At 35.7% G+C, this 121,896-nt stretch overlaps 2 protein-coding genes across 3 annotated transcripts; one reads left to right on the top strand and one right to left on the bottom strand.

Moving 5' to 3' along the window:
• The first annotated feature begins 13,834 nt into the window (after positions 1 to 13,834).
• On the top strand, positions 13,835 to 21,625 carry mad2l1 (MAD2 mitotic arrest deficient-like 1 (yeast)). The gene is made up of 5 exons (XM_056462953.1): positions 13,835 to 14,001; positions 16,527 to 16,673; positions 18,367 to 18,487; positions 18,661 to 18,764; positions 21,331 to 21,625. The coding sequence occupies exons 1-5, from the start codon at positions 13,938 to 13,940 to the stop codon at positions 21,501 to 21,503; spliced, it is 609 nt and encodes a 202-aa protein (XP_056318928.1). The 5' UTR covers positions 13,835 to 13,937; the 3' UTR covers positions 21,504 to 21,625.
• A 2,186-nt stretch (positions 21,626 to 23,811) lies between these two features.
• Positions 23,812 to 101,329, bottom strand: pde5ab (phosphodiesterase 5A, cGMP-specific, b). 2 transcript variants are annotated; one of them, XM_056462183.1, is made up of 21 exons: positions 101,163 to 101,329; positions 94,440 to 95,079; positions 90,052 to 90,141; positions 89,328 to 89,399; positions 89,152 to 89,241; positions 88,704 to 88,841; positions 79,109 to 79,176; positions 74,012 to 74,120; positions 73,708 to 73,792; positions 69,956 to 70,131; positions 65,458 to 65,517; positions 58,313 to 58,459; positions 45,631 to 45,756; positions 41,440 to 41,534; positions 41,273 to 41,360; positions 38,431 to 38,531; positions 38,223 to 38,300; positions 38,073 to 38,136; positions 32,528 to 32,602; positions 32,336 to 32,419; positions 23,812 to 29,287 (listed from the first exon to the last, which is right to left on the bottom strand). In XM_056462183.1, the coding sequence occupies exons 1-21, from the start codon at positions 101,258 to 101,260 to the stop codon at positions 29,165 to 29,167; spliced, it is 2,607 nt and encodes an 868-aa protein (XP_056318158.1). In that variant the 5' UTR covers positions 101,261 to 101,329; the 3' UTR covers positions 23,812 to 29,164. The 2 variants fall into 2 exon arrangements, with proteins under 2 accessions (XP_056318158.1, XP_056318159.1); XM_056462184.1 differs by having other exon boundaries at positions 65,467 to 65,517.
• Between the last annotated feature and the right edge of the window lie 20,567 nt (positions 101,330 to 121,896).

The following is a 121,896-nucleotide window of genomic DNA, read 5'->3' as shown; positions in this document are numbered from 1 at the left end:
GCCGGCACAAAACATGACATAAGAGCACATGATCAATGAGAGCAATCAAAAACCATGCATTACATTTACATGTTAAATGTATTCATTTAGCAGATGCTTTTATCCAAAGCGACTTACAAATGAGGATAAAAGAAGCCCTTCAACTCATCAGAGAGCAGTAATAAAGAGATGCTATGATAAGCCTCTGTTTAGAAGGTTTTTTGTTTTTAAACAGCTTAATAATGACCATATTAATTGATCGACATGTTTAGTCTGCACTGCAGGAGAGGTTAGAGTTGCTGGATTACAACATGTTTATTTGTCATTTTCAGTATCCGTAATGTCACCCATATGTTTCTGAAGAATGCAAATGAAGCTAAAAATGGGCATGGCCAACTCTAACCATGGGTGACTAAATAAGGGCAAAGAGGCAGAGCCTAAGCGGAGCTATAAACGCCCGGTAGCATTCTGCTTAGACGGGTTTTCTCTGGGAGAAATGCTTAATTTTTCATTACCTGCGACTCCTTTGTGTTCTGACCACATGTGCTTGGTTGTATACTATATCAATAAAGTATTTCGTCTTTTAAAAACACTGTTGTAATACATTGAACCACTAAACATTGTTCTTATGATGCTTTTCTACAGGAGAAAAATGTGAATTACTTCCAAATACTTTAAATATAGTCTGTGTTAGTAAATGCAAGGTTATTTATAAAATCCAGACTTAACACTGTATGACACTGTTTAAGATGAGTGTTATATAGCCTACAGCTAATCAGTCTGTCAGATTCTGGAGTGCATTACAGTTATAAAGAAAATATAAATGATAAATGATTTCAAATAAAACAAATACATTTATAGAGATGGTATATAAGTATATCATTTCACTCACCTGGGAAATGGAGGCCACGTGAGTGATTTGTGAGCACAATTAAGTGCAAAGCAACCGACTGTGTAAAGCCACCTAAAACAAAACAAAAATACGATGTATATATGCCAAGTTCAGTGGCTAATCAGCAGGAATCAGCTGTGGTGAAGAGACGGCGATCAGCGAGACCTAGCTGTCACTCAAGTGGCCACTCCCTTAATTATGCAAACTTATTATAACCAAATATAAATGAAACAGATGAGTTATAAACCCCCCCCACTGTTGTCATGAAGGGTAATATTAGCTATATGAACCAAAATCGTTCTTTGTACCAGGCTGTAAACATCTTTTTTTCTGCTGTAAATTCAGCCATTTTAACAGTGGGCTCAATAGAAATTTCCTCTATTATGGAGCCAGGACTAGCAGAATTTCGATGAATTGCAGTTTTAGTTACTTCTGTATTAGATTCATGATGGAGAGTGGGAGGTTGCCGCTTGGTTTCAGCTGGAAGGGCATCTGCTGCGTTAAACATATGCTAGGTAAGTTGGCGGTTCATTCTGCTGTGGCAACCCCAGATTATTAAAGGGACTAAGCAGTAAAGAAAATAAATTATTGGCATCACAATATAGACTTCAGCGTGTATTTTTACATTTTTACATTTTACATTACAAAACTTAAATGTTATGTTTTCTAGTAGTTATGTGTATTTGAAGGTCTGAAAGCTTATAGAAATGTTATTTGTTTGGAAATTGGGATTTATTACATCTTTTTCTATGCTTCAGCGTGAACCATCAGATTTAAATTTTTGCAGTAGATGACATGCATTCTGAGCATTGCTAATCACACCGGTGTGATTGTACGATTCATGGACCAGGCTGATCACAGTGGTAATCGTACACATAAAAAGGTTAAACACATATACACAGAGAAGAAAGTGTCTCATACAAGTGAAACCCAATCAGAATTGTACAACGTTTCTCCAAAAATGAGTATTGTTTATCAGAAAGTGTCTGGTGCATATGGGGAGGAAAAGAGTTTGTCTTCTACAAGTGGTTTTATCAAGCCCAATGTTTCACCAAAGACGTGGTGTGTTTATAAGAAAGTGTCTGGTGAATATGAAGAGGAAAAGAGTGTGTCTCCTACAGGTGATTTGTCAAGCCCACTCATCTACGTGAAGAGTGCACAGTGCACAGAGTTCTAAATTGTTCTCCATTAACATGAAGTGTTTCTAGGAAAACGTGTAGTGCATATAAAGAGGAAAACAGAAAACCAACCCAGACTTTTTGTTTTCGGGAATCCGCCAGAGGCCGCTGTGTATGCTTTTCGAGATCTCAACTTTCTGTCGTGATTGCCATTCGTGCCTGCTGTTCTCGCGTAAATCCACCAGAGGCCACTGTCCTCCTTCCCTAAACCCAACCAATAGTGTTTTCAAAAGCACAAATTGACCCGCCCACCCACTTCACTAAACCCAACCGACAGTTTAAAAAGCAATCCAGAAAAAGAAAAGCCCTTAACTGATTTTTACCATGTTTTCAGATTTTACCACATTCTCACCCTGTTATTTACTTGTTTATTTCGTTTTTTTGGCTTTAGATTTTGTCTTACTCACTTTCTGGAACTGTTATTCACCGAACTTGAACCCCGTCATCGTGGTCAGCTCCTCTCTGTGTCTCAAGTCCGATGACGTACATGGCGAGCCAATGGACAAACAGGTAACAGTGGAAAAAAACGTCCATTCGGAGGTAAGCAGTCAGCAAGTAAGCATGAAAAGGAACAGCGTTATATATATATATATATATATATATATATATATATATATATATATATATATATATATATAAATATATATATATATATATAGATATAGATATATATATATATATATACATATATATATATATATATATATATATATATATATATATATATATATATATATATATATATATATATATATATATGCAGTTGAAGTCAGAATTATTAGCCACCCTGAATTATTAGCCCCCCCTGTTTTTTTTCCCAATTTCTGTTTAACGGAGAGATTTTTTTCAACACATTTCTAAACATAATAGTTTTAATAACTCATTTCTAATAACTGATTTGTTTTATCTTTGCCATGATGACAGTAAATAATATTTTAACCCTTCTATACAGCTTAAAGTGACATTTAAAGGCTTAACTAGGTTAATTAGGTTAACTATAGGCAGGTTAGGGTAATTAGGCAAGTTATTGTATAACCATAGTTTGTTCAATAGACAGTCCAAAAAAAATTAGCTTAAAGGGGCTAAAAATTCTGACCGTAAAATGGTTGATAAAAATAAAAAAATGCTTTTATTCTAGATAAAACAAATAATACTTTTTGCAGAAGAAAAAAATATTATCAGACATACTGTGAAAATTTCCTTGCTCTGTTAAACATCATCTGGGAAATATTTAAAAAAGGGAAAAAAATCCAAAGAATTTATTTATATATATATATATATATATATATATATATATATATATATATATATATATATATATATATATATATATATATATATATATATATATATAGCGATCGTGATTTTTGAAAGTATTACATTATTTTGTAAACATTTATTATTACCATTTGTTGAGCCTCCATATACAGTTTGATAGAACGCTTGGACCTGGAAGCCGCTTCACGTGACGTCACACTTAATAAGCAGATAGCTCCTCCGGGATGTTCCCAGACAAACGGAGAGATATAGTTCCTCCAGTGTGTCCTGGGTATCCCTCCCTAGGTAGTTGTCCTGGAAGTATCCAAAACAGATGCCTGAGCCACCTCGACTGGCTTCTCTTAGTGTGGAGAAAAAAGTGTCTTTGGGTTTATAAGCAAGGATAATGCTCCACAGCAGGGGTGTCAAAGTCAATTCCTGGATTGCCAGAGCCCTGCAGAGTTTAGTTCCAGCCTTGCTTCAACACACCTATCTGTAGGTATCAAACAAGTCTAAAGTACTCAATTAGTTTGATCAGGTGTGTTTAATTAGGGTTGGAACTACTGTGCAGAGCTGCGGCCCTTCAGGAACTGGCTTAGACACATGTGCTTTACAGGATCTTTTCATTTCCATCATAGGATCTAACAATGTGCAGCCAAGCAGACTCACAAGCAAAGATAAGGCTAGTTTAATGGGATAGACAAGAGTTGCTTCTGACCTCATTCTGGATGAACACAACTTTAAATATCCATATACTTCACATCTTAAGCACATTTTCAGTTACCAATTATCCTTAAACAAGCATATTAACCTAAGCTTTTAACTCTGTAAAATTAGATTTAAAATGAAACATTATGCAATGTCCTCTAGCAATGCAGCCTTTAAAGTCACTCTGCTACGTCTGCAGTCTCTGATCTCTGAAGAAAGGCAGACCCTAAAACGAGGATCAAGTGTAGAGGATGCATGAAGAACGTTCTCTGTACCTCTTCTTGCGATCTGCTTTAATGGCATATTTAATATCTTGGACCACTTGTGACTCCAGTGCTGTTCATCAAATAATCAAATGAGATTCACATCTAGGTTGTTTTTCTTAGACATCAGTCATGTGGTATCTTCCAATGGCATTAAAATAAGTGCAGATGTCACTCTCTGCTCTTATCACCTCAACACTGCAGCAACATTCTAAATATACATTCCGTCATTTAACAAGCACTACTCCACTTGGAGCAGTCTTTTTTCAGGGTATGACAAGTTTATTTTTCTCCTGAAAGTAGCAGTTGTGCTCCATGGGAAAAAATGAAGAGATTCTCTCAATTCTAGAAAGTAGACTTGACACAGCAGGGAGTTTCAGAGCACACTAAGAGGCCAGATTTAATGCATGTGGGATGGATTCTGAGTGGGGTAAGTTGGCCACTTCAGAGATAACAACCATATTTTCAACACTTTCTGTAAAACAATTTGCCTGTGAAATTAGGAGCTTTTATAAAAAATTCTTATAAAAAACACTTGTGATTTAAGCTGCCAGTCTTCAGCTGCAAAGACTGTTGCATATGACTGTCCAGGAATTGCAGAGGATGTCCACATCCAGTACACTGTAAAAACCCCAAAAATAGGGTAAAATAGGGTAAACTATTTTAGGAAACCGATTGCAACAAACCATTTAAGTTCAAAAACTTATCCTAATGAGTACTGTGAACTTAATCCATTTGAGTAAACGAAGCATTTTGAGCATAGTAAAACCCAATAAATGAAGAGAACTCAAGCCAACTGAGTACTGTAAAACCCAATAAGTTAAGGCAACTCAAACCGTTTGAGGAAACATATTTGCTACAAACCATTTGGGTAAAAAAAACTAATCTATATGAGTACTGTGAACTTTCTCCATTTAAGTTGAAGCAATGAGGTATTTAATTACCTCATTACCTTCAACACTGAGTTCAGAACTCTTTTCAAATGAGTAGAATTAACTTTCAGTACATTTTGAGTTAACTACACTCATTTCATTTGATAAAGTTGACTGTTGGATTTTACAGTGTAGTAGTATGCATCTATTCTCTATAGTATACAGAACAGGTATTGCAATGTGTATAAAAACAAATAAAAGTTTGTTAAAGAAGCTTTCTTATGAGATACAAGAGCATCCATTTAATGCCAGTATATCCTTATTTCTTTTTAGGAGAAATGTTTGAAAACGTTTTTTAATAGTTTTTTAATATTTTTTTCTGGAATAGGATGACACGACAAAATAATATGTAGGTTCATGCAAAATCAGCTATTGAAATTTGGACAGAAATTTGTGTAGGAATATGCCTTCGCAGCCATATTAGAAGAGAATAACTAAATCAAGACCATTTAGGATGCAAGTTTCAGAAATTTTAAGGCCAACCACACTGCACCAAAAGTGTGGTTATCCCTGCCTACTGATATTGATTGACTGGTGCATATATCATTATTCATTCATTCATTTTCATTTGGCTTAGTCCCTTTATTCATCAAGGGTCACCTCAGTGGAATGAAACTTATCCAGAATGTTTTATACAGCAGATGCCATTCCAGTTGCAACCCAGTACTGGAAAACAACTATACACACTCATTCAGTTTATTCAATTCACCTATAGCGCATGTCTTTGGACTGAGGGGCAAACCGAATCACTCGGAGAAAACCCACGCAAACACGGGGAGAACATGCAAACTCCACACAGAGCTGACCAGCCAGGACTCGAACCAGAGACCTTCTTTCTGTGAGGCAACAGTGTTAACCAGGCACCACGTCACCTGGCACATATATCATGTCTCAGTATTAATTCATATTATCATGTAGTACACAAGGCAGGATTTTCAAAGAAACTTTAAAAGATCCGTTGTAACTACTGTGATCCAGCCGCACATAAAGAGGAACTAAGTGGTACACTTAAATAAAGAAAAGACTATACAATTTCTATGTAATTCATAATTGTTGGATTCACCACAGCTGTGTGCCAGTACAACTATAAATGAGAACGCTTCAATCACACAACAGGAGTCCCAGTTTGTGGATGTTAAAGGGCACCTATTTTATCCCTTTTACAAGATAAGCCTTTGGTGTCTCCAGAATGTGTCTGTAAAGTTTCAGCTCAAAATATTCATCAGATTATTTATTATAGCCTCCAGAATCTGCCCATTTTGCTGTCTGAATACATTGTAGCTGTTTTTGTAGCCTGTGGCTTTAAATCCAAATGAGCCACTTCTCCACGTCCACTGCTCCCATGTGCGTGTCTGCTTCTCATGATGCGGTATGTCAGATAAACAGCAGTCAGTGACAGAGACATACTCGAATGAAGCTGAAATACAGCTCATTGGTCAAAAATACCAAGTAAGTTTATTTCATGTATTTGTGGTGGAGTTTAATCAAGCCTTTCTGAAATGATGATACTGTCTTTATTACAAACATGTTCTGTTTTAAAAACTTTTTAAGGTGCAGCTGATCACAGAGAGTTGAAACATATGTTTTAAAGGTACTTTGTTTAGATTCAATACACTGGGTTACCATTGCTGTGGTGGCAATGCTTTTTTTCTCCCAGGGTGGCAATTGCAACCCCAGTAGATACACCTCGGAGCTTGCAGTAGCGAGAGTTGCATGTTTTATTATTAAAAGAAAAAGAGTGCATCGGTTTTTCAGTTTGCTCGATCTAAAAAGCAGTTATTAATTTGAGTTACACAACAAGATATCAACCCTAAAATCCATAAACATCTACAGCAATAAGAAGCCAGAGTTAAAAGACTTTTAAAAACTAGCTGAAAGAAGGCCACTGTATAACTACATAGTGCTCATTCATTTAAACTCAGAGCTGTAGACCCAAAACCTAGTGATTACAACACATCTCTAGGTAAACGAACACCACTGGCCACAGTTCTGCTATAAATAGTGTGTCAATGCTAAATAGTGAGCTTTCTGTGTGCACACTTTGCATCTTGTAAAAAGCAAGGGGAGCTCACTGGGGAAAGAGGGCAGTTGCTGACATATGACACGTGTCTGAGCGGAAAGTAGCCGTTTTTTCAGCTGAGTTGAAGTGCTCTGGCAAACACACACCTCTTGAGACCTGTTTGTTTTCTTACTGCAAATTCAACCTGGTGAAAAGATATAAGAGCAGGAGAGAAGGAGAGAAGAACACTGACAAAGCCTCCTATTCTGTTGCCTCACTTTATAAATCAGTTCCAGGACGTGTCCCTGATTTTATATTGTGTTTTTAAAACCTGAAGTCGCACAGACTGAACTAGCAGCATTTTAACAAGGGACAACAGGCTCTCTGTGAGGCTGCAGAGGGAGAGGGGGGCAGAAAGCAGATTCATCCCTCGAGGGGCTTGCTGAATTTTGAGAAGCACAGTAAGTGGAGCTGAATATGTCCACTGAGACAGTAATGTCCACATGGGATGCAAGGGAAGTTATGGTACTTGGGTTATCCATATGTTAGTTTTCCGGATACCTATAGCAGTTGGCAGGGATTTTGGTTTTTTATTAGAGTTAACCTTCTGTGGTATTTACAGAATTTCAATTATGGGCTGATGTGGCAGGTAGGTTAAGTCTCAGCTGACCTTTTAATGCACAATAGGATAAGAGCATAGTTTGGTAATGTGTTTAGAGAGGAGCTTTAAGGACTGATTTCTGACACCACTCAAAGGCCATGACCCCAAATTCACATGATACAAGTGACCTTTTATTCAGTATAAACAAGAAATAATGTATAAAGATTTTATTTGAAACAAAAAATAATTATGAAAATGAATAAACCTGAGTTATCTGTTTTTACAAATGAACCCATTGTATATTTTAAGAGCTCATATTTTGCCCCTTCTTACAAGTTGTAAAATAAGTATTCGGTGTCTCCATAATGTCGTCACCTTGGAATTATAAGGTTCTATCTGCGTTCTGAATGATTTTGAGATATTGAACTTCAAAGTTTTTCTCTTCCATAGCAAACAGTGTGTGTGAAACATTTTTTTTTTTTTTTTAAATAAAAACTCTTAAAATGTTAACAACTCATAAAAAAACACCCCATAATGTAAAAAAGTTGTCATTTAATAAGAATATGTGAATAACTCAATTTTGACAAAAATGTCAGATAGAACCTTATAATTCTAAGGTTATGATGTGTCTGTGAAGTTTCAAAATACTCAATATACTCATCAGATAATTTTTTTTACCCTGCTGAGATTGTCAAAGGGGCGCCGCAGTGGCGCAGTAGGTAGTGCTGTCACCTCACTGCAAGAAGGTTGCTGGTTCGAGCCTCGGCTGGGTCAGTTGGCGTTTCAGCCCAAAGACATTCGGTGCAAGTGAATTGGGTAGGCTAAATTGTCCGTAGTGTATGTGTGTGGGAATAAGTGTGTATGTGTTTCCCAGTGATGGGTTGCAGCTGGAAGGGCATCCGTTGCATAAAACAAATGCTGGATAAGTTGGTGGTTTATTCCGCTGTTCCGACCACAGATTAATAAAGGGACTAAGCCGAAAATGAATGAATGAATGAGATTGTCAGGGTCAGAGGGAATTTTAGCTGTTTTTGTGCCTGTGCCTTTAAATGCAAATGAGCTAGTTCTCCCCTCCCACTGTTGGGCATGTTGATTCAGATTTGGATATTCAGTGTCAAATGTCAAACACAGCATAATGAATGAATGAAAGCAACTCGGACTGATGAAACAGACACCAAATACCACAGTAAGACTGAACCGGGAAGTTTCAGAAGGGTTATTTAATGTAATTGTTGTGGAGTGTATTCAGCCTTTCTGCAATAATGAATGAGCCATACACAAATGCATTATTAGGTTTGTTGTACACACACACACACACACACACACACACACACACACACACACACACACACACTCGCATGCATTTAACATGTTGCACTGTTTTTCCACATCTACTCAGCAAATGTGACAGGATGCCCATGTTTTAATGTTCAAAATAAACAATTTAAAAGGCACCTATGATAAAATTCAACTTTTGTAAGCTGTTTGAACAGAACTGTCTCGATGTATAGTGTATTCACTATCATATTGGAGTGATAAAAACACAACAAATCTCTTTTTTTTATTTCCTGAGATTACAATAGGACTTAAATCCCAATGATTTTGAGGCCGACCACAACGTGACGAAGAGTGCGGGTTCCCCACCCACCGAATTGATTGACAGGCACCATGTTTCTATAATAACATGTCCACTGAACATTTTTTGCAAAGAAGCTGGGATTAAGGCTTCTCGGGCTGTATGCTCGGGCATTCTGTTTGAATGGGGAAACATCAAATTCTCCAAAATTGCTTGCCAAGTTTATGAATAAATTTCATATTAGGAAACAACAATAAAATTACACAACTGTCTCTTTAGTTTCATTTCTGCAGAAATTCACATCTGGTCCGTGCCCGTCCCCTGGAGAATGGTCAGTCTATATCAATCACTGACTGGCTCTTGTACTAGAAGGTGAGGCTTCATTTGCCATTGTTACCCCATTTAAAACTATGCAAGTGAAATGTCTTGTGTATTTTAGAGTCTTTGATATAAATCAGTTACGTTGATCGATTTACAGCAGGAGTGTTAATCATTGTAAGAAAACAAACAAACAAAGATAGATTTATTAAATTCAGCCTACCCATAACTAATAAAGTTAATTAATCCACATAGTAGGTATATGGCTTGGATAAGTTAAAAAAAACTCCAGAAATATTTTTATTTGCTCATTGTCTTACTCCTTGAAATACCCCTAGTACCAGAAGGTCCATTATTGACCATACTTGGACTGTTATGAATATTAATGAGCTCGCCTCTGATGTGCAGCTCTCACAGACAGACACACAGCGTGATGTACGTATGCAGTCCACAGACAAATACACTTGGAGACCACAAGGGAAAACTAAGTTGCTGTTGGAAGGGGTGTTAGTAAGGCCAGCAGGGGGCGCTCAACTTACAGTCTGTGTGAGTCCTAATGCCTCAGTAAAATGAAGGAGTGTTACTATACTGTCAGTGAGCGCCATCTTTTGAGTGAGACATTAAACTGAGGTCCTGTCTCTCTGTGGTCATTAAAAATCCCATGGTACTTCTCGTAAAGAGTAGAGGTTTAAACCCTGTGTCCTGGCCAAATCCAGACATCCCAAGTGTGGAAAAGTCATTTCTGGGGGAGACAGAGATGATTTGCTGGAGATTGCAGGATAAAATTGTGGGCAAGGGAGCAGGGAGGGATGCGGTGGAGAGGGGTATGTGACGTATTTGACCACCAGGTGGGAGATGCGTGATTTCCGGGAGATTATCATTCATTTGTGGCCATCCAGGAGTCTCTATGCATTTGGAGGGGACTCCCAGAACTTCAAGGAGACTTGGGATTTCTGCAAATCCCTCCATCGGCCCTTACCAATCATGGCCTCCCAATCATCCCCATTCATTAAAGTGCCTCTATAACTGTGTCTTCACTCTTCTTACAGCTGGTATGTAATGAGCACAATGGCGCCATTGTCCTGTGGCTGCCGTCACATCATCCAAGTGGATGCTGCACACTGGTGGTGGTGTGGAGAGACCCCCCTCAAGTGATTTGAATGTATGGCCATACACGATAAACGTGCTATATAATAACCTGATTTCACTAAGTAGGACATGTTCCTGGATTACCATCTATGTTGATCCTGGAACATAATTTTTGTTCAAAAAGTTCATCCCTACCCCTAAACCCAACCATAACTGTAAATTATTCCTAAAATCTAAAGGGAATAATAGTTGGATAACAATCAGAAGTACATAAACCCTAACCGCAAGCCTAAATTTAGCATAAGCTGTAAATGTATACCTTAATTCTGATTCTGACTGATTGGAATGTTGCTCCAGGATCAACATGGATGTTACTCTAGGAACATGTCCCACTTGGTGAAAACACACTAACTGCATATAAATACACACATTACATTACATATTATCTCTACATATTGTTTCATGGACTGCAAACATTATTTAGCAGATGTAGTAAATGTTAGTTTTATATTCTCTTTATAAATAATAGGTAACCAATAATTTATAATATCAAGCTATGCTTTATAAAAAGGGTGGCGGAGGGCAGTCATGAGCTCAGAATCCAAAATCTCAGTTTATAGACACAGCCAGTAAATCCCCTTTTAGGCTACTTGTCATGTATGACAAATACTGCACATCTGCGTGGAGGGGAGCGGAGACAGGAAGCAGGCAGATGACGTGCTGGGCAACAGATGATGGGACTCATATTTCATTGTTGCACTGCAGTATGGATAAACATCCGTTGCTAAGTGGTAAAAAGCAGCAATATAACACAATTCCACAGGCAATGCCAACTTACAGTGTTCGTTTTCCCCCCATATACCTACAACTCACATACCATTAATTTGCTTTCAGATAAATGTATGTTTAAGTTTTTTTATGTCAAGCCACATTTGAAATAATTAAAATGATTTTTGGCTCTCCTCTGTCCATCCTTACTTCAAAATTATTGGTTGATTCTAGTGAGCACCTTTATGATACGACATCAATCACACAGAAAATATACAGAGTAATTTGATGTCATTTTGATGTCATTTTAACATAAAGGGCCTGGTGGTATATGTCAAAGGCAAAACATCCAGCAAAATGCTAAAATGCAGAGAAAAGGGACCCGAAGCAAAACTGATGATAATCTTAAATTAAACTAAGTATTTCCTTTTAAACACTTATCTGTTATCTTGTTATAAAAACAAGCTTATCTTCATTAAAAAGTCTAATAGGTGGAAGCAATAATAATCAAAAGAAATACCACTAGGGGTGGCCACAGCAGAACGAACTGCCAACTCATCCAGCACACGTTTTACACAATGGATGCTCTTCCAGCTGCAACCCATTACTGGGAAACACCCATACACACTCATACACTACGGACAATTTAGCTTACCCAATTCACCTATAGCGCATGGCTTTGGACTTGTGGGGGAAACTGGAGCACCCGAAGGAAATCCACGCCAACACGAGAAGAACATGCAAACTCCACACAGAAATGCCAACTGATCCAGCCGAGGCTCGAACCAACGACCTTCTTGCTGTGAGGTGATAGCGTTACCCACTGCACCACAGTATATATAATATAATATAATATAATATAATATAATATAATATAATATAATATAATATAATATAATATAATATAATATAATATAATATAATATATATACTGTGGCGCAGTTAGTAACGCTGTCACCTCACAGCAAGAAGGTTGCTTCGAGCCTCGGCTGGGTCAGTTGGCGTTTCTGTGTGGAGTTTGCATGTTTTTCCCGTGTTGGCGTGGGTTTCCTCAGAGAGCTCCAGTTTCCCCCACAAGTCCAAAGACATGCGGTACAGGTGAATTGGGTAGGCTAAATTGTCTGTATAGTGTTTGTGTGTGAATGAGTGTGTGTGGATGTTTCCCAGTGATGGGTAGCAGCTGGAAGGGCATCCGCTGTGTAAAACATATGCTGGATAAGTTGGCAGTTCATTCCACTGTGGCGACCCTAGATTAATAAAGGTACTAAGCAGAAAATAAAATGAATGAATGAATAAATGAATATAATATAATATAATATAATATAATATAATATAATATAATATAATATAATATAATATAATATAATATAATATAACATAACATAACATAACATAACATAATATAATATAATATAATATAATATAATATAATATAATATAGGGATGACGTGGTGGCGCAGCAGGTAGTGCTGCCGCCTCACAGCAAAAAGGTCACTGGTTTGAGCCTCGGCTCACACACTATGCTGAATAATACCACGAAATAAATAAATCTTCAACAGGATTTTGCCAGAAATGTGGAACAGAAGAATCAGAACATGTTATTTGCGCTTGTGCTACTAAGGAACAAGAATTATTATTTTTTTATTGAACATATAGTTATGTACAACAACTTGGCATTATCAGTACATCTTTACATTACAAAAAAGGAAACAGGTGCAAATAAAGAACAAATTACCTGCATAAACAATATGTTACTTAAAATAATTATAAGCAAAATAATACATAACTAAGTATATTAACTAAATAAAAAGGACTAGGGGTTTTCCTCTAATTTATATTTTTCTATCAAAGACAGAAGATTAATTGCAATTTTTGTTTTAATTAACTTTTTTGTATTTTGTATTTTTTGTATTTTGTAAATTAAAGAATCTCATTATAAAAAGCACAAAACACAGGTTTCACCTTCAAATATTTAGATTTATGTATGTAAAATTAAGGAACAAGAAATACTGAGAAATGATCTTAGATGGGAATACTGAAAAATTGAAGTCGGGAATTTGTGAGCTAAAGCTTCAAATATATATTTACTTATGGAACAGAGTCTCTGTGTATCTTCAGAGGACAGAATCATTTAATTCTTTATTTAAAAGTTTTTTCTTCAATGCAGTAGGTGGCGATAATGCAGTGATACCCGCCATGAAACTGAAGAAAGAAGAATTTGAAAAACGTAGTTCCGGGATTGACGTGATGACGTATATGCTTCCGCCAGACGCAGCGTCTAGATTCAAACTAGTCGGCGGTTAAGAAAAAAAACACAAGAAGCAGCGAGGACAGAAGTCTTATTCAACCAAACTAAACATTCTAAAATCGACTAAAGATGTCGAAGACGCTGAAGGGAATCACGCTGAAGGGGAGCGCGGAGCTTGTTGCAGAGTTTTTCTGTAAGTAATGTTTTGGGGCGCGTGAATGCGTTGAATGATGAAAGCGAGAGGCGTCTGAAGATTCTGTTTCGGGCCATTGTTTTTTTTAACATTGAGATAATTGAGATTGCTTAATTTAACGTTCCCTATATTATCTACCAGGCTAATTTAAATATATGGTCTGAAATCATATTTAAATAGGACTTGAAAACAACATTAGCACTATTTCATTGACTGTGAACAATGTTGTACCTTATTCATTGGGTGCTAATGTGATTTGACTAACGTTAACTTTGATTAGAATTTGCAAATAATACTTTTCTGAAATGATATTATTAAAGAGAAAGTCTGAATGTGCGAATATAAATTAAGGGTAAAGTTGGTTTTATATTCGCACATTAGGACTTTCTCCTTAATAAAATCATTTCAGAAAAGTATTATTTGAAATTTTTAAATGGTGATATCATGTTAACCAATGAATATCAAAGTACAACATTGTTCACAGTCAGTGAAATAGTGCTACAGTCAATGAAATAGTGCTAATGCTGTTTTCAAGTCATATTTACATATGATTTCAGACACTATATTGAAATTAACGTAGTAAATAATATAGAGGTAAAGTTGGTTTTATATTCGCACATTCATTCATTTAGAAGTCTCTTTGTTTACCATGTTACTTTGAATATTCGATCGAAATTAGCATGCAAGTATGACTTAATTATTTGCTTATATGATTTCCTTGTTTAGAATTTGCAAAGAATACTTTTCTGAAATTATGTTAAGGAGAATGTCTGCATATCCGAATATAAAACCAACTTTACCTCTATGTAAATAATATAGGGAACGTTAATTGAAGGAATGTGCAAATATAAAACCAACTTTACCTCAATTTATTCATATGGCAAGAAGTGAGACGAAATTGAAATGAAACATCAAATTTAATGTAATACACTGACTGAGAGGTGTTTATTTGAATGTTCCCGGTAAAGAAAAAACTTGAAGTAAAAGTATCAAACGGAAATCATTATTTTTCTTTTAAAATACATCAATGAAAAGTTGGATGAATGAAGTTCAGTAAGTGTTCATTTGAAATATGACGGTCCATATCTAAAAATCTAGACTTTTATTAAAATATATAATACATTAATTTGCTTGATAAACAATCAATTTGTATGTCATGAGTAAGGGCCAGACAGAATCTGCTGACATTTTTTGCTATTTCTGCAGAGAATTTTGTAAGAAATCTGTGGATTTATGCGGAATGATTTTAGGAGTATCATAACTAAAAACCTAATATATGAAATAAAAAAAATACTTTTTTTTAACTTTAATTCAATGTTTACAATGTAAATCTAATTAGATCCACTTATTTGGTAAACAAAGCAAGTCTATCATATAATATTTCTACTAAAAGACAGAAAATATTACTTTGCAAACTGTATTGTAAACAATTCATATAAACATTTTAATATTACTACTATTATATCAAAATACTATTATTGAAATTAATTTAAAAACTGAATAAATCTAAATTTGCGCACATTTACACAAGTGAATAAATAGACTCAATGAAGGGCTAAAATCTGCGGATTTCTGCGTGCGCAGATTCCGTGTGGGCATAGTCATAAGGCATGTTGTAATTCAGATTTTTTTTTTCAGCAAAATTTTCATAATGTTGATAATTTTAAGAAATTGTATCAAATATATGCTGTGGAAGAAGCTACTCAACAGCTTCTTCCCACAGGCTGTTAGAGCCCTCAACTCCAGTCAACAACTCTCCTCTGAAATCCCATCCCCATGCATTCCTGAGTATGTCCCATACATGTGAGTGGGCTTAACAAACCACCTGTGGAAAGGACACACTCTGGTCTCTCTGACTCTTGCATCAGGTTGCACATTTGCACTATAGACACTTTCCTAATCACTCATTGTCTCTAGAAAACTCTGCATTTCAAATTGTGCTTTATTCAGGTGAGTGGGCTTGACAAACCACCTGTAGAAACACTCTTCTCTCTTATGCACCTGATACTTTAGCTAAACTCTATCTTACAAAGACTCAATAATGAAAATGATGTTTACTATAAATGTACAACAATCATGTTTCACTGCTTGCTTCAACCTTAATATACCTCTTGCACAATATTAAACCTTAATACCTCTCTTGCACAATATCCTGCACAACATTGTTCAGTCTTATGTAAAAGTACTTGTATATGGGATATATACTTTTGTATGGGATACTTGTACAGCTTGTCTAAAATCTGTCAAATAAAATTCAATTCAATTCAAAGCCTGTCCTATGTGTATAGTTTAATATGTTAGTTATGCATAGATTTTTTTTTTTTATAATAGCTCTTATGTCCGGTGTTGTTTGTATTTATGATTAATCTATGTAGCATCGTTGTCCTGCAAGACATTTCGTTCTTCTGTATGTTTACACATGTAGCAGAATGACAAGAAAGCTCGACTTGACTTGAATGTTACACATCGAGTAGTTTATTAGACGTGTGTCTGCCTTTTTAAAACTTTGTCTTTGTTATTTGTAGCATTTGGTATCAACAGCATCCTGTACCAGCGAGGAATTTACCCAGCAGAGACCTTCACCAGAGTCACGCAGTATGACATGAGCCTTCAACTGACCACAGATACCAAACTGAAGAATTACCTCACTAATGTCATCTCACAACTCAAAGGTTGGTTTTCACCCACATGTCCAAGGGAAGAAATAGTTTACATTTATGACTGTTAATTTCTAACAATAGTAGCTATGAAGTGTAGTAGGAGGTGCACACATAGAAGGCATGACTAATAGGGATTTTAAGCACTGACTGGATGATAATGAAATGGCAATGTCAACTGGTCCAGAACTACAGTGTTTGTTGTTGTAGCTAAAGAACTCACCAAGCACCAAAAAAATACAAGTGAAGAGTTGGTTTTGGTATTAAATTATTATTTAATGGAATTAAGTCTTATCCCATAACAGACCATTGAAATCTCTTACCTATTAGCCTATTTTTTTAGACCGTTATAGTGAATTCCGTTTCACAAAGTAGCATAAATCATGTGCACAACATTTTTTAAATTATTTTAAAGAAAACACTGGGTATCAAGACTTGTATGCCTTAATATTAATTTAAAAGATGCTTTTTTGTGACAAATGTTAAAAAAAGCACAACATGTTTGTTGTTCAAAATAAAAATACACATTTACTTGGATCATTTGGTGTGTAATCTTGGTGCTCTGCCTCTGACACTCCATCTGTTTTTATTGTAAATAGGGATACAAAATAATGATAAACTAAAATGACAGTATTTGACCTTAATGTGTGACGTGCAGCAAACAGCCAACTGATGAAACATGTGAGGGTCAGTTTGATTCATGTCTCAAGAGTCAGTGCATTCACTTTTCTGTTGAAGATAGACCCTTTTCAAGTCATCTTTTTTACAATCTTATTTGTGCAAATATTAAAACAAACTCCACGATGATATAAAGACGTTCAGAAAAAGGAAAAAATTGGGTATGAATGATGACCGTAGCCAGAGGAGAGAATAATGTCAAATTTACTCTCCTTTCTCATAGACGCTGCATTAGAAACACCTTGAAGTCTCAAATGACAGTCATTTTAGAAGCTTTATGTATTTAACTTTACATATTTTAATTTGATGCCATTAATATTAAATGACAACTTAAAAGTATTTAAACACATAATATTCAAATATGCATAATTTATTTACATTAAGTATAATTGTCAACAAATATAGTTTTGACCCAAAAATACTTTTATTTAATTTGGAGCATAAATGACAAACTGGAAGTGACAATTGCATGAGATGTGTATGTTACTTTACTGGCAGCTGATTGGTCCAGTACAATTTGCGATCTCTATCCCCGAACAAAACCTGCTCCGGAGTAGGTTAGCCATGTAGAGCAAGTCACCATAGTGGCGAAACATGATCATAACCAACGTGAAGCTAAACATGAACTTACCTGGGGAAAACTCCAAACTGTCTTTGTACAACAGGCTGGCCTCTGATGTTTGCATATAGTGTTACTTCACCCGTTAATGAAAATTGTGCCTTTATGCTATTAAAAAGCAGTTTTTTTTATATTAAAATGATATCATTTAATATAACCGAATGTGTTCATATGAAAGGAGGAAGGCATGTCTGTTTTTCAGAATTGGGACACTTAAGTGTTTATAATGAAAAACGAATGCTGAATGTTGACCCAATGCTGTTTTGAGGGATGTACCAAATTGCTTATGACTTTAGAATGAATTTAAAGTCAATTTACATAAAATAACATTAGCCAATACAAGTAGTACTTACTGAAACTGATAACTGGGTCTGTTAAAATCCTTAGTATTGCTGTTTTTTTTCTATATAGAATGGTTGTTTGAGTGCACAGTTCAGAAACTGGTGGTGGTCATCACATGTCTGGAGACCAATGAGGTGCTTGAGCGATGGCAGTTTGATATTCAGTGCGACAAGACGGCAAAGGAGAGCAGGTATGTTCAGGTTTCTTCAATCTCCAAATTCTGTTTTAGCTATTAAAATGCAGAATAATAGCCAACATTAATAAACATTTTAACCTTAAAAAAAAAAGCTATTTAGTTTTACTGTTCTTTTACTTGATTGACATATGAATGATAATAGTATCTCTATGCCTTTGTTATTCCAGTGCACCCAGGGAGAAGTCTATTAAAGCTATCCAAGAGGAAATTCGCTCTGTTATCAGACAGATCACTGCCACAGTCACCTTCTTACCATTGCTAGAAACTGCCTGTACGTAAACTGCATGTGTAATTGTTAGTCTGATTTCTATGCACAGTCACTCCATGATCATTGCTTATACAATCATAAGCCCAGCGTTGGAGAAGCTACTTAAAAAATGTAATGAGCTAAGCTGTGAGCTACTCTACGTAAAATGTAGTTTAACTACATTAAAAGGTACCCTCTGGGAAGTGTAGCAAGCTAAGCTAAAAGCTACTTTACAATTTTCAAAGCTATTTCTCATTTCCATTTTTAAATTGCAGCAACTTAAATCAGAGTCAATTAAATCTTAGTGATCAATAAAGCTGTCAATGAAACACATGAGGCAAAATTGTTCAGTTCAATTATTTACTGTAAATAATATCCTGTACTAAACAGAAACAAATAATAGAATGTAACAGTAAAAACAAAAAATCCAATAAAACCAGCTGTTACACATTTAAAATATTTAGTAATTCATAGTAAAGGGAAATATTTAGGAATAAGCATTATATTGTATATGTTTACACCTCTTATTTAATGAATTAACACTACATAATGTAGTATCATTAACTAATAGTACTATTAGAACTAATAGTAATTACCATAGTATAATTTAGCCAAGTACCACAACAAATTAATTGGAGTACTTCACTGTTGTGTTGTTTAAAAACATTACAGTACTTGACATAAATTACTAAAGTATTTTTTTGAGCACAGCATCAGAATTAAAGGTATTCCATTTTAACATGTACTTCTTGAGGTATGGTCACAAGGAATCCTGCTTCAGAAATAACTCCTCTCCCTCAGTCATCTTTCCATCAAGCAAGTTTGTTTTATATATTTAAATGTAATAAACTGGCAGTGGGCAGGTTAAAGACACCAAAACAAAGACCGCTGTTCTGGCACGTAACTGACATTTTTAAAGCAGAATATCTGATTTTAGCATTGTTTTTCAGATAAACAAGTTCAAAACAATAGCAGTACAACGTGACTAACCAGAATAATCCAGGTTTATAGTATATTTTTATTGCTACATGGCAAACAAGTTACCAGTAGGTGCAGTAGATTCTCAGAAAACACACAAGACCCAGCATTCATGATATGTACGCTCTTAAGGATGTGCAATTGGGCAATCAGTTGAAAGGAGTGGGTTTAAAAAATAGCAGTGTCTGCCATTGACTGTACAAACTCAAACTATTTTGTACAAAACTTTTTGTTTCTAGGATTTAGCAATCCTGTGAATCACTAAACTAATATTTAGTTGTATGACCACAGTTTTTATAACTGCTTAACATCTGTGAGTCAACAAACTTGTGGCACCTTTCAGCTGTTATTCCACTCCATGATTCGTTAACAACATTCCACAATTCATTTACATTTCTTGGTTTCGCTTCAGAAACAGCATTTTTATTATCACCCCACAAGTTATTAATTGGATTAAGGTCTGGTGATTGGGCTGGCCACTCCGTAACATTCATTTTGTTGTTTTGTAACCAAGACTTTGCTCATTTACTAGTGTATTTAGGGTCACCATTTCAAGGACATGTCCTCTTCAGCATAAGGCAACTTGACTTCAAGTATTTTGACAGATTTTGAGGGTCGTCTCACAAACTGTCTGTGGCCCTTGGACTCAAAAAGAACAACTTTTCTCTCATCAGTCCACAAAATGTTCCTCCATTTCTCTTTAGGCCTGTTGATGTGTTCCTTGGCAAATTGTAGCCTCTTCTGTACATGCCTTTTTTAACAGTGGGACTTTGCGTGGGGGTTTTTGAAAATCGATTAGCTTCACACAGACGTCTTCTAACTGTCACAGTACATTAGAACGTTACGGGTAACTCCAGACTGTCTTTAATCATCCTGGAGCTGATCATTGGCTGAGCCTTTGCCATTCTGGCTATTCTTCGATCCATGTTGATGGTTGTCTTCCATTTTATTCCACGTCTCTTAAGGCAATGGAGATAATTTTAGCTGAACATTCTATAATTTTTATAGGTTTTCCCCTCTACAATCAACTTTTTAATCAAAGTATGCTGTTCTTTAGAGCAATGTCTTGAATGACGCATTTGAAAGCCCGAGGCAAATGAATTTTCAACAAGTGCAGGCTTAGTAAATAAAATAGTGGCCACCTGATCCACACCTGTTTTCACAAAATTAATGATCTCACTGATTGAATGCCACTACAACTGCTATTTTTTTTGAACACACTCCTTTCAACTGATTTCCCAATTACACATCCTTAAGAGCGTGCATATCATGAATGCTGGGTCTTGTTTGTTTTCTGAGAATCTACTGCACCTACTGGTAACTTGTTTGCCATGTAGCAATAAAAAAATATACTATAAACCTGGATAATTCTGGTTAGTCATGCTGTTCTGCGGTTTTGAACAATACTTGAATCACTTAGCATGTTCCTTAAATAACTTCAAACATTATGATGCTTTATTATTTGACATTATGAAGTCACAAGAATTTACATACAGCGTCTTTTAAGTTCTGTTTAAAAAAAAAAATTGACTTTTTTTTTTTTTTTTTTTTTTTTTTTTTACACACCACTCCCCCACCCCTTGTATGACCAAATGTTGTCCCGTTTACACAGGTGCCTTCGACCTTCTTATCTACACAGACAAAGACCTTGAGGTACCTGAGCAATGGGAGGAGTCTGGGCCTCAACTAATCGACCAATCAGAAGAGGTGCGCCTGCGTTCCTTTACAACTTCTATTCATAAGGTGAACAGTATGGTGGCCTACAAGAGGACAAACTCCATGTGATTGCTCTTCTGTTTTTTCAGTCTTCTGTACATATCTATATAAAGCTCTTCTTTCTTATTTTTCTTTGTTGTCATTTTAACGAATGTATTTCCCAATACATAAAATAAATGTCTCGTTTCCAAGATTGTAATGTTTTTTTTGTTTGTTTTTTTTTTTTTTGTTTGTTTTTTGCAAATTGCAGTAGTTGTACTCTAGATGGAGACAAAATCCAAGTTAACAATTTCTACATCAGGCGAATTCTACACAGCCTGTCAAGAAACACATCTGGCTTCATAAATTAAAAAAAAATTCAATTCAAATTTTTTTTTTGTTTTTGTGTGTGTGTGTTCTGCACTCATATAAAATTACTATTTCAAAAATTAGCATTGACATGAGTGATTAACTTAGAATACCATGTTATGTTCCTAAATAAACAGGTAAAATTTTGTACAAGGACTAAATTTACTCCAACCTTCTCAGTGTAGCTCTTCTTGTTGCTTTGCAGTGTTGCATTAATTAGCTACACTGGAGGACTAGAAGTGTGCCACAAATAAAAGAGACAAGCATCTCAAATATGAAAATTTGTAGCTGCATAAAGAATGTAAATGTGTTTGATGTGAAGCAGGGTGGCACATTCTGCTTTGAACATCTCCGTCTTTGGAGATCAAAGTCTTCAGCTGTTGATGGCCCAGTTGAAGACCTGCTGGGCTCATTAGTCTGAAAAGCAGAATAAAAACTGCTTGCAGAGCTAGATGAGGATGTATGATATGCTACTCTAACATTTATCATCTTATTATGCAAGTGCTTTTCAACACCAGAATTTTGTATGTTCACCCCCCAAAAAAGTGCTGAACAGTTGTTCCATGTACTCCTAAGCATGTGGGTTTATATTACATTTTACATGGCTCCATCTGGAATCATATACATCTGTACTATATAATATGCAAAAACAGGATGTGGGGAGTGGTATGTTGAATTTACAGAACTTGAGTGTGCTTTAGCATCCCATTAATTCACATCAGATGCTGGCATATCACAAGATATTGACAACAGTGAATTTAGCACATCCAGATTATATTCATACTCTATTGAATATTATATGACTTACATTTTTCCATGTAGTGTGTTTTGATGAGCTGAAAGTGCTAATTGAAGTGCTTACTAAATTATTATACACTCACCGGCCACTTTATTAGGTACACCTTACTAGTAACGGGTTGGACCCCCTTTTGCCTTCAGAACTGCTTTAATCCTTCGAGCCATAGATTCAACAAGGTACTGGAAATAATCTTCCAAGATTTTGCTCCATAATGACATGATGGCATCTCAGTTTCTGTAGATTGTCAGCTGCACATCCGTTATGTGAAACTCCCGCTCCACCACATGCCAAAGGTGCTCTATTGGATTGAGATCTGGTGACTGTGGAGGCCATTTGAGTACAGTTAACTCATTGTCATGTTCAAGAAACCAGTCTGAGATGATTAGCTCTTTATGACATGGTGCGTTATCCTGCTGGAAGTAGCCATCAGAAGATTGGGACACTGGTCATACAGGGATGGACATTGTCAGCAACAATACTCAGGTAGACTGTGGCGTTGACATGATGCTCAATTGGTACTAATGGGCCCAAAAAACATTCCCCACACATTACACCACCACCAGCAGCCTGAACCGTTGATACGAGGCAGGATGGATCCATGTTTTCATGTTGTTGACACCAAATTCTGACCTTACCATCTGAATGTTGGAGACTCATCAGACCAGGGAACGTTTTTCCAATCTTTTATTGTCCAATTTTGGTGAGCCTGTGTGATTTGTAGCCTCAGTTTCCTGTTCTTAGTTGACAGGAGTGGCACCCGGTGTAGTCTTCTGCTGCTGTAGCCCATCCGCCTCAAGGTTGGACTTGTGTGTTCAGAGATGCTCTTCTGCATATCAGTTGTAACGAATTGTTAGAGTTACTGTTGCCTTTCTATCTGCTGGAACCAGTCTGGCCATTCTCCTCTGACCTCTGGCATGTGGTAGATCAGTTTCTGAAATACTCAGACCAGCCCGCCTGGCACCAACAATCATGCCACGTTCAAAGTCACTTAAATCACCTTTCTTTCCCATTCTGATGCTCAGTTTGAACTGTAGCAGATCGTTTTGTCCATGTCTACATGCCTAAATGCATTGAGTTGCTGACGTGATTGGCTGATTAGAAATTTGCTTTAACGAGCAGTTGGACAGGTGTACCTAATAAAGTGGCCGTTGAGTATATAATTAGGCAAATATTGCAAAATGAGAACTACGATTGGAAAAAAAACACAAACAAATCCAAGTCAAGTATGGAACGGGTTTGTATTGAAACATTTTAAACAGGCACACAGTGACAGCAGTTATTTCCATCCCACTCCAAAACAAACATTTGCTGTGATTTTAAATTGAACACAATAGTGTAACAGATGATAAATACATTCACATATCACAGGCTATTGGTTTCTTTAATTGCAATCTAAGTGAATAAAAATATACAACATCTTCTACAGAGTGAAGTTAAAATGGGTAAACAGTGAGAAGAATATTCAATGTGTTTCTTTTGACAGCTTAACTTAAGCAGTGCAATATAGCAAAATAAGATTTGTAAATGTGCGTATTTCAGTAATTCAGTGAGCTCCACAAAAACGAAATTAGACTAACAATAGATGAGGAATGTTCTGGGATCAATATAAGTTGTTTTTGGTTATCACTTCATTAAAAAAAATAATGCAGGTAGCAGGAGAACTTTAAACTACACTGTTTTAAAAGTATATCTAGAAGATAAACATTAAACATGAGATTATAATGTGCTAAAACTGTTAACTAACCTCATGTGTACAAACCTTAAACCAAATATCTCACCTCCTGTCCTATCAGCTTGTATATATGGTCACCAGATACCACAACAAGTCTTTACTATTGCAGTAATCTACAATGTACTCTACACAAACTACCTACAGGAATCGGTAACATATAAGTAGATATTTCATCTGCCTGAACATACAGTACTCCCAAAGCTAAAAGAATGATGTAATCTTTTTACAACTTAACAATTACTTACAAAAATACATCTTGTACATTTCTCTCACCACTCAGTCTTTCCATTATCTGCTTGATAATTGTCTATTATTGGTGCTGAACCATTAATAATGATTCTTGTTATCAGTCTGGAAAACAGTGTTTGTAGCTTAATATATTATTGTAAACTATTTAAAAATAATTGTTTTAAAAAGAAGACCCAAAATGTTCTATTTGAAATGGAATAATTATAATTAATTGCGTAAAATCAATCATATCCATGGTCACTTCCTTGTTTTTCATTTAGCCAGCCTGTGTATTTCCTGTCAACTGTCAGTATGTCATTGATTATTATCATTATTATTAGTTCCATCTAGTAGTAAAGTCCACAACTTTACATTTTAAACACATTGGGTCTCATTCACTAGTAAGTGCATAAGTTTATCGTATTTGTGTGCACATTTCAGCTTCTCCTGAAAACTTCTCCTTCTGTTAGTAAATGGAGTCTTTTAGGGTGTTCTCACACTAGGCACAGTTGTCTTGGACCGTGCTCAGGTCCTGCCTTCCCTCTCCCCCTTGCCCTGCCTTCCGAGCCTGAGCACGCTTATGAGACTGTTCAGTTAAGAGAAGCGCTCGCTCAGAACAGTGGAGATTGCTTTAGTTATATTGCTTTGTATTATTTTAAGTCGTTTGACAGTGACAGTCAGATCTTTTGCTGAACAGATCTACCACATTTGACGCTCATAAATGTTCATAAAAGTCGTCGTGCTGCCTGATTTATACTTCTGCGACAAGTGCATGCGTATGCTTCGGCACTGCCTTCGCGCAGTCCCATAGCCCTCGCCATGACTGACGCTGACCCGCACCTCTTGAAAAATGTAACCACACGTCAAGACGACGCGCAGCGCAAGCTCTGTGATTCATTAGCTTGGTAGCTGTGCCAAGTGTGGGCGGTGCTGAGAGCCGTGAGCCTGAAGCAGGTCGCACACCGGAAGTGCCGCGACACGGCGTGCACATGACAGTTAAAAGTATCACACACCAGACGCGGACATTCGCAAACTAATCAGATGGCGCTCGGTGCCTTTGTGTGTATCCTGATAGAAACCTATGTTTAGAAATCTGCTTCTGGTGTGCGACCTGCTTGGAGTGTTTACAAGTGTTGAGTCCCATGAAGGAGCTCCAGATGTTTTGTGTTTACCTTAAGATTAAAGTAGTTAAGCAGGTCGCACACCAGAAGCGCCGATTGGTAGCGCGTAGCGCCACGCAGCGCCATACATTTCAGAATTCTAAACATAGGTTTCTATCAGGGTACACACACCGGCGCCGCAAGTCGCCGGCTGCCCGCGGTGCCCAGTCACGACTCAGGACACTGTTCATTTCTCTGCCGCGCCACAGAACGCCATCTAAATAATTTCATGTTAAATATCATGCAAATGTGCGCGTCTGGTGTGTGATACTTTTAACTATCATGTGCACGCGTTTCCGGTGTGCGACCTGCTTTACTCGTCCGTCATGTTCCCGCCTCAGAATGAGCGAGTTTTAGCTACTTTTAGAGTTGAAGTCAGAATTATTAGCCCCCCTTTGATTTATTTATTTATTTTATCGTTTTTCCTTTTTTAAATATTTCCCAAATTGTTTAACAGAGCAAGGAAATTTTCACAGTATGTCTGATAATATTTTTTTCTTCTGGATAAAGACTTATTTGTTTTATTTTGGCTAGAATAAAAGCAGTTTTTAATTTTTTAATCCCCATTTTAAGGTCAAAATTATTAGCCCCTTTCAACTAATTTATTTTTGGATAGTCTACAGAACAAACCATCATTATACAGTAACTTGCCTAATTACCCTAACCTGCCTAGTTAACCTAATTAACCTAGTTAAGCCTTTAAATGTCACTTTAAGCTGTATAGAAGTGTCTTGAAAAATATCTAGTCAAATATTATGTACTGTCATCATGGCAAAGATAAAATAAATTGGTTATTAGAAATGAGTTATTAAAACTATTATGTTTTGAAATGTGTTGAAAAAAACCTTCTCTCTGTTAAACAGAAATTGGGGAAAAAAATAAACAGGGGCCTAATAATTCAGGGGCTAGTAATTCTGACTTCAAATGTACATCAATGTAACGTTCAGAAAAAAACATAACACTGGCAAAGAAACTCGACAAAGAGGAACATAACCTCACTGCCAGCTAGCGTCTCAGAAACACAAACAGGATGCAGAAGTATAAATACACGACTACACACGAGGCATGTGCCACTGGGTCACAGCGATCACTCGACGCAGAAATATAAACCAGCCTTGAGGAGGTTTGCTAAAGGTGCAGCTGTAATGCAGTGAGGGGGTTGTGTCTTTAATAAACTATGACAGTTTGGGTTCATTGAACAGTAAGACTGATTAATAAATCCATATCATACAGTCCTTTAAAAGTGACGTCGGGTCTTCAGTTTCACACTCAGGAGCGTTTTGCACTCACAGTACAAGCGTGCCGTGCCAAAGCCCAACCAAACCGCACTCTGGCACACCTCTTCCAACCGAGCCAGGGCTGGCCAACTGAACTGTGCCTGGGCCCAATTTGGAGCACTCACATTTGTAAAACAAACTGGGAAATGGGGGTCAAACATGGATTAGTGAATGTGGAGTCTTTTAAAGAAGCGCTTAAGTGCAAGAGGTTAGTCATTTACATAATGCACACCCAAACCAGCTCCATAAAAGGGCTTTCCGCAAAGTGGCCCTCATCCAGAGAGAGACAATTCTGCATTTCCATTGACACGTTGGGAGTGAGCATTTTCAGTTCAATCATATGGAAGTTGAGTGTAATACACAGTGTTTGTGTGTTGACGCGAATCTTCTCGCTGAATGAATTGGAAATGCACTCTGCTGTGCTCGCAATGTGCCCAGAGAATTTGCACCATTAGAGCAATTTGCAATTGCACCATTAGTGGCAATTTATTCAAGCGAGCGTGCATGCCTTGTTTGGACTTTTAATTATATATATTGTACACACACATGATTATTGCGTACGTTTTTTTTTTTGGTATATTCATTCATTTTCTTTTCAGCTTATCCCTTTATTAATCAGGGGTCACCACAGTGGAATGAACCGACAACTTTTCCAGCTCATGTTTTACGCAGCGGATGGCCTTTCAGCTGCAACCCAACACCAGGAAACACCTATACACTCTTACATTCACACACACACAACGGCCAATTTAGCTTATTCAATTCTCCTATAACATGTTTTTGGACTGTGAGGGAAACCGGAGCACCTGAAGAAAACCTACACGAACACAGGAAGAACATGCAAACTCCACACAGAAATGCCTGTTCCTGGGCTCAAACCAGCGACCTTGTTGCTGTGTGATGATTGTGCTACCCACTGCGTCACCATGCTGCCCTTTGTGGTATGTTTAAAATCCATTTTGTTATGGAAGGTTTTTGATGAATCATGATCTCCATATGCACATTTCATGCATACCTTGTTTGTAGACCTATTTAGTGGATGAGATGACCACTGTTTTCTATGACCGCATGTTCACTGTCAGCAGCGTCTGTCTGCGGCAAAATATGTTCAGGGCAAAGGAAAGTGCTCATCATAGAATTCTCATTACTTGTGTTGTCTATTCTATAGCGAGCTAGTTAATGTTATCACTGTATGCAACCTAAACATCAATGACAGCAGTAAAGTTTGCATAATTCTGAAATGTAGACGCCTCCTGCTAATCAACAGTGCATAATGCTCAGCTGCTGTTGTTGAATGAACCCTAAAGAGATTGTTCACCAAATAATCGGAATTCTGTCATTTATTCGTCCTTTACTTGTTCAATACCTGTTTGAGTTTCTTCTAGGTATTTTGAAAAATGTTGGAAAATGGCAGCCATTGACTTCCGTAGTATTTGTTTTTCCTGATATGTAAGTAAATGGTTATGAGTTTCCAGCATTCTTCAAAATATCTTCATTTTTGTCCAACAACAACAATTAAAAAATCATTAAAGGTTTGAAACCAACTAAAAGGGAGTAAATAATGAGCATTTATACATTTTTGGGTGAACGATCCCTCGTTTTTATGTTTAAACGACTAAATAAATGCTAGCTTTGACTATGCTTAGGTTATGATCCAACTAAGTATAATGCAAATAATGTTGGTAATGCTACTTCTGAAAAGTTTTCAGCCAGACTGACAGGTGACATTTCACCAGTTGTTTTCCGGCTGACTTAAGAGAGTTCCCTGCATGTGCTCAACTGATTCCAACTTTTGATTCCAACTGTAGTGTATCAAAATACCTTTCTGGGGTAATAGTCAGCGTGTCACGCGTGCTTTGGAAAGAACTTGTACTGAACCTGGAACATTCCTCTGAGTCAAGATGGTTTAGTCACAGTTTTAAACATCTATTCATCAGCTGGATTACTCGATCCCTCCATATTTTGCTTCTCCATCAAGTCTTTTACAACACTCTTGTTGTCTTGATTGAAGTAGACTGCAGTCTGCTACTTCTTTAACCCAACATTAACCTTTTAAAGCCTGCTCCAGTGTGCTTGGTGAAATGTCTGGAGCGGTCATGCGAGTGTCATTACACCAGTCATACAGTCCTTCAGTCTCAGGAAAAAGTGTGTGGAGTGATGGGAATAGTCCAAGGATGTAAGAACAGTTACAGTCCTCCATTTAGAAGCGCTGCTTCCTCTCCTTGTTCAGCAAGAATCTTCCAATTCTGCCTGTTCTTCCGGCAGCCCTCCAGCAGGGGGGAGCAGAACTCCGAGATCCCCGTCAGAGCCTGCGGGAGAGGACAATACAAAAACGATGTCAAAACAAGCACAATAACAGGCCATGTCCACACATATAGGGGTATTTTATAAACATGGTTTTCTCCGCTTTCATAAAAAAAATAAAAAAAAAGTAGCTTACTGTAATGCATTAAGTGCATGCTGAACCAACAGGTGGAGGTAAAGACACTTCTGCTAAGTTCACACCAAATGAGGAACTAAGTATATTTCGCGAGTAAAATGCATACAAGTCAATGCAAACAGCAGAGGCAAATTACCATCCCACAGTCAAACAACGTGGAATACGCTATACATTTGCTGTGAACGGGTGAAATTTGCCTCTCGCGTCTTCCAGCCATGGTGGCCAATCATGAGGTGAAAAACTCAGGTTGTAGAGTCCACACAGCTCATGTGTTCATGTGGACGGGCCTGAGAGAAATTAGCATTTTCTTCAAAGTCTCTGTTTTACAGAAGTTATTAACTCTATGTTCTCACCTTACGTTTAATCACAAACGATACTTCATCTAAAAATGCTGGGTTATTTCAACCTTTATTTAGGTTAAACAGATAGGTTATTTTTTAATTTCCTCGTGTTTTACCCAAATTTGGGTTGAAATAACCCAGCATTTTTTAGAGTGTACAAATAGACAAAATTAGTTGCCCCACTATAACATTTATATTCTTTTTCAAATATTTCCCATGTGATGTTTAACAGAGCAAGCAAATGTTCACAATATCTACTGTTATATTTCTCTTTTGGAGAAAAATTCTGTCAATTTGGCTGGAAACAGTCTGATACTGTTCACACTAGACGCGGAAGAAGCATGAAGCACGAGTGATTTACGGTAAGTCAATGCAAAGACGCGAATAGACATCCTGTGGCGCGACTGGCGCGGCATGAATTGCGCAAATGACACGATAAGCGTCATTCACTAACTGAATGCATTCTTTTGCTCCAAGAGTCGTCTTTTTCAAATGGCTTTTTATCGGCATCAAGTGATTTGTGCACTATTGTGCTATACCCGCATTTTGACAATTGATTTGACTCTACAAAAAAAGTGCCTGAGCATTAAGATCGTTGATACGATTGCTTAGGCTAATTTCAGAAAATGCATAGAGCTCTGTTCTTTTGATAAGAGTCTTATCTAAAAGTGAACAAAAATGCAGTGTGTTTTACCTCACGTTTTCAGAACTGAAAGCAAGTTCCACATCCAACATCAAAACCTTGATTACCATTAAAGTTCTTTTTCTTTTATTTCATTGCCATACATGTCTCTTCTTAATTCATAATCTGACTAATAATAGTTTACTCTGGACAAGTGCCACTTTGAAGCTGGTGTGGGCGTGTATTATGTAAATTACTAATTGTGTGCCCAAGGATGAGTAGAACAAAGGAATAGTAGAACAAGTTTAAGAACAAATTCTTGTGTGTATACACAAATATTAGTGAATAAGACCCAATATTAGTACCCCCTTAAGATTATTATCATTAAATGATCATTATTATTAAATGATTAATAATACAGAACAAACCAATGTTGTCTAATGACCTGCCTAGTTAAGCTAATAAACCCAGTTAAGCCTTTAGCACTTTAAGCGGAAAATTAATTTCTTGTAAAATACTATACTCTACAGTCATCATGGCAAAGACAACATAAATTGTTGTTAAAAAGTGCTGGAAAATATTAGAAAAATTGCTGTATTTACTAAGCAATTAGTAGAATAGGTGGGCAGAGGTTAATTTTTTTTTTTTATTCTGGATTAATCTTATTGTAATCTTGGAATTAATCTAGATTAAAAGGGCTCATTTGAATTCTGCCAAATGCATACAAAATATGTGTGCTACCCAAATAATGACTAAAAGTAAGTCTTTGAAAACGGGTTTCTCAAGCCAGGTGGCGCATTAGACCCGGGGCTCATCTCCTGTTTCTAAAATGCATCAAACTGCTTGAGAAACTAGCAATTCTAGTATGATAATTGATGATTATTACCTTAATCCGACTAAAGTCATAACTGAACTAAACAGGAATGGAATTAAGACGTGGAGTATGAATACAATAGTGGCATTATTGAAGTAAACACCGCAATCAAACTATTACCGTAATGTGGGACTTTTCACCATTTTTTCCAACAAGGTCCACACACCCGTGTATGTGGATCTTGTCAGAAAATATGGTGATACATGTCAGTAAAGGACAGCACACACATTGTAAAATGTGGACGTTTTTTTTCTTTCCATTCGGCGTGCATTATTAAATTCCATAACACTCTCACCAGTCCTTAGTTCTTATTTGCGTCACATACCCCAGTTTGACAAGAAGCATGAATGAAATGTTCGTGAGTGAATGAAACTGCCGAACTGCAGTTAAAGTCACCCAAAATTACAGGAAACTCTTACATGAAAGCATTTCACATAAACACCTTAATTATATTATTGTCTAATAAGGCAAATAACTAGATTACAGATGTCCATGTAAACGTAGTCAGTAGTGTCTTCAAAGTACGTGAAAGATTCAGAAGGGCACTTTTTTTGGTCAGACGGCTCACCGGTCAGGTATACATCCGCGCTAAAATATCAAGGTGAAATCATAGCTTGTGTAGAGTAGACCCAGCTCCTAATCCAACTTTGAAAATAGATTAACATCGATGTTTCTTTATCGTGCCATAAGAGTCTCGTGTTAACGCAGTACGTTAATGCCGATAACGGCCCACGAGTTTACTAGTTATATATATTTCATTCATGTCCCCGTATATATATATATATATATATATATATATATATATATATATATATATATATATATATATATATATATATATATATATATATATATATATTAGAACATTAAAACAATCTACAGGATATTTTAACTGACATCTCAAAGACAGATTACATTTAAATTATGTAAAACGATATAAGAGAACCTCTGTAAAACTTAAATCAAAATGTGCCTGAATTGTATTTCACAAAACTAAACTCACTGGTGAGCCGGTGTTTGTTTTTGCTAGAAGATTCATTTACAATAAAAACTTAATAAATCCGAAAAGAGAACATGTACCTCATACAACTGTGTACAAATGGCATCAATAAACGACACTTGCATGCTGGGAATTTTATCCTGTTTCTCCCTGTTCATCAGATCCTAGGAAAGAGTAAAGTTACTAGTTAGTCATTTTCACAGTTACTGGCCTGTTTCTAAGCACAAGTCTTCATAAAACACAATAAATCTTTCAATAAAAGAAGAGCTTACAATAGGTTCAATGTTTAGCTCTCTCCGCTCCTTATCACCTTGCTCAAAAAACTCTGTGGCAACCAGTTCTGCTATCTGCCGAGACACAAATAAATGTTATTAAATTGGTATTTTTTGGATTCACAATTTCTTAACTATTTCACTTTATCGTCACATCAAAGGTTGATCAATTACATGACACTTTCCTGTTTAGATATTAATTGGATTTCTCCACCATACACTTACAGGTTAGCTTATTTATGGCATTTGTGATTAGTCTGGATACAATGTTTCCATGTGACAGATATTACATTAATAATAATTCCTTACATTTATAAAGTGCTTTTCTGGACACTCAAAACTGCTTTACACATTTTTTTAGATGAAATCTTCTCATCCAACTGGATGACGCGACGGCAGCCATATTGCGGAGGGGAGACAGAGTGATGAAGCCAATTATGATATGGGGATGGTTAGGAGGCCACGATGAACAGAGGCCAGTGGTTAAATTTGGCCAAGATGACAGGGTTAAACCCCTACTCTTTTTCAAAGGACATTCTGGGATTTTTAAAGACCATAGAGAGCCAGGACCTCGGTTTAACGCCTCATCTGAAAGATGGCACTCTATACTGAGCAGTACAGAGTCCCCCTCAATATACTGGGAGAGCCCTTAACACCACTTCTGGCAGCAACGTAGCTTTCCAATGTGGTTCTCATCCAGTTACTGACTAGGTGCAGCCCTGCTTAGCTTCAGTGGGCGACCATATGAGAGTTGCAGAGAGCTAGCTGTCGGCATATATCCACATTTCCCTTATTTACAAACACCTTAACCCTTGTGTGCTATTTATGGATGTTTTCATTCACTATGGGGTGATTTTGAGTCTTAAAGAGCCCCTATTATGGGTTTTTAAAAATGACCTTCCATGCAGCACTATGTGAATGAAATTGATTGATTTCTTTTTTTTTGTGATCAAAGTTTTTTTTGACTGGTTTAACAAAATAAAAGACATTCAAACAAACAAACAGGGGAGAGAGAGCAACAGACATATCAACAATTTTCAATCTGAAAAAAAGAAGAAAGAAAAACTTTACATGGTCATTTTTTTATATAGTCCATATTTGCTTCCATAAATGCTGGAAGAAAAACATTGCCATGCATGAATGATACTAGGTCTAGCCTTATTAATTTGTAAATTGATTGATTTCTTAACGAAATAGTTGACTCAAAGTTGAATACAAGAATCATGTTGGGTTCGGATCTTTTGCCTGAATGCATTGACGTCGATGGGGTACATCACCAAATGGGTAGTACCGGATCCAGTAAAATGTGAACGCACCTTTCCCTTCAGACACTAGCGGAACGCGGGGGATCATGGGACTGATCATGACACAAAGATGACAATCACTGACAGATGGAGATTCGGCTGCGGGGGGAATAAAGTTCATTTTCAGTAAAGCCAACAATGTGCTGTGATTCTTCCTGTCATTATTCTGATTTTTAACGCAATAAACTATGCTACAATGCGGGATTTGTTGGCCGTTTGCTATTAAAGGAAGGAGCAGCAGAGACTATTATGTATGGGACTTTGTCAGAATTTGACAGTTACTGACTTTGTCAGTAACTGTTAGTTCATATGGACCAGTTTCTTCTTCCTCCGGATAATATAACATGTAAGTGAGATTAAAATTGTTGCCTCATTTTGTGTAGTTTGCTAAATATGTATTTAATTGTGTGCTTTAACTTGTAATAGCTCTGCGCGGCTTGTAATCACATATCTATTATAGATGAGTGCTTGTATTGCATCTCTCAGGTTAAATCGGTATGGGCTGTTTCACATATTGCATCCAAAATCATGGTGACATTGTGATGTGTGCTTCTTGCTTTAGCGATTAAATGTGTTTCTGAACTTGCGATCCTCTGCCGTTTGTCTTTGCTATGGCCACCATCAGCTGTTCATACACACACAGCGTGGTCAATTTTCAAAATTGTTCAACTTTTGCCACTGTGTGGATTAATACTGAATGTGTGTTGTTGTTATTACTTGGGGTTAGCCCTAAGAGTATTGTTAATATATGCTGGTGTTTAACTGCATTGGTTTATTGCATTCTTGCATTGAGCTCTCACATACTCTCTGTCTCGCGCTGAACGCAGTCGACCAATCACAACCGACTGGGTCATCGGACCAATCAGCGCAGATTACCATCGTGCTAAGGAGGGGTTTGGGAACAAATGAATTAGCAAATCATTTGGGGGTTTTTGGGATAATTAGGTAAAAATAAATGCATATTATAAGACACAAAGTGTTTTTATGACCTTGCATGCATATCAGCCTGTTGTTGGAGACCTCCAAAACCAAAATATGACCATTTAGAATGCAAAATAGGGGCTCTTTAATTTGGCCACACCTTTCTCCATGTTTCAGCAAATGAAATGATTTTTTGTGACAACTCTTATTTTGACATATTTTGGGGAAATGCGTTGAAATTTTTCAACAATTGAACAATAAACTTTGGGGAAATTTACTATCCTTTCGTTATGTTGGTGGCTGTTTTTGCGCCATTGACTACTATTATCATTACATGACTTTTTTTTTTTTTTTGCAAAGCCATGACACCATATAATCATAAAATCATGATTGTCGCTGGATTTCGCTGTGGGAAGAAGTACAATTGTAAAATTTAATGTTGCTCAGACCTGTATAAAGGTTTAATTCTGCCAACTGATGATCAGCAGTAAAAATGACACATTTTACCTCTTCCCGACAGGGAAAACCAGCAACAATCAAGAATGAATGCTTATATTTTGTCATGGCTTTGCAATCAAAAAATGTCAATTACAATGGGAGTCAAAAACAGCAACAAACATAACGAAAGTAGAACAGTACACATAGGTTAACTCATAATGGTTGTATTGTAATAACATCCTCATTTTGTAAAGATTCTTTGGAACAATAATTATCATGAAAAGCCCTATACAAACAAACTTGAAATTAATTTATCTTAATATCCTTCTGTCTGTGTAACAACAGCATGTGAATCAATGCGTATGCTAATGTTATAATTACCATTCAGTTCAAACCAACCACAAAAAAACAAACAAAGCACACATTGGGTACTGCTGGATGTTTGTTAGTGTGTCATTTTGAACAACTGCATGCATGCATATGCTGTAAATAATAAGCCTGTTTATAGGTCTTCAGTTGCGTCACTCTAGATTATAGAGTGATCCTGGATGTTTTATGAGAGGGTGAAGGTCTGAATTGTGACCATTTTAGTTGGGCTAAGAAGAGCTGCAGCTGCACCTTCACCCTCAGCTAATTAGCAAACAAGCTTGTTAATTACCGAAGAGAGAGAGAACATTCATGGAAATGAGTGAGAGGAGATAGTCATGATGTCATAAAACAGAGGATTAATAGAACATATATACAGAATGTGTTCTTAAACTTTCCAAAGCAATGAAATATGTTACACCAATTACAAGTTTAAATATTTTGTAAACACAACTTGTTAAAGGATTAGTTCACCCAAAAATTAACATTAAGTTAATAATTACTCACCCTCAGTTGTTCCAATTCCCTGAGAACTTTGTTCATTTTTCGAACGCAAATTAAGACATTTGATAATCCAAGAGCTCTCTGTCCTTTCATAGTCAGCAATGGTACCAATAAAGGAACCAAAAACATTGTTAAAACCTATGTGAATTCAGCGGTTCAACTGCAATCATACGAAGCTCAATGAACATTTTTGTGCACCAAAAAACTGTAAAAAAAACAACAACTTTGTTTCACAATGGGCTCTATTTTAACAACCCAGGCGCAAAGTCTGAAGCACCTGGCGCAAAAGCATTATGGGTGTGTCTGAATCCACTTTTGCTATTTTAAGAATGGAAAAATACTCTCCCCAGCACATGGTCTAACAGGGTTGTGCTTGTTTTCTTAATGAGTTATGGGTGTATTTTGAGCATAACATGCATTAAACCAATCAGAGTCTCGTCTTCTATTCCCTTTAAGAGTTGGTTGCCTCGCACCATGGTGAATTTGCTATTTACATGGCAGACTTTGTAAGTGGAAAAACTGATCGCTTAACTATCGAGAAAACAATTAAACAGAGCATCTGCAGCGCGAGGATAAAGAATGAGCCTCCTCCATTCGGTCTCTTTGCTATCTCTTTACTTTACTTCTTTACTTTTGTGGATAAGGAAACTGTGTTGTACGCACTCCACTAAAGACATCCACTAGCCTACATATTTAATTTAGTTTAAGTACAAAGATTTGTTTCAAAACTATGTCTAAATTCAGTTCTAACTTCCAGCAAATGACTAAATGGACAATGATAACGAAGTGTGGTCAAACAACTGAGTTATATCCAAACACATGTCCCATTCTTATAGCCCATATGGTGATGCATACGTCTCCAAAACCCGACAGGTGGACAAATCTAAACTTATTTTTATTAAAACAAATATAAATATGCATATAATAAATAATACTGCTAATAATAACATTATACAAAAGCAAGTTGTCATAAATAAACTAAAAAAGCCCCCTGACATGAAGAAGGCATGGAGGCAGTGGATTTATATATATGTAGAAAATAATAATTTTTGTAACATTTTAATCCTTTAAATGTTTTTATTTGTAAGAATATTTGTGTATTGCTGTACATCCTGTATGTATTAAGCAATATGTAAGTGTTTGAACCCTTACAGATACATAACTTGCTCTGCGCTGGACTTTAGACCTGCTTTCAGCTGGTCAATAGCACAGTCTATTTTAGTTCCTCAAAATAGCAACGTGCCAACAATTCGCCTTAAAACACCTCCTTTGTAGACCAGCACACCCATAAGTCCACAAAGTGGCTCAAATGGATTTTCTATTTAAACAATGTGGCGCAAAACAAGAAAATTAGGGTTGCGCTGGTCTAAAAAAAGCATCAAATCACACCAAACATGTCTTGTGCCTTATTGCGCCGGTGAATGATAGGGCCCAATGTTTTTGCTTCTGTTTACAACAGGGAATACCACGTTATGCCATTTATGCCATTATAATCAGCAATGCAACAAGCACTGTATTGCCCATAATAAACATGATGCGGGACCTGATGCAGAGAAGACAAAGTCGTTTTTACAGTATATTTGGTGCACATAAGTGTTCTTGGAGCTTTGATTGATTAGACTTGGACCACTGAAGTCACACAGAAGGTTTTGACCATGTTTTTGTTTCTTTTTCTGAACTTTGAATGTCGTGTGACCATTGATGTATATGGAGGATGAGAGAGCTCTCGGATTTCATCTAAAATATTTTCAATTGTGTTCTGAAGATAAACGAAGATCTGAGGAGACTGGAATAACATGAGGGTGAGTAATCAATAACAGAATTTTCATTTTGTGATGTCAAAATACATATAAACTGATATTCACTAAATAATGCTCAATTTGCTGAAATATGAAGTGTTTTAGAATAATATAAATAGAAATTTATATAATTTTTATTATAAGTTATATTGTTTTTTATTATTACTATTATTATTATTATAAATGGAGTATATAAATTATGTGTAGCTTTACCTTCTTCTGAACTGGCCATGGTTTTGTAATAGCAGATATATCGCATGCTGTCATCAGCATCGACCTACAGAAAATGATAACACCATAATTAAGAAATATATATGCAATAAGCTAAACAATAGCACATTAAGTTATTGACCGAAAGCTCACCTTAATAGATCTCGGTGGCAATCATCTTCCCATTCAAACTGACTGTTCTTAGCTAGCTCGAAGAATTCTGTTCTTTTTCTGCAGACAGACAGCATTATGAACAGACAACACAAAATGGATTATAATCAGCTCCAGTGAGCTCATATAATAAATCTCTTTTCAGGCTCTCTCAAAGGGCTTCCGACTGTGCATGACATCTGGTACCTACTTCATGTAGACAGCCAGGTCAGTGGCCAAAATAGCCTTCTCAATCATCTTCAGTGTCGCCTTGTACTCATCCAGGGAAAGACCGCTCAGAATCTGATTACCCTGAGAGAGAGAGAGAGAGAGAGATTTTGTCTATATTATTATGCAAATGAAGACAGGGACAATATGACCATACAAAAACACTACATTGTTATTTTCATGCTGGTCTTTTATATAAATGATGTGGTTTCTTGCTGTGAAACATGAATCAGGTCAACATTATGTCAGCAGATGGGGCTTTTAAATTGACACCATTATGACAGATAGATTTTAAATCAAGACTATAGATTATATTGATCTGGCCATATAACGTTTCTTTGCATGACACATTGATGTTACACTACAGAATAACTTTGTCTGCATTTTCTAGGAAGTTGAGAAATAACTCTTTAAAGTGTTAGTTCATCCAAAAAATCTGATATTAATCACTTAGCATAATGTTTTCCATATCACAAGACCCTTTGTTCATCTTCATAGCACAAATTAAAATATTTTAGATGAAGATATACTCTCACCGGCTACTTTATTAGGTACACCTTACTAGTTACTGGGTGGGACCCCTTTTTTGCCTTTAGAACTGCCTTAATCCTTCATGGCTTAGATTCAACAAGGTACTGGAAATATTCCTCAGAGATTTTGGTCCATATTGACATGATAGCATCATGCAGTTCAACCCGGTACTTGTAAGGTGTATCTAATAAAGTGGCCAATGAGTGTAGATCTAAGTGGGACTGTTATTTTGAGTATCGCTAATGTAACAGACACAAAGTAACTTATCTAATCACAGCCAGTTCCTCTAAACACAGGAAATACAAATTATAAATTTATTCAACATATAACTCAGAAACAAACTAGGTTACTCGGGGTCAAATTGTATTAAAAGTTCATAACCTTTCTAAATAAGGTAAAAAGAGAGCTTTTCATTCAATGGACAAATCCTAGAGTTGTACATGGACAAGTTAAACCATTTCTGAAGAACCTGACATGTAGATATCAGAGAACAATTTAACGCACATTTAACGACAGCATTAAAAAAATAGGGTGTCTCATTAAAAAGATAGTTGATCACTCATACCTGTACAGTAAATAAGTTTAATACTTGAGACAGGGGAGCATTTAAATACTTAAATACCTTTAGGACCAATGTTTTTTTCTGAACAAATGCTACATTGCAGGGAAAGTGATGAACACTGATGATATCAGCATGTTGCCATCACACAATCAAGCTCCTAGACAATGAGAAAAGCATGGCTATCTTATTGAATTTGCTGAATGTGAATGAGGATGATTATTCCACGTGCCCTAAATGTGCCCTAAAGAGTTTCTTCTAAAATACAGATCCTTGTTATGTGCAAAATCATATTTCTAATGCAGGAGTGAATTACTCTTATCAGGAGTAGAGTCAGAGGTCAACACATTACAGGTTTACTATTAATGTTATTTATTAATAACATTAACAAAACGACACTTCCGCTGAACTGCTATGCCATTATAAATTCACTACGTTTAAGAGCTGGTTTGTTAAAAATTAATGATCTTCACTGCCTGATTGAGATATGATATCAAGTGGGTTTCACACCAGACAAGAATTGATTTTACCATAGTATTTTCAAAAAGAGTTTCAATGCTTGCCTGCTGCTTCTGATTGCACTTGCATTAAAACAGCCTTTTATACGCTTGAACAGCTTAATGAATGCTTAGGCCTATTTAAAAGAATATAATTTGATTAATATATTCTGTAAAAGAAACTTCATGAAATCGAAAGTCACATCAAGCTTTCACCAAAAGTTTATTGTTGGCTGAAAAACAATTGCTATGCACATAGCCCATTGGAGCCCATTGGTTCATGGATTTTGAAGATGCCGTCAATGGATTTTTCTATTAAAACAATAAAATGTTGGCTACATGGTGGCTCAGTGGTTAGCACTGTTGCCTCACAGCAAGAAGGTTGCTGGTTCAAGTCCCGACTGGGCCAATTGGTATTTCTGTGTGGAGTTTGCATGTTCTCCCCGTGGGTTTCCTCCGGGTGCTCCGGTTTCCCCCACAAGTCCAAAGACATGCGCTATAGATGAATTGAAGAAACTAAATTGGCCGTAATGCATGTGTGAGAATGTGAGAGTGTATGGGTGTTTCCCAGTACTGGGTTGCTACTGAAAGGGCATCTGCTGTGTAAAACATATGCTGGTTAAATACCCCTGATAAATAAAGAGACTAAGGGCGTACTCACACTATGTACAGTGGCCTTGAACCGGGCCGAAGCACGCTTGTCCCCCCTCCTATATCCCTTGACGGCCCGCACATGGCATTCGGGCCTGAGCACGCTTATGTCATCGATGATGCGCTGTTCAGTAAGCGCTTTCGCTCAGCACAGTGGAGATTTCTTTAGTTATATCGGTTTAGTTAGAATGTAAGAATGATTAATAAACACATATGAAACAGTCCCTTAAAAGTCACATCTCGTCTTCAGTTTCGGCCTCAGGCGCGCTTTGCACTCACACTAAAGAGTACCGCGCCAAAGCCCAAGTGAACCGTGCTCTGGCACACCTCGTCCAACCGGGCCAGGGCCGGACAAATGAACCGTGCCTGAGCCTGATTCAGAGCACTCACACTTCTCAAAAGGTCCGGGATACGGGCCTGGGCACAGTTCGGACAGCATAGTGTGAGTACGCCCTTAGCCAAAGGAAAATGAATGAATGAACAATAAAATGTTTAGTCTACCAAGACTTTTGTTTATTAGTTACTATTATTTTCCCTAACACATTGCATATACAGTACATTTATCTGTCTGTCTATAAACTACTTACAGGGCTGTTGAGAATCATGAGACACTGGTCAAAGTGGTGATGCTCCATTGTGGAGTGGCAGTACAGCTGGGCCAGTGGATGGTCACTTCTGTCAAAACAGTGAAAGAGGCTTATTTTTACATACAGAAATAACATATCTGGCACATCAAACTAAAGTCAGCACAAACCTTTTTATGTAAGAGTTGTTGACCCCTCGGTGGTCCAAATCATGACTCAATGTTGCAATCATTAAAGCTAAAGTCTCCAAATCACTCAGATTATTCTGTTAATGAAAACACAATATTTTGGTTAAACATATGCAGGAACAGTCATTACACCAAATCCTCTGACAAATTAAACACATTAATAAATTATTATAAGACAAGACTGTGAAGGAGATAATGGTAAAATTCTCTTTTAAGGTGCCCTTGTTACATATGTTCCATGTAATTACCATAGTAATTACAATTAAACATAATTACATGCAACTCAACCTAAACCTCACCCACATTTTAGTAAAATCCATATAGTAAGCACATGGGTAATACTTTACTTGAAGAGGTGTTCATAAGTCTGTCATGAAACCTATATAAACATGACATGACACACGTCATGAATGTGAATGAGATTTTTTGCATGCTTGTGACAATGATTCGTATAAAGAATCATTTGCTCAGTTATGTCATTTTAGATGACATCTTGACAAACAAATACATCATAACCAATCTTCATCTTTGTCATAACTTATTATTACCAAGACTATGGAGAGAGATTAGACTCAATAATATTTCATGCAAAAGACACGATGTACACATGCGTAGCCAAATTCACGTACGTAAAATATTTATTTATACTTACAAAAACAATTCACATGCACAAAATAAAAATACATTTTCATAAAACACGTTTCACAAATGCAAAACACCATTTGCAAATATATAAGAGTGTACAAAAAGTTTTGAATGTTTAAAATTCACGAGTTCATCCTGAATGAGAATGTGCAAATCCTCTCTCACGTACGACTCACCCTGAATACGAGTGTGTGCATTTTTGAGACTTTCCTGCCAGAAATAGGCAACTCGTACCTCTCAGGCAATCAGATGAGAGCTGTACTCGATGTCAACCACTCTGCGCTCCTTTTGCGCAGTCTGTTCCTCTAACCAACATGGCGGATACTCCTGTAAGTCAATACTGTTTCCTACTAGTTTGTGTAAACGCTTTTTATAGTAGAATCTGAGTGTATTTTCAGTAACTCAATAGAAAAGTGCTTGTGTTAAGTCTAAGCTAATTTAAGTGTATAGTAATAAATGTGCAAAGCATCTTGTATTAGCCGCCATGTTGTAATTTGAACAAACCTTGTTGTTTAAATTATGTTATGTCAGGGAGTTGTGATTGGTTGAACAGTAAGCTCGCATCTTATTGGCTACAGGGCACGAGTGACTCACGTGGGAGGTGTGTGCTGACAGGAAAGTCTCAAAAATGCACACACTCGTATTCAGGGTGAGTCGTACGTGAGAGAGGATTTGCACATTCTCATTCAGGATGAACTCGTGAATTTTAAACATTCAAAACTTTTTGTACACTCTTATATATTTGCAAATGGTGTTTTGCATTTGTGAAACGTGTTTTATGAAAATGTATTTTTATTTTGTGCATGTGAATTGTTTTTGTAAGTATAAATAAATATTTTACGTACGTGAATTTGGCTACGCATGTGTACATCGTGTCTTTTGCGTGAATTATTATTGAGTCTAATCTCTCTCCATAAGACAACCTAACTTGTCATAAATCTGTCATAAACATGATTGTCATGATGCATAATTGTGTCATGAATATTTTTCAGATCACATTTTCAGTGGGTAATTTATACCAGCATCATTCATATTGCATAACATTAATATTTACAAAATAAAAAAAAATGATGACAGTGTAATAAAATTTATGACATTTCTAATGGCTTCATGATAATCATTTTTATGACTGATTTATGACAAGTTTTGCTGTTTAGAAATTTTAAGCTGTCATGACAAAGACAAAAACAGATTGTGATGTCTTTTGTTAAGTTGTAATAACAAACAATGCCATCTTTGCATTTAAAATGTCATAACTGAGGGAATGAAACTGGTCTCTATTTTAATTTATCTAGGTGCAAAGTCTAAAGCACATGGTGAAAAAGCATTAAGAGCGTGTCCGAATCTACTTTTGCTATTTTAAGGAAGCAAAATTACGTTCTGCACCCTGGTGCATGGTCTAACAGGGTTGTGCTTATTCTCTTAATCAATGTTATGTTTGTATTTTGAGTATAATGCGCATTAAACCAATCAAGTGTCTCATTTCACATACCCTTTATGAATCAGTTGTGTCGCGCCATGGCGCATTTGCTATTTACATGGTGGCAGGGGTGTAGCAGACATTTTCAAAGTGAGGGGGATGGCTGTATGAGATCATATGTTCATATAGTTATTAATCACCTGTTTCTAAATGGTCTGTCTCTAAAAGTGAGGGGTACGGATCCCCCCGTCAACCCCGGTTGCTACGCCCCTATATGGCAGCCTTTGTAAGTCTAAAAACTGAATGCTTCACTAGAGAGAAAACTGTTAAACAGACCATCTGCACAAGGATAAAGAACTCCTTTACTTTCGTGGATAAGGAAACAGTGTTGTACGCACTCCACTGAAGACATCCACTAGCCTACATATTTAATATAATTTGTTAAGCACAACCATTTGTTTCAAAACTATTCCTAATTCAGTTCTAATTTGCAGAAAAGAAATAAATGAACAATAATAATGAAGTGTGGTCAAACAACTGAGTTATGCATATAATAAATAATACTGCTAATAACATTATACAAATGCAAATTTACATGAATAAACTGAAAAAAAACCTGACATGAAGAAGGCATGGAGGTACTGGTTTTTTATTTATGAAGAAAATAATAATTTTTGTGACATTTTAATCCTTTAATTTTTTTCCTATGTAAAGATATTTGTGTATTGCTGTACATCCTGTGTGTTTTAAGCAATGTGTAAGCATTTGAACTCGCATAGGCGCATAACACCCATGAGTCCACAAAGTGGCTCAAATGGATTTACTATTTAAACAACGTAGCGCAAAACGTGAAAATTACTGTTGCGCTGGTCTGAAAATACCAACAAATCACGCTATAAACGTCTTGCGGCAGGTGTATGATAGGGCCTTTAATGACAGTTGTTATAAGTTATAAACTCTCTTTTTACATTCATGACATGTGTCAGGTCATGATTATAAAGGTTTATGTCTTATGAACGCCCCTTCAAGTAAAGTGTTACCAGTATGTGTAACACGCTAATATTACTCAGCAGATACATGAACTGTTACATTGTAACAAGGACACCTTAAAATAACACGTACCAAAAAAAAAAAAATCCATGCCATCCAAAAACAAATTAGGTCATATTGTGTATCCAATTAGAATTCAGCTGGAATGTCACAACAAGGCTTTACTTATACACTCACTGGCCACTTTATTAGGTACACCTGTCCAGCATGACAATGGGTTCACTGTATTCAAATGGTCACCAGAATCAATACAATGGAGCACCTTTGAGATGGTGACCTTTGTGGTCGAATGGGAGATTTGCATCATGGATGTGCAGCCAACAAATCTGCAGAACTGTGATGCTATCATGTCAATATGGAGCAAAATCTCTGAGGAATATTTCCAGTACCTTGTTAAATCTATGCCATGAAGGATTAAAGCTTAAGGCAAAAGGGGGTCCAACCCGGTACTTGTAAGGTGTACCTAATAAGGTGGCCTGTGAGTGCAGTTCTCAAGTCATAAAACACCAGCCGTAAACAAACTATTCACAGTGATACTATGTAGTTGCAAGTAATTGCAAAAGTTGATAACATTAAAATACAGTAAATTTTTGAATTCACCATTAAAAAATGAATAAAATACAAACTGAAAGCATGCATTTTCCAGCAGCCTAAGCAGGTGTATGAATGCAAATGATTAACTACCACTGTAAACAACAGAAGACATTTATAGTGTAACGCATAATAAAACCGTTCTGCCAGTTTCATTTTTGTTTATAACTATAAAACGGTCTCTCCGTAAAAGAGAGCAGTCTGAGGCTCTGGCGTTTTCAAAAAAACAATTACTGCAAAATGAAAGGAAAAGTAAAGGTTTTTTATCAAAGTTTTAATACATTAAAGTGATAAAAATGTACCTAGTTGTTTTCTGTCCTAGTTACTGTTTAGTTACAGGGAACATACACAATGTGTTAATAGGTGTCAGCATGGTTACTTATTTGTGAACTGAAGGTGAAGTCGTACGCCATAAGCTTGCTGACGTGACCCTTGGGTTTGTGATGCTTGTTATCAAGGCCACTGACCTGAACACGGCCAGACTTCAGCACAGCAAACATGCACTGGGAGGTGTTAAAGGCATGTCTCCAGTTGTGGTAGACCACATTCTTCCTGTAGTTCTTCTTGACACTTAAGATCCACTGACACAAACTCTGCAATGGGAAAAGGTTAACCAGTTAATTTTATAGGCATAAAAACCCTGATTGAAGAAAAATACAGTTGTGCTGGGAGTTCTACAACCCCAAATCAGAAAAAGTTGGGACAGTATGGAAAACGCAAAAAAAAAAAAAAAAGTAGTGATTTCTAAATTTACTTTGACTTGTATTTTATTTCAGACAATACATCAAACATTATTTAATGTGTTCCTCATGATTTATGTTTATGTTTTATGGTTTATGTTTTTTTTTTTCAAAATAAACACGTATTTCAATTTTAGTTCTTGCAACACATATCTTTTGTAATTTGTAATGTGTGCAGAATGTGGTTTTGCATTGTCTTGTTGAAATATGCATGGGTGTCCCTGGAAAAGAAGGCAGCATATTGTGCTCCAAAATCTCTCTGTACTTTTTAGCATTAATTTGTGCCATCATAGAAGTGCAAGTTACCCATATACCATGACAAACCCTGGTTTTTGGACTAGTTGCTGGTAACAGTATGAATGATCCTTTTCTTCTTTGGTCTGGAGCACACAGCGTCCATTTTTCCCAAAAAATACCTGAAATACTGATTCATTTGACCACAGTACACATTACCACTGTGTGATGGTCCATCCCATAGGCTTCCTAGTCCACAAAGTCAACAGCACTTTTGGATACTGTTAACATAGGGCTTCCTTTTGACACAGTACAGTTTTCACTGACATTTGTGGATGTAACTACTTATTGTGGTACTTGACAAAGGATTCCCAAAGTAGTCCAAAGCCCATGTGGTGATATCGCTTATAGATGAATGATGATTCTTAATGCAGTGCGTCTGAGGGATCTGAGATCATGGTTGTTACTCAGGTTTGCGTCTTTGTCCTTTACGCACTGAAATTCCTTCAGATTCCTTGAATCTTGTAATGATGTTATGCACCGTTAAAGGTGAAATATCCAAATGTCTTCCTATCTTTCTTTGAGGAACATTGCTTTTAAACATTTCAATCATTTTCTTACACATTTTTTACCAAACTGGTGATCCTCGGCCCATCTTTGCTCCTAAAGGACTTGACCTTTCTTGGATGCTGCTTCTGTACCAAATCAATATTACAATCAACTGTTGACATCACCTGTTTTAAAACTCAACATAATTTAACCAATTTACCTGATTACTAGCCTTAAATTGCTCCTGTCCCAACTTTTTCGGAATGTGTTGCAGGTCTGAATGACAGGAAAGGGTGTATATTTACAAATGAAATGAAGTTGACCAGACAAAACATGAAATATTTTGTGTTCATATTGTCTGCAATGAAATACAAGCCAAAGTAAATTTGGAAATCTCTATTTTAATTGCGCTTTCCATACTGTCCCAACTTTTTCTGATTTGGGGTTGTATTTTTTTTAAGCCAAAACCTCAAAACATTACAGCAGTTAACACATTTTTTTTTTTTTTTGCGAAATTGTTGTTGAATATTTGTGAAATGTCTGATATATGGGTAACTTTATTTTACAATATTGACATATTTCACTATACAGTTATTTAAATAGTTAGTTATTCCAGCAAATCTACAAAAGGGTTCAAATGAATAAATCTTTATTGCTTCATTAATGAAAATGACTTTCATTATTTGAATCTTGCTAAATATTGTCACAGTCACCAGCGATCCAGCCTGTACAGATCGCTGGTAAACACAGTTCGCTAACGAACTACAAATTTTCCCACAAAAGAACTACAAGATCCAGTCATACACCACTCACACACCTGGCCTAGATCCTGTCTGATTGCAAACACATTCACAGCTGAAGCCGCTCATGAACTGATTACATGGACTTTAAAGAGAGCCCTCACACACACATCTGTGCTAATTGTGACATTACAACACATTTCTTTGCCATGTTTTTGACCCTCGCCTTATTTGTTTGTTTATGTTGTCTGCTGCCAGGCTGTACTGACCCATCACCTGTGTTTTTTGACTACAACTCTGGATTTGCCTTCATACATCTGTTTGCTCCTGATTGTGACCGTTGCTTTCCTGACCATTCTCAATAAACCTGCATTTGTATCCGCACCTCATCAGCGTACCGTTCACATTGTATAGTGATGCACAATATTATTTTTTTTGTTGCTGATTTAGGCTGAACTTATGCTGATTTCTTTTCTGTTTGTGTGTTTTTGAGTATCAATTTTTAAAGTATTAATTTACAGTATCAAGCTTTCTATTTTTCATAAATGTTAGCTTCTCGCAATACATTTAAATCAGACTTATGATTTTATGATCCTGATTGATGCTTTGTTCCTAGACAGAACTAGGTTGTTTTTAAAAGCAGCCCCTGAATAAATTTCTCATGCTGCAGGTAAGACCCAGTGGGTGACTGTTTGCGATTAGTATTGTAAAGAATATTGGTGTCAAAGTCAATAAGTCAATCCTTTTTCATATATTCTGACCTATATTAAGAACAGTAAACATTTTATGTCATAACGTCATGTTATATGTGTATTTTACTTTCATTTTCCCAATCGAATGTGAATCTGTCATGTTACCGGGCAGCTATCAGGACCTGGGGAAGGCTGTTAGTTACTGTCTGTTGTGCTACACAAGTTACCCGTGATAATAAGTGACGGCTTACCTTAAACTGAGAGATATTGTACACATAGATTTTCTGTACTGACAGTCACAGTTTCAAGTCTATAATTAAAAAGATTTAACCTAAATTACAGGTAAAAGTTCACCTCAGATCGCTGACCTGATCTAAATTATACATGGAATAACAAAAATCTATTACGATTGACAATTTATTCTGTGGTAACAATATAGTGTCATACCTCCCAGACCTACTACTTCAACATAAAATATAGAAATCAGCTCTACAACTCATTTGTTTATAATACTGCCATTTTTAAAGTATTCTAACTTAAACCATCAGTAACCGTTAGTGAAATGTTTTTAAATAAAGGCAAAAACAAATTGTTCAAAGCTTAGTCGTGATGTTGTCAAAGTAATGTGAATATGGTGTAGTTTTTTTTTTTTTAAATGATTATTTCTGCTATTTCTATTTAGGCTTCATGATCATTTTTGTGGTAATACTTCGGTGAACAAAATGTGAGAATAATGATCTTCTGTTGGTTACACTGTTTCTTTGCTGAAATAATCCAATAGTCAGAGAAACGTCCTCTGGGGATTTTGTTGAGAAAATCAGGGTGATGCTGACTTCTGAGTTGACCTAAATATGTCAGCACTCTAGACTATGCAAAAAAAAAAAGTATATATATATATATATATATATATATATATATATATATATATATATATATATATATATATATATATATATATATATATATATATATATATATATATATATATAACTGTTAAAATCTTTTCTATTTGCGCATATTGCAAAAAGATTCATTATCTATTCAAATTTATTTAAATTACTTTGAATCAAATAAGGCTGGGTTTGTAATCTTTGTTACATGGGATACACAGATCATACAAAAATTGATTTATAGGTATACTTCTCAGTGTACCCACAGAGAATCTGAGAATAAAGAGAGAATTCTCCACAGAGAATAAAGTTTATTATTATAGATGATCCCACCTTATATTAAGTGACCTTAACTAATATGTACTTACACTGAAATTAATAATTTTCTATAATGTACTTATTGTGTAAATACACTCACTTTATTAGCTACACCTTACTAGTACTGGGTTGGACCTCTTTTCCCTTCAGAACTGCTTTAATCCTTTGTGGCATACGCTCTCAGAAATAAAAGTACGCGAGCCGTCACTGGGGTGGTACCTTTTCAAAAGGTACAAATTTGTACCTAAAAGGTCTATATTAATACCTCAAGGGTACATATTAGTATCTAAAAATTTTAAGAGGAGAACTTTTGTACTTTTTAGGTATTAATATGTACCCTTTAAGTATTATTAAGAACCTTTTCTGTACAAATTTGTACCTTTCAAAAAAGGTAACACATTAGTGACAGGTCGAATACCTTTATTTCTGAGAGTGTAGATTCAACAAGGTACTGGAAATATTCCTCGGATTTTGGTCCATATTGACATGATAGCATCACACAGTTGCTGCAGATTTGTTGGCTGCACATCCATGATGCAAATCTCCTGTTTCACCACATCCCAAAGGTGCTCTGTTGGATTGAGATCTGGGGTTTGTGAAGGCCATTTGAGAACAGTGAACTCATTGTCATGTTAAAGAAACCAGTCTGAGATGATTTGTGCTTTATGACATGGTGCCTTATCCTGCTGGAAGTAGCCCTCAGAAGTGCACTGTGGTCATAAAGGGATGAACATGGTCAGCAACAATACTCAGGTAGACGGTGGCGTTGACAAGATGCTCAATTGAAACTAAAGGGACCAAAGTGTGCCAAGAAAATATCCCCCACACCATTACACCACCACCACCCGCCTGAACCGCTGATACAAGGCAGGATGGCTGCATACTTTCATGTTGTTGACGTCAAATTCTGACCCTACCATCCGTATGTTGCAGCAGAAATTATCAAGACTTATCAAAAAAGATATATAAAATCTTCTAATGTCCAATGTTGGTGAGCCTGTGTGAATTGTAGCCTCAGTTTCCTGTTCTTAGCTGACAGTAGTGGCGCCCGGAGTGGTCTTCTGCTGCTGTAGCCCATCCGCCTCAAGGTTGGACGTGTTGTGCATTCAGAGATGCTCTTCTGCATATCTCAGTTATAATGAGTAGTAATTTGAGTTGCTGTTGCCTTTCTATCAGTTGGAACCAGTCTGGCCATTGTCCTCTGACCTCTGGCATCAACAAGGTATTTTCGCCCACAGAACTGACGCTCACTGGATATTTTCTCTTTTTCGGACCATTCTCTCTAAACCTCAGAGATGGTTGTGTGTGAAAATCCCAGTAGATCAGCAGTTTATGAAATACTCAGACCAGCCCGTCTGGCACCAACAACCATGCCATGTTTAAAGTCACTTAAATCACCTTACTTCCCCATTCTAATGCTCGATTTGAACTGCAGCAGATCGTCTTGACCACATCTACATGCCTTAATGCATTGAGTTGCTGCGATGTGATTGGCTTATTAGAAATTTGCATTAACAAGCAGTTAGAGAGGTGTACCAAATAAAGTGACCAGTGAGTGTAAATGTTTTTACATTGTATTTATGACAAATTAAATACATGCATGTAATTATATCTTTAATTAATTTCTGTAATTACATTTATAATTACACTGTTGACCATCCCTTACACCTTAACCCACTCTTAAACCTACCCATGACACCAAACCTGTCCCTAACACTACACTTATCACACCTCAAGAGCACTTGACATTATCTGCAATACATTATGAACACAGTAAGTACATTGTATTTATATTTTTATGTAAGTACATAGAAGTTAAGGCTACCTAATATAAAGTGGACCATATAGATTAGATGGGTATAAGCGGATTGTAAGTTTTTAAAGTAATTTTTTCACTTTAAGAACAACATTTTAAAAGTATATAGAAAAACCATATCTTGCGAAGCCAATGCTGCTTGATATTTCCACCAATTATTATTATTTCCATCCATCTAGTGACCAAACCACTTATCCTCTGTGGAGTTGTGGGGATGCTGGAGTCTTTCCCGACAACCAGGGTGAACCAGTCTATCAAAGGGGTATTATTATTTCTTAAAAACCAGGATTTATTTATTCTGCAACCAAAAGTGCCCAAAAAATACAAGGATTATCTAGATATAGCACTGAAGTGATCATGTGATCTCAATATGATTAGGCAACCTGCCACTTGTAAAATATAAAGCAGCTTTTTCTAGGCCACTGATGACTGGAGACTTCAGAGTGTGACTGATATCTGTGGTCTAAAGTGTTATTTAACATTACGACTGAAAGTAGGTAGACATTTTAGCCATTTTTTAAATTTAGTAATTTAATACCTTTGTTAAAACAATTGCCATTTAACTATAGTACCCTGGCTTGATGTATGTATATTTCATTCCACCATTGTTAGTGTAATGAAATTACAAAACACAAGAGATCTGAGAGTTTCTAACTTGAATGGCTATAACGGCCAAATTGACCACACGCAATCCAGTGTCCACTACTTTTTCCCATGCAACATAGGCTCATTCTGAAAGTGTAGCCCTATATACATTTCTGGAGATCGCAAATTATGTAGCCAGAGGAACGTATGGCTGCATTTCATCTTTAAAACGAACGCTATGGGGTGCTATGACATTAATTTTCTCGCTTACCAGCTGATTGTTTACCTCTGTATGGACGGCTTTCCCAATTGTTACCAGTTTGTCCGGTAGCTCAACATGTTGGTGGATTTGAGACGCAGAGCGGAATTGACCGCGACAACGGGGTTCGAGTCAGGTTTCTTTTTCTGGATTGCTTTTGAAAACACTGTGGTTGGGTTTAGGGTAGGGGGAGAGTTGGGGGATCGGTTGGTTGGTCAGTCAGTAAGTGAGTCAGTCGACAGCAGCCTCTGGTGGACTTACGTGAGAACAGCAGGTGCAAATGGCACTTGCGAGAAATATTGGACATCTGAATAAGCATACACAGTGACCTCTGGTGGATTCACTAAAACAAAAACTGCCAAAAAACGTAACTCCTGTGACGTATTTTGCTCTCTCCAGAAATGAATATAGGGGTACGTAATCAGAATGAGCCTGGGTTGTTCCCATGCATTTAAATATGTCTGCCTCTGTTGCCTAGCAACGTTTTGCTAACAAAAAACTTTCTGACAGCAAAAAAAACTTTACTTCACACATGTCTTTTAAACTTTCAGAAAAAATATTTCTGAACAAAGTGAGATACTAGTAACTTTTATACACAACTATAGGCTATATTGGGAAAAAAGATAAGGTAATGAACTTCATAACATTTTACAACAGACATTTTAAACTTAATTTGAATGCTCAAAAGAAGCAAAAATTGTACTTGGTACAGTCTTATATGAATGGCTAGAATGACTGCTCTGGGCATTCTAGTAGTTATAGAATTCTGGTAGTTCCAGTGTTATTAAATTTTTAGGCTTACAACTTCTATTATCTTAAAAACTGACTAGAGACAATGACTGTGATCCAGCTATCTTACTAACAAGATTAATTTCTCCAATAAATTAATAAATGTGCATTCTGTTCTATGGTAATGGTGATACTTATACAGTTGAAGTCTGAATTGTTAGCCCCCCTGAATTATTAGCCCCCTTGTTTATATTTTTCCCCAATTTCTGTTAAACGGAGAGAAGATTTTTTTCCAGCACATAAACATGGGCGACGTGGTGGCGCATTGGGTAGCACATTCGCCTCACAGCAAGAAGGTTGCTAGTTTAAGCCTTGGCTTGGTCAATTGCCATTTCTGTGTGGAGTTTGCATGTTCTCCCTGTGTTCTTGTGGGTTTCCTCCGGGTGCTCCGGAGGAATATATCCAAAGACATGTGATATAGGTGAATTGGGTAGGCTAAAACTGACTGTAGTGTATGTGTGTGAATGAGTGTGTGTGTTTCCCAGTGATGGGTTGTGGCTGGAAGGGCATCCGCCGCGTAAAACATATGCTGGATAAGTTGGCGGTTCATTCGCTGTGGTGACTCCAGATTAATAAAGGAATTAAGCCGAAAAGAAAATGAATGAATGAATGAATTTCTAAACATAATAGATTTAATAACTCATTTCTTATAACTGATTTTTAACCTGGTTATAAATATGGGAGACGTCGTGGCGCATTGGGTAGCACATTCGCCTCACAGCAAGAAGGTTGTTAGTTTAAGCCTTGGCTTGGTCAATTGCCATTTCTGTGTGGAGTTTGCATGTTCTCCCTGTGTTCTTGTGGGTTTCCTCCGGGTGCTCCGGAGGAATTTATCCAAAGACATGTGATATAGGTGAATTGGGTAGGCTAAAACTGACTGTAGTGTATGTGTGTGAATGAGTGTGTGTGTTTCCCAGTGATGGGTTGTGGCTGGAAGGGCATCCGCCGCGTAAAACATATGCTGGATAAGTTGGCGGTTAATTCCGCTGCGGTGACTCCAGATTAATAAAGGAATTAAGCCGAAAAGAAAATGAATGAATGAATGAATTTCTAAACATAATAGATTTAATAACTCATTTCTTATAACTGATTTATTTTATCTTTGCCATGATGACAGTAAACAATATTTGATTAGATATTTTTCAAGACACTATTATACAGCTTAAAGTTACAAAGACTTAACTAAGTTAATTAGGTTAACTAGGCAAGTAAGGGTAATTAGACAAGTTATTGGTTTGTTCTGTATACTATCGAAAAAAATATAGCTTAAAGGGGCTAATAATTTTGACCTTAAAATGGTTTTTAAAAAATTAAAAACTGCTTTTATTCTAGCCGAAATAAAACAAATAAGACTTTCTCCAGAAGAAAAAATATTATCAGACATACTGTGAAAATTTTCTTGCTCTGTCAAACCTAATTCGGGAAATATTGGAAAAAGAACAAAAAATCAAAGGGGGTTTAATAACTCTGATTTCCTCTGTATATAATCTGTATATCCAGCATTTTGCGTTCTGACATGTTGAAAACAGACGAGATCATGCATGGCTGCCTGCTTCACAAAACTGCTCCATTACCTCCATTACTATTTTTGAAGCTTGTCCTGTTTTTACAATAAGAGTCTCACATACATAGCAAGCATAATACAAGCTAAGCTTGCGATTGATTAGGGCTCTGTACACTGGTGTCCTCTAATAGACCTGCTTTCATTCACTCAGTCAGAGGTGAATCACACCCAGAAAACCAATAAAGAAAGGCAGACTTTATGTCCCGCCAGGAAGATACCTCACCTAACTCTCAAGGCCATAAAAGGAGCTTGTTGCAGCCGGTCAAACACACATTGAAGGCTGATGTTTTGCTTTAATAGTCAGCTGAACCAGATCTGGCAATTATGCTTCAAAATGCAGGAGAGAGGGTGTTGGTCTTCATTTTCTTCTTGTAATGTTTCAGTGAATGGCTTCCACAACAGTATTTTTTTTTTTTAATTGATAGTTGAAGAAATAGCATATGCTCAACTTCTTTACTGATATTATCAAATATATCAAACAAAAACTTTATTCTATGCATCTGCTTTTATATAATAACTTGAGTGCAAATATATATAGACTTATTAGCCTCCCTTTTTATTTTTTTTTATTTTTAAAATATTTACCAAATGATGTTTAACAGAGCAAAGAAATTTTCACAGTATGTCTGATAACATTTTTTCAACCTCAACTGTTTTGTTACGGTTTTAATTATTCACCAAAAATGTGAAATGTGTGTTGCTGCTGCTGATGCACTCAGCCAACAAATATTGCTAGTGTTTCTTGGTTGCAAGTGGGAGAGGTTGTAGTTTCAACCCCAAGCCCTACTGGATGGATCAGAAACAAAAGATTCCTAAAAATGCAGAGGTTCCTAGAAATACAGTCCTAGAAATGTGTTCCAGCCTCTCCAGATTTGCAGGAACATAATATTGGCTATTGCTGCAGCTTCTGTACCTGGCTATTTAGACTGAGTTAATCCTGCAGTCATTACTGCTTTTTGTTTCCTAAAAACACTGTCTGAGCGAACAGAAGACCAAAACAGAGTGAAAAATATCAGTTTTATTAAAACAAAAAGGTATTAGTCTTAACATTGCCATGAAAATTACATGAAAATGTATCTAAAATAATTTGAAAAGCACTGATTGTTTTAGTTGTATCTATGCTACTTTGTTTGTAGAGTTTTTTTTTCTTTTATATTAATTTGACAATGTTTTCTACTAAACACATCATATATCCTAGTTCAAGTCCAAGTTTATGTTCCTGAAATGCCATCCCCTGAGCCACCAGAATGGCCACCACAACCTGAACTGCCAAAGCTGCTGCCACCACCAGAGCTGTTGCTACCAGAATTGCCATATCCTCAGTCACTGCCAGAGCTGCCAGAGTCACCGCCAGAGCTGCCAGTATCGCCTCCGTCGCCGCCAGAGTCGCCGCCGCCTGAACTTCCTGATTGGTCGCCGCCAGATCCTCCTGAAACGCCCGAATGGCGAGCGCCAAACCCTGTTAAATTTCCCCAAATGGCGGGCACCAGAACCCTCTGAATTCCCCGAATGGCAGGCCCCAGATACCCCTGAGTCCCACGAATGGTGGACGCCAGACACTTTGGAATTCCTCGAATGGCGGGCGCAAGGATCCTCTGAATCCCTCGAATGGCAGGCACCAGACACCTCTGAAATCCACAAAAGGCCAGAGCCACCACCTGAGTCCCACGAAAGACCAGAGCCACCGCCTGAGTCCCGCCAGCTCCTTGCTCCAGGTATACCTCCGCTGCATGGTCCTGGCCCTCCATCCTTCCCCCTGTTCTATCTCTGCTCCATGGCCCTTGCCCGACCGACCAGCTCCCAGACCGTGGGGATGCCCCCTTCGAGCTCCACTAATCGCTCCTAGAGGGGCAGGGTTCTGTAACACCACGCCAGCAGAGGGAGCCCTCGCCCAACTACTAACTCAGCTCTGCTCCCTCTGCAGTCACTTCCTGTTTGTGCTGTATTTCAGCAAGAGCTCAGGCCATGCTTGTTTGCGAAGTATTGCCAGTCTACCTGCCTTACCAAGTGTTTTTCCAAGAGACTTTCATGGCTGCCTACCTTTGTATGACCCTGCCTGCCTTGATCAAATACGTTATCTGTCTTTGCTCCCTTATTGTTGCCTTGAACTTTTGCCTGCCTTCTCACCACGTCTTCTGGATTTGCCCCTGTGTATCTTGATCTGTTTTGGGCTGACATTGTAATGACATTGATCTGTTGTGGTCCAGCTTATGTTTCCTTTTTAAATATTAAGATTTTTCATTGAAATCTGTAATAGGCTACCACTATTGACCCTAATAATAGGTAAAATAACCAGCCTTTTAGCAAAGCCTGATATTTTCCTGCAGGTTTGACTAAACTGTCTGAGACCAGTTTTACTTAATAAACAGTCCCTCGCCTAAACTAAAGACATAATCTTTAAAGTAATGACTTATATTAAACATGCAGCAAATATATGACTGGTTTGTGATACAACAATTACAGTGGAGCATTAATTAAATCCTTATTTTCCATGGAGCGAAGCAAATCATCCACCCGCACAGTTGTGTTTATTGTTCATCTATTTTTGTCTGAAAAAAAAAAATTGTCTGAAAAATTATCTTTTTGGAACGATTTTTGTTTGGTATAATTTTTATAATAATCTTTTTTTGGTCAGTCATCTACAAAATAAACAAGATGATTTGAGGTGAAGTTTTAAACAATGTCCGCTTATATGCTTCAGCGCAGAAACACAAACTGGTCTGTTAAATACAATATAATATAAATAAAATTACAGTGAAATATTCAGTTTCAGAGTGGCCTATATTAGGCTAAATAATTTTCTGTTAATGATGATCCAGATTGTGCCCGTCAGTTTCACTTAACTAATTTAATTAACTACTTTGACCACAATGAGCCAGGCTTAACAAACTATTCGCAGCACTGAAAGTATTCGCCTCGGAAGAATAAACTTAGTCTGAAGGACAAGAGAACCAGAAACTCATTGTGAAAATAATTTTACGGAGCGGCGCATGTCGCGTCTGCACAGCCGGTGCATGAATGAAAAGCTTGATGCATCACTGAGACACAGCGCGCAGCCCTCCGGTATCTGCGGACACTTCCAAAACAGCAGTACAAAGGGAACAAATGAGTGCATTGAGGACCTATCCAATGTATTATTGAGCCTTTTCTAATTTAAAATTTCAGGTAGTTCTACTTTGTGCGTGAAGAGCAGGTAATAACCTTCTCTACTCCAGTGTTGAGAATCCGATCTGCTGATCTAACAGACACAGCACAACATGATTTAAAAACAGCAATGAACTCCTTGCTGCAGGTCAAAATGAACCCATTTAATGCAAAACTAAATGCATCTCAAATAGTCTAAATGCGGAACAAATAGTCTTGGAGAAAGTTTTTCGTGTTGTCATGAACGCAACAAACACTTTGAATTGTGAATGAATGAAGAATGAAGCTGAGGGAAGCGCTGAACTGAACATGAATATGAATTTAAGCACTTGAATATTCATCTGTACTTCACATTAAACTATAGAATGGCTTCAGAACATGTGGGATAAAGTAGGCCTAAATGACAAGTTTCTAGTGCCATGTAATTGGATACCTGCATGTGGGATATAGTAGGCATACATGACAACTTTCTAGTGAAATATAATTGGCTACCTGCATGTGGGATATAGTAGGCCTACATGACAACTTTCTAGTGCTATATAATTGGCTACCTGCATGGCTTTTGTTGGCTTATAAATTACACAGAATATAGCACACACGCAAGATCAGATTTGGATCGGTACCAGCTGGCCGATACCCGATCCAGCGAAAATATGCGGTCTGAAACCAACATTCGATCCAAGTATCTGGAATGGTGCATCTCTAGATAGTACAGTTGCTAAAAAGCTATGTGTGCTTGCATGTGATTTGTATTTGACCCAGATCAAAAGACATCTTTCTCCCTATAAATGATATGATTTCAGTATCAATAACAGAATATAACAGGTACCTTGTACTTTATCTGAAAATTCTGCACAAGCTTGAGGTCCACAAACATGCGGATGGTTGCCTGGGTCGTCTCAGCATCTGTCAGGTCAAAATCACTGAAACTGTAGTCCATCAGTCTGAGAGACTGAGCGGAGGGGATCGTGGCTGCCTGTGGAAGTAGGACAGGCCAATATTTACATATTACACTTGAACACAAAGTCAAATACATTTCAGTCGCTCACAAACAGAGCAAACACACACACGCACATCTGAACAGCCACACTAATTCACTTCACTCACTCAACAGACAAACAAACTGCCTGGAAAGAGATCACTGTCTGTCAGGCATAAATAATCAATGAGCTGCCATCAGCATTTGCAGTGCACAGGATGAGCATTTAGCTGTGCTGCGCTTGATTTGTCTGCTCTTGCTGAAAATGGTGCATCATTTAATGTAGAGCCAATAAATAATGTCTTTTCCCCTGTTGTTTCTATGTGCTTAAGTAGGCAAACAGAAACCAGAATCACCTGCAGACATACTATAATTTTTATAACTAGCTAGCTAAATAAATTAAAGGTGCCATACATTAAACTGACCTCTTATATCTACACAGAAGTTTTGTGGCTTAGGTAAGAGTAAAGATTATACAGAAATGGTTTTACATGCCCATTTTCAACCCTGAGAATTGGGCTGAATTCAAACAAACAAATTTAATTGAACATTACTACATTTAATTTGTTTAAATTAAACCCACATAAATTGTTTGCAACAATTTTGCAGAAATCTTTTTTTTTTTTTTGTAGAGAGGTTGATTTTCCCTAAAAAGAAAGTGCAAGCTATGTTTAGGTCACCAAAGTAATCTAGTAAGTTCCTTGGTTGCGTGGATGAAATACAGGCTAAATTATAATTATACCCAACACAAGTTGCAAACAGGGTGTATTTACAGTTGTATTTTGTGGGTTTGACATATCTAAAAAAAGAGACAGGAATTAAAAATCAACCTCCACATAAAAAGAGGAGTCATGTGACAAAAAAAAAAGAGTTGTGTGATATGGCATGATGCATAAACCTGTATTAAACACTTATAACAAGCAGTTTATGTGCACTTGTTGCCTTTAACATTTGCATCAAATTTTACAATATACACTTTAAATTAACAAAAGAACTCGAACTGTCAAACATCTTAAATTGTAAAAAGAAATTAGAATACATAGATGTATTACTCAGAATCAGGAATTTAAGCCAGAAAAGGAAGACTCAACACTTCAATGTTGGAGGGAGAAGGGAATAACATTACTGTGCTGTGTAATTTAAGAAGAAGAAATGGAAAGTTTTAAACATGTGGGCTTACCAATCAAGAGGTTTTTTTTAGAAATCTACAGCTAAGAGATTATTATAATAAAAAAAGGAAAATCAGAATAAACAATATCTCTTCACTCACTAAAATGATGATGAATGCCTTTACACAATACCAAATCTCCTCTGTTTATGATAGGATATGGGTAGGCCCACACGGAATCTGCAGATTTTCGCAGATTTTTAGCTCATCACTGAGTCTATATATTTACTTGTGTAAATGTGTGCAAATTTATATTTATTCAGCTTTTAAATCAATTTCAGTTATAATATTGACTAATATGAAAGTGTTCATTTGATATATTTGCAATGCAGTTTGTAAAGTCTTATTAGATATATAATAGTATAGACTTGCTTTATTTATCAAATAAAGTGGACCTAATTAGATTTGCATTGTAAACATTAAATAAAAGTAAAAAAAAAAAAAAAGCTGTTGTTTTTTATTTCATATATATAAAATTTTAGTTATAATACTCTAAAAATAATTCAGCATAAATCCGCAGATTTTTTACAAAATTCTCAGCATAAATAGTAAAAAATGTCAGCAGATTCTGTCTGACCATAGTCATGGGTCCCCGTCTGCACTATATGTAAAAGTAAAATGGGATAAAGAATTAAAGACTAAAATTTCAGAAGAAGACTGGTATGATATGTGGGAAATACACCAAACTACCACTAGTTCACAAGTTTGGAGGGAATTTTCATTGAAATGCCTTCACTAGCAAAGCAGAAGCAGATCATACCCATATCTTCTGTAGCTGTGGGAAAATTCAACCGTTTTGGGATGATGTGCAGAATGTTATTTTTGAGGTGTTTGGATACATAGTTCTTAGGACTGCACTATTTTTGTTTATGGGAGACATTAAGGACACTCTCCTCAGAGGTGACCAATATTTGTTTAAGATTTTTTTTTTTTTTGTGGCATGCAAAAAGACTATAAAAAAGAACTGGTGTAAAGACTCAACGTTGAAACGTAAGCAGTGGTTTGAGATAATTGAAGAAATTCATGTAATAGAAAAAAAATTGTTGAGGATGAAAACAGATATTTTCAGAAAGGGCTGGGAAAAATGTTTGATATATAGGTTACATAAAGACATCCCCATTTAAGTGAATGGTAATTGGAATAGGTTTAGCAATCTTATGCGTTAGTTAACGCTTTTTACATACAAGTTTAGGTGGTGTATATTTAGGTAATTATATATGTGTATATTGATATGTGTGTGTATGTAATGATATATGTTAGCATATTTTTAAATATTTTTCTTGTTAAATTATTGTTCTGTATTGTAAAAAGTAAACTAAATAAAAATTTAAGTTTAAATAAATGAAAATTTATTAACAAAGGATACATTTAAACAGACCTTTTATGGCATTGAGTATATTTAATTATACTCTGCATATCCCCCATTTTACATTCTGACATGTTGGGAACAGAGAAGATCATGCAAGCTGCCTGCTTCACAAAACTGCTTAATTATTCTTTCAAAATAAGTGTCCCACATGCATACTAAGTATAGTAGAAGCTTAGATAAACTTAAAAATTAGGGAAAATATATAATTGTTGGAAACATTGTGACTAATCAAACGCTGCCTGGCGTGTGCATATTAATGATCCCATGTGGATCGTCAGAGTCAGAATTTTGTTTTAATTTGTCCAAGGTATAGGGTATATGCGGAGCTAGTGTTTCTTTCCATACTGATAAACTTCCGGTGAACGGTTAATGTGACTTTTTTTTTCCATTTTATACGGTTCATTTGACAGCATCAATGTTGTAATATAACTACAATACAATCAGTTAAATAGACTTTGGCATTCAATTATAGTTGCTTAAGCATAAAAAAAAGACAAAAAGCCGTTTACTCGCACATGCCGTCAGAACCGGCAGGCTAGCACAGAAGCTCCATTGAATATGCTGGGGTAAAATAAATGCTCATATTTAAAGACATGACAGGGAAACATGCAATTTAATGTAGTGCCGATTTTGCAGTGGCATACAGTTCAGTGAAAGCTCTTAACCCAGATTACTGATAAAATTAAAAGTCCTTCAGCATACTTCGGCATATACCCTATTTATATGATGACGAGGAAACAATGGTGTTTCTGGTATAAATCACAGTATGTCTTTTCCATGTACTGAACTCAGCTATTATTCAGCTATGCCTAGGTATATCCAGTTTTACATTTTATGGCACCTTAAAGTACAATTTAGTTATTAATAAACTAAGTAAATCGATATTAGTGTTTACTACTCTATTCTATCATTCTGCAAATTAAGCATTTCTCTGTGGGTTTTACATGCCTTATGAATAAAACAAATAGTAAATGTGCATGCTGACCTTCACTTTAAGAGTAATTGGTGTAATTAACAAGCAAATGACTCTCAACTGAAGCTGAAATCCTGCCTCTGCCAGTGTCTTAATTGCCTGATTACTCCCGCAGGCCTAATCAGTGCAAGTTTTCCATATCGGAGTGCTGTATCCAAGCAACCTGTGCTCTCGGGGAAATTCCCAGAGCGTGTCTGAAGCTACGAAATTCCTGGTTTGTTTATAAATACTGTGTAGAATAAAACACCCACAGAAAAAAAGATATAAAAAATAACAAAGTGCGCTTATTATGCTACTTTAAAGGTTTAAAGATTTTGGAGGTCACCTATTTTTTTAAATAAATCAGACTATATCATATGTAAGCATTTGCAAGTATTTACATGTTGTGTTTTTGTTGCTAATATTAATTGCAATGTCCTCACTTGTAAGTCGCATTGGATAAAAGTGTCTGCCAAATGATTACAAGTAAATGTATAAACAGCTAAATTACACACAACATGAAAAGTCATATGTAAAAAAGCATAATACTGTATGCGCAATAAGGCACAAGCCTTGTTTGGCGTGATTTGTTGCTCAAACAGCGCAACTCTAATTTTCACAACTTGTGCCACGTTGTTTAAATAGCAAACTACTACTAGCACTTTGTGGACTTATGGGTGTGCTGGTCTATAAAGGAGGTATGTTAAGGTGCATTGTCGGTCTATTCATGAGAATTTGCATTTGGATAATGCTATTATTATTAGCAGTATTATTTTTTATTTGCATATATATATATATTTGCTTTAATTAAAACAAGTTTAGATTTGTCGACCTGTCGGGTTTTTCAGATGTCTGCATCACCATTGGGGCATAAGAATAGGACATGTGTTTGGATATAACTCATTTGCTGGAAAATAGAAGTGAATTTAGAAATAGTTTTGAAAGAAATATTTTCGTTTAAAAAATAAATTTCATGTGTAGGCTAATGGATGTCTTCAACGGAGTGTGTATTACACAGTTTCCTTATCCGCGAAAGTAAAGGAGAAAAGTAAAGAGTTAAAGTAATGTAAAGAGAAAGTAAAGAGGCCGAATGGAGGAGGCTCATTCTTTATCCTCGTGCTGCAGATGCTCTGTTAAACTTTTTTCTTGCTAGTGAAGCATTCAGTTTTTCCACCTACAAAGTCCGCCATGTAAATAGCAAATGTGTCATGGCGTGATGCAACTCTTAAAACCCAATGTTTCACTAAAATGCATCGACAGGCACAAATAGTACTGGAGAAATGATTTAACTGCAGCTTTCCAAGCTATATACTAAATAAAAAAAAAATAATAATAAAAATCTTGCTTAGTCTGTAAATGAACAAAAAATTCAATGCTAACTTTTGAATCAATATATTATTGTATAAATGAAAGAGAAAGCATAATTCTAAGCTTTCTCTCACGATAATATAATTTCATAAAGGTACTTAATAATGTGGTAAATTTAGGAGCACTGATACTCCTCAGCACTCTTCACCTTTAGACATGGTAATATTCACAAAATAGGGCTCTTAAAGGGCCTTAATAATTTTAGGATCCTACTAAATATTTTAAACTATTTGTATTATTATTAACCAATTCACTGTAAACCAGGGAAGCTCAACCCTGATCTTGGAGATCTACCTTCCTGCAATGTTCAGCTCCAACCCTAGGTAGATCTCCAGGAACATGGTTGAGCACCCCTGCTGTAAACTGTTAACCACAGTGGTTTGCAGTGTTTTACACAATAGAAAAGTGAACTATTTTCCCTAATAGCCACCATCGGTACAGACCCATCTTGTTTATGCCACATTCAAGCAGAAATCAAGATGCATCAGACAAATCCAGTTTTGTATTGTTTAGTATTGTCGAGCTTCTCTATGCCTTTCTATGAACTCAAATCACTATAGACATTCTCCACTAAGGACGTTTTCACCCACAAAACCTGTATATGTATATGTGTATATATATATATATATATATACATACATATATATATATATCTATATACATATATATATATATATATATATATATATATATATATATATATATATATATATATATATATATATATATGTATATATATATATATATGTATGTATATATGTATGTATATATATATATATATATATATATGTATGTATATATATATATATGTATATATATATATATATATATATATATATATATATATATATATATATATATATATATATATATATATATATATATATATATATATATATATATGAATATATATATATATATATATATATATATATATATATATGAATATATATATATATATATATATATATATATATATATATATATATATATATATATATATATATATATATATATATATATATATATATATATATATATATATATATGTATGTATGTATATATATGTATGTATGTATGTATGTATGTATGTGTGTGTGCTGTCAATCGATAAAAAAAAAACTAATTAATCACACTTTTTTGAAAATTCAATCGCGATTAATCACATTTAAAAGACTGAAACTTGCAATTTTGGCTATTCAAATGTAACATTTATGTAAACGTAAAACAAAAACTATTTAAATTCAAAATATAATTGTTTATTAGAATTTTTGTTTAACTTGTAACACAGATTTCTTCATGTAAACAACATACCCACAATAAACCATCAAGATCCTGGCTTGACAGCCATATTTATTACAGAAATTAAAACACAGGCATGTTAATGCCAGTGGATTTTCAAAACAATCAATGCCAATAAAGAAAAAATTATTTCCAAGTTGTATTCTGAGTGGTCTGCAAAAAATGCCAAAATACAGGCATTGCAAATATGGAAAATGGAAAATTATAACAACAATAAAGTATTGAATACAAAAAAATTGTACTCATTGTAAAGTTGTATTGCTGTGAGAACATTAATTATAAAGTAGAAACAATTTTGCTTAGTCCTCCTTTACATTCAGCCAGCTGCTTTCTGGAACCGTACTTCGCCGTACTCGAACCCCGTCATTGCGGTAAACTCCGCTCTGCCTTTCAAGTCCACTGATGTACATGGCGAGCTAACTGGACAATCTGATAACAGCGGGAAAGCCATCCATAAGAAGGTAAGTGGTCAGCTGGTGAGCACGAAAAGGAACGGCGTCATACCGCCTTGTAGCATTTGTTTTAAAGATGAAATGCAGCCATACGTAGCTCTGGCTACAAAATTCACAATCTCCATAAATGTATATAGAGCTACATTCTCAGTATGAGCTTGTGTTAACTTCACATGGATCAACAGACCGGCTATTCTAACTGCACACTCCTCACAACTCAAGCCAACAGATCTTGAAACTTTTTAACGACATGTTTAAATAAACTTGTTTACTGAATCGATATAACAAGAAAACACTGGCCAACTTTCACAGTGTAGTTCAAATGGCCATCACACAATCTTGATATCATATTTGTATTTAATATAATGAGAAAAATTAATTTACCGCCGTTACCTGGAGCGCCCGCGTCTCTTCCTCCGCAGCGGAGGCATGATAAGAGAGGACCTGCATAATATGCACACAAAGGCACACAATGTTAATAGGTCAGCAAAGTATGTTCGGAATAGCATGCTACGATCAATATCAAGAGGAATGGGCAACTTTAGTCATGCAGAGGTTAGAGCCAACCCTAATCGAACACACACAGTCATCTTGAAGACATTGATAAGCTTGTGCAGGTGTGTCTTTGCAGGTCTGATTTTGCTCAACATTTTCTGTTTGAAGTGCTTCCGTTACCCTCATTTTTATGTTGCTTTGGATAAAAGCATTTGCTAAATCAATAAATATAAAATGTATGTAATTGTTTGCATTTAGGACAACCAGAATTTGATGAAGAATTTGATCAGAATTTGACCAGATATGGGGACTGAACTATTGTGACACCTTGATGTTTTTCTTTGGCAGCTTCAGTTCTGTTGTAGGCTTGCCAGTGTGCTTGGGATCATTATCTTGTTGCATGACCCAGTTTTGGCCAAGCCTTAGCTGTTGGATGGGCATCACATCTGAAGGCTCCAGACCAACAAACTGCTGCTAATGATCAGTTTAATTAAAGACAGCACATTTTTTACATGACTGTATGTGTGTGTATATATCCACTATAATATATCCATTAGCTGACAGCTAGCTCTCTGCAGCTCTCACATTATCGCCCACTGAAGCCAAGTAGAGCTGAGTCGGATTAGTACCTGAATAGGAGACCACATAGGAAAGCTAGGTTGCTGCTGGAAGAGGTGTTAGGGCGTACTCACACTATGCTATCCGAACTGTGCCCAGGCCTCTTTCCCGGATCGCTTGAGAAATGTGAGTGCTCTGAATCGGGCACAGGCACGGTTCACTTGGCCGGCCCTGGCCTGATTGGGAGAGGTGTGCCAGAGCACGGTTCACTTGGGCTTTGGTGCGGTACGCTTATAGTGTGAGTGCAAAGCGCGCCTAAGCCTGAAACTAAAGACAAGACATGACTTTTAAGGGACTGTTTCATATGTGTTTATTAATCATTCTTACTGTTTATTAAAGACGCAAACCCCTCACTGCACTACAGCTGCACCTTCAGCAAACCTCCTAATGCCTGCAGCACGAGAACTTTATGATTGTTTATGAGCGTCAAAAGTGAATGATCTGTTCAGCAAAATATTTGACTGCGTGTCACTGCATATCAAACGACTAAATCGATATAACTAAAGAAATCTCCACTATGCTGAGCAAGAGCGCTTCTCTACTGAACAGCGCATCATCGATGACATAAGCGTGCCCAAGCCCGAATGTAATGTGAGTGCGGGCCGTCGGGGGAGACGGGACGGGGGACAAGCGTGCTTTGGTCCGGTTCAAGGCAACTGTACATAGTGTGAGTACGCCCTCAGTGAGGCCAGCGGGTGATGCTCATCCTGCAGTCTCTGTGGGTCGTAAAGACCCAGTATTTTGATGAGGACTCTTTACACTTCAGTGAGCACCATCATTGGATGAGACGTTGAACAGAGATCCTGGCTCTCTGTGGTTGTTAAAAATCCATAGATATCATAATTGATATTTCCCATAACATAATGGGCTTCATCCCTCTGTCTCCTCTCCACCAACAGGCCATCACGTCATCTAGCTGGATGCTGCAGACTGGTGGTGGATGAGGAGATCCCTCGAACATCTCTAAATCACTTTGAGTACCCAGAAAAGTGCTATATAAATGCAAGGAATTATTTTTATTATTATTCAAAAAAGAGAGGTCATTTGACAATGCTGTATATTACACACTGTTTAAGGACTTAAATCACACCCAACGTGCTTTTTGCATTGATAGGTGTCTTTTGTAATGGCCTCTTAAGGACTACAAGCATTTTGCACACTGCCTATGCGCCCTGCGCGCCTCGCATTTTAACTGCCTGCTGCGCTTGTGTTTTTGCTGTTGCAAGATGTGCGCCTGCATGTGAAAAAATGAAACTCTGAGTGGAAAAAGCGCACAAAATGTCAGAGCAGAGTCGGGGTTTATGTTAAGGTGGCAGCAGTTTTTGTATTGTCAAGACAACTGCAGAGACTTTTAAAGATGGCAAAGAGATTTGGGGTACTGTTTCGAGTTATTCGTAGCTGTACGACTTGACAAATCTTGAATATCACAATATTATTCAATATTACAATTATACCAATATCAACAGCCAAGTTCGCGTACAATATGTAGCTAATTCAGTCATTGCCTAGCGACATAAAAAGCATTTTTTGTCAACAATTAAAGGCATTGCAGTGCATGTCTGAATCCAAACTTTTGAAATTTAAAAAAGTAAAAAAGTCAGTGCACCCAGCTCATGCTCTAAAAGGGTTTTCCTCATTCTTTAATGAGTTATTGGTGTGTCTTGAGTGCAAAATGCATTAAACCAGAGTCTCATCTCTCATTCCCTTTAAGAGTTGTGGTCACACCAAGCGAATTTACTATTAACATGGTGAAGAATGTTTCACAAGCAAGGAAAAGGATCTACTTGTGCACGAGATTGGTGATAGATCCCTCAATCCAACAAGTCAGTTTAAAAACTTGTGTACTTGCACAATTGGTGAAATAAAGCTGATGTCATTCATCATAAACAGTTAGTTGGCTAATTTTGATACATGCAATGATGATCCATTACAACATGTACACTGTAAACCCCACTGTTGTTATTACTAAAAATATTAAGTTAATATAACTTGACATTACAATACAAGTTTGGCATCAAAACTTAAACATGTGTGTTTAACTTACTCATTAGGCAGCAAAAAACTTTTGATTAATATTTTAGGTTCTCTGAACCTAACATTTTAATTTCTTTAAACGATTCACCATGTCTCTGTTTAAAATGATTGGTTGCGCTTGAAATTCTGCCTTGACAACCGGGCTCATTGGTCTATGTATGTTATATGACAGAAGGTGGTCATTTTGATTGTGATGCTGAATTTTGCTGAAGCGCAGCAGGACAGAGGCACTACCTGATTTGACGAAAGAGAAAAGTTAAATTAGTAAGCAGATATTTAAATACTTTTTATACGTTTTTCTTAATATATATACACGCAGGGGCGACACGGCCTCACAGCAAGAAGGTCGCTGGTTCGAGTCCCAGCTGGGTCAGTTGGCAATTCTGTGTGGAGTTTGCATACTCTCCTCGTGTTGGCGTGGGTTTCCCCCAGGTGCTTCAGCTTTCCCCACAGTCCAAACACATGTGCTGTAGGTGAATTGGGTAAGCTGCATTGTCCGTAGTGTATGTGTGTATGCCCTGGTCCTCCAGGTTGGGGGTTGAGTGTTGGGCTAACAACCTACCTCGTAAAAATGAGATGTAACACCAACATAGTGCGGCTAAATATAAACTTGAATATAATCAGCCCTGGGAGTAAATAAGTAAGTAAAGTATATACTGTAAAAGCTAAAACATTGGAAGTTAAGTCTATTAGCCATTTTAAGTTATCCGAAACACCAACATAGTGCGGCTAAATATAAACTTGAATATAATCAGCCCTGGGAGTAAATAAGTAAGTAAAGTATATACTGTAAAAGCTAAAACATTGGAAGTTAAGTCTATTAGCCATTTTAAGTTATCCGAAACACCAACATAGTGCGGCTAAATATAAACTTGAATATAATCAGCCCTGGGAGTAAATAAGTAAGTAAAGTATATAAAAGCTAAAACATTGGAAGTTAAGTCTATTAGCCATTTTAAGTTATCCGTACTTAAGAATTTAAGTTATTGTAATTAAACATTTAAGTTAATTCAATAGAGAGACCACATTTGGTCAACTCAGTTAATTGAGTTGTTGATTTCCCATTACTCAAACAAACTGAGGGAATCACTTTCCTCAACTCATTTGAGAAGTCTCAACTTATTAGAGTTTACAGTGTATTTTTCTATTTATGTAAACAATAATAATCTTTTACAATTTAATCCTTTATTTAAAGATGTTTGGGTGCTGCTGAGCATCCCTCTGTGTGTAGTAAGTGATGTGTATGTGCATTGTAGACCCGCCTATAGATACAAATCCCAAACCTGCTTAAAAAAAAAGTCACTGACTTTAAACAAGCATTTACCAGTCTATTTTGGTTGCTTCAAAATAGCAACATGTCAACAATGTGCCATAACATGCCTCTTTTTCAGACCAGCAGGCCCATGGGCACACAAATGAATTTACTATTTAAACAATGTAGTGCTGGATGTAAAAATTATACCTGGGCTAACAAAAAACACATCCCCTGTACTTAGCATGATCCACTTGTGATCAGGTTGACTAAAGCACATCTTAATACCAGGTGTAAAAAGGGCCTACATGTGTTTAAATCATTGTCTGTTTCCCAACAAATGGCTTCCTAAACACAACATATCCCTGTATTTGAAACAAGAGTCTGAAATGTATCTTTCATAAGTTTTCATTTTATAATGTTTTTATATATATATACACTTTTAGATTTTTGTTTCATTAAGTGACAGATTAGCACACTGACCTCAAGTGTAACCTCTTGCTTGGCCATTGCTCTTTCCACTGCTTCATACATCTGTGTGTTCTGGATGCCCAGGCCACAGAAGACCGCAAAGGCCTCTAGAAACTGCTCATCATTCCTATTAAAGGCTTTCACCTCCCCTGAAGCTTCATCCATCTTATTGACCAATTGGCAGACGCCTGCATTCAGAGACCAAAACACAAAGGAACAAAGCAACTCTTAAATATAGCACAAGAGTGTCTAATAGTGAAGTCTTTTATGTAGTGGTTAAAAAAATAAAAATAAATAAATTATCCATGTTAAATCATCCATTATGATCATATTTTGAAGGAAAATATACAATCAAATCATATTTCGGTCACTATATACTCATCCTTATGTAATAAACTCTTAGATGTCTATGCTCTGCTTCTTAGAGCCCAGTGGTCTCAAACTGGATTCCTGAAGAGCCGCAGTTCTGCATAGATTAGCTTCAACCATCTCCAACTCACACCTGCTTAATAGCCTCTAGTAGACTTAAACACCTTGATTATTTGGATCAGCTGTGTTTGATTAGGGTTGGAGCAAAACTGTGCAGAGCTGCGGTCCTCCAGGAATCCAGTTTGAGAGCTATGTTATAACCTGATGTAACAAGCATGAGTGAATACATTACATTTTCCATTGATTCTTTAAGGTTGAGATAATTACATGATGGTTTATCAGTCACAATTTGATTAACCTCAATTATGCGTAGATACAGATAAAAGGAGATAATCAATTAAAAATGGTCTTGGCTTTATTTTCATCACAAGTGGCTCAGTAAGCTTGATTCAGAATATGGCAGCCTAACTACGCTCATCAATTGCCTTTTATTGATCTGGCACTTGTATTTGACCAGCACCATAAAGGAGATCACTGCTGGCTAATCGAAATCAGCAGCAAAACAAATAATGTGACAAATACAGACTCATAGGAATATTGTCAAATTATCTTTTAGAATTAACTTCATTTACAAATAATTTATTAAACTATATTTACTATATTGATGCATTCTGAATAAAATATAAGATGGGTTTGGAGTTCGTTAGAAGGTTATTTATTAATACAAGTCATTTTGTTTTTCTAGCCCCTAAAAATATGGACAATAGTTTTACTCTTTTTATTATTATGAACCGTTAATAAGTATTTTGTTACTTAATTATTACTGGAAAGCAGTAATAAATGGATAAAAAGGTACAAAATATCCACACAAACACTGCATAAATGCAAAATTGGGAAGTAACTTAAAAAAATGATATATAGTTTATCATATAAAAATTTATCATACAAAAATTTCCCAATGTAATTGGTAAATGTTTGGGAACCTAACTGAACCTACATGTGATTTTTTTTTACTGGGCCACTCTAGGGTTAAAGATGTTTGTGTGCTGCTGCGCATCCCTCCATGTGTAGTAAGCGATGTGCTGCTGGTAAATCAATATCAGCAACTAAAAAAAAATAAAAACACATGACAAATACAGACTGATAGAGATAGTGTTAAATAAATTATATTTTATATTTAACTTCATTTACAATTTATTTATTAAACTATAATTTACTATTTGTATGCATTCTGAATAATATTTAAGGTGGGTTTTGAGTTCTTGGTAGAAAGTTATAAGTCATTTTGGTTTTCTGGCCCCTAAAAATATGGACAATAGTTTTACTCTGCATTATTATGAACCGTTTATGAGTATTTTATTACTTACTTGAAGGAAAGAATTGAAGGATTACTGGAAAGCAGTAACAAATTAATAAAAAATATCAAAATACCCACACAAACACTGCATAAGAAGAGACTTTAAAAAATGATGTATAGTTTATCATATAAAAATTCATATTTCCCTATGTAATTGGTCTGTAAATGTTTGGGGTTAAGAGAACTCTAAGAAACCTACTGTAACTATGATTTGTTTCCTGGGCCGCTCTAGGGTTATAGATGTTTGTGTGCTGCTGCGCTTCCCTCTGTATGTAGTAAGCAAAGTGTAAGCGCGCTGTGGGCTAAAAGTCATTTTGGCTTTCTGGCCCCTAAAAATATGGACATTAGTTTTACTCTTTGTATTAATATGACCCATTAATAATTACTCATTATTGGAAAGCAGTAATAAATGAATATAAACGTACAAAATATCCACACAAACAATGCATAAATTTGGAGTTGATATAGGACCCCAAGGAACCTAACTGTGATTTTTTGCTGGGCCTCTCCAAGGTTAAAGATGTTTGTGTGCTACTGCACTTCCCTCTGTGTGTAGTAAGCAATGTATATGCGCATTGTGGATTAAACTTATATTTGACCAGCACCATGATGGAGATCATTGCTGGGAAATCAATATCAGCAACAAAACAACAACAAAAAAACACGAGACAAATACAGACTGATAAGAATTTTGTCAAATAAATTATATATTATATATTGGTTGTTTTCACATGATGTCATTGATGATGCGCAGAATTCATATGGAGGGCAGAAGATGATTCTTTAAAATAGGTATCGATATCAGAACATCAAATGTTTATGTTTTGCGTTGTTTATATTGTTTCAATCAGCCACAATAATAAATGCAGAACAGCTTTTATAGACTTTCAAAAGTTTTTGTGTATAAAGGGGAGAAATTTCAAGAAACTGGCTGAAAAATGGAGGAAAAAGGCGGCGTGTAATAAACATTTATTCAATACATCCATGTGTACAAACTTTTTTTGAACGTGAAAATTCATTTGACAGCACCAATAAAGATTATATACAGGCCTAGCTATGTGTATAAATATGTTAATGTGTTAGATAAAAATCTGATGCAAACACCACCATACCACATACAAAATCCAGGAGAATATAAATAATGTACCCTGCCATGTAACCGCTAGAATGAAATCATTGCAAAAATCCAAGTCTTGACTGGCATTTCAGTGGATTAAACAACCGTAATGTTAATTTCTATATGTGCAGCATCGGTGAATGTTTGTTGATGGTAACTTCATCGACAGAAGAAAAAATAAATGAAATCCTTGCAACAAAAAACTAGACGGTTATTATTGTTAAGCACTTTTTTAAAATGAAAAATAATGTAGACTATGTGTCCATGCTTTCTGTAATTTTTGGATGTCTGGAAGATATCCACATGGGGGAAAAACTATAAATTGTAATAAAAATGTTTTTTTTTTTTTTTTGTTAATGAATGCTACAGAATACTGTAGCATAGTAAACTGATCATCTGTAATAAATATTTTAACGTTAGTGTAAACTGTGGTGCAATGTGATATGTGTATATAATTATAGCATAGAAAACTGAAGCCTATTAAATAACGGAATTGTGTTGTACCACAGCAACAATATAATTACTACGACATGTAACGTGATAGCTTATACATTATACCCTCTTCCTGATGTAAAGATCATGCCCAACATTTGTGACTAATTTTTCTATTTATATCTCCTTTCAAATAGAGTATAAAACGTAAAAATATGGACTTTTCTCTATGTCTCCCATTCAATTTTTACTTCCTGCCCTCCATTTTAACAACAACCTATTAACTATTTTGATGAATTCTGAGTAAAATATAACATGGGGGTTGAGTTCTTGCTAAAAGGATATTTATTGGCTCAAGTCATTTTGATTTTCTGGCCCCTGAAAACAATATTCTTACTCTTTTGTATTATTACGAACCAATGTAATGTGTACTCTATTGTGTTATTTTATAATGTGTGTGCTTATCTTATTGCTGGACATCCCACATACCTATTACTTTGTCTTTCTTCCCATTCCTTATTGGTGTGCATAGCAGACTTTTGATTTGACAGTTCATGGACTGTGGATCTTCACTCTTTCAAGAAAAAGTGGAAGAAATCATAAATGCAATAGAGTTAAAATGAGTTCAGTATGAATCCTCTTTGAGAAAACCGACAATTCATACACAAAATGGGGGAGGAGAATGCCTGAATGAATAAGAGGTCTGTGAAATCCCAGAAACATCAGGGTGACCTGGAGTGGGATGACCCTATGACGGCTTACTTTCCATTGCAGCATTCCCCTAAGCACTTACTGTCCATGGGAATAGCTGGTCTTTGGTGGTATCTGTGACGTTCAGTGTCTCCATAGTGTTTTTGACATACTGAGCGTACATGTAGTTAATCTTGTTGACGTCACGTTCTCTGTAACACACAGGGGTAAAAAAAAGGTTTAAGTGCTCCTGCTTTTAACTTCATTGACATCATTAATCTCGGATCATGTGCAACATTGCTAATACTAGTGATGATTAAATATTTTGAATAAAAGGTTTTGGAAATAGAAAGAGAATGGCTAACTCTAAAATATATTTTGTGTCATTTATCCTAAGTTGTTCATATATATAAATATATACAGTGTGCAGCATAAACCCCATTTTGATAAAAGGCAATTTATTTTGGTGCATTTAAACAAAACAGATTTATTAAACAGATATATTTATTCAAATAATATTTTAGAAACCAAAAGTATTTAGAAATTGAAACTTTGAAAAAAAAAAAATATGAAAAAAAATTAAAACCAAAAAATTTCAAATTTTTTTTAAAATATATATGCACAAATATAATATTGTATAGCTTCCTATTAAAAATATGAATTTAAAAGATAGATTTATCAAGGGTGTACTTCTATATACTGAGCATTGTATTTAAACAAAGCATTTTTATTAAATAGTTATTTTCATTAAAATAAGAGTTTGATCACATAACATCTTTAGGAATAGAAATTTAATACTGGAAAAAATTACAAACTATACGATTTCTACTGAATTTCATAGATATTTTTTTGTTTGTTTCTCCAATTTAGGTGTACTAATTTTAAAACTGTTAGCATAGTTTATTTTTTATATTAACTCCTAATTTGGCATTGATATGCACAAATGTAATATTGTATAGCATCCTATAGAAAATATTAATTTTAAAGAGAGATCTGTGAGGAGTGAACTTATACTGGACACTTAATATGTACATAGAAGTGGAACTTTTTCAATATAATGAAGGTAAAGGATGACTAAAGATGTGAATATCTGAAATAAAATACAATAAAAGTATGTTTTAGCACTGTAAATAAGTAACTAGTTACTTTGAGAAAACGCACTGCCGCCATGACAAGTAAGTTAACCTGTTGAAACTAGGAACTGGGAACAGTTTGTTGAAACTGAACTAGTTATGCACATACAGTAGTTCATTTTCTAATAGGTTTAAGGCAATAGGTTTACTCACATCTCTTAAATTCAAATAATCACTTGTTATAGTGTACACATTTATATCCATTCATTCATTTTCTTTTCGGCTTATTCCCTTTATTAATCTAGGGTCACCACAGCAGAATGAACTGCCAACTTATCCAGCATACGTTTTACGCAGCAGATGCCCTTCCACCTGCAACCCATCACTGGGAAACATCCATACACACTCATTCACACACATACACCATTGGCAATTTAGCTTATTCAATTCACCTGTACCACATGTTTTTGGACTGTTGGAGAACCCGAAGCACCCGGAGGAAACCCACACGAACAAGAGGAGAACATGCAACCTCCACACAGAAATGCCAACTGACCTAGCCAAGGCTCGAACTAGCGACTTTCTTGCTGTGAGGAGATCATGTTACCCACTGCGCCACCGTCACATCATTGTGATGTGACACATACTATTGTAACTGAGAGCCTGAACAACAACATGTGAATCCCTACTTTTTTTTTACTGGAAAGACAGAAAGTTTCATCAAAGGTATTACATTTTTAAGTCTCAGAAAGGAAAGATTATAATACTTTCTATTTTTCTTACTAGTACCCAGAAACTATCCTGTTCCAAATAACCATTCCAATCTGACTACTCAAAATGACTCAAAATACTTGAGCTAGTTTGGCACACAAGTCAAAAACTTGCGAAAAGCATTCTTAGATTAAATATTTCCCATACCACTGTGAAGTCTTTTAATAACAAATAATAAAGTACTTGGGTGACACAGTGCCACAGTAGGTAGTGCTGTCGCCTCACAGCAAGAAGGTTGCTGGTTCGAGCCTCAGCAGGGTCAGTTGACGTTTCTGTGTCGATCTGTTTGCATACTCTGGTTTCCCCCACAGTCCAAAGACATGCGCTATAGGTGAATTGGGTAGGCTAAATTGTCCTTAGTGTATAAGTGTGAATGAGTGTGTATGGATGTTTCCCAGAGATGGGTTGCAGCTGGAAGGGCATTCGCTACGTAAAACATGTGCTGGATAAGTTGGAGGTTCATTCCGCTGTGGCGACCCCGGATTAATAAAGGGACTAAGCCGAAAATAAAATGAATGAATGAATGAATAATAAAGTACTACTTGTAAACATGCAATAAATAAATATATATATATATATATATATATATATATATATATATATATATATATATATATATATATATATATATATATATATATATATATAGAAACTGGCATGTAAGCAAAAGGCATAAAAACACAGAAAAACCAGCCAAGGTCAAGGCTATGCTTATGACACATCCTGACCTAAAGTGCTCAGCATATATAAGTACACAACTCACAAATCTATCTTTTAAATTCATATGTTTCTTAGGAAGCTATACAATATTGTATTTGTGCATATACATTAGATTAGTCAGATTAGTCAGTACTGAAGCCAAATCTGGAGCTTATCTAGCAAAATAACTTACCATAACGGTCCAACAACCTGTACAGCCAAATTTATATGCTACAGAAAAATATTAAATACAAATTTTAAAAAGAGGAAAAAGCAAGAGAAGCAAAAAATGGGAAAAATTTAGCTGGAATTTTGTAGGTTGTAATTTATTTGCAATATTTAGCTTGAATTTAATTGTATTGTCTTTCAATTTCTAAATATGTTTGGTGACTAAAATATGATTTTAATAAATATATCTGTTTAATAAATCTGTTTTGTGTAAATGCACCAGAACACATTGCCTATATTCACTGAGAAATGGATACAAATAATAATTTTCAAAAAGGAGTGTAATGAATTACGCTGAGCACTGTAGATGTCCATTCACCACAATCCATACTTTAGCTGTACCTCTAAACATTTAACTCAAAGTCATTAGAAATGTCAATAAAATGCACAAATGAAAATAAGTTTAAACACACCTGACTGCTATTTACTTCATCAACATAATAAAACAGACAATCTTAGAAAAAATGGTTCAGTATAAAGGCTTTCATATAGTAAAATTTGTACCTAAAGAGTACATATTTATAGCTTAAAGGGACATATTTTTACCTACAATTTCGAAAAGATATATTATTGTACCATTTAGGTGTCCACACTGATACCTTTAGGCATAAATATGTAATTTTTAGAAAGGTACAGCCCCAGTGACAGCTTGTGTGCCTTACTTTCTAAATGAACGTGGCTCAAAAACAAAGTAGTCATTGAAAAAAATCATTTAAAAACAAATGAGTACAATGGTTACATGTTATTCATTGGCTGACCTTTGTACACATATTTGCTGTATTTATATTATGTCTTGTTACATATTATGACTTTACAACTTCATGACAACAAATTCAAAATAAATACTTTATTTTTTTTCACATGCCATCATGTGCTTTTAAAAAAGTGTATTTTAAAGAGCCCCTATCATAGGTTTTTGAAAACGCCCTTCCATGCAGTGTGTAACACAGCTCTAAGTAAATCAAACATCTAGCTGAGGTTTAAATCTGAAAGTGCACCGTGTTCAAAACTGTTGATTCTTTAACAAAATAGTCGACTCAGAGTTGAATAAATGAATCGTGTTGGGTTCGAATCTTTTGCTTGAACACATTCACGTCAATGCGGAACATCACCAAATATGAAGTGCCGGTTACGTAAAAAAACATGAACGTGCCTTTTCCTTCAGACAGAGTGCTGGGAATTACAGGACTGATCATGACATAAAGATGATGATCACTGACAGATGGAGATTCGGCTGCGAGGAATAAAGGGTTAAAGTTCATTTTCACATCAATACCACAGTATAGCTAATCTAATGCTGTGTTTGTTCCTGTCATTTTTCTGATGATTGATACAATAACCTACGCTGCAGCGTGGAATTTGTCGGCCGTTTACTATTAAAGCAAGGAGCAGCAGAGACTATTATATATGGGACTTTGCCAGACTTCGACAGGGACTTTGTCTGTAACTGTCACAGTTCATATGCACCAGTTTCTTCTTCCTCTGGATCATAACATATAAGTGTGAATAAAATGGTTGTCTCATTTTGTGAAGATTGCAAAATATGTATTTAATTGTATGTTGTAAGGTGCAATCACTCTGCACGGCTTGTAATCACACATCTATTATAGATCAGTGCTTGTATTGCATCTCTCAGGTTAAATCTGCATGGGTTGTTTCACATATTGCGTCGAAAACCATGTTGAAAATGCAACGCGTGCTTCTTCCTTTACCGATCTAAATGCGTTTCTGAACTCGCGATCCTCTGCTGTTTGTCTTTGCTATGGCCACCATCAGCTGTTCATACACACGCAGCGTGGTCCATTTTCAAAATAGTTCAACTTTTGCCACTGTGTGGATTAATACTTAATGTGTGTCATTGTTATTACTTGGCGTTAGGGTTAAGAGTAGAGTAATATGCTGGTGTTTAATTGCATTGCTTTATTGCATTCCTGCATTGGGCTCTCACATACTCTGTGTGCTACTTCATAGCCGTAGTGGGCATTTCTCTCTGTCTCCTGCTGAACACAGTCGACCAATCACAACAGACTGGATCATCGGACCAATCAGCTTGAATTAGCTTCGCGTTAAAAAGGGGTTTGGGAACAAATGAATCGCTGAAAAAATCATATGGGAGTCGCTGGAATAAATAGGTAAAAATAAATGCATATTATGAGACAATGAAAGTGACCTTGCATGCATATCAGCCTGTTGTTGGAGACCCACAAAATCAAAATATGACCTTTTTGATGCATAATAGTGGCTCCTTAACATTTATTTTAACAGCACATAGCCACATATATTAATTTTAAATGCATTAATGTAAACAAAAGTTTCGCTGGTTTACCAAAGTACAAATTAAATATAGGAAGCATATCATATATTTCATTAAACTTGACACCTTGTCGTGCATTGTGTTATCTTCTGATTTTATTTACAGATAAACCCACCTGTTTGGGAAGTCTGTGGATCCAGCAATCTCCTCATATTCCATGTGAAACACACTGGAGAATGTGTTCTGTAAAACAAGCACAATTACTCTGCAGTTGGACTCACAGAAGTAAACTCTGAGGAGGTTTAACAGAGAGGTACGCTAGTGTTTCTGTGGCTTTTAATGCTATTAGTGTCTGGCTGCCTATGTAAACTCCGCATTCAATCTCTGCAGTCACATGGTTTAATGTGCCTGTGTTTGTGCATTTCTGGAAGGGTTCGAGTTTCCAGCTCAACACAAGTAAATAGTCATAGAGCACATTTCAGCAAGGACAACAAATTACTAACAGTCAAACAAAAATGTCCATGATGGCTCTAGTCAATGAACAGAGGAGAAATACAAAACATTATAAGATCATTTCCACATTCCAGACCCCAGATAACAGATTTCGAACATGGGTTTGTCAACACACTCGACTTTCCTTTATTTCAGCTGCTTTCCTCAAATCTGAAAACACTTTTGTTTCAGTGAATTAAGGTGCATTTCACAAGGTTGAGTGAGAAGAGCCAGCTGATCTGTTTTTTTTTAACAATGGGTTGATCTGTTTCCATACACTCGGTGTGACTCTGACCTGGAGAATGAATTCATCAAATTAACAAGCTTTTGTTTTATTTTATTGCTGGACTATTGTGCAACTTCCAAACACTATAAAAACATTCTGTCATGTTGAGGAAACCCAGAGCTTATCTTATGAGCAGAGCTAGGTTTCTGGGTTAACACGTGAACTCTATGAATTATAATACACAGCTCAAACACAGTCTTACTTCAAGATACCACTCTCATTACATTTCATTTATCCAGAACACATTCAGTCCAAAATTCATTCGTATTTTGTACATGCATTTATTTATTTATGTTAAAGTTCACGTCATTTAACAAAATGCATGCATTTGAACCCTGTACTGTAACTTTGGCTATAATTCATTTATTCATTCACTTTCTTTTCGGCTTAGTCCCTTTATTAATCTGTTGTTGCCACAGCAGAATGAACCGCCAACTTATCCAGCATATGTTTTACGCAGCGGATGCCCTTCCAGCGGCAACCCATCTCTGGGAAACATCCATAAACACTCATTTAAACTCATACACTACGGACAATTTAGCCTTCCCAATTCACCTGTACTGCATGTCTTTGGACTGTGGGGAAAACCAGAGGAAACCCTCGCGAACGCGGGGAGAACATGCAAACTCCACACAGAAATGTCAACTGACCCAGCCAAGGCTCGAACCAGCGATCTTCTTGCTGTGAGATGACAGCACTACCTACTGCGCCACCTGGCTATAATTCATTCATTCATTCTCTTTTCAGCTTAGTCTCTTTATTAATCAGGGGTTGCCAAAGCGGAATGAACCGCCAATTTATCCAGCACGTTTTACGCAGCGGATGCCGTTCAAGCCACAACCTAACACTGGGACACTCTTGCACACACACTCCGGCCAATTTGGCTTATTCAATTCACCTGTACCGCATGTCTTTGGACTTGTGGAAACCGAAGCACCCGGGGAGAACATGCAAACTCCTGACAGAAATGCCAACTGACCTAGCCGATGCTTGAACCAGCAACCTTCTTGCTGTGGGGCGATTGTGCTACCCACTGCGCCACCGTGCTGCCCCTTTTTTGCCAATAATGTATAAGAAATATTATGTAAATTGATATTTATGCATAAATTGTATGCCTACATAATAATATAATGTAATGTAATACAGTGTTTCTCAACCACATTCCTGGAGGACCACCAGCACTGCATGTTTTGGAGGTCTCCTTTGTCTTTCACACCCATTACAGGTCTTTCAGTCTCTGCTAATGAGCTGATGATCAGAATCAGGTATGTTTAGTTAAAGAGACATGGAAAATGTGCAGAGCTGGTGGTCCTCCATGAAAGTGGTTGAGAAACACTGATGTATTACACACACACACAAAAGTTTCAGCTCTAAAATAAGTGATCAATCTGTCCTGTGATATGCAATACGAAAATGAACACAATTTGGTTATATCAGATTTGTCTTTTAGCATGATTTTAAAACTATAACTGTAAAATCTTGAGTGCTGTGATGGCCAAGAGAGCTCAATCACAGTGCAAGTTAAGAAAACATGCATAGAAAAACACTAACAAACTGAGAAAACATTACATTACGTACATGCAAATTCTCACAACACATGCAAATACAGAAATGCCTTGCAAATAGTGCAGAGAGATGAGTTTTTTGTTTACTTGAATGTATTGATCATATGGTTTCTTGTTGTGTGTATATTTTTAGTCCTAATAATTTGACAGATTGCATAATTAACGATAAATGAAATGTTCTTTTAATGCCATGTTAGCAAGAGTTACTCTAAGAACTAAAAATATACAAACAACAAGAACCAGTACAATAAAGACCTTAAAATAAACAAGAAACTCAGCTCTCTGTACTCTGATAACACCATTGACTCACCACTGACACATCTCCATTGTAGTCTGCACTATTTGCAGCACATTTTTGTATTTGCATGGGAACGTGTGCAAACGTTGTCAAATTGATGTTTTCTTATTGTGAGTGTTTTACTATATGCCTGCATTTTCTTAACTCGTAGAAAATTTGAACTCCCTCACCTACCCTACCTTACACCAGCAAACAGCCCCATACAAAACAAACCAGGAGTTATAAAAATAAGGCTTTTCTTAAAGATTTTCATCACCTTTATTTTATTTAAACGTAATAACTTTTATTTAAGGCGACACGGTGGCACAGTGGGTATCGCTGTCACCTCACAGCAAGAAGGTCGCTGGTTCAAGCACCAGCTGAGTCAGTTGGCGTTTCTGTGTGGAGTTTGCATGTTCTCCCCATGTTCGCGTGGGTTTCCGCTGGATGCTCAGGTTTCCCCCACAAGTCCAAAGGCATGCACTATTGGTGAATTGAATAAGCTAAACTGGCCGTAGTGTAGTTGTGGCTGGATAATAACATATGCCAGTGCTGGGTTGGGGATGGATAATAACATATGCTGGATAAGTTGGCGGTTCATTCCGCTGTGATCACCCCTGATTAATAAAGGGACTAAGCTGAAAAGAAAGTGAATGAATGAATGAATGAATGAATGAATGAACTTTTATTTAAACTTATTACTGGAGTGGTTCATGGAGAGGTGAGTAAATGTCCTAGTTCCTGTGATAACTAATTAGTAAAGAAATTATAATTAATTAAATATATTTATTTATTTTCCTTCACACCATTGGTAGAGGAAGTCCAATTTCCAGTCCACCTGCTTTTGAAATAAATGCACAAAGTCTTCAGGACCACCTGAAATATCTGCTGGAACTGATGGCAAGTTAAAGTCATGACAAAAAGACTATATTTGTGAGTTAAATAGCACATGAATTCTACCACTGTTACAATTTTAAATGGGAAACTCTGAGACTAACTTGGAGAACACAATTAATGCAGAGTTTGTATTGAATATAATATTGGTTTAAATAAATGCTGTTGTTTTTTCTTGACTATAATATTGTTTAAATGAATGTTATTTTTCTCTTTTTTACAACAAAAGCTACCAAGTCAGTAGTTACAAAATATGACGATACTTTATATATTTATAATCAAAATAGAACAACACAAAACAAAAGTGTATTTAATATACACTAATGGTTGAAAAGGTATACTGCCATCTTTTCTGACCAAAGTGACTTGAATGCACCTGATGATGTAATCTCAAAAATCATATTGTGTAGGTGTATGTATGTATGCATGTACGGTATGTGCATGTATATGTATATGTAAAGATGCATGGAATCATGCTTTTATCTGAGTATATATTTGTTGTTTATTTTGCCTTATTTGTCTATAAATTTTTTTATTTGGTTTATTTTACAATGCTTGTTTGTTGTTTGTGAAGCACTTTGAGTTGCATGTACGTAGAAAAAATGCTATACAAATAAAATTTATTATTATTATTATTATTATTTTTCAGAATGAACTGTCAACTATTCCGGCATATGTTTTACCCAGCGGATGCCCTTCCAGCCGCAACCCAGTACTGGGAAACACCCATACACACTTATTCACACACACTACAGCCAGTTTAGTTTATTTGATTCACCTATAGACCATTTTGAGGGATATAAACAAAAACAATGGTCCCAACATTTTTCCTGTTTTACATTTTTAATTTCTATAGCTTCTGAGAATCCAAAAAGAGCCACATTTTGATAATGTTATGTTAGTTGTTTTAACATGAAGTTATGGTTGAACTGCCTCTTGTTACAGTTATGAAATAGTTTGATAACAAGCAGGAAATGTCCATGGGCCAATGACATGACCACATTAAAATGGTCTATAGCGCATGTGCTTAGACTGCGAGGGAAACCGGAGCACCCGGAGAAAACCCACACCCACACGGGGAGAACATGCAAACTCCACAAAGAAATGCCAACTGGCCTAGCCATGGCTCGAACCAGCGACCTTCTTGCTGTGAGGTGACAGTGCTAACCACTGAGTCACCATACTGCCTTTTTTATTCAATTTATATCAGCAAATCACTGACAACAAGAGGATGATGCATTTCAGCAGTATACATTGGCCTACTGCATTATGTTAACTCTAAATCTTTGTATGCTATGAATATACACACATTTTTACAACATTGATATTAACCAAAGACGACTTCGTGCTCTAGACGAACCTTCAATGAGGAGTTATTTTGGGTTATTTGCAAAGCTGAATGCTTGGAACATTGCAGGTACAGTAAGTACACCTTCTAAAAAAACACATGCGCTGTGAGGTGGACCACTTCTGAATCAGACCTTTCCCTGATTGCTCAATAGGGAGCAAGGACTCATCAAAAGGCCTTTCTTTTACCTTTTGTACCTTGAATCATCTACTCAACATGACTCTTCCCTGTGCAACCAATCAAAGGTTTTTTCAGCATTTCATGTGACAAGTTTGATGTTAATGGTGCATATTGCAGAAATACATGACATGGGCCTTTATTAGAATGCTTGGCAAGGAGAGAGGGGGCACAGCAATGAAATTCCCCTTACTCTTTTCTTATTTGTTCAATCATTCAGTATTTACTATTTTAAATACACTGTTTATTTTTAGAATTCATGATATACTTTGTACATGTAGCAGTGTTTCTCAGCTAGTAGGATGTGACCCAAATGTGCTGGCAGAAATTTCTTGAGTGGATTGCGAAGTGTTTTTATGAAGCATGACTTTAATTTTCAAAGGTGCATGTGAAACACTCTTTCAGAGAGAGAAAAACACTCTCTGAGAAGGCTGTTTCAGATAGAAAGCACCAGTCACAGTTCATTTGTGGGATGCAAGGGTGTAGTTCAGTTTCAATGAGAGAAATGTAGAAAAATACAAACGATTTCATTGTAGACTGGGATGTGACATGCACAGAATGTCCTACTTCTTTCTGGAGCACTTTGCTTTGTGGCAGACCACGAGATCTTTTTGTATGAGGCAGCCACGTTGGCTTTGACCAGTGTGAGAACAGAGGTCACATATAAATATAAATATTAATTAACTTAATGGGCTTAAATGTTCATTTAATACATTTATTTGTTCTGATTTGTTCCTATATATTCATTCATTTTTTTCTTGTTTCTTGACGACAATAAGGATGACAGTATAAACGACAGCAAAGACGAAAGTAAGAATGACAGAAGAGATGACCATAAGGATGACAGCATCCAACGGTAAAGATGGCAGTAAAGATGAATAGACAACAATAAGGACAGCAGATCAAATGACAGAATACCCCATAGAATATGCCAGTACAAAACAGAGAAAAACCGACAGGACGACAGATTAAGACGACATCAACAGACAACATGTACGTCAACAATGCTGATTTTCCTGAACATGAGGGCAATGAGAGTAGACAAAGACAAACATGATGTACAAAGCAGAAAGCAGGCAAGGGAATTTTGGCACAAATGGAACCCCTTAGTATGCACTCCACTGAAGACATCCATTAGCCTACATATTTCATTTTGTTTGTTAAGCACAAAGATTTGTTTCAAAACTAAGCGCACAAATATACAGGCGTAGCCCCTAATCGTCTATTTAAATGCACGAAATGAATGGTGTATAACAATGAGCAAGAAATTAATTGTTTATTTTGCATGACTTATGTATACAATACTTTTTTTACAATTATATGTGAATTTATGTTTATTTATTTGTTTGTGTTGGAATGTGAACAATCCCTCTGTTATGTCCAAAATGGTGCAATCCCTTTAATTTAAGGTCCACGTTTTGGTTTGTAGATTTTAAGTTTGGTTTTGGTTGGGGACCTTCTAACGTGTAAAACTTTATTTTTGTTTTCATTTTCAATGTTTATTTTCATATATTTTTTTCAATTATGCCTCCTTCTTCCCTCACAATCAGTTACTGAACAGATTAATAATAACCAATAAAGAAACTTTTCACTAAGCTTATATTTGAGTGCTAAAAACTGAAAATAATGAAAAAAAAATGTTGTAGATTAAATGGGTGTGCTAAATGGACAGCTAGTGTTTCTCAGCCAATGGTAAACTTCCGGTGAAAGATTCATGAGACTATTTTCATTATTATAAGGTTCCTTTTACAGCATTGGCTTGTAATTTAATTAAAATACATTCAGTTAAATAAACTTAAGCATTCATTTAATTGTTCAAGCAATAAACGAGATAAAAGACCATGTAAATGCCGTCAGTAGCAGCAGGTTGGTGAAAAACTAAAAAATACTGGGGTAAAATACATTTTCATATTTAAAATACATAGGGGGGGAAATGGAATTTAATGCAGTTCTTCTTGTCTGGTCTGAGACCCACTTTATATTGTATATTTATCAGCTTGCCTACACTACAAAACATCATAGTTTTGTTGCTTTGTAAGCACTGGTGTGTTTAGTTTAGGAAATGCCGATGTAATTTGAAATATCTGGTATTTTGGGTACATTAGGCACATGTGTATTTGTTGCCATATTTCTTTGCCAGTGACAAATAAGGAAGCAATTTAAAAGCTCTCTGCTAGTCAGTCTGCTATAAAGGAAGCAAGTGTTACTTCACTCTCTCACTCGGCTATGGAAATATCTAACACAGAAGTCTTTTATAATGCCTAAATGCAGCAAAACTGTTTACAAAATATTACCTTATTGAGGAAAATGTGTAAAAGAAAGGGTTGCTCTGTACAGACTGGCCTGGTGTACAGAGATGCATTTTTTTGTACAATTATCTCACATTTTCAATTTAAGTTCAAGAGTTCACACTTAGATATTGTTTGACAAATGTTAGCAGGTTTGGCATGCTGCCCCGGGAGAGAACCCTGAGCTCGGAGATAGATGAGCCCAGGGCTCCCGCCTGGTCAATAGAGCATGTTATGGGAGTACGAGATCAGGTGGTTCTCGAGAGCTCCCCGTGGTAAAGGAGAAAAGGAGGAGAAGGGGTGGATGGTTGGGTTTCTTCGGAAAACGAAAGTAAGGGAGTAGTTCTAGCTAGGCTACTTTTAGTGAGTTTGGAGTAATCTGATTGGCTAACTAATGATTGTAGATGGGTGACCAGCTGCAGTCAATCATATCACATGCTCCTCTCGAAGTTAATTTATGAAACTTCACTTTAAAAAAAAAAACAAACATAATGAACTATTTACTTTATACAGGTTTCTGCAGGTTTCACCAAGTCAAATTTAAGAGGTTTTAAGACAGGATTTAAGACAAGAGTTTTTTTGTTTTTTTTGGAGGGAAATAACGTTATGCAGTTCAAACCTACGATCTGACACCATGGCTGAAGTATCTCTTTTAGACAGGCATGTTTTAGAACTATTTTAGTCATGCAGTACTGATGTAGATTGTGTTCTTTATTTTATAAATTTGTTTGTATGCATGGAGGTGTTTTTCGGCCACTGAAAACGTCCGGCGAAAGATTGGCTATTTTCAAGTTCATCTTTTACAGCATCGATGATATAGTCAGTTAAATAGACCTAAGCATTCATTTAGTTGTTTAAGTGTAAAAGGAGATGAAAAAAAAAGCCATGTACATGAAGATCAGCAAGTACAATAGAAAAAAATGAAAAGTCAGTCGTTGTCTTGATAACGTAAGTGTAATATAAAAACATGGCAGGATATTTCTGTTTTTGATGCTTTTAGGTATTCTGTCTGATATGATTATTATTTAGTTGAATAACAACACATAAGTAAACAGTGCTTTTCTGCCTAACCAGCTTTACTGAGGTGAAGTTTGATTTATATTTGCAAGTTCATTCATTTTTTTAACAGTGAAAACATGTGATATGCTCCCACTCTAACATTACTTTGAATATTGGGTCTGAAATAGCATGTAGGAATGACTTGAAAACAACATTAGCACTATTTAATTGACTGTGAACATTGTTGTATTTTAGTCATTGGCAGATTATATTATTTCACTATTTAGAATCTGCAAACAATACTTTTCTGAAATTATATTAATAAGGAGAAAGTGGGAATATGCGAATATAAAACCAACGTTTTAGTGCGTTACTGCTACCTCTCTCTCCGGTTGGTGACATCAGCAAACAATTAGGACAACATGAGAAACTGAATTGATGGAAAGATGATTGAGGGAGAGGATTTATTTCTGAAGCAGGATTCCTTGTGACCATACCTTGAGAAGTATATAGTTTACTGTAGTAATGGCTAAAGTATCCTATGGTAATTAATATTAGTTCACGATAGTTACTAATGACACTACATTATGCAGTGTAAATTATTAATGAAGAGTTGTAAATAAACATTATAATGCTTATTCCTAAATATTTCCCTTTACTATAAATTACTATAGTATTTTAAATGTGTAACATTTTTTTTATTGGATTGTTTGTTTTTGCTGTTATATACTATAATTTGTTTCTATTTGGTACAGCATATCATTCACATTTAATAATTTATCAATTTAAAAAAATTTGAAAAATTAAAAATTTAATAATTTTGCCTCATATGTTTCATCGACAGTTTTATTGATCACTAAAATATGATTGAGGATTTAAGTTGCTTCGATTAAAAAATTTAAATAATAAAAAAAATAGCTTAGATGTAGCTAAGCTACTTTTGCCAAGTAGCTTTTAGTTTAGCATGCTACATTTCCCAGAGGGTAGCTTTTAGTGTAGTTAAGCTAGGCCTACATTTTACTTAGTATTTCACTTAGTTGGACAAGTAGCTTGCCCAACAGTGTCCACAACACCATATTTCAGTGAATGTAAGAATTTAAGGCATACATTTTATTTTTATATTTAAGACATTTTAAGAATTTAAGACCTTGCGGACACCCTGTTTGTATTAAACACATTTCATTCTTCTAAACAAAGTCAACAGTTCTCAATGGGCTAGTTTCAGCTGGCTCAAGTTTCAACTCGTTCCTTGATAAATTTTGGGTGTTTCAAGCATTCTAAAAGCATATTTTAAAGAGCGAATGACTTGGCAATGCTGCTTCATTTATAAAATAAGGAATGCCAGATATTCGCATGTTTTAAAAAGTGTATCACTTCTTTAAAAGACTTGGAAACTTCTTAAAAGCAACTTGGAAATAAATGTGATGTAACGGTTTGGACTTACAGCTGTTTCTCTGTCAGAAATGAACACTGTGCATTCTTGGGCCTGCATGAAAGATAAGATGGTGGCCACAGTTTTCCTCAGTAAGACCTCCAGTGACTGCTGCTCCTCGAAGATCAGGCTAGCCAGATCCAGTAACACCTGCAAGACCACCGCAAAAAATAATCACAGCTTATAGCCCACTTACTGTTTATTTGATTCTACACTACCTGACAAAACTCTTGTCATAGATCCAAATTTTAGGAACAACAAATAATAACTTGACTTCTAGTCAATCATTTGGTATTAGAAGTGGCTTATATGAAAGGCAAAGACCTCTAGATTACTCTCATTTTACTTAAAATTTAAATTTTATCATGCCTTGTTCTTTAATTATTTAATTAGGACAGACAGGTCAGACTTTTGTCAGGTTATGTATAATAACTTCTTACATAGATAAAAATCTGCATACCTGGTTTCGCCTGTTCTCTAGCTGTGATGTCTCATAGAGTTGTGCATTGTGAAGCACTATGCCAGAGAAAGCCAGATACGAAGAAAAGTCCTATTTATGTCGCAAAAGACAAACACATTACTATTGAAACATGAAAAACACTGTCAAATTAAGTGTAAAAAACTAAAAATATTTACCTTCTCGTCCTGTTCTGTGAAGGTGCTGTTCTCTCCACACTTTTTATTAATCGCTTGAGCTACACCGACAACCTAAAAGCATTGATGGTCAAGTTTTGATAGTACACCATATAAAGTGATTAGTTGACTTTAAAAAGTTTCCTTAAAATTACTAAACCCATTGCATTAAAAAATTAGTCGACAGTTCCAAGTTACAATGTTTTCACTCACTTTTTTTAGGTAAAGTCAACTTGTCACTTTTTACACACTGTAAAAAAAAATATTGGGTTCCAATTCCTTCATGTTGTCCCAACAGAAATTGATTAAGCTAACTTAATTGTTTTATATGTCCTACTGACTTAAATTTGTATAAACAATTAAGTTGTCCCAAAAAACCTTAAGAATTGTGTTGTTTCAACTCATTTTAAATAAGTAGTCTAAACAAGCAGAAAAAGTAATTATTTAAGTATACTGTAGTTCATCGAAAATTGTCATTATTTACTCATCCTTATATATTTTGAAGAATGTCAGGAACCTATAGCCATTGACTTTTATCGTATTAGTTTTTTCCTTATGGAAGTCAATGGTTATATATTCCCGACATTCTTCAAAATTTCTTCTTCTTCAAATGAAGTGTGAATAAATTAAGATAATTTTCATTTTTGGTTGAACTATCCCTTTAAGGCAATGGGTAAAGTAATTAAATGTTTTTAGTGTACATTGTTTAAAACTGTTTACTTCTCACCTCATCTCTGTGGTTTTTGATGGGCAAACACAAGATGCTCTGTGTCTTATAGCCTGTAATTTGGTCCACTTCTGCATTAAAGCGTGAATCCTGATGGAGAACAAAATGAAAAAGTCAAATCATATTTATTTGGTATTCTTTTTTATCCGGAATAAATAAATCATTAAATAAATCAGCAAGACGATGCATTTTAATCTGGTGTATCACAGATACCTATTAATCAACCTATTAATATAGATGTGAGGGTATAATTATCAGAAAATAAAGAAATAAAATTATATTTATTATAACATGTGATTAAGCCAGGCGGCGAGGTGGAGCGGTGACTGTCGCCTCACAGCAAGAGGGTCACTGGTTTGAACCTCAGCTGGGAGAGTTGGCATTTCTGTGTGGAGTTTCATGTTCTCCCCGTGTTGACGTGGGTTTCTTACGGGTTCTCAAGTTTCCCCCACATGTCCAAAGATATGTGTCTAGACGAATTTGGTAAGCTAAATTATCCGTAGTGTATGTGTGTGAATGAGAGTTTATGGATGTTTCTTAGTGATGGGTTGCAGCTGGAAGTGCATCCGCTGTGTAAAACATATGCTGGATAAATTGCTGGTTCATTCTGCTGTGGCGACCCCAGATTATTAAAGGGACTAAGCCGAAAAAAAATTGAATGAATGAATGAGTGTGATTAAGTCTCTAAAACCACAGGGCCTTTTTGTATGCCTGATTAGCTTTAGGAGCAGCAAGTGCCTTTCAGACTGAATATCTATTCTCATGGTACCATTAGCCTATGAGCATTGTCATGATGTCATTTTCTTCTTCGTTTCTTGTGGCTTTAGTTACATGACATTTCCAGCACAGCTGTGTCCCTGAGCAAAGAAGGCAGATTTCAGATTGTGTTCTCCTGCTGGGTCCTGCAACCACTGAGCGACTGCAGTTCTGGATGGATCTCTAAATAAACATGTTTTCTAAGACAAATTAGCTTTAATGACAAATTCAAGGGTCAGGACCTACTGTTCCTTTTTAAATTATACTGTTCTGACATGCCAAAATCATTATTGGTAATTAGCCTATAACAGCTTGAATAGTCTTTGAATCTTTATATAAAACAGAGATTAGATCAGATCAGAGTTAACAATTAAACTTATTTTTGAGTTATTTAAGGCAATCTCAAATGCATTCTGAGAAATGTGTGTTGCTAAGGGTCTTCCATCCAGTCTCTCTTTTTTCACTGTACCTTTTTTCCCCATCCCCATTTCTGTACAACCAGGGAAAGCAAATTAAACTTGATTACAAAGAGCTAAAAATACTTGCTATCATTATACAAACTGTTGGTTAGCAACTGAATTGCGTAACAACATTTAAATCTAATCAAAGGCCTTAAGAGATATAGCCTATATTGTGTTTCTAAGGAAAGACTTCTTTATTGACTAGGAAGCTATTATAAGGCAGTACATTTTATTTCACTGCCTTGCAATGGTGTTTCCTATGCACAAGAGAAAAGAAACATTAAAATCTAATTAAGATGTTCATCTGAACGTTATCCACTGTAAACATTGCAGGAAGAAAGGCTGATAGGATCTAAGGAAAGAATTCCAAATTTGTCTTGTGAGGAATTTTACTAAGAACTAGACCATCTTGTTATGACACAAATGCCTTAAAACACAAGAAAGAGTGTATTTTGCAAATTTATAGCTTTGGCGACCCCTGATAAATAAAGGGACTAAGCCGAAAAGAAAATGAATGAATGAATGAATTTGTAATTTATAGTACTTTATAGTACCCTTTATAGTACTCACCTTATCCACATTGTTATGTTATGGCCTTAAGCTGCAGTCACACTATAGTTTTCACCCCATAGACTTCCATTTATACTCATGCGAATGCGGGAGACTAGAAACGCAAGCTTGGGCGACAAGTTTCGCAGTTCGCTACATTGGAAAGATCAAGCTTGTTGAACTCTGACCAGCAAAATCGCATCACGTGACTGTGTGAGACCAATCGAAGATCAAAACATGACCTCTCTGTACATAAATGTAAAATATGGACCAATTGCTTGCTTTTTAAATGTCTAATCCTCTTGCTTAATCCCGCCCTTTTTCGCAGACCAGTACAACAGAATTTCGCACGCACAAACTCTAGTGCAGAGATGCCCAAACTAGGGTGTTTTAGTGTTATGAATGGGATTGTTTTTTTATTGTGAGATGTTAATTATAAAATGAACAAAAATGTATAATTATTAATGCAATCAAAGTATTTTGTAATAAATGTAATAAATTATTGTATCAATTAAATTATATAATGAATTTTAACAGTAAATTAGTAAATTACATTGACAACTTTACAGTTAAGTATATTTTCCTCTGGCTCACCCCCTCAATCAAGTTTAGTTTTTGGCCCTTCATAAGAAAAAGTTTGGGCTATTGTGACCGCAGCATTATTTTGAAATATATTCAGTTCCTTATATTTTCCATATATTTCTACAAACAATACACCATAATGATAACATGGAAGTTTAAAATCCTTGCTAATTTATTAAACAAGAAAAAAAAATCCTGTCTAAGCATTCAAATCAAGTGCATCCTGTTTTCACTGATCATCCTTGAGATGTTTCTTGAACTTAATTGGAGTCCACCTGTTGTACATTCAGTTGATTGGACAAGAAAGGCACACACTTGTCTATATAAAGGTCCCACCATTAACAGTGCTTGTCAGAGTACTAACCAAGCCATGAAGTCTGTGGTCCATTTCATACAAATGCCTCAAAATACAAGCAAGAGTGTGTTTTGCGAATTGATTTTTTTTTTACTAAACACTTTTTTTAATATGGCAAATTAAGGGTGACTAATCGGTTAGCACTGTCACCTGTGCAAACCAGGAGGCATTTCTGTATGGAGTTTGCATGTTTTCCTTATGTTTGTGTGGGTTTCCTCTTGGGGTTTCAGTTTCACCCACAGTAAAAAGACATGCAGTACAGGTGAATTGGGTAAACAAAATTAGCTGTTTGTGTGAATGAGGGAGTGCGTGGATGTTTCCCAGTGGAAGGGCCCCTAAAAAATATGACAAATTGGTGGTTCACTCTGCTGTAGCAAATCCTGATAAATCAGGAACTAAGTTATAATATAAAATAGTGAGTAATTTAGACTAGCAAACATTGTTATTACTATAATAGCTTTTGTTTTCATCATTTTGGTCCAATACAAATATTTTCTATTTATTTTATGAAATATGTCATTTTTGTTACATTATTTTTAGAATTTGGTTATGTCATATTAGTACGATGCATCCAAAAGTTGTTTTTTTATTATTATTTTGAGAAAAAACATTAATTTAATCAACTAAGGAATAAGGCTGTAGCATAACACAACATGGAAAAAGTAAAGCGCTGTGAATACTGTCCAAACTGTACTGTAAATCTCAGAGGAATAATAGACCGTTATATTAGGGCAATTGTATTAAGTTGGCATGTACTTGTAAAGGTACTTACAGTCAGTAGATTATCTGTTTAGGGACATTTAAAAAAAAAAAGTGTTTTAAAATAAATCAGCATCCTATCATTGCAAAAACTTTGCAAGAATTAGATGCCTTGTTTCCATTGAGGACTTATAGAAACTTGTCCATGCTTTTATCAGCAGCAGGGTGGATTACTGTAATGGACTCCTTACTGGGTTTCCCAAAAAGACAGTCAGACTTCCCAAAAAGACAGGCCACGGCCAGGATTCTGACCAGATGCAGGAAATCAGAGCACGTCACACCTGTGCTCAGGTCTTTACACTGGCTACCAGTTACATTCAGAAAAGATTTAAAAAGTATTACTAGTCTATAAATCACTAAATGGCCTAGGACCTCAGTGCATAACAGATATGCTCACTGAATATAAACCTAACAGATCACTTAGATCCTTAGGATCAAATAAATGAGAAATTTAAAGCAGGGTAAATTGGCCTTAAGCTATTATGCCCCCCACTGCTGGAATCAGCTTCCAGAAATGATCAGATGTGCTCCAACATTAGGCACATTCACATCAAGACTGAAAACACATCTGTTTAGCTATGCCTTTACTGAATAAGCACTGTGCTACAGTACGTCCTACAGATCACACTATTTTGTCTTTCCTTTCTTTTTCATTCTTTTAAAACCTGTTTTATTTTAACCTATAACATTTTAATTTGTTTTTAATTATTTTTATTGTTTTATGCTTTGTTGATTTTATTTTCTTATACTTGTTTCTTTTATTACTGTTTATGTAAAGCACTTTGAATTACCATTGTGTATGAAATGTGCTATATAAGTAAACTTGCCTTGCCTAAAGTATTTATTAAATATTTAAATGGAATGTAAATGTTAAAAGTGGTATTTTTCTGTCAATAAACAGCAAATGCAATGACACAAAGCCTCACCTCATATGCATTCTTAATGTTGAGAGGCTGTCCAGTGGCTGCAACGTATCCCACAATTCCTTTGTTCCATTCGAGACGAATGCCACTGTTTGAAGACTCTTCTAGAGTAGATCCTTCCGCTACATCAAAGAGTCTGCTAACTAAAAACTTCCTGTTTGAACTGTCCTCCCCAACCAAGAACAACGAGTAGCGATCTGCAGCTATCAGCTCATGGGTATGTAAGAAGATCTTGTAGCAGAGGGCAGTAAGGTCCAAGTGACTCGAAACATCACGTACAAGCTCCAGCAGACGAGCACAGCGGTCCCCATTACCACGATCTCTAATACCTCCACCCTCATCTGTCCCATTGCCTGAACCTGGCCGCTGGGAAGGAGGAAGCGGCATCTGCACCCTTTCTGTGTCACTCAGGAAAGTAATGGAACCCTCTGCGTCTTTCACCACAATGGGGCGAAGTGGCCGGTCAAACTCAGATGCAGAGATCTTTCGTGTCGGGGTGGATGGAGCTGGACTTGAAGATGGCGCCAAGTCAGTTGGACCAAGAGGATGGATGGCTGTTACAGGTTCTGGCACTGCTTTTGATGGTTCCCTAGATGGCTGAATGGAGTGAACACGCTCAGCAAACCAGGCATTGACCATTTCCCTTAAAAAAAAAAAAAAAAAAGAGTTAAGCAAAAAACTATGACAAATTAGTTCCCTTGATCTGAACCAAAACAAAAGTTGATTCTCAGCATCCAGAATTTAATGACAGTTTAATGCCTTTTACATTAGCAGTATACCTAAAGCCCAGTTCAGACTACATGAGTTTTGTTGTTGGTTATAACTAGGGTTGCACGATATTGAAAAAACTAATATTACAATATTTTGTTTGTCTGCAATCATAAGTTGCGATATGAATATAATTTTACTGGATGATTTGAATAGCTCTATTTGGAAAGATTTCATTAAATTACATTGACTGGGGTGATACAAGTTTTTTTTCTATGGTCCTAAACCACCCAACCCGCTCCGAGCTGGGATTGAACCGCGACCTTCCGCATGGGAGTCGATTGCTCTACCAAGGAGGCTAAAGACCTAGCGTCATTTGCTAAAGCACCTTTAGAGGTCAGAGGAGTGAGGTTTACGTGCACAGCACTTCACTAGCTGGCCTCTGCTACACTCACTCCCCTAAACCTCACTCCCATCCAACGGTCATGGCACCAATGTAACCCCACCAGTTCTACACCAATCAACCCGCTCTGAGCTGGGATCGAACCGGTGACTCTGCATGGAAGTCGTTTGCTCTACCAAAGAGGCTCTGCTACAAGTGCATCTGCATAAAATATAATAAAATTACAAGCATATATAAATACGAAATATATAAATAAACAGTCCTTTATGCTTTTCTGGGGAGTCTAACAGTATTCAAATAAAAAAAAATTAACAATCAAATGTAAAATAACAAGTATAATTTTATACAATAATTTTTATTAATATCTTTATCGTTTAATCTTTATTAAACAATCTAACCCTCCTGCAATGTGACTATACACACATTGCAATATTGATGCTCAAACATTATTGTTCATCCCTAATTACAACATTCACTGTGTCATGCAATTTTGTCTAGATTCTTGATGGGCAGCGCGGTGGTGCGGTGAGTAGCACTGTTGCTTCACAGCAAGAAGGTCACTGGTTCGAGCCTCAGCTGAGTCAGTTAACATTTCTATGTGGAGTTTGCATGTTTTCCCCGTGTTGGCGTGGGTTTCCTTTGGGTGCTCCGCTTTCCCAAAGACATGCGCTATATGTGAATTGAATATACAAAATTGTCCGTAGTGTATGTGTGTAAATGAGTGTGTATGGGTGTTTCCTGGTGATGGGTTGCGCCTGGAAGGGCATCCACTGCATAAAACATATGCTGGATAAGTTGTTGGTTCATTCCGCTGTGGTTAACCCAGATTAAAAGGAAGTTAGTCAAAAAGAAAATGAATGAATGAATAAAATCTTGATGTGTCATGGGTACCAAAATATGCCAGACTACACAATGCTTTCGTGATCAATTGTTACGTCAACAAGAAGCCACATTCATTACTAATGTCTCTGTAATTGTCTATTAAATGTTTCCACCAATGACAGTTTCCCCCATGTATACAACATCTAAAGTAGATCAAAAAAGTTTAAGTCTGAGACAAGAATACTGTAGGCATTGTTCAATAGTTTCAGAGCAACTTTGCTGCTTTGATCCAGTTCAAATGTTAACAACTGTATGTGCGTGTGTCTTCTGAAAGAAAACTGTAGATTTGTGTTCCAGCACAAGGTTTTAGAGCTGCATAAGCAGTTGTCCAGCAAAGAACAAAGACAAACAAAGAAGCAATGAGCTCTACTCTTTTGGACAAACTAATTTTGCTTCAAATTAAAATGATAACGAAACTTTCAGTAGACAGCTGGTTAGCATCAAAGATACATTCATATAATATTTCCCACTCCGTGTTCTGAATGTGAGCATGATGTTCGATTTGCTAGTTTACATGCTAATTTCAAAAACCAACATGCTGCTGAAGGTCTATCGATCACCAACATCTTTTTACTCTGTCATGGTAGTCCCTCAATGACACATCATACAGGGAAATGTACTATTGCCAAACCTCCATAAAGCTTTCTTCAATTTCATGTTTCATCTTGCCTTTTTAAGCTTGTACAAATGAGATTCAGTGTTCCTATTGATCAACATCATCCATGTGAACAACAGGAAAAAGGTTAAACATGCTATATCAGGGGTATCCAAACTCAATCCTGGAGGGTCAATGTCCTAGAGAGGACCAGGACACCCCTGTGCTAGACTTTCTGCATTGATTTTGTAAAGCAGGAGTGACTACACAAGATATAAACTACACAAGAAGAAACTATTGAATCTTGCATACCAATGTCCATTTGTCGCTAATGAATCCCCACAACACCCTACATGTAGTTAATGATGGCAAAATTGTTTAAAAAAATATATAATTGTGCAATCTGAACAGAGCTGAACTGGTTAAGTCAGGAAAGGTCCATGAACTGGGACTTGAACTCGGGACGACCAAAAACATCTTTCCAGCAGGCACACAATGTCATAAGACGCTAATATTAGGTTAGATTTAGGTTGTGATGTCAGGTGACCAAAATTCAATGTGTAGCCAGCGTCTAAGGACAACCTTATTTTGTTGATGTTTGATTGAATTTAGGTTGTGTAGGAAAGTGACAAAAATCCAACGCCGCACCAACACCTGAAAGCAAGGGTCTCAAAGTCAATTCCTGGAGGGCCGCAGCTCTGCACAGTTTTTCTCCAACCCTAATTAAACATAGCTGATCTAGTATTGTCAAGTAGTCTTGAACACCTTGATTAGTTGGATCAGTTGTGTTTTATTAGGGTTGGAGCAAAACTGTGCAGAGCTGCGACCCTCCAGGAATTGAGTTTGAGACCTATGCCTTAAACCAACGTCATATTGATGTCATATACTGACTTATTTGTCAGGGAAGGCAAAAAATATCCAACGTCTTACAGACTTCATAGTGGTAATGCCCACAAAATGTCAAGCTGTAACATTATTAGACATTTATATTTGGTTGTTTTTAGGTTGCGTTGGAAGGTGACCAAAATCCAACGCCTGGCCAATGTTGGACACTGACGCCGGTCTGATATTGGGTTCTGACGTCAACTCAATTTTAATTTGCATCCAAAATGCAACGTCCTCCTACGTCAATCTGATGACATGTTAATGTCCTGTGCCTACTGGGTTGATTATACATCAAATATTTGAAAACGCTGTAGTGAGGGACTGATTCAGCTTTTAAAACTGCTCAACTGTTTCATTTTCTCTCTTATTTAGCCACAGATTTTTTTAAGCCCGGTCCATTTAAGGTTTTAATGTGTTTGCTGGATTATCTACAATGATCTTTTACAAAGGTTCTATGTTAAATTCAGTATGCTTTCATTAAATACTAAATGGCACATTCAGATTAGCAGCTCAACTAAACCCTTGAAGTCTATAAGAACCCACAATCATAACATTAGATGGTGAATTATTTCCAAACCTGTCAAAACAGCACTACATAGTGGCTTTTATTAAATGCAAGCACTAAAATATCCTACGGCTATAACAAATAACTTTTTATCTTTAACAATTTTTATCATCTGGGAAGGAAATTTAAACTCCACCACTGTCTCCATGGACTCGACCTAAATTGTCCTTGGCTAGAACTGTTTAAATAAATAACATTCACTTTGAAGAGACAACATCCAGTCCTTTCCTAAACATCTAAGTTTCTCATATTAAGCAGCCTTCATTTATCTCAGCCTATCAGAAGTGGGAATTTGTCTGTGCTGTTTTTCAGTGGTCCAGAAATAATAACATTAGTGAAATGTGATATAGTTAAATAACTGATTCAAGGCAGGTATTTTAGTTTTACTTCACTTTTTTACTTCATTGATTGCACAGGTTGAGAATTTTATTTTTTATTTTTTTTTAGTTTTGTTTTTGAAAACAACTGACAATTACTGTAAATAAATAAATAAATAAATAAATAAATAAATAAATAAATAAATAAATGCATTTGCATGGGCCGGTATAAGTTTCTGATGGTATAATAACCTTGGATGAAAATATCATGCTTTCATGTTATTGTGATTACTGCTCTACTCAATAAGTTCATTTTAAATATCTGGGTAAAAAACTATAACTATTTTTCCCTTTGAACACAAAATTATTTTATTTTGAGAAACATTTAAAGTATTCTGGAACAGTGACTATGTCAGGCTAAATAACTAAAATAAATTGACCTCTGCTATCTTCATTAGTTTCAAAAACAGATTTCTTTGCAATATAAATGACATCTTGGATATATTTTCTGCTGGAGATACTTGTGTCCTAAAAAAACAGCAAAAAAAGTAAATAAAAAAAATGTTACATATATCGTAGGAACGGTATAACAGAAAATGTTAAAACATTGACTTTTCCAAATCGTGGTATACCTTGTAAACTGTTATTGTCCCATACCTAAAAGATATTTATTTTATTTTTTTTTACTTTAGGCTGGTTCTACGAAGCCAATAGAATGTGGTTTTGCACAATTTCATCAACATTCTCAAGAAATTTGCTACTTTTTTATATTTTGGCAAATTTGTGGAAAACCTGTTTTTGTACAATTTAATACTATATGACTCAAATACTTTTCTTTGCTCTTTTTTACTCACAATCAGTGGTGTAAAGTAACAAATTACAAATACTCAAACTACTGTAATTGAGTAGTTTTTCACAGAAATTGTAATTTACTATGTAGTTTCAAAAATATGTACTTTTACTTTCCCTTGAGTCTAATCAAAATCACACATAGAAGGTAAATTGCATCCTTATTAAACTACTCGAAGACATGGGCGATTTATAATTGCAGCAAACTGTTTGGAAGCATTTTAACACGCATTGACCCAGAGACTGTTTAGATGCATGTCACTGATGAGAAGATGATGGATGTTTACTGTTTGATGACCAAAATGGCCTTAAACACCCAGCAGGCACAAGACGTCAACATGACATCAGATTGACGTTGTACCCATGGGGACATTGCATTTTGTTTGGAAATGAAAATCTGGTTTACATCAGAACCCAACGTCAAGCCGACGTCAATGTCCAACTTAAAATCAAGCTCTAATGATGTTACAGCTTGATGTTGTGTGGACGTTACCACTATGTCTCTCAGATGTTGGATTTTAGTTGCCATACCTGACGAATAAATGTCCGTATTTGACGTCGATATGACGTTGCTTTAAGATGTTGGTCCGACGTTGGATTTTGGTTAGTTCCTAACACAGTCTAAAATCAACCAAATATCAAAGTCATTTGACATCATTATTGGACGTCAAAATAATGTTGTACTTAGACGCTGGCTAGACATTGAGTTTTGGTCACCTTACATCACAACCTAAATCTAACCTACTATTAACGTCTTATGACGCTGTGTGTCTGCTGGGCAATCACTAAATGCACTACAGAATTTTATGTTTACCACACATCCACAAATTACATGTAAATGCATTCACTTTTTACAGTGTAATACTCACTACTGAGTACTTTTGAAAGGGCTACTTTTTACTCAAACTTTGAGTAATATTTACAACAGATATTTTTACTTTACTTGCACTACATTTTTAGGCAAGTAATGGTACTTTTACTTAAGTATGATTTTTCAGTACTCTTTCCACAACTGCTCACAATAGCTTGAACATGTAAATGCAGGTGTTTTTATTTATCTAACTGCAGAAAGTCAAGACAACTTGTATATTTAGACACTAGGATTAAAGTGCATAACATTCGAATCACTTTAACCAATACCAACCACAACATTACATAAAAGTATAATGGAATTGACAAAACAGTGTAGTAGCCATATAAACAACGTTGCATAATGTCAACGACGAACATGCCATATAAATACAACCTACATTGTAAAATGGTAAGCAATACAAATAACAATAGATGAATCCCTGTATACGAGTTCAAGTTTCAAATTATTGTTATATCGAAGTTTACTGGGAAAATACGTATTATACGAACGATACATTATTGACGGCTGCTTTCAAAATTCGGAACATAAGTTGAACTGACAGGACAAACCCAGCAACGTCGAGTTGTTTTGCTGGAGCACGCGAGTACTGGTGTACATACAGTGCTCATTACAAGACTTCTTGTCTTTAAACTGCGTCTTTGAACTTACCTAGAAGCCTTGCGTACAAAGTAAGAATGTGCGAATTCTAGGTTGTCGTCAAGCCAAGCCTCCATCATCCTTTCACTATCGGAAGGATAGACCTCCATTCCGCCTACAGAGATCAGCCGGTGAATATCATCCGCCTGCTCGCTTCGGATGTTCAGTCACAAACACATTTCCACCACAACCGGCCAGCAGCGTCTACACTGACTGCGCTCTCTCTCTCTCTCTCTCTCTCTCTCTCTCTCTCACACACAGCGCAGGTACAGCATACAGTGAAGGAAACTGAACACTTTATGACTTTAAATTATAAATATTAATTTAATGAGATTTAATGGTAAGAAAGATTATAAAAACATCTTATTATGCACAAGGGTCAATGCATGCTTACGATTTTAAAGTACACTGAAAAAATTTTTTCATTGGATTTACAAAAAAAAATTCACGTAAGTGGTTTGAAACAATTTATATGCGTTAAAAAATACATTTAGCAGTAGTAATTAAATTTAACTTAATTTGTTTGTTTTAATCCAGCCCATATAAATTGCCCGTAACCCCTTTTTTTAAAAAATCCATTGAATAATTTTAGTGTTCATAACAATAAACATTTGTATTTCCTTTTGTTGTTCTCCTTTATTATAAAATTCAGTTCAAATGCTTTTCACTGCCATTTGAGATTTAGCAATAAACTCACAACCAATTCATCAAATAAATCAATATGCCTGAATTACCATATGGGTGTTTGGCTTGACCATATAGTGTCCTAAAACTACTTTGTTTTGCAAAAGGTTAGCATTGAATATTATGCTGATTTTTATGAGCATCAACAACAACACTTACAGTGATCAGCATATATAAGTACATCCCTCACAAATCTATCTTTTAAATTCATATTTTTAATAGGAAGCTATACAATATTTGTGCATACACTGTAGATTAGTCAATACTGAAGCTAAATCTGGAGCTTATCTAACAAAATAACTTACGATAACGGTCCAAAAACTAGTGCACCCAAATGTATATGCTAAAGAAAAATATAAAACACAAATTTTAAAAAGAGGGAAAATCAAGAGAAGCCAAAAATGAAAATTTTGTTGACATTTTGTAGGTTGTAATTATTTTTTCAATATTCTGCTTGAATTTAATAGTATTATCTTTCAATTTCTAAATATATTTTTTGACAAAAATATTATTTTAATCAATATATATGTTTAATAAATCTGTTTTGTTTAAATGCACTAAAATACATTTCCTATATTCACTGAGAAATGGAGAAAAATATTATTTTTTAAAACGGGCTTTATTCAAATATGCTGCACTGTAGATGTAATTTTTGATTTAGATAATCAATAAACTCAACAAAAACTGTTTAATGCACCTTTACCGCCATTGCTTCATGCAGCCTATATATAGTCATACACAAATATTAAAAAATAAATAAATAAATCATAAACCACTCAACTTCCTTGTTTTAAAAATAAGATGATAACCCTTACCACACATTCATTCCTTTGAACTTTTATTGCAGAGCGATTGCCTAATATTGAACAGCCCTGACCCACACCCAAAGCACTATAGTCCATCTCTGTGCACAGTGGTGTAGCCTTACCAGCAGATGGTGCCTCCTTCTCTCCTGGGACAGCAAGAGACCACAGAAGGCATATATGCTCTCATGGGTAAAATGTGACTCCACTGTGTACATGGTGGCCTGGCTCAGCTAATGACAGTCTCTGGAGAGACTATATATCAGTGAGAATGAACTGTATTGGAAAATCCTTCAATAAAACATTTTGGCAGGAACTTCTCCTCGCCATCTTTCCACAGAAGATGAATCACGTCAGGACGTTTGGTGGGATTCCATTTTTCACCCATCTACAGCAACTTTCACAACCTTTAAGCAACGTTTGTCATGTTGTCCCAAACTGAAAATATTCAGCTCAAGCTGAGCCGAAACACTGTCCAGATGTGGTCACTCAAGTCACCCTAAGCTAAACTACTCGCTTCGCCTTTCAGTCATAAGTCAAACAACACTCTATTTCACCACATAATTCCCCGCACTACATTAAACAGCTCAGCTGCTATTGTAAACCCTAAAGTCAGTGGCATGGAGGAAAGCTTTGGTTGGAGAGAAGTCCCATGCAGTCCTCCAATGGAAACAATTTTGAGTGCTCAGTTTGTCCTATGTGGAGCTCAACAAGACAAATATGGCAGTAAAATCACTTATTAACAGTGAGTTTAATGGGAACAGAGAGACTGGGGTTGAAGCTGGGGTCAACACCTCTTGAAACAATGATGCTTTGGGCAGGGTTGCGCAAAAATACACTGATATGTGTTTAAAAATAAAAAACCAAATACATCAATTTTAAGTTTAATATAAAAAAAAAATAAACTACAAAATACAGCAGGTATCCCGTATCTAAATGAAATACAGTATTTTTGTATGTAGGGAGCATGACATTTCTTCACAAACCTTCCACCAATAGGCCTATTCGATCAATCCCTTCACCATTAAACTGACTTGATATATATTTATTTAATGCCGATAATGAGTCAGAACATATACAGTTGAAGTCAGAATTATTAGCCCCCCTATGATTTTTTTTTTTTTTTTTTTTTTATATTTCCCAAATGGTGTTTAACAGAGCAAGGGAATTTTTACAGTATGTCTGATAATATTTTTTATTCTGGAGAAAGTCTTATTTGTTTTATTTTGGCTAGAATAAAAGCAGTTTTAAATTTTTTTTAAACCATTTTAAGGTCCAAATTATTAGCCTCTTTAAGCAATTTTTTTCCTGATAGTCTACAGAACAAGCCATCTTTATACAATAACTTGCCTAATTACCCTAACCTGCCTAGTTAACCTAATTAACCTAGTTAAGTCTTTAAATGTCACTTTAAGCTGTATAGAAGTGTCTTGAAAAATATCTAGTAAAATATTATTTACTGTCATCATAGCAAAGATAAAATAAATCAGATATTAGAAATGAGTTATGAAAACTATTATTTTTAGAAATGTTGAAAAAAATCTTTTCTAACTAATCATTCTAACTAACTGCTAATCATTCTGACTTCAACTGTATCTGTAAATTATGTTTCCACCCATTGCGTGGCCAGTACAATTGCCATCATCTCTGTTCAATGATCAGTCAACCTCTTAACACTCTTCTTTTTTTAAAGGGTGACAGGCCTATTTTATTATTTTTTTGTTTGTTGGGTTACAGAATATTTCATAAAAAAAAAAATTATATACTCAATGTAAAAACATGATTTCTGAAAACTACTAGAAACTCCATAACAAAAATATGATATGTCAAAATTACAGAAATATCTTTTGTTTCGAGCTTTCTTTGACCATAATTTCCATCCATACACCAATCATTGACCACCTTCTTAAAAACATTAAATTTTCTGTTTTGCTCAGGCAAATAAGAAAGAAAGCAGCAATCAGCGGCCTAAATTTTATGATGTCATAGTGTACTGACTTCCTGCAAAGTATTTTATGGTATTTTAAAAATACAAAATACAAGACACTAAAGCATTTTGATACAAAATATTCCCTTTCAAATACAAATTATAAAATACTATTTTGCATTTGAAATACGTTTTTGAAATACTTGTATCATAAATACTGCCGATCCCTGGCTATGCGCTAACCTGAATATTAATTATGACAAAATTTCCCTGTGGTTTTAGGAAGACATCATGAGATTTTAGATCCACAGATGGTGTAAATAACATGGGAAAGAACACAAGGGGAAACAAACATTAAACATATATTAGCTGGTCAAATTATCGATTAAGTTAGATTACAAGTCATTATATGCAGGGATGGGCAGTATTTATGTATTTCCGATACGTATTTTAAATCCAAAATAGTAGTTTGTCACTTGTATTTGATAGGGTTTATGAAAATGGGTGAATATTTTGTGTCAAAATAATTTAGTGTCTTGTATTTTTGTATTTTTAAAATACTTTGTAAGAAGTCTACTTAATGACATCTTAAAAATGCAGCCTCTAATTGGTGCTTTCTCAGTTATTTGCCTAGGCTTGAGATCAGAACAGAAAATTGATTAAGAAGGTGGTCAATGATTGGAGTATTGATGGAAATTATGCACATGTAAAGAAAATAACAGACAAATAGCATGGGTATTTTTGAGAGCAAGTCAACAATCATTAAAAATGGTATACTACACAATGCATAGACCAGTACTATATAATGGCAGTATAGTGTACAATTCAGCATCAGCATCTTTGTTTAAGAAATGAGATAAAATATCAGTCCAAAAACTGGAGTATGGAGCCTACAGCACATAATCATTCTCAGTCTCAGTGCAGCAGGTGGAAATGTAGAGGAAGTTTAGAAATATAAAACACCTAAAGATGGTAAACTGAGACTCTTCTAGTTAAAGAAGAACTGAAAAACACTTGGGAGAATGAATAAACTTCACAACACAAATAATAGTAGTTTTGGATGGATTGCTGATGTAGATGCCAGGGAAATAAACCATTAACAACATTAAACAACATAAACAACATTAAAATAGTCCTACAGTAGTATTTTGCATTTAAAATACTTATTTGAAATACATGTATCATAAATACTGCCCATTCCTGGCTGTTTCAAATGCCAGTAGTTGATCAGTAGGTCCACTGTATATTTAATGAAGAGAAAAGATGTAATCCTTAAGATGTCACAATATATGAAACACAAATATTTAATAATCAAAAACTCCTAATACAGTTTTTACATTGATTATTGAAGAGTTCAATAGCAAAAAAAAAAAAAAAAACTAGATTTCTGAAAAATTATGTGAACAAAAATGTAATTTAAAACCCTTTTAAAATATTAAGAGGTTGAATAATCATTGTTCAGAGGTGATGGCAATTGTACTGGTCACAAAACATTGTTTACTTCACTAAGTTGGTTTAAGGGATTGATCAAATAGGTCTAATTGATGGAACGTTTGCAAAGAAATGTCATGCTCCTTTGTAAAAGTATTTTGTAGTATTTTAAAAATACAAAATACTCTATTTTATCATAATACACGTCATGACTGCTGTATTTTGTAGTTATTTGGATAAAATTAAGGTAGTTGGAATTTTTTTTTTTATTTTATATATTTCAATGTATATTTGCCCACTTGACACTCAAGTGTTTCTAAACTTTAATGAATTTCTTTCTTCTGGCAAACACAAATCAAGCTATTCTGAAGAATGTTACAGCCATTGACATCCATAGTATATAGTAGAAACAAAAAATTATGGACGTCAATGATTGCAAAATTCTTCGTTTTACCTTCTTTGCGTTCAGCATAGGAAAGAAGGCTTAGGTCAAGGTTTAGAACAATTGGAGAATGAGTAAACAATGCAAGAATTCTCATTTTTGATTCAACTATCCACAAAGGAAACAAGTGCATACAGGTTTAAAGCAACAGCAGGAGGGTAAATGACTCCTTTAACAGCTCCTATAACAAATGCACATGCACTGTTCACTGCTCAAAGTTTATATGCCATGCCATGCACATCAAGCTACAGGAACAGTACCCTCTGCAGGCATAGTTACCTCCAGCATGCACAGAACTCAGAACATTGCCTCCTCAAGGACCATGAAAGGGACCGAGCAGGGTATTTCAGAGAAAACCTGCTGCAGCAGAAACATTCCCAAGTGGACACTTCTGAGCACCAGCTACACATTGTTCGGTGTTTTCAGAGGGAGTAGAGAGGTTTTTAGGGGGTTGAGTCTTTCAAGCTTGACAATTCACAGAGCTATCCCTGGTAAACATCAGAAAGGTCTAGCAAGACTTGGAATATACACAAAGGAAAGTGTGCAATGGGGAGGAGGGCTTACTCCTATTTTCAGGTTATTGTTTTATGGGACAAATATATAATAGGACTTCAAGCCCGAATGAAGGTGAGCTGTGTTCTGCTGGTTGAAAAAAAAGCATCTTTAAAAACGTTTAAACTGCAAATCTCTTATGCTAAATGAACTGGAATACATTTGCATCACCAACTAGCATTCAAAAAGACATTATGTAAATTACATCTGCAAAAATGAACTGCTGGGTTGAATGTCTGGTTTTGCAGATCCACTTTTAAAAGTATAAATCACCTCTTTTCATTTGTACACAACATAAAAGCATGAGTATTTTGAATATGAATTAATGCGTACAGTATGTTGCATAAGAAGGCACTTCTTTCTGATATTTGAAATGAATTGTAAAACACTTATTGTTTGTGGTGCATGCAGTTAAATAACCTGCTATCATATACCAACACACTCTGACAGCATCTTTTTGATTTAAAGGGTACCAATGATGAAAATCATCTTTTGTAAGCTGTTTAGACAGAACTGTGTGTAGGTATTGTGTGTCCACAGTCATATTGGGGTGAAAGAAACACAATAAGTCTCTTTTTAAAAATTTCCTGATGTTAAAACACGATCCAAATCCCTCCCATGTTGAGGCCGACTGCAACATGACGTAGGAGTGTGGTTTTCAAGGACACGTATTAACATGACCGATTAACATGTCTCCGAAGTAACCCGTATAATCATATCAACAAGACAGAACGCGCGCAAAGCAACTGGGATTAAAAGATCTGTTGAGCTCTCTGTGATCATCAATCATCATCAAATGTGATAAAGAATGAGTTTTACAAGTTTAAAACATTTTTAAAACAGTGCATATTTGTAATAAAGATAGTAAAATCGCTCCACAACAAATATAACAAATAATGACAAAGTTCTTACTGTAGTAAAGGACATCTGCTTCATTCTTGTCTGTCACTGTGCTGTTTATCTACGTGAAGCCTAACTGGCACATGGGAATGGTGGGCGGGGAGAACCAGCTTTAAGGGCACATGCAACAAAAACAGCTACAATGCCATAACAGCTCAATTTTCCCAGATTTAAAAATGTCTAATTAATAATCTGATGGGTGTTTTGAGCAGAAACTTTACAGACACATTCTGGAGACACATCTTAAATCTTGAAAAAGGGTTAAGATAGGTGCCCTTTAATGGCTGATTTGGAACATGCCTCCTTTTAAAAAAATGCTTTTGTGCAAAGAAATTTGTACAGGTTTGTACAAATTAGCCACTTTTTTGACAATATAAACATTTTTTTCCCTTTTTTTTCATTCTTATATAGTAAGTCTGATTACTGAAAAAGTTTGTGGGGGAAAAAAAAACACATAAACATCAGCAGATTCTGAATAGAACAATTAACTTTAAAGAATGAATGATTAAAAATCAAGATAACCAACATTTGAATATTGCTTTAGCTTATTTTAAGTTAATCGGGTTCCAGATAATTTTTTAAAAAAGTTTTTTAATGTAAGGTTTAAATTACTATTTTTAAAAATTTATTTGATTCAACTAAAAATGTAAGTTTTGTTACAAGAGTTGTTGTTGTTTTGCTTTTCACTCACTGGCAGAAAGTGCTTCATGGGAGTTTGCTGCTGCTGCTGCTTGAAATCCTCAGCAGCGTTTCAGCTACATGACAAAAAAACAGAATTAAGATTCTATTGTAAACAATTGTATTTCCCCCCTTGAGTAGCAAACACGATTTACTCCAGCCTGATCTCACGAGAAAACGTATATACAAAAGTATTTTACGTTTTGTGAGTTTAGTGGCTAATTCGTACGAATTCGTACGAGTTCAGTCATACGAAATTGTACAATTTTAAAAAGGGGGCATGGCACCTAACCCCACCTCTAAACCCAACCGTCATTGGGGGATGAGCAAATTGTAGAAAATGTATGAATTAGATTGTACGAATTCATACGAATTAGCCACTAAATCAAAAAGTTACGAATTGCAGTGAGATTGTGTTGATTTACTCAGATGCCCATTTATACATAAAATTTATACAGATAGCTTAGCTTTTATACAGATAGCTTAGCTAACAGCGCCCCGACGAGGACGCATTGAGGTGCTGTTTTTCCACATGTCACTGTTTACATTGCTTTATCATGGTACTTACACATGAAAACGGCGTCTTTGTAGTAAAAGGCAAGTCTATGTCATAGCTGTAAGCTATGACATTGACCTATTACTTTTCTGTGTTGCTCCAGAACAAATTTCACATATTAGAATAAATTTCACATAAAATTTTTATTCATTCATTCATTTTCTTTTCGGCTTAGTCCCTTTATCAATCTTTAGTCGCCACAGCGGAATGAACCGCCAACTCTTCCAGCATTTGTTTTATGCAGTGGATGCCCTTCCAGCTGCAACCCATCACTGGGAAACACATACACACTTATTCACACACACATACACTACGGACAATTTAGCCTACCCAATTAACCTATACCACATGTCTTTGGACTGTGGGGGAAACTGGAACACCCGGAGGAAACCCACGCAAATGCAAGGAGAACATGCAAACTCGACACAGAAATGCCAACTGACCCAGCGACCTTCTTGCTGTGAGGTGACAGCACTACCTACTGCGCCACTGCGTTGCCCATAAAATGTTTAGTGTGGTGCAATTTTTTTACATTACTTAAGCATCTATAACTTTTTTTATTTTGAGCATTATATACTCTATTTATGGATAACAAAGCCCAGAGTGTCTTCTTTCCAAAGATGCATAAACTTTAAATGTAGACCAAATCATTCAGCAACTGTAAATGTTTTAGCTTGGGAAGATCATTTTTTTAAAAAGTGCTTCTGACGAGGAGGGAGAGAAGGACATCGACATAGCCTTGGAAAACTTTTAACAGAAATCTCATTTTGCATGCTATCTTCATCAAGTTTACTCTGGGTGATGAGACTTTATACTGTTTCCAAATGCTGTGTATGCTACATCTAGAAATAAACATTCAATCCATCTTGTGCATTAAAGATGCTTGTCAAATATCTTATTTCCCTCTGATTTATAACTGTCTCCTCAGTTAAAACAGCTGTGAAATATAGCAAAAAGTAGGCCCTTGCTAATAGTAGTACATCTGGAACACATTTGATGGTCAAAACACACTGCATAATTGGTAACCTATGTGTGAATCCTGTTTTTAAAATCTGGTCATAGTTTGATGGTAAAATATAATGCAGGTTTAATGGATTGGTTGAATATTTATTAATGGATTTGCTAGGTAAAGTACAGTACAAAACCTTTTAACAGACATACCCACATGGAAAGACCTATATGCAGATATATGCACATAAATGAAACCTATATGCAGTATATATGCACATATACGATAATATATATGCTTTACATATGTGTATATATGCCACATATAGGCAAAACTGAGGTGCATATTTGTGCATATGCAGGCCATATAGGTCTCTAGTATTGCTTCTTTTCAGTATACCCACATATAAGACTGACAAGATGTCTTCTATATAGCTTATATCTCACTTTAGCAACAGTCATATATGATGCCTAGCTCATATTTTCTATTATCAAGGCAATGACTAAGAACTAATAAAAAAAAAGCAAAAAAAAAAAAAAGTATGTATGTGCAAACACTTCAAATTGGTATCACATGTAATTGGCATGTTATGGAATTTAACTATGGTAAATAAGTAAGAGGAGATGGAAAGCTAGGATGTCTACACATTTTCCTGAAACATTTACATGGTCAATTCTTTCTTTTATGAAGAGAGTGGAATAGAAGGAAATGTTAATAAAATGTTTTGTAGTTTTTTATTTATTTATTTATTTTAGTTTTTTGTTCAGCTTTTGTTTTATTTTTGTTCTTATAATTTATATATATTTTTTCTTGTACTATTCGATTGTTCTTAAGTAAATAAAAAATGCAAATTTCTACATGGGCTTTTATTTGTGTTGTCTAGCAGCTATGGATTTTAATAATTTTACTAATATATAGGTAAACATATATAGGTGAGTATATATCCACATACGTATGCACTCATATATGTACACATACAGTGGCAATCAGAATTAATAGCCCCCCTTTGAATTTTTTTTTCTTTTTTAAATATTCCCAAATGATGTTTAACAGAGCAAGGAAATTTTCACAGTATGTCTTATAATATTTTTACTTCTGGAGAATGTTTTATTTGGGCTAAAATAAAAGCAGTTTTAAATAAAAAAGATAAAAAAACATTTTAAGGTCAAAATTATTAGCCCCTTTAAGCTATATTTTTTGACAGAACAAACCATCATTATATAGTAACTTGCCTAATTACCCTAACCTGCCTAGTTAACCTAATTAACCTAGTTAATCCTTTAAATGTCACTTTAAGCTGTATAGAAGTGTCTTGAAAAATATCAAGTCAAATATTATTTACTCTCATCATGGCAGAGATAAAAGACATCAGTTATTAGAAATTAGTTATTAAAACTATTATGTTTAGAAATGTGTTGAGAAAATCTGCTCTCCATTAAACAGAAATTGAGGAAAAAAATAAACAGGGGGGCTAATAATTCTGATTGCAACCATATATGTACACATATATGTGCATATATGTACATATAATATAGAAAAACGACCAATTTTATGTATGTCACACATATTTTTAATATATCAAATATTAAAAATGTTTACCTATATCAAAACCTATATTATAATATATATGTTTATATAGGTTATTTCCGTGTGGGTACTGTAACTCAAACATAGCTTATTAGATGTCAAGTTTTAAAATGAAAGATGCTTTTGTCACAATTACATTACATTAAAGCAAAATTACATTACATTAAAGCAACATTGTTATTAACATCATACACTGAAATGGCAATTAGTTGACTCTTAACATTGAGTAAACCAATTGCTTTTAAAGTGATTGGATGACTTTATTAAAAATCGAGTAAACATTAACAGGCAAAGGAAATATTGTGCATACTTATAAAAATTAAGTTACCTTAACAGTTTCAAGTTATAACAGGTTCTCTAAATTGCTTAAATAATGTCATCTTGTCACTTCTAGGAAACAGTTCTGCTTACTTTTACCAGAACTGTTTACTCCACCTTACCCTATACCCCCTCTCTCATCCCCTATTTTTGCACTACTATTTTTCATCTTACATCTACATATTGCATATATGTCTCTTGTTCTACCTCAGAATTGTTTACTCCACCTCACCCTACCCCCTCTCATCCCCTATTTTGAACTCCCCCTTTGAATTTTTTTTTTCTTTTTTAAATATTTCACAAATTATATTTAACAGAGCAAGGAGATTTTTCACAGTATGTCTGATAATATTTTGTCTGGAGAAAGTCTTATTTGTTTTATTTTGGCTAGAATAAATACAGCTTTTGTTTTTTTTATAAACCATTTTAGGGTCAAAATAATTAGCCCCTTTAAGCTACATATGTTTTTCGATAGTCTACAGAACAAACCATTGTTATACAATAACTTGCCTAACTACCCTATCCTGCCTATTATTTAATGTCATCATGGCAAAGACAAAATAAATCAGTTATTAGAAATGAATTATTAAAACTATTATGTTTAGAAATGTTGAAAAAAATCTTCTCTTCGCTAAATAGCAATTGGGGAAAAAAATAAACAGAAAAAACTAACTTTATCTCTCGTTCTACCTCAGAACTGTTTACTCCACCTCACCCCCCCACACACACACCCTATTTTGCTCTATAGTTTATCGTCTACAGTTATTTCTACTATAACTTGTTGTTTAGTGTGATATGTATTGCAAGGATATATTTACATGTTTGCACTAAGTAGTGAGACGACCTTAATTGTACATTGTTTGTGTACAGTGACAATAAAAGGCATTTTACTCTAGTCTATTCTGTTCTATTATTTTTTTAAATAACTAATTATGTTTATTTGTCTTCTATCTTATTTGGAGCTTGACAAAGTTGGTAAATAAAGTAAACTGTTTTGCATGGAAAAGAGATGGTTGAAGATTTGTGAAACATGTTTTCTTAAAATAACAATTTGATTTTGTACAAGAAAATGATATATGTTTTAGAACATGAATGGAGCAAATGATAGAATTAAACCATATACATTAGGCCATTTTCTTTTACAAAATGATTTTCTCAGCATTTGCGGTTTGTCATGATAAAAAAAATGCAAAATGCAAATAAAAAAAAACAAGAACTTAAGGTTTATGCTGGTTTTCTGCTTTAATGATGTACAGGTATTCCTCTGTGCAAGCTGTTGATTTCGTGGAAATTGTTGATGGAAAGAACAGAGAAGTTCATTTCAGCGTGTGAAAACACTCTTGATTTCCCTGAGGCAGTGTCCAAGATTTTGTCACGCTCCTTTCCGCACACAAATAAAGGCTTAAACCCCATGAGTGTTGTTTCATGCTGGGTTCTTTGCTTGTTTTTTTTTTTTTTTTTTTTTTTTTGAGAGAGAGAGAGAGAGAGAGGCTTAGTATGTACAAGTGTAATAGAAAACATAACAAAAATATTTTAGGCAAATGCAATTGAGTTATGTCCACTTGTTATTCAAACATTGACTGCCTGAAATTAGAAAATGATTAGGATTTGTCTGGACCAACAACTTGCAACATGCAATTACTGAATCCAAATCTGCCATTGTATCTTACTATATTATCTGACTACATAAAGTTTGGGAGCCCATTTCTGCCACAGAATAAAAAAAGGTATTTGCTGTTCATCTAATAGATTTTGAGTTTATAGCTCACAAATCTGGGAATTAAAACACCAGAACTGAGACTGTAGAATAATTTTTGTTACACTGTACAACAAATAATGTTTTTACATTACCGTGGGGGTTGGGTTTAGGGTTGAGGTAGGGGTAGATGCTAATAAAATACAATTAATGTGTAATTTAATAAATATTATTAATACTTTACATGATCGCAGCTGTATCCTTTTTAGCAATAATCGCAGGAGAGATTAGAGCTGATGGATTTACATCATGTTTATTTATTAATTTCTCCCGAACTACATGAAGGTAAGCAAATGTTTATGTGGGAGAGGGATAGAGAAAATATTCCAGTAACATAAACAGTGTGTATCTACAATGAACAAAACACATCTCCATAGACATCCTTGTGTATTTTACAAACCTTAAATGGTATGCTTTAATTGTAGTTATGTGTAATTGAATGTAAAATAAATGTTATTTGTTTGAAAGCACAGATAAATTGTGATTTATGACAAGTGCTGCGCACCTCTTTCTGTGCCCCAGCGCACACCGTCAGATATGACTTTTAGCAGTTGATGACGTGTGCTCTGAACTTTGAAGTCACACCGCTGTGATTGCATGCTTTGGGGACCAGCCAAGGCTGATCACACTGGTTTGATTGTATGCGTGAAAGGATTAGACACTCAACTGCTGTTATGAATTGAGTTTGGAGAAAAAACATGTCATTATGTGGTAATAGCATGCAGCTTTTACTACAGTCGTAGATTCCCAGCAGGCACAGGACGTCAACATGACATCAGATTGACGTTGTACCTCAACATCTTGGAGACGTTGCATTTTGTTTGTTAATGAAAAGGTCATGAGGTCAGAACCCAACATCACGCCTACATCAATGTCCAACGTCCAACTTAAAATCAACCAAATATCAGCATCTAATGATGTAACAGGTTGATGTTGTGTAGATGTTACCACAATGACGTCTATCAGACAATGGATTTTGGTTGCCATACCTGTCGACTAAATGTCAGTATTTGATGTCAATATGACGTTGGATTTTGTTCACTTTCCAACACAACCTAAATTCAAGACCTGTAGTCACGTAATGCTGATTGATTACAACACAAAATTTATTTGAGTGACTCAGTTAACCTGTCACGAGTTTCAGAAAGGATGAGGGAACGAGGACTCAACATAAGATAGTATGCAACATAAGACAGATTTTATTTACTAAAAACAAAACAAAAAGACAACAAAAACCACTCCGAGGGGGAAAACCATAACTAAACAAAAAGGTACACAAACTTGACTGTGCTGGGCTGCCAAGACAAGATTGGAGCAGGAACACAGGGGAGTACAGACGACAAACTGTCACAGGACAGCAGACATGAGGAGAATACAAGGGAGAAATAATTAACACACAAACAGTTCAACATAATTAACTAATAATGGGTTAACAAGGAGGGTGGGACTAGATAATAGACTGGAACAGCACATGACAGTAAGGGTGCTTTCACACCTAGACTTTTGTTTCGGAATATTGACGTCATTATTGGATGTCGTCCTTGGATGCTGGTTAGACATTGAATTTTGATCATCTAACGTCACGACTTAAATCTAACCTACTTTTAACATCTTATGATGTTATGTCCCTGCTGGGTCATTGAGAGGTGACACAAACAGTTGTCCTTATTGCAGAACAATTATCTCCATGCCATTATCGGCCAATTAAACCAAATTCGAAAAGCTTTTTGTGAGTATCTTAACAGTGTACTACTACTCTGTGTAGTATACTCTCCTCCATCTAAACACATGTGCAGGAGGTTTACTAGAACCTGCTTTACTGAAAAAATGCACATGAAAATTGACTCAAATAAATTGCCCAGTCCTTCCTTCAGCCTGACCACCTCAGGCTCCTCAGCAGATCCTCTTCTACTCCTCAGGCCTCATCTTTGTCATTCATCCCAGACTGTCAGCTCCTACGCTTTGTTGTGGACCACTGTGGTCTCTGACTATACCTCAACAATACATCCTTCAGCTTCACCAGGATCCTTATTCCCTCCAGGTCCACCTTATTCCTTTCAGCATTGACCTATTCTGCAAGGGCCTTGCCTCGTCTCTATGCCTCTTCCTATGATTTCCAGGCCTACTTCCTTTTCTTCTTATCATAGTTTCCTCTGCAGGTTCATCACCAGTTCTCTGTTAAACCTCCAAGATCCTCCACTGTTGGACTTTAGATTATGATGCTGGGATGTCAGGGTTTGGATTTGTTTCTGCATTGATTTGACTTGTGTTCCGTTGCAGTTTACTACTTGATTCAATCTTATTTGCCATAGTGTTTTATTAGCATCACCTGATCTAACTTAAAAGGATGGTTCATTAATAGTTTGAAAATGAAACTTCTGTCATCATTTACTTGTTCCCTTCACTTGTTCCAAACCGGTTTGAGTTTCTGCAGGTTTTGGCATATTTACAAATTTTAAAAATATCTTGATGAAAAATTATCTTTAATTAATATTGTTAATGGCCACAAAGTGGCGCAGTAGGTAGGGCTGTTGCCTCACAGCAAGAAGGTTGCTGGTTCGAGTCTTGGCTGGGTCAGCTGGCGTTTCTGTGTGGAGTTTGAATGTTCTCCCTGCATTCGCGTGGGTTTCCTCCAGTTGCTCCGGTTTCCCCCACAGTCCAAAGACATGTGGTACAGGTGAATTGGGAAGGCTAAATTGTCCGTAGTGTATGAGTGTGAGTGTATTGATGTTTCCCAGAGATAGGTTGCAGCTGGAAGGGCATCTGCTGCATAAAATGTGCTGGATAAGCTGACAATTCATTCTGCTGAGACGACCCCGGATTAATAAAGGGACTAAGCCGAAAAGAAAATGAATAAATATTGTTAATGCTTATGGCCTATGTCATTTTTATTGCCAAAAATACACCTGTGCAACAAAAGATTAAGTAAGTGTATTAGTATAGTATAAGTAAGTAAGTATAAGTAAGTGTTATCTTCACACAACAGAATATGCTTATACTACAGAACACAACAAAATATGCCTAGAAAAGGGGTTCTTTACCTTTTTCAATTCCTTTTTCACACCAGTCTGACGTTTTCTCTAAAATGTTTGCATGAAATGCTCATTTAAACCTTTATTTATTAACATTATATATATATATTAAGCATAAACCGATTCAAAGAGAACCACAGGTCAACAGGGAGATTGCAAAAGATCAGCTTCTGCTTTAAACTGGACTAACTGAATATCTACTATTAAATATCTACTATTCAAAAATTCAGTAAAACCTGTTGAAATGTGTCGATCGGATGGCAGTTGAGTTTGAAGCTGCATATTATTGGGAGATCGCTGTCAGGAACAGTGAACAACTCTGCCAGAGCGTGTCTGAACCTTATATGCAAGTTTATTTTACATTCGCTAGGTTCTTCTGTATGGTCACGCATCGGTTATAAAACACTCAAAGGAGATTAATTTGGACAACTATGTGGATATATTAAATAGTTCACACAAAAATACATGAAGAGAGACTTTAATTTTCTAGTACTAGTTGCAGACGTAACCAGGCTGTTTTTGCACCAAGTTTGAAGTAATCAATCAGAGAACAGGTATTATAAATACTATAATTTTGAACCATACAATAGTAAAGCACTTGAATGAGTCTGTTGTTGTAGTTGTATAGTTTCTTTGGTAATACAACAAATATAAAAATATAAGCAATCCAATAATGAATTAGTTTTTAAAAACATAATTCACCAGTTTACTGGAGTAAAAATGGAAGTATACTACAGATTAATCAGTTCACTGTATTTAATCTTACAGTATCCTGTAGCCATAATTAACAAAAAAATGTAAACTCGGTATTACTTTATTTTGATGGTCACTTTAACTCATTTTGTTGAAGTTAAGATACATTGCATCTTCGGTACATGCTAACTAATTCTCATTAGAATATAAGTAGACTATTAGGTTGAGTGCAAACTGTCTTATAGTTATTTAAATGTCTGTTGAAGAAGCAGTGTCCGCAGATATTAAGCAGACAGTCTACAATCTACAGTAATTGGCATGTAGTTGCAATGCAATTTTTAGTCAACAAATAATCGAATAGGGACCATCAAAATAAAGTCTTACCATAAATTCTATAATATTTACAGTATAAATCCACCTTACTTTAGTATTTACTTTTTAATAAAAAAAAAACAAACTTTTTAATTCATTTTACCGATCCCCCTCCTCATTGATGTAGCAACGCACTGCACTTTAACCAAATCCTTAATTAAAATAATATTGCCTACAATAATTTCCACCAACAGTCAAACTATGCGTACACCTTTTTGACTGTGTACTTGTCTATCTGTGCCATCATGTGAGTAATGTGTGTTTTTCTTAACGCATTTATAGACTTTCACGTATTTATTGTGTTTTATGTATTACTGTCAACATTGCTAATATTATGTTTTGGATGAAGAATCTGTATGAAGATGTATGTTGTTTTATTTTCACTATTTGTATTTTGCACTGTCTGGAGCAATCACCTACGCTTTTCACTCATCATAGTACATGTGCTGATGATGATGTGACAATAAAAATGATTTAGTTTAATTTTTAATGTTTTGGCGTGGTTACTGTGTGAACTATTGAAAAATAACCAAGATAATATGCTATTTGCGTATTAAACTATGAGCTATCAATACAAGATGTCAAAACATCATATATTCATACATTCTTCACAGTGCCGAATGAAATGCAGACAGAAGTAATTGCTTTGCCATAAGGCTGGGCCTGGTTGACAAATACGGGATCAAGGAATGCCAGACAGGATGTATGCAAAAAGAGATAAGGGGAGATTCACTGCGACAGCGGTGTCAATTTCATACTTTATTACTTCACTAGATACGAGAAGCTGATAAACCCATCACCCTTTCAACATGTAGAATGACCGGCTTAGTCTAAATTAAATGACTGTGTTAACAAGTGGGAGCACAAAAAAAAAAATGCAAGCTATTTTAAACATTCAGTAATATTTGCTCATTAAATTTAGGAATTTTGTAAATCTCTGAGCTATTAATGCTTGGATTGAGTCTCTCTAGAGTCAAAGGTGCACTAAGCTAATTTTGCCAAACTACTGTATGTAGATATTCCCACATGGAAAGAAAATCCTACAGTAATTTATAGGAAATACTACAGTTTTTTCAGTGTTGGGTAAGTTATTTTAAAAAAGTAATAGATTACAAATTACTGATTACTACTGGAAAATTGTAATCTGAATACATTACTAATTACTTCATGTAAAAAGTAATTAGATTTTAATTACTTTACTTTGAAGTTACTTTTAAAATATACCTATAAAAATACAAAATAAACTGCAGCTCTTGCAGTAATTTAATATTCACTGAAAAATGGTACAACTAGTTGATCACAGCAGCTTGACATATTCAGAAGACTCAAAGAGTTCGCTCAAAACATAAAATTCTCTCATCAATCACTTGTTTCAATCCTGTTTGTATTTTTTTGAACACAAAAGAAGACATTTAGAAGTTATACCTGGATACCTGTAACCACTGAAATCCATAGTATGAAAAAGTACTGCAAATGTTTGGGTGTTCTGCGTTTGTCTGAGGTAATTAGTCTACCAAAATGTATATATTCCATACAAAGTATGAAGCTTACCGGTCAGTTCTTACACGTGACTCATGAATTTTAACTGGGTGAAAGTTAAGACACGCGTCTCAATTGGAATTAACAAACTACAGTGTTTTTGCATCCTACTATAGTAAACTATAAAATCACATAAAAGCTATACCCTAAAAAGCATGTTAATTGATGATTTAAAAACATCCAGTGTTTCTGCATTGTGAATATCAGAGTAGTTTTTGGCACAATTAAATCTGAGTCTCATACACACACACATCAAAAAAAGAAAAGAAGGGCTTTATTTGTGCTGGAACAAGCCGGGTCCGGGTCCAAAATCTGATCAGGCACCTCATTTTACCGATCCCCCTCCTCATTGATGTAGCAACGCACTGCACTTTAACTAAATCCTTAATTAAAATAATATTGCCTACAATAACTTTCCACCAACAGTCAAACTATGCGTACACCTTTTTGACTGTGTATTTGTCTATCTGTGTCTTCATTTGAGTAATGTGTGTTTTTCTTAACGCATTTATAGACTTTCACGTATTTATTGTCTTTTACGTATTATTGTCAACATTGCTAATATTATGTTTTGTCTTTTGAAGTATGTTGTTGTATTTTGCACTGTCTGGAGTCATCACCTAAGCTTTTTACTCATCATAGTACACGTGCTGATGATGATGTGACAATAAAAGTGATTTGGTTTGATTTTACTTAAGTAATAAAGCAAAAAATACTAAAGTAGCAAACGCACTGCTTTAAAGGGGTGGTCCAGAGTGTATTTTTAAGGCTTGGTTGTGTTTATGGGGTGCAAAGCAATGTGTGCTCATGCTTCATTTGTAAAAAAAAATCATGTTATTTTTTCATATATCTTACTTTGATTATATACAGCTACCCGGCTAACATGAAAATGACATTCATATTGCCTAGTTCCTCCGAAAAGTCCGCCCTCAGGAGGCTCTGATTGGTCAGCTAACATAATGTGCTGGGATTCGCGGATCGGCTCCACATCATCAGAAAGCGTCACGCCTCTACTAGCACACGCTCTGCCTCTGCTTGTGTAACTGTCGTCAGTGTAACTTAGCAGTATCAGTTTGAGTCTGAATCAGACAGAAAATGAAGAGGGCACAGTTGAACCTCATGCCTGCTCTCTAAAATAAAATCTGACAAGTGTCTTTCACATATATTCGGAATAAGCATGTGTAAGTAATATGAATTAGGATGTAGAACGCAGGGAGAGCAGCTGCATAGAAAGACACTGCAGGGCTGCTGAAGATTGTGGGTGTTTACAGTGGTTTGACTGATATATATGAATTTGTAGCTAAATTGTTAATGGTGCCAAACAGCATTTCCCATTGTTTACATCCTTGTTTACGTCCTCGCTACAACATACCATTTACACTAGAAACTGTGCATGTAATTGATCAATTTTTACAAATAAAAATACTTACAGGTTGTGGCTCACAATCCACAGCTTCATCGGTTGGAGGTGTTTTTAGCTGAATCCAGCACTAAACTGGGAGAGATTCTGGAAGCTGTCAAATGCTAGAGCTATATCTTTATTATAATTATCTGGAACATAATTAAAATTAAACTGTAAGCACTTCTCTCTTTGTGTCGTGTCCTTTAGAAGCCCAAATACAGAAACAAAATAAAAGAAGAAAAAAAAACTTCTGAAGTTCTGAAAGAGATTAAACCTCAGCTAGATATGGAAAAAGTAACACAAAAGTAACTCAAAAGTAACATAATGCATTACTTTCCATAAAAAGTGGGGAGTGACTCAATATTGTAATGCATTACTTTCTAGAGTAACTGAAAATACTAATTTAACCAAAGCTACAAACACCAAACTTACTCCAGACCTCCAAACTGACCTCCAAACTCAAAACCGACCCAGAAATTTCGGAAAAGTCCCATTAACTTAACACTGGACCAAATTTTATGACCTCATAACTTTCCATCAGACTGTCATACAGACTTAAGGTTGGACTCATTTAACTCAGACTACCAATCTGCCAATCACTGATGACCATTCACCTTACTAGCCACACCCTAGCAACCACTTTTAGGACCCTAGCAACTGTCCCATAGACTTTCTGCTGAAAAATCCAGCTTAAACCAGCCTAAGCTGGTCATTTTCCAGCCTGACCAGCTAAGACCAAGCTGGAAATGGCTGGAAACCAGCTTGGAAATGGCCAAAACCCCTCTAAAACCAGGCTGGTTGACCAGCTAAAACCAGCCAACCAGCCTAGGCTGGTTTTAAGCTGTTTTTTTCTGTAGGGCTTCCATTGTAAAAAAATTGCCATTGACTTTAAACTGGACATGCTAACAACATACCAATTAATGCTAACAATATCCCAATCCATACTGGAAACATACTAATCATAATAACAGCATGCTAATTAATACTAAATTCATGCTAACATGCTAATTCATACTGAAAACATGCTAACAACATGCTAATTCATGCTAGAAACATGCTAGCATAATGCCAATTCATACTAAAACCATGCTAATTTTAGTTAGCAACTGCCAAGCAACCACTCAG

Source organism: Danio aesculapii, chromosome 7, assembly GCF_903798145.1.
Source record: "Danio aesculapii chromosome 7, fDanAes4.1, whole genome shotgun sequence".
NCBI lineage: Eukaryota > Metazoa > Chordata > Actinopteri > Cypriniformes > Danionidae > Danio > Danio aesculapii.
The sequence above is the reverse complement of the archived record's forward strand: the minus strand, read 5'-3'. Positions and strand labels throughout refer to the sequence as shown.

Excerpts from the sequence above, each read along its gene's own strand:
- pde5ab (XM_056462183.1), bottom strand. The coding sequence starts at position 101,260 with ATGGAGGTCTATCCTTCCGATAGTGAAAGGATGATGGAGGCTTGGCTT. Across the intron at positions 58,460-65,457 it reads GGGCGCTCCAGGTAACGGCG|GCAGCCACGATCCCCTCCGC; the intron begins GTAAATTAATTT and ends CTACTTCCACAG. Across the intron at positions 38,137-38,222 it reads TGCCACCGAGATCTATTAAG|GTCGATGCTGATGACAGCAT; the intron begins GTGAGCTTTCGG and ends CATTTTCTGTAG.
- mad2l1 (XM_056462953.1), top strand. The coding sequence starts at position 13,938 with ATGTCGAAGACGCTGAAGGGAATCACGCTGAAGGGGAGCGCGGAGCTT. Across the intron at positions 18,488-18,660 it reads AAGACGGCAAAGGAGAGCAG|TGCACCCAGGGAGAAGTCTA; the intron begins GTATGTTCAGGT and ends TTGTTATTCCAG. Across the intron at positions 18,765-21,330 it reads ACCATTGCTAGAAACTGCCT|GTGCCTTCGACCTTCTTATC; the intron begins GTACGTAAACTG and ends CCGTTTACACAG.